Source organism: Dermacentor andersoni, chromosome 1 (assembly GCF_023375885.2).
Source record: "Dermacentor andersoni chromosome 1, qqDerAnde1_hic_scaffold, whole genome shotgun sequence".
Lineage (NCBI taxonomy): Eukaryota > Metazoa > Arthropoda > Arachnida > Ixodida > Ixodidae > Dermacentor > Dermacentor andersoni.
The window spans coordinates 98313491-98430717 of NC_092814.1; the positions used below are offsets into that span (position 1 = coordinate 98313491).

Below are 117227 nucleotides of genomic sequence, written 5' to 3' on the forward strand. Positions count from 1 at the left end.
CATGGCTCCCCCCCCCCTTTTTTTTTAAGTGCAAGGGAAAGCTCGCTGGTCAGAGTGTCTAATCATGAAGTGGTAATGCGAAAAATGCCATGGAACATTTTTTTAGCAGAATTTTCTATCTGTACTGAGGATGTAGTTAATAAAAGCTCCTTTAGGATGTAGTTGTTCACTGGAAGCATGCTGAAAACACTGATTGGTGAGTGTGACAGCGATTATATGCCAGTATAACGGTAGAAGGCAGACAAGTGCAGCCATAGCTGTGAGAAAGTTTTATTTTGTTTGTCAACCGATGTTTCTGCGATTTATGTTTTCCGAAGTGTTAAATTATTTCTGCAATAATAGCTACGCATTTTCATGAGTTCCTGTCTAACTGTTTTGGTCATTAACCAGTCGAGGGTGTTTTTTTGTTTTTTTTTAGCCGAGCCAAAGTCAAGTTCCCGAAAGCAAAACAACACTTCTACACGTGATACGCAGTTCAGCTTGCTGCTTTTGCCACACATGCACTAATATAGTAGTGCTCGCACGCATTTATGGTACAACTAGCCGATGGCATCTTGTATCTATCTCTCAGGGAGACCACACAACTCCAGGTACTTGCAAACTCGCCTGCATGCACCACCATGCAAGAACATGCATGTGCACCACAAGAATGTGCACCACCATGCATTGTTGAATGCATATGCCGCTCGTTAGCATGGACTTTCTTTACTTCGTAATATGCATAGAATAAAGCTCACACGTCTAATAATATACGAACTGCAATTTTAAGCAATAAGAATGCCATACTTAACGGCCAACTTGCGTACAATAATCTCGTATACTACATCCGAAGTACAAAGATTTCACCACTAGGTTTTGTGCCACTTACTGGTTTTTGACACTCTTTGCCGATTTAAAATTATTATTCCTGCTTAAATCATGAACAGCATACTGGATTCTATCACTATAAATCATGGTAATTTCACTTCCATCAGCATCTCGCAACACATCCTGGCCAGTTGTCAGTCCCTTTAATAAACATGCAGTAAACTACAATTGCAATGAATTTAGCACAGTCAATAAAAATGCTTGAACATGAGCAAATAATGTTTGTTATTCACTCGCAGTTCATAGCAGTTTAAGCATGCATTGATGGTGTCATCAGCTTTGTCATATGTGTATTTCTGCATTTTATAAATAGTGTCTCCGAATTGGCAGCAGAGTGGTACTGTACTGACCTAAAAGATGCACCTACAGTTAAATTTCACTTGAGTATCCCTTTGAGGAAATTGATGCTTTATGCCAAATTGTTGCTTTGAGGGCATACACTTTACTTCATTGAGTGCCATTTTGACAGACCAGTGCTGCACGGCAAACAGTGCATTTTCGGAATTAAAGGCCACTGCAAAGAAATTTTGAACCACATAAGAAGCCTACTTTCAGATAGTGTAGATTTATAGCAGCTTCCATGTGAAATCTTACGTTCGAAATACCAGCGGATGTGTCGTGAAAAGTTTGCAAGAATAGATGTTTCCGATACCAAAACTGAAAATAAAACTCTGCCATTACCATTCATCAGATGGTGCATAGCCTTGAAAGTTGATAACCAGTGCCATGAGAATGACCCCTGAGATTTATAAGTGGTGCCCACGGGGTGCTGAAATCTTGGCGTCAATGTGCTTTTTTCTTGTTAAAACATACTTTATGTATTCCTCGAAATGCGTGAGCATCGTATACTTGCAAAGTTCACTCAACCAAAACCTTCAACTTTACCGTTGTGGTCAGTTTTCAACAATGCCCATGCATGTGAGCAGAGGAGAGGAAATTGTATTTCATTCATAAATTTAGTAAGTTCTTTCAAGGAAATGGTGAGTCTAAAGCAGCTGACATGCTACGTGGATGTGTAGCAAAGATGGACATATGTGAATGCATGCTCTTAAAACTATTGAAACAAGCTGCCACTTGCTAGTTACAATGGTTGAATGCCACGTAACTCAGTCATAGACAACCGTTGTCAGTTACCTTGTGCAAATTATTTACATAAAAACTTGTTGCAGTTTTGCCCCAATAGATAGAACTACATATAGCATAATTGTATGCATAGGGAGAGTTGCAGTGTTTTGCCCAGTATCATTGGCACTGAAGATTTGCAAAAGTGCGCAGACGATTTGCACATTCACATTACTAGCAACTCGCCCATGCTAAACAGAAAAGAACAAATTTGTAGTGTGGAATGTCTGTTTTATAATTGTTTTTCCCTTCGCGTGTGTGTGCGTGTGTGTGCGTGTGTGTGTGAGAGAGAGAGAACTTGGGTAGAGGTGGCTAGCAAATTACTTTTGTTAATAAGGGGAAAATGAGACATCCACCCAAACATAGCTGAGTGCTACAAAGGAAACCCATACGGGTTCTTCGAAAGAAAAGCTGCGCAGTTGAAGAAAAATTCGTCCTGGTCTGGGACTCGAACCCGGGACCACTGCCTTTCCAGGGCAGCTTCTCTACCATCCGAGTTAACCAGGCGGCTAGCAGATGGCAGGCGAAGATGAATTTACCAACAACTCGGAAGCAAAGGCAAGAGTTCTACGTTTGGGTGGATGTCTCATTTTCCCTTCATGAATTCTCTCCACCTTGCGGGTTTCCACAGAACTATTACGTCGTACCTTTGTTAATCTTGAGAACAAGATATTAAACAACAAATTAAAGGGACACCAAAAAGTAATATTAAGTTAAGCTGTATTGGTAAATTCACAGTTCCCGAATATCAAAATGGTAAGATCTACCATGAGCAGAAGATTATGGTAGGTCTAAAAAAAACACGCAAAAGCAAGAGCCTTGGCAACTTGAAGTTTTCACGCTGGCATCCCATGTCAATAAAGATTTTAAGCGTCTGCTCGGGACTAGTTAATATAGAGTTTAGCATGTCTGATATTCGGGTATACGCAAGTGTATTACAGGGTCAACGGAAGTGTAAACATGAGCGGCCAGATTGGTGGTGCATAGCTCAACCAGACAACGCAGAGCTAATATTGCAGTAACCAAGCGCATTCTACTTCGCTACTGGTGTAAGTTTTAGGCAGTGAGGTAATAGTGAACGCATTGCCTTTCTAAATATTTTTTCAACAAAAAAATTCATGAAACATAAAACGTCTCTGTAAGGCATTGTGGTTCTATAAAGCGTCACAAGGTGTCACTATCAGCATCCAGTAATCCAGTATTGCACAAACACTTGTGTATATCAAAATACTGGACACGCTAAAGCTCTCCATTTGTTACATCAACAAATGAGAATTAAATTGTGTTCAACCAAGTACTCAGACCAGCAAGTTTGGAGGACTTCTGCACAAAAACGGGCCCAAATATGAAGAAATGCTTTGAAATACGTGAGATCCCACTGAAAACAGGGAAGGCGGGAGATGGAAATTCAAGATGAGCAAAACGAGAACAAGGTCCAAGCGGGAGCCAACGTTTCAACAAATAGACTTGTCTTTTTCAAGGTGACGTATGCTTTCCTCAGCATAGTATATATTGGTAGGGTTCTTCTAAAGGGGAGGTGGGGTAAGCTGGGTTGGTGAGGCAACGACCAAGGGTGTGTCAGCGGTGAGGGTGTAAAGTTGAAAAGAAAAGTGTGCTATTCAATGTCAGAGGAGAATGTGAGGTAGCACCATGTGTCAACCAGTTGATGTGTCACCGTAGGTTCCTTTTTTTTGTCTGTGTGGAAGGGGCCTGGACGACAGGGGGGGGGGGGGGATTATCTGCTCTGCTTGAGATCAGTGAACCATTGTCTCTCTCCAAGAGAGAATAAAAGGATTGGCAGAAAATGGTGCTCGTGTAAAAAAAAATAATGATAAATGGAATAAATCTATAAATAAAGGAAAGGGGCGGAAGAAAAGAAGCAACACTAAGAAACCCAAGGAAAAATAACTAGGTACTGTTGCCTATAGCTTGAAATTTAGCATAGCGAATAGATTCTAAAGCTCCCTTTCAAATGTTTATGCTTATTGGTTGCAATGTCTTGAACTTATAGATGAGGTATCATTCTCTATATTTTATTTCTCATGCAGAACGGAAATTAACTGTAGGATGTAGGGTTTAAGTTCATCAAAGTTATGACCTGGTTGGTTGAGAAATGCTTGATGACAACTTTGGAAAGCTTTTTAGCTGTGTCCGCGCAATGTCTGAGATCCTACTGTCATACCTGGAGTTCTGTGATTTGGCCACAAAATTTAAATACGAAGTTCGGGCTTTATTTTCTTTGCTAGTAATCAACCTTATTCTGCCAACTAAATGCAAGCAGCTTTGACAATACTTTATCAGCCTAAACTGATTATTGTTATTCTCTTTAAGACTATACTGACACATTCTATGCACCATTTTTCTTTCAGTCTGCATGCTGCACCATCTTGATAATGCCCGGCTTTTTTTGGGGGCGATGTGGCATAAAGGTAATGTGCTTGTGCAATGTTGAAGGCATCTATGGCTTCATTGCTGCTTGCGGATTAGCTGCAACATGTACACCTTGTACTGAGCAGTACAAATTGAACAGAGTTAAGAAAGCCTCTGTAAAAAATAAATATGTGGCATGAGTTTTGTCTTCATTGCTGATTTACTTCTGCTTTGCCTCATTGAAAATGTACTTATTGGCAGTAGCAGTGGATTGCACTACACATTTGTTGAATCCCTTTAAGCTTGGCTTATGTCGCAGTGCTAGCACCCACAGCATAACACATGTATGAATAAGCCAGCAGCACCATGTGTAGTGGATAAAATTACTTTCTTTTCACAGAATCTATACATCTCGAGAACGAAAAATTATGTTCCTGGGTTTTACCAAAATGGTTATTCTGGCATTTACCAATATGTTCTCAAAAACACAATACGATTATGGGGCACACTGCAGTGGGGGACTCTGGATGAATTTTCACCACCTGGGGTTCTTGAATGTGCACCTAATGCACAATACATGGGCATTTTTGCTTTTCGCTCCCATTCAAATGTGGCTGCCGCGGCTGAGATTTGATCTCGTGCCCTGGGGTTTAGCAGCACAACGCCAAAGCCACTACACCATCATGGTGGGTTCTATAAATCTCGATCACTCATGTGACAAGTGGTGACAAGGAAGTGATGGCATGAGATGCTTTTGTTTGATATATTGTATATGGAACCTCACAGAATAGTTCAAATGCAATTTGGGGCTGCCAAAGTATCGACCAAATCATATCCGGACAAGTCTGAGGTGCTGCTACAGTGGTATATACAAGATAAACAAGCAAAGATGTTTCAATGAATTTATTGCCATTCTCTTATTTCAGTGGTATAATGATGATATCAGTATAATGTCGCTTTCAGTCGAAAGCAATTCTTTCCAGGTTATTCCTTGTTTAGGGTCAGTTGCTATGTCCACCTGACTGCTAAACATAATATATTTGCATGACATAGGGTGGCTGCAGAGACTACATAAATAACTAACGGTGCAGCATACTTGGACCCTTTGCTACATTCATACAACTGGCTGCAAAAAATAAAAAGTACTCAGTCATGTGCATGCACTTGATGGGAAGAAAGCTAGAGCCTTACTTCAAGGTGCATGTTGTGTTGAATACTGAGGTTCAACCAAACTTTTAAATCGGATTGCCATACTTTAAGTGACCAATAGATGTGTTGATTGGTGAGCAAAATATGCGAACAATTACTTTTAATTTAAACTATTCAGCACTGTGAACCATCTAGTGTTTACAAAAAAAGAACAAAAAAACTACAGGATTGTGCATGTGTTTTTGCTATAGGGCTTTGCACTTGCGGTTAAATTTCATCATATTATATGATGATGATGCCACAAACAAAAATAACTGTAGGTGGTCTGCTGATAGAACACTGGTTGTAGAAACATGGAGACTATTCACGCAAGCACATGTAGACAGAATAATTTTTTGAAGACACACTTGGGGAGCCTAGATTGATGCAACTTCAACTGACAAACATTTTGAAATATATTAATCCCAAATAGAGCCTTAGTCAACCACTCCAGAAGCTTATTTATAAATGTCCCAGCCCTACTACTTATGTGTGTTCTGCATTTTTTGAAACATGTTGGATAGATATACACTCCATCTTATTGGTCAAGTTGTGCATGGAATCATCAGCGTACAAGTCACTACATGCATAAAAGTTCTGCTCTGTATGAGGCATTTACTAGTATGTTCAGGCATAACGAAATCATATATCTGTTGCCAACATAGCCACCTGGCAGTTCAGATCAGCTAGCACAGAAAATTGGGGGTGTTGGCAGGTTACGCTACGCTGAAGTGCCCTATGGTGTTTTCTGTTCTCGATACTGAAACCACAAAGAACCAGCAGCTGCTTATTTTCTGCGCAGGCATCCTCACAGTAGTTCTTTATTCCATGACAGTATGCACAGAGCATGCGAATGTGTGCAGTTCACCTGGTAGGTGGCGTGCGGCATCGAGAAGTGCCCTCGTGTCAGCGCACGAGACCTACATAACACTGCTGACCGCTTGGGCGCTGTGAAAATATCTCGTGCATATGTTGCTTTTGTCACTGCGTTGCTCATGCATACATGCATGACAAAAGCGGCTGATGTATTTTCATGCTAACTTTTGACCCTATTGCATGCGCATTTGAGCATAATGGCCCGTTCTTTCTTCTCTCTTTCTTTTTCAAAATCCACGGGAGTAGGAGTGTGCTTGTCGCTGAAATTTATTGAATCCCGTTACAGCAACGAGTGAATGGCTGATGGAGGGGAAGACACGATGCACGACTTATTAGCATGCGGTTTTATAAAAAGAAACTTTACTCTTTTTATTTCTGAAACATAGCAGGATCTCGATGGGAGGCTTTGGCGGTTAAATGTCGCTTTAGTGAGGAGCTTTCACCGTGGTGAGGAGGGAGGTACTAATAAAATGGAGCTGCTGCTTTCGGGCAGGCTTGAACCTTGAGCTGCGTCTGATCGTCTAACTGAAATATATTTCGGGACAACTCCAAAACACTCGCTGGTTTACCGGATCACTCTGAGACAGCAGGCGCCGGAAGCGATGGGTAACGAAATTAATTACGGGTGTTTTTAGACACTGCCTGACCATGGATCCCATAGAGTTTCATACTTATATAAACCGAAACAGGAACAGCCGGTGCAGGTGGCTAGATCACAGGCTAGATGTCTTACGACTGGACTTGCGGCTTTCTATTGTTGTTTTGGAGAATCCACTATAAAAACGCGCGGTATTTTTACAGTTTCTACTAAACCTGCTAAACAGCGGCTTATCAGCCTGTGTTATATGCGTGGTATTATTAGAACGTTTTTTGGAATCCTCTCTAAAGTGCCGCAGGTGTCGGTCCTTTAGTAGCGCTTATTTATGCGCCTGTTTGGGGTCCTCTTTCCGGAAAGAAAAAATGGACATGGAAACGCATCCAGATTTTGTTGATGAACTCGAGGCTTTAATAAGCAGCACTGGGGGATTCCGCGACATCGTGCGCGAGGTTTATATGCTTTTTATGCCTGTAATGAGCCGGTTCGATGCCGGGTAGTGGTGATCCGCTCATAATGCAGTCGTGTCTGTTTCCTTTGCAGCTGGATGATACTAGCGTAATCTTAAAAAGTGACGCCAAGGAGCTCGATTACGGTAATTCAATAATTCCCTCATTGTTCAGTGCATGATATTTTCATCTTTTGTTAATTCTGTCAATTTTATGTATTCGCGTCATAGTTGAACCGATAACCCGTTGCTCGTGCTTGCATGTAATATTTGTCCGTACGATCTAGTAATAGGTGTCGATGAATGGTCAGACACCATATCTATTATATTATCATAGAAACATTTAATTCCTCGCCGTGTCAAGGTAATGTGATCTTGTGTCAAAGCGCGCAGTAAGAGCTAAACGTCTCAGTGCTGCCAGAGAAGTGGCCTAGGGTGGTACTTGGGATGTTTATTTTTATCATATTAAGGACTTGTATGAAAATGAACTGAAAGCCGCTTTGATCTTCAACTGCACCAGTGAATACCTCGGTTATCGTCGGCATGTTCGTCCTAGTTTTCAGTTCTAAAATTTCATTCTTGTCAGTATTTCCCAGCAAGTGCTTATGTTGACACCTGCTAGGTAACTATTAGTGCCATTAAGCCCCTCGAGATTACCCATCTGCAATTGTGCTTTCAATGTACTGTGCATTTATAAATAGGATTCATCATTTTTGGATTGAGCTCGACTACCTAATTTAATTATACTCCTAGGGAACTTTATTTAACACAGAAAGCCTGTGTGGCTGAAGCTGACAGAGACCAGCTTCAGCCACTTTTCTGCTGTCGTACGTACATGCATCACCTGATCCACTTAAGTTGTAGGAAATTGACAAGCTCTGCTCTATGCAAATAAAGGTGAGGACTGTTTTGTCAGTGCAAGTGAACAGTGCAATAATAAAACTTGAGCAAGTTGGTCTTACATACAGACAGAAAAAAAAAAAACTTGGCAATTTAGCAGTAAATGCAAGAGAAATGCCTTAGGCATTACACATACACACGAACACATACATACGCGCACATGTACACACTCTTCCAAGTTCTCCCTCTCTACCACTACCACGTGACCAGCTTCCCACTCTTCACTCACATACATTTTTTACCACTCTGACTCTGCTAATGCTAATGCATTAAAATGTTGCGAAGAAATGCGTCCTGTTGATGTGTGCTTCTTCATCTGTGTTTCTTTCATGCCATGTTCTTTGTTGTGACAGAGCAATGGCATAGATGAGCTCATTTACTCCTTGTTTCGCATAACTTGAACCAACTCTTCAATTCTGTTCGAGATCTTGGTATGTCTTTTGTATTGCCTTGCTTCTTTCGACACTTAGTCACACAATTAGATGAGCTCAATTACAATTACTCAATATAAGTACACATCCAAGGTCGCAACCATTATTCAGAATGATGCATGCTTAAAATACCTGAAGTCATTTTTGTATACTTTGTCCATATTGTGTAGTATCTTAGCTAGTTAACTGAGTGCAGTGCAAGAAATAATTCTAAGTTACTCGAAACAACTGTGAATAATAGACTGTTTGTTTTATATACTGGAAAAGTACTGCCTGTTTAAAAATTTGGTTAGAGTTATGCAATACATCCAGCACGTGCTCCAAGTGGAGTAGGACCTCAGTTTCTATTTGTCATTATATCATTACATCTAGCTGTGCCCCGCATAACCAAGTCAGCTCAAACATATTTGTGCTTTACAAAAAGACTGTTCATTGTTCAAATAATGTCCTTCGTCCTGAATTGTGCACAGGCGTGCTTTTTTGAGAACCAACATGGAATATTGTATTCGAATGGTAATGTGTGCAATTAAAAATAAAAAGAAAAGTGAATTTGAAAATGCATTTCAAAATAAAAAATTGTAATTTATGTGTGAAAATGGTGTAATATGTCAACAGAAGAAGAGTGCTCCATATTGATAATCTTTTCTCCAGAATAAACCCCTGCTGCCCTCTCCCCATCTGGAAACTAGGCTGCAATAAATTAATGAAGCTTGTAAATATCCCTAAAATATAGTGTTTGTCAAGCTTAAATACTACTTTTGAAGCAGTTCGGAAGCATACAGCCTGAATATAGCAAATCAGTTATGCAAAAACCCACAAGGTGGAGGAAAGTACATGAAAGGGAAAAATTGGCATCTACCTGAATTATAGCACAAAGCTACGAAGGAAACCCGTAGGCGTTTCTCAGAAAGAAAGCCTCGCAGTTAAAAGAACAATTCGTCCTGGTCCAGGACTCAAACCCGGGACCAATGCCTTTATTGGCCGGTCACTCTACCATCGCTTTGTATTAAGTGGACATGCAAGAATAAGCCATCATAATTGCAAAAACTGTTATTGTTTTTGAATGTAATTGCTAAGCTTTCTTTGTTCTTTTGATGCCCACCCAATAATTGCATTTACCAGATTGTTTACAGCATACAAGTGCCTGTGATGAACGGTAGTCGGTCACTTCCAAATTGCAGCAAAAGCATAGACCTTCAGCATGACAAGAAAAAATTCAAATATAATGCACCTCGCCTTGCTTCCCAACTGTATCGCCCCTGGCCATGGCATGCACTGCAACAGCGCACAATACATACTAGCATGAAAAGCAGGGAGGCGTCATCTCGAGCAGTTGAGATGTACTTTTGTGCTTGAGCCCGGCATGCACCGCTGACGAACGGGCATACAAAACAAAGGAGAATGGTGTTTTCTCAGGCGCCTGAGAGGTACTTCAGCATTCTCTATACGAGAGCATGTAGAAGCGTCATACTAATTTTATCTGAGATGCACTGCCGTAGACCACATGAAAATTATGACCATCATGCTATCATCTTAACAACTGAGCATTCGTTATAACTCTACTCATTATTAGTGGGCTTGACTGTATAGCCTGTTACCTTATCTCTTACATAGTACCATTAAAGGGGCCTTTAAGAAATGAGTAAATGATGATTAGATAAAATAACTAGAGGAAAATAATATTGTGGAATAGCATCCGGGAAAAAACCTGATTTCTCCCCAATTGTTGGTTCAGAAAGTAGATCTCAAAATTTTATTTTCGAAATCTTGAAAATATGAACACCATCAATAAAGGGCCCATTTACACGGAACCCAGCCAATAGACTTCATTGTGTAGCTTGTGATTAATGTTTTTTTCATAGCACAGTATGTGATTTGCAACTTGTGTGAAGGCTCCCTTTATAAATGACATTAGTTGCAGTAGCTCATTCTTTAAAATATCCAAGCTTATCCTGCCAGGTTCCTGATCAGAGTGAAGTTGCTGAAACTTCAATGCTTCTGTTCTGTATCATACCCAAGCCATCAAATTTTTTTTTTACCCTGTATTTTTAGAAATACATGTTCACTGTGTTTGTAAGATTTAACATCAATTGTGTTCTTGCGTTATAAAGGAACTCACAAAATTTATTTATTGTATTTTTTATGGCTACTTGTAAATGGATGCCATCAAATGACATGGAAATTTTACAGCGAAGCTGTTAAGGGCTACTTTCCCCACTATCGTGTCCGCATGTAGAAAAAAATCCCGAAGATATTGCAATGCTGGGCCGACCTGCGGCGGAGGGGACGCAGGCGTTAAGCACTCCCCATGCGTTGGCCAATCTCGAAGATAGTACAATACAGGGCTGACCCGTGATGGAAGTGAAGCAGGCATTAAACACTCCCCATACATGAGCTGATCCCAAAGATAGTGCAATGCTGGGTTGATCCGCGGTGAAGGTGAAGCAAGCGTCAAGCACTCCTTGTATGTGGGCCGATCCCGAATATAGTGCAATGCCGGGCCAACCCGTGGTGGAGGTGCAGTTCGCCATTGCGAGTGCCCACATACACAACTTCGCTGGTCATCCTTCACAGAGTATAAGGGCACTGTGTTTTTTGTTTTGTGAATGTGTGCTTAAATATTTTTGGTGAAAAGGATGTGCAATTCTTATTAATTATGCATTCATTTTGTTTCCATGCAATGCCAAGGTCGCACAGTTTCATGTCGTAAGTTTCTTTCCTTACAGTTCATGCAAATGACCTACTTGTCATGCAAGCCGCTCTGCTCTCTTGTACAAATCGACATGATGATGTGAGCCTCATAGAAGACAGCTTTTCTAACCTTGGTTACGCACAAATTGTGATACATTGTGCTGAATCTGTAGATGAAGAATCTGGGCAGAATTGCCTTCTCAGTAGCCAGGGAAGGGTAAGCTTTTAAAACATGATTTTCTCAAGAGCAGCTTTCTCTTTTAGCTTTCCAGTGTGTGTGACTCTTTTACTAAAATTATTGTGGGGTAAAGTGTGGTAATCTGCTTACAGCATAAAGTGATGAGTCTTTTTATGGCAATCTACTCTACTAGTTTTAGAGCGCAACTCTTAGGCGCCCGTCCCTGAGGCGAGCGTTGGTGGCGTAACCGAATGAATGAGCACAGCGAAAGATGAAAGAGTGAACGAACGTGGAGGGGAATATGAAGGATGTGAGCCGTGAAGGGGCAGAGACCAATGAAAGTGGCCCCTTCATTGACGTGCCCGCCGCGGGAAACTGGCCTCGTTCGCGTTTGTTTCGATTGTCATGCTTTGCAATTGTTTTGTAATTTGATTGTATGTGCGACGCGAATTGTGTGGTAGTTTTTGGAAGCCGCACGGCGCCAGCGATTAAACTGGAACCTTCGATGAGTGATGTATAAAAACCAACACGCTTGACTCGCAGATCAGATTTTCGACGATCGCCGACTCTGCTACATGTCTGTCTCAAATTCTTTTCCTCAATATATGGCGAAATGAATACATGTACAGAGCTGCACTAACATTTTGCATCATGGAGTAGTGTAATCGTCGGTGAATTTTTTTTCTTGCACATTGTGCAGTCAAAAGTGTACAGGTTGTGGGATCTAAGAAAACATCAAATTTCCGAGAAGCTTGTAATCATAGCCAGTGAAACCGTACAATGTGTTGCTCACTATACTAGTAAAAACTGGAAATGCAAATACCAGTTTATGTGCTCATGTTGTGGAAATGTTCAGGTTTTCCTCAGATCCTGTGATCCATAAACTTTTTATGCTGAGTGTACATTCGAACACACGTGATATAAAACAGTTTGCATGCAGAGCAGTAGTTAGTGTCCTTTGCTCAGTATATAGAGAATATATGTCCCCTTCAGCCAGGAACTGATCGACTGTCGATAAATGTATGAAATTAACATAACTTTTGTTAAAGTGCAGGATACTCCATTGAAAGCAAGTAAAGGTGGTAGAATGAATCTTTGGGCTTTTTATGATGAGTCATCATAATTAGAGTATTTAAAATATCTAAATATTGTGCAGTCAGTCATGCTATGTTTCTTTATAAAATCTATTTAAGCACCCACTTGGAATATATGCACAAGATGATTATTGGCTGCGAAAATTACCAGAAAGAAAAAAAATCTGTTGCAATTGCTAGCGAACGTCCAATGTCAAACTTCTCATCAAAAATGGCATAGTGTCTTCGCCAAAGCGCTCGTCTGTAGTGATAGATTTCACTCAGAAGTAAAATGAAGGTACTTTAGATAAGCAGAATGTTCAGTTTACTAGAAGTTTAAAGTTCCTGGTATATTCTTTGCCACCACTACATAGAAAAGGCAAAAATAAGTTGTGTCTACAAATGTGTAAGCCGTGACTAAAGGGGATATAGAGAACCTTAATACCTTTTTTCTGGCACCAGCCTTGGCCTTTATTGTACAAGTTAAAGTAGAAATGTTTTATGCAGCAACAAAAAATAGTTAAATAAACATCTTCTAAAATAGCTGCTTTGTCTTGTTCACATTTTTATTACCTTGACAATCATATGGTTGGTTAGATGAAATAAAGTAGTTTTTAACTTTGGTAGCAAGCGTCAGCAAAGGCAACAGAGCATCAAGAGTGTGGCAAAATTAGACAACAAGATATGGAATTGAGTATCATATACAATGTTTGTAGTGCCTCTAAGTCAGTGATTGTTGGCTTATGATGCGATATATCAGGCTTCTCATAAAGGCATGAAATTTTGTCACCTTCCTCTTCATTGTCAGTTCTTTTTTCCTCTCATAACATCGATAAAGCAATGAGATGTGAGGCTGCGTGACCAAGGAAATTGCTAGAAAACATTGCTTTAGGTGAAATCTAGGTTTTGTATATGTGTACAGAACATCCTAGGTAATGTGACTCGGAAAAATTTTCTGAAACACATTGTGATGTGTTTACAAACACCAGCATGCATCATGTTAAGGAGCATTCTTTGGTACTAACTGACTGACTCCAGTAGCTCCCACTTGCAACAACAGTATCAACAGCAGTGCTTGGTTTCCAATGCTTGTAGGTTCTAATGCCTGTAGTGTCCAATGCCAAATAGGTTTAACAGTGGCACCATATTTTTTTGCTGTATAGGAAATAAACACAACGGTAGCACAGTAGCTTGATATGCGTTTTGGTGTGTTATTACTTTGGCAATAAGGAACAAAAATTGCTGCCACAGTGTCGTAGATATCTTGTGAAGCACTTCTAGCCTTCTGAAAGGAGGAACTCTAGTTCAATGGTTGGCTGGCTACAAGGCATTTAAAGAGGGGGTTACATTTGTAGAGTAATCACGATTATAGGAGTATGCTTCACTTGCCACCTGCAAATATTGGGATGATTTCATTGAAAAAGGCTTTTAGCTGTCATTTCTGTCATACTTTTGTCTGTGGCTACCATGTTACTGCTTTCAGCTTACAGTGTTACCATTCCTTTTCATTGTTGCATCTAGCGCACAACACAAGGCAAGGACAGAGTGAAAACCAACAAAGACAGGCACTATCATCTGTCTTGTGTTGTGCACTTGATACAGTAATGGAATGCCAACATGCCCAAACTTAAGTTATTTCATTCCTTTTCAGAAGGCAGCACTGACTCTGGTTGCACACATTAGAGCTGCATATGCATCAAAAGGAATTCCAATCAACTTTGCCAAAGTTCTTGCAAGTTGCGTAAGACTATTTTAACATGCATGTTTAATCTATTTGGTATTTTGAATTTGAAATTGCTTTAAAGCATATCCTGCTCCTCCTTCAGACTGCCACCCCTTTGGAACTGCTGTGTCGTCTACATGCTGGTGGTGTCATGTGTATCAAAGACTACATTTCACTGTGAGTAGTTTAGAGAAATTCTGTCTGTTTCCTCAGCTTATCATTCTGTATGCGATTCGGCCTAACGGCTCCACACCGTATCAGCAGTTCAGTTTTATTGCAAGCATGTACAATGGCATGGCAGTGTTTGAAGACAGTTACAAACCAATCGATGTGTGATAATGGCATGAATGATGAACTAGTATTAGTTTGGAAAGGAGGAGGGGGAGGGTATTTGTTGACTGGCTGATGAGGTGTCTGGTTTGAAAACACAAGGGAAGTAATAATATGTCTGTTTAAGCAATGAGCTCAGAATGTTGGTCATGAACTTGTATTGTCAGTTGCAGAAGCTTGTGTCTAGCTGTTGTCATCTTTATTACAGTAATGTCCAGAATCCTCAAGTAATTGCTGATTTGAGCAGAAGCCTGTTTGCTCTTTGTCAACTTCTTGATCAGAGTGAACCATCTGCATTCACATTCTCAGGTATGCTTGATCTGGGGAGATAAGCTTGTCACTTGTGTTTTTATTGTTTCTCTTCTATGTTCTTTGCTGTTTTTTTACAGTCTTTATGTGTGAACTAGTTTCCAGTGCTTATTCAGCATCAGACCACAATGATGCAAGTGCATCTGTGAGAAAGGTATGTTTGCTTTATTGTTATCATGTTTTGTAAAGCATTCACTGGCAACCAGAAAAGCAAGCGAAATTGTTTTAGAGCTGACAGACACAAGAAAGGGCACAAGTCACACAAAGCACTTCATGTGTTCTGTGCCCTTTTATGCGTCCGTCAGCGTTGAAACAATTTCACTATCGATAACCAACTCGCCCAAATCACCGTCTTGACAGAAAAGCCAGGCACATGCAGGGCATTTTTTACATCTGCTATCTTTGGAATTGTATCTAAAAGGTGTGCTCTATCTGCATGTGTTTCTTTCTGTCATGGGTCCTTTTTTTTTTTTGTTTGTATGCAGCATTGGACAACTTTTCCTTTGTGTAACAATGTCTATTCTTCGTTGGTAAACTGATATAAGACACATTCTGATATTTGAGTTTATGTTAATGTTGCCAAATGGCAAAAGTTAATCTATGTTTTTTACTGTTGCATCCCTCATAGTCGAAGAGCATCCTTTGAGTGCTAATCTATCGCTCATAATCTCATGAACACAGTTAAAACGATCTAAACATTTTAGCAGCTTGCCATACTTTATACAGGCAATACTGAATGTTTTGCAAAATGTTGCTGTCAGAATTTTTTCCTATACATGTTTGTTCCGAAACTTATATCTATAGTTCTTGATGAAAATCCTGCCATCAAAATATATGTCCTAGAAGGATAAGCTATCACAGACAATTAGCGTTTTCAAATATTATTAATACTAAATTTTTTTTACTTTCTTGTGTGATCTCTAAACCAATTTTTACTTTGCTTTAGATGCCTACACATAATTTAAATTTGTAAGTCAATGTTTTAATTGATAAATGTAGTTGTTATGGGTGATCTGTTGTCTACAAAAATTGTAATGTGATCCAAAGCTCTGACTAGGCAACAATTATGAGCTGGTACTCACATTGCATGTTTAGTCTTGAAGGTTTGCATAGGCAGAATTTCAGTCATACAATTATGCTCACTGCTTGATCTTAATGTGAGAGACATTTGACTTCATAGCTTCAGTTGTCTGTTTTGTTAATGTAAGAGGTGTGCCTTTCCAAACAAGTCTTTAACATTTTTATTTATTTGCAACATTTTATGTCATGATCTCCTGTAGGAGTTACGTTTTATTAGTTCTTTTTTAAATTATAGCGAATTTAATCTATGTGTTGACAGGGATGCTTTTGTTCTAGGTTTGCCAGACCATCTTGGAAACTCTCCTGCAGCGTGAGTGGTTTTCATTAGTTAGGTATAAAAATTAGGCTGTAGCAATAAAGTGGTGTAATAGGGATGTTGTCATCTAGCAGGAAAATACTGAGGGCCCTGTTGTTTTTTTCAAGTTTCTTCTTACGAGGAAGAGAATTGGGGGACCAACATGCAGGAGCTGCAAAACGCTTTTTTAATGGAGGTATTTTGCGAGGGATTAACCCATTAATACCCAAGAAAAATCTGCCAGTTAAATTTTGTTGATTTTTGGTACCAGATGATTTTTTCACACTGCAATTGCATTGTCAAGGTTTCATGAGTTGCGCTTTATTCTTTGAAACACTAACAATGGCGTGCTTTATAAAGTACCTTGCACCTTTATAGGAGTAATACGTGATGCAGGTCATCAAATGTATATGCTATATTTTGGAGCTTCCTAAATCGGAGAGGCTTGTAGCTAAGAGTAAACAAAACTTTACGCAAGCCCGCATAACCTCTCGACAGCAAAATTAGCATTTTAGTGAGAAATATTCTTTTCTGGGAGATGTTTTTTCTATTCAAGTGTGTAGCATGACTTCATCAAGTGACGGGGAAGTACTTCTATGTTGTTTTCAGAGGTGCACATAATGGAAACCTATTATTGATGCAGGTCTAGACGTGATATCCTACAATGAATGCTGGCATTCAAGACTAAAGCATTCAGAATTTGGTTCAGCGGTAGTTAAACATACAACTGACTGTTGGCATCTCCTCCAATGACAGTCGGTTCTTGCATTACAATCCTGTTGTATGATTTGCTCGGTGACATTTTAGTTAGAATTTTCTGACCTGTTCAAGAGATAGTGTCTACGTCTGGTTCCCCAATATGGGTTGCCCTATTTCTACTCCTCTAGATTGGCATAAGAATAATGTTGTCCTTGTTGTTTTCTGTTTCGCCCCACTTATTTTTCAGTTTGTAATAAAATTCTGCATAAATTATGTCTTTTTAAATAGTCTTCATATCATATCTAAATAGTTTTCATTTATCTAAATTTACTGTAACACTGCTCCCTATTTTATTGATTGAGAATACAAGAGCATTTTCATCTTTGTCGGCAGCAAGAAAGGAACCAGGAGGAGTAATAGCAATGTTGATATAATTCTTAATATATTTTTTACCTGCAACCGTCTCTGAAGTTCTTGTAGCCAGAAAAAAAAAATATTCTGTCGAAATACAGGTAAAGAAACCCTTGTGTGTGCTTTGAAAACAAGTGCACCCCTGTAGCGAACACATAGGCCCAGTGTACTTTACAAAGTATACCTGAATTCATTTTCTTGTGAAGCTCTAAATATGTATTGTATATGTAATGCCATGCATTCATTGTTTAAGACTTTCTAAGACTTACTCACAAACTTCAACTTCGAGAAGTATATACTATGTTTGACAAAAAATAAAGAAAGTGCATGTACAGCAGTACCTTCTATGTTCAGCACTTCTCCAAGTTTGGCGATGAGTAGATCAAATACATCATGCAGCTGACAAAAAACTACAATGTGGCCATCTTGGCGGGACCATTCTTAGCAATATAGAATACTAAGAAACACAATATGTCTCTTCTTTAATTATTTACACATGAAAATGGTACAATACTTTTAAAGGTATGCTGGGCCCTAATGGGACACCTAAGATGATCACAGTTCCTTAAACACACTTAAGTGTGAAAGAAAGATGTCATCATGCAAAACCACTGCAACAAATCCACATGGTCTTGTTTTCTGCTATCACTGCTGGGGTGTCCTGTCTCTTTAAATGGCTAGTTCAGAACACAGCCTTTAAAAGGGATATACAGTGATTTTGAGTTACTGCCATAAAAGATTTGCATGACATTGTATGTATTTTTTGTGCTAGGAATTTTATTTGTACTCAAGCTTTGTCTAAGGGGATAGTTGCTACTTATCAGCTTAGTTGTGCTCTGTATGGCCTAATGAAGTTTTAAATAATTACCAAAAACAAGTAATATTTCATATGTGTGCTGTACATGGTATTCTTGTACTGAGTCGTGCTGTCTGAGATTGTCAACCAAATTACATATTCCAAGATGCTCCTGTAAGATTAATTCATATTTTGCTCTGCTGTCTTTTGCACTTCTGACCTGACGAACTTCAATATTGACCATTAAAAATCTTTTGTTTGAATGTCCCTGTGGTGCTTCCATTGCTTTTGTTGCAGGACTTCTCAAGGCTAATGAAGAAGGGCAACCCATAACCTGGTAACATGAATGATAAATAGCACAACACTTTGGCTTCTCTCTTTTTTCTTCTCAATGCTAATGTTTAAAATTTTTTTTCAGTGGGGACCTCCTGGGACCTTTGTTGCAGAGTCCACTTGTACAGCAGACTGCTGTCCTCTCTTATGCCCAAGAGCTGTTGTCTTGTATCTTGGCATACAATCCAGTATACAAAGGTGAGCTGATTCTATACTAAATAGAGAATTTGACCTCTCAATTGTTGAATATCTTCTACTCAGTTACTCAAGCGATGTCAAGCCACCACAACTGGACTTACAAGAAATGTTCCGTGTGGCTTCTTGGAATATTCCAGAAGGTGTTGTATTCTTTTTTATTTTGTAATGTGGCTACTGCTTTAACTGGCTGCTTTTATTGTTTCTTTTATATGATAGAATGTTGAGGTAGATGAAGGAATATGCAGCTTCAATGCACCATCCAAAGGTTTATAAGTGCAATAGCATATATTTACTTCGATGCCACCTTTGCTGATCACATCTGCTTGTCTAATATTCATTATTAATTATGCCTCTGCTAGCTTCAGAAACTGATGTTTCAAGGCAGAATGTTGAGCTAAATGAAAGAATCTGCAGCCTTTCTGCAGCATCCTTATGGTTATAAATGATCCCTTATGCTTTAAAGGCCAACTGCAACAAAATTTTGGACCACATAGAAATCCTAGTTTAATATAACATAATTATAGAGGAGCCTTCATGCAAAATTTGATGTTTCAAGTACCAGTTGAAATGTCATTAAAAGCTTGCAAAAAAAAAAAAAAAAAACTTGTTGATACTGAAATTAAATAAAGAAACACCGCCATTGCCCCTCGCTGGAAGTGATGCATGACCAAATGCATGACCTCGGCATGACCACTGCAATATCAAACGCCATGCTGCTGCCTAACATAGATACTGCGGCCACCACAGGGTGCTGCGACGAGCCCTCTCCCTGTGTCAGACGCTCAGACTACCCCGTGCTCTGATTGGTCTCTGTGGTTCCCCAGGCATGGGGAACCACAGCGTGCCAGCCCGAGTGCTCAGGCTGGCTCACGTAGCTGGTCTTGGCTGGCTCACGTAGCTGGTCTTGGCTGGCTCACGCGCCATTACTGCCTGTGGCTTGCTGAAAAATCTCGGACATGGCGGGCTGAGACTTAAGTTCCAGTTACACCACCAGGTGCATGTATCGTCTGCTTAGGTGCTGTTTAAAGGCTGCCAACAGAAAAGCTACAACTACCAGCTCTGCTGCTTTGCCAAGGTTTGTTCAGTGGTGTTTACTACTCATAACAAATTTAGTCAACATGAAATTTCGTTGCAGTTGTCCTTTAACTAGCTTCAAGAACAGTGATGTTTTAGGTTCTTCTGACTCAAGAAGTGCATGTGTATTGTGTTGAACTGAAATCTGCTTTTTTTGAACAGCAGTCAAGTTTGACATGACCTGTAATAGGTCACATGGATCATGGCATTGCAGTGTGCTCTTAACTAGTAGTTTATATAGATGAGACTGAAAATTCAAGATTCTCGTATACTTAGCCTAGATGTTTCTCTTTTCTTGTGACAGCAGTTAAGAGCCTGAAGCGTGGTTTGCTGTGTTTGTTTGTCTATCCCTCTATTCCATTACACTGTAGCATGCATTGCCATAGCATGAGCCATGCATAATTTAATTAGTACAGGATATGAATAACATATAAGCAATCTTTTACTGCTACAACAGTTAAGAGCTCAAAACCTTGTTTGCTCCATCACTCCATTTGTGTGTTTGTTATGTCACAGTGTGCAATACTGTGCTGTTGTGTAGCTGTTGCTGTCATCACTCTGTCGTCATGCCATTGTCATCATCATCAAGGTGTTGGGCCAGGGTCGTCATTACCATTGTCATCTTTGTTGGTGTTGTTGTTGCGTACAGATGGGGGGAACTCACATAGAATTACTGGTGTTTTCACAAAGTTGTGCTCATTGGGAACCATCTGGAGCAGCTGCTGTCGCAGTAAATGAATTCACAGCTGCAGGAACCACTGAACTCTGCTGATTTTAGGTAAATGGATGTAAAAATCGGCATGTGAAATAAAGGAAAATAGTTTAATGGCGGGTATGTGTTCCAAAACAGTTTCTTGATGTATTGATGGATTTTACTAAAAGTTGTGCTGCTTATATATTTTGACATTTCGGTTTCAAATATGCCATCAACTTTTTTTTCTTCCTTCTCTTGACATCCAAAGACCTATCGACTGTCATGAAGGTGAGATTTTTCTAAGAACTAGGTGTTGTGGCAAAAGTTCATTAGTCAAAAGAAGTGGGGGGGATGTCATCAGAAAAACAATAAAGCAAAAATAACTGTTATAGATCAGGGCTGCACTACTCAAAGCCAGCAAAGGCGAGCTTCTCTGAGAGCCACATGGGCCACAATTTAGTGGGAAACGCTACACCTCGTTTTTGCGAGAAAACAGTCTGTGTTTGGGGCCATCACACTCGTTGCTGACCTCAGCATGCCTTGTCACATTGGTCAATTAAGATTGAAGGTGACTTTTGTTATGAGTCGTCAAGAAGAAGGTTTGGCCACATATGTAGGTGCTTCTGAAGAGAGATGACAGTTTCAAGACATTGTTAGCTATGTTTCTGCATTTTTTGTAAGTTTATATAAGATTTTATAAAACTTAAGGAGGAGATACTCCTGTTGCATGACATTTAGCTTTGGTGAACACTGCAGCTACACAGTGCATATATGGAGCTCATCAACCAGCGATCTTTCGGGATCACCAAAAAATGGCCGCAAAATGCCATGGCACGGCAGTGACAGCAGGTAGCCAAAAAACTAGGAGCCTTTGTAACCGGTTGTAGGTGGTGTTTTGAAACTGGGAAAAAGAAATGTGAATGTGGCATTGGTAATGACGTAGTGTCCGCTTGTCATTCAGAGTAGTTTAGATGAGTACATGGCGAGAAGAAGAGACCACTTGCAGGGAGAGACACGAAGGAGAGGGAGAAATGAGTAGTGGTCGCATTTTTGATCATCTAATTCCGGTAACTCTGCATTTATGGCATCGTTTTCAAAAATTCTTGCGGCTGCATGTTTGTTGTAGACTCGTACACAACTTTCGCTATATAACAAATCTTTTACCTCATGTAAAACCTTAAAATCATGTAGGATGATTTATCTGCTTGTCATTAGGACACATCCTAAATTTCACCCCCCCTGGCACAAACAGAAAAAAAGTTATGATTATGATATTGAGCAGTTGAGTGTGTCAACTTGGAAAAACTTATTTCAAATATAATAGAGATATAATAATTATTTTCAAATGGATGCCTTCTAGGTGGTCTATAATGCCGGATAGGGGCAGTCACTTTAAAAAAAAATTTTTTTGATGCTGTTGCTGTAAAAATTCCACCACTTGAAAATCAAGTTTGTTTTTTGTGTTGTCATCATATGTCAAATGGCGAGTCTGACATTTTCATTATGTTAGCAGAAATTTAGAAACCTAAAAAGTACCTTATCTTGTTCCCAACAAAATTTCACTCTAGAAACCACCTTAAAAGCAGCCTTTGGCAAATGTGCCTCAAAATGATAATTTTCCTAAAAAAGGTGCTTTGCCAAAAAATGAATATTGAGAAAAATCAAAAGATCCAGAACATGCTGCTTTACTTTATGGTGAATAGCTATCGTTCAAAGGCCGCTACTGCATAAGTTGGGCCCCTTTCTTAACATTACACTGCTTGGCAATAATCGCTTCAAGTTGTCTTCTGTTTTTATGTTTTGTTTTTCAGCTTTAGGGTTGTCAAGCACGCTTGTCCATACTAATTAAATTATTCCCTTAGTTGCTTGCTTGACGTGCTTTGTCATCTGATCTCCACCTTCCAGTTCCAGCTCATGCAACACTCTCCTGATGCTGCATGCACCCTCATTAAACTCAAGTACAGCTGATGCTCCAACACTGCTGTAGTCTCCACTGTTCTCAGGAATGCAAACTCTGTCTATGGGCACCTCTTCTACACTAATGTATTGAAATTGAATGATTCATTTGCATTTTGTGTCTACATATTCGAACATCGTGCACGGAGAACAGCCTGCAAGGAGAACAGCCTGTTGCATAGACACACTACCTCTTTTGCATGTCTCTACTTAAGGGTGGATGGTGGTTTCTTGGCACAAACGGCTTCTTGGCATCAACTGGGCCTTTATGCCGATTGTAATTCGAGTGTTCACCTATTGAAATTCAATCGTAGCCTGCCAATCTTAGTTTCAGTGTTGGTTTTCCAATCAATCCAGACTTGCTGTGGATGAAAATATATAATTTTTGATTGCCTTTCCGTTAAACAGAGTTTCAGGTTCGGTTTGCTATTCATTCCAGCTTGCTGCAGCAGAAAATATTACTTGTTTCTGGCACTTTTCCTGTGTGTTGTGCTGAAGCCACGATAAGTCTCTCATGGCTAAAAAGTGCAAAGAACGATCTTTAGAAAGAGGGCAATCATTCTGCGTTTAGTTTCTCTTGTGTTCTGTGACCATCTTTTCACAACAGCGTTCACAAGCGCTTTCAGTGCAAGCGTGCACCACCGTCATGTGTGAAAAAAAGCTACATTTCTTCTTTTTTACAGTGCACATACCAACCAAATTTGGTGAGAAGCTTCTTAATTAGTTGAGGAATGCAAAACAACTTAAATCTAAAAATGCACATTTTGGGCGATTTTAGCCCTGCATCCCTCCTTCAGATGTGTTGACGAAGTGCATGGTGTTCTTTATATTCTCATATACATAACAGTATACAAACCCTCAAATGACGTCATGGGCCCCAATGTTACTTCATTCAAATAACCTTAATTTATGCTTACAGTTCATTACTGTTTAAGCAAGTACCTATTTGTGAATATTAAAAAGTCAAATCAACACGCCAAAGCTAAAGCATCGATTCACAGCTGCTGCCTTCGATGATTTCAGCTGAAGCATATGTGTAAGCGTGTGTTCGGTTCAGTTATGGATGCTGTGCCAATAATGCAGTCTTGCCGTAGGTACCGCATTATTTCAGCGTTCTTCACATTCACATTCATGTTCTTTCACGTTCAGCGTTCTTATCCGTCTTTATTCATCATTCGTCTTGCTTATTCATTCTCAACTAAAGATCCCACACTGCTGCATCACTTTTTTTTAATGTGCTTAGCGCTGTTGCCAGTTAATGTTGTGTAGTGTGTTTGGCGGCAAAAATGTTTTTCTTAGCATATGGTGATGTGTTGATTACAGCACCCAGCACATCACAGAAGTGTGACCTCAGCTGCAGGCTGCTAAAAAATCCACTCGTGGGCTGCATTTATGTTGTCCAGCCCTATTCTAGATGGAAGGGAGCCAAAGTTATAGCATGGGAAATTTATGTGATGGAGACGAAGGCAGACATCTAGGACAGATTATTTACTTTTGCGCAGTTTTTCTTATAGTAAATAATTACAAATATACTGTCATCAGAGCAGTGTTCTCGGCCAGTTCACAAATCCCTCTGCCATACCGCGCATTTCTGTGATCATGGAGGAATTTCTATGCGACAGGTGACACTAGGTACAGCAGATATGAAAAACTACATTCAGTAAATAATACCTAGAATAAAACCACAGCAGTCTTATACAGATTGCAAGGAAGAAGAAAAAAAAATACATAGAACACAAGCACACAAACAGAAAAAGCATGGACCAAGGCAATATTGCTACGGACCAGTATTCCCAATGTCCAAGGACGAATAGGCCAGTGGTGCAAAGGCAACGTCGACGATTTGCGGCTAGCGCAAGCTGTTGCCTTTTGACGAAGTGCACCGTATCGATCTGTAAATATACTTGTATATATAGCGTCGCGTCTGCGTCTTCCCGCGTAACATATTTGGTGGAGGTGGATGTTCCCTGTACCTCATCACGGAGCTTCGTAGTGGACGCTATGTCGAGCCTTCAGTCAGGGCTCCCGGAGATGATAGCTCAACTCAACCGGCTCCGACACCTGCTGCCACTCCGACGTACCCACATCGCACTCTCCACTCCCCATGATCCTGGTGTATTCTCGAGAAAAGATGGTGAAGACGTTGAGGACTGGATCAGCCTGTACGAATGCGTCAGCGCCAATAACAGGTGGGACCCTACTACCATGCTTGCCAACGTAGTATTTTACCTTGGTAGGACACCTCAAGTATGGTTTAGAACACATGAAGACAAGCTCATCAGTTAGGATACGCCTAAACAAAAGCTGTGAGACTTGTTTGGCAGTCCTTATGGTCACCAACTTGCCGTGAAGAAGTCATTATCCAGCCCAGTGCAGACGTCAACAGAGCCCTACGTCATGTTCATTCAAGACGTCTTGGCACTGTGCTGCAAAGTTTATGCACACATAACTGAGCCAGACAAGGTTTCCCACTTTCTGAAAGGTATTGCCAATGACGCCTTCAACTTGCTGGTCTTCAACATTGTGGCAATGGTGAATGCAGTTATCAAAGAGTGCTTCCGCCTGGAACTCACAAGAAGCCGACGTATCGACCAACAGTTTGCTCGCCTACCAAACACCACGGTGACATCTTCCTGTGCCGACGTTCCCCGTTCAAACAACACTGGCTATGTTCCTCGGATCGTCTGACAAGAGATTGAGGGTGCCTATCTGGCTGCCTTCGAATCCAGCTCACTCAACACACCTGCAGTCACGGTTTCCTTGATTCCGGCAGTCGTACGCCAAGAGTTCACCAACATGGGTCTTCACTCCGTGTGTTTGGCCCATCGCCCTGACGCCTGCCCGGATAATTCGATTCCACCCCGTCGCACATCTTATTATTCACCATGTTTCTGCAACCCGTCTGAATGGCCCACTGCTGGCAAGAAGCCCATTTGTTTTCACTGCTGTCGAATCGAGCACATTTCTTGCGCATGTTGTAGTTGCTGGAGTTCCCTGGCCCAGACTACCTATACTGGTTCCTCTCGCCTAAGCTGCTCTTTTCGTCCCTCTGCCGCACGGTCCGACAATGCTGCCACTGAACTTCCTGCACAAAACCGCCCCTCTTCACGGTCGCCTTCGCCCCAACGCTGACAATCTCGCTCACCCCAGCCCCATCACTCGTATTTCTTGACTCCCTACAGATGCTTGCAGCCGGGAAACTAGACAATGCAGTGCCTCGAGGTGACGCTGCATTGCCCCCTACACACCCAAATCCTCTACTGACGCTGCCAACTCATATGAACCTGCTTGACGTGCAAGTCGACGGTGTTCTTGTATCTGCTCTTATGGACACTGGTGCGCATTTATCTGTTATGAGCGCTGCACTTCAGAACCACCTGAAGAAATTAATAACACCCGCCCCGACACCTGTTGTCCGCGTCGCCGACGGCAGAACAGCTCCCGTAATTGGTATGTGTGCCGCCCGAGTCTCCGTTGCCGATCGCTCTACAATCCTTCTCTTCGCCGTCATCACCCACTATCCCCACGGTATTATTCTCAGCCTGGACTTCCTCTCTGTGCATTCCGCTCTGATAGACTGTTCAGCCTTCGCCTTGACCTGCCTCTCCTGGTCCCCGCTGAACCACACCCCAGTCGCCTCAGTTCTGCAGATTTCGTTTGCTTGCCACCTTCGGCACTGACTTATGTTGACTTTGTGTCATCCCCGCCTGTGCCTGACGGTCACCACATTACGACTCCCATGCAAGATGTTCTCCTTGCACATGGTATCATGGTACCTCATACAGTTTTATCTATTACGACCAATTGCCTCTGCCTGCCAGTTGTCAATTTTGGCTTGACGACACAAGTGCTGCCACGTGCGATGTCTCTGACCCAGCTTTGCATCTTCAAGGATCATGCAGTAGCATCTGTTGTAGTAGACGACAGTTCAACCGACCCGTACCCTAGCACTGCACTCTGCAACTTGCACTATTGCCGACTTGGAGAGAGTGATAGCGCTCAACTTGCTGTCCGAGCACGCTGATGAGCTCTACCGCGTTCTGTTTTTATACCGCAATATTTTTTACTTTAATGATCGTCCTTTGACCCAAACAACAGCTGTTAGACATCGCATAAACACCGGCGATGTCCCTCCTATTCATTGTCGCCCGTACTGAGTATCGCCGGCTGAGCGTCAAGTTATCAACGAAGAAGTCCGCAAAATGCTTACCAAGAACATTATTGAACCTTCGTGTAGTCCTTGGGCGTCACCTGTTGTCCTGGTGAAAAAGAAAAATGCCTCATGACGATTTTGCGTGAATTATTGGCACCTTAACAGAGTAGCAAAAAAGGACGTGTATACCCTACCTTGCATTGATGACACCCTCGATTGCCTCCACGGTGCTCGCTATTTCTCTTCTATTGACCTCCACTCCGGCTACTGGTAGATTGCCATGGATGATCTAGACTGTGAAAAGACCGTTTTTGTAACACCCGATGGTCTTTATCAATTCAAAGTGGTGCCGTTTGGTTTATGTAATGCTCCGGCCACATTTGAGCGCATGATGGACTCCCTTCTTCGCAGTTTAAAGTGGTCCACATGCCTGTGCTACTTAGATAACATTATAGTATTCTCCCCCACATTCGCCTTTCACTTCGAGCACCTCTCAGCAGTCCTAGATATTTTTTGTCGAGCCGGTCTGCAGCTAAATGCATCAGAATGCCACAGATTACCGTGCTTGGACACTTCGTTGATGCGAACGGAGTGCGACCAGACCTGCGTAAAATTCGTACTGTTATGCACTTCCCTGTTCCCAAATGTGTCAAGGATGTCCGCAGCTTTATCGGCCTCTGCTCGTACTTTCGCTGCTTTGTGAAAAATTTCGTGGTCATCGCACGTCTTCTTACCAAGCTTTTGAAGAAAGACGCCCCTTTCAAGTGGGGAATAACGAGGCCTCTGCATTCTGGCATCCAATCGACCTTCTCCCCATGCTGCCCTTTCTGGCCCATTTTGATCCTTCTACCCCTACCGCAGTCTGTACCGATGCCAGCGGCGACAGAATCAGCACAGTACTAGCACAATGTCAGTGCGGCAACGACCATGTTATCGCTTATGCCAGCAGGCTCCTCCCAACCTCCGAGCACAACTATTCCATCACTGAGCATGAGTGCCTGGCCCTAGTGTGGGCGGTTGCGAAGTTCCGCCTATACTTATATGGCCGACCCTTTTCGTTGTCACAGACCATCATGCGCTTTGCTGGTTGTGCTTGCTGAAAGATCCTACAGAACGGCTAGGTCGCTGGGCGTTACGCTCACAAGAATATTCGCATTCTGTCATCTACAAATCTGGCCATCTCCACAAGGACGCTGACTGCCTGTCCTGCTACCCGGTTGGCCAGCCTGACGCTGCCAACAGTAGCACTGCCAACGGCATTTTCTCTGTGTCCACCTTCGCTAACAACGCCGATGAGCAGTACCAGGACCCATTGCTACGAGCACTCATCGAGCGTCTGCACTCTTCACCAACCGACGCCTCCATTTGCTGATACGTCCTCCAGGATGGCATTCTGTGCCAAAGGAACTTCCTCCCTGATGGATCTGATCATCTTGTCATGCCCAAACATCTATGACATACTGTGCTCTTCGAGCTCCATGACGCACCCACGGCAGGACACCATGGGGTATCTCGCACATATGACCGCATTCGCTGCCACTTCTATTGGCCTGGTCTCGCTCACTCCGTCCAACGCTATGTTGCTGCCTGTGATTCCTGCCAGTGACGGAAAAGGCCTCAGGTGTTGCCTGCCGGTCATCTCCAGCCGATCACCGTACCTGTGCAACCGTTCTTCCATGTTGGATTAGATCTCATCAGCCCTTATCCCACGCCATCCTCTGGCAACAAATGGGTAGCCGTTGCAACTGATCATGCCACCCGATAAGCTGTCACACGGGCTCTCCCAACCACTTGTGCCACTGACATCGCAGACTTTCTCTTGCACGACATCATCTTGCTTCATGGCGCCCTGCAACAGCTGCTTACTGACCGTGTTCGTAACTTTTTGTTGAAAGTTATCGCAGACATTGTATGTTCCTGCTCTACTCAACACAAGCTGACCACCTCATACCATCCTCAAACCAATGGACTGACGAAGCAGTTGAACCGTATCCTCACAGAAATTCTGTCCATGTACATTTCGAAGGACCATCATGACTGGGACATTGCCCTTCCTTACGTCACATTTGCCTACAACTCTTCTCGCCACAACACTGCGGGAATTTCTCCATTTTATTTATGTATGGTCGCGAACCAACCTTGCTCCTTGATACTTCACTTCCTCCTGCTGCGACCTCAAGAAGCGAGTATGTGTGCAATGCCATCGTCTTGACTGACCATGCACACCAGTTTGCACGTACTCGACTGACAGCCTTGTAAACTACAACGCCCGCCATCGTGACATACAGTTTTTGCCTGGTGTGCTCGTGCTCCTGCGGTCACCCTCTTGTCATGTGGGACTTTCAGAGAACCTCCTTTCCTGGTACATGGGCCCCTACCGCATGCTACACCAGGTGACGCCAGTGACCTTTGAAATTGCTCCGGTCAGTTCTACCTTGCCTTCTACTCTAGTATCCAGTGATGTTGTACATGTCAATAGGCTCAAGGCCTACTACACTGCTTCCGAGCCCTGCCCTTAGTTTCTCCGGGAGAGCACTTTTTCTGCTGGGGATAGTGCTACAGACCAGTATTCTCGATGTCCATGGACGAAGAGGCCAGTGGTGTAAAGACGACGATTTGCAGCTACTGCGGGCTGTTGCCTTTTGGCCAAGTGCAGTGTATGAATCTGTATATATACTTGTATATAGCGTTGCGTCTGCGTCTTCTCGTGTAACAATATGAAATACTTTTGTTACATCTGGTAGTCTACAAAGCTTGTGTCTGATCTAGACTACAAAAATTTTATCTGTAAACTTGCGCTTGAATAAACCTTTTTCTTTATAATAGAACAAAATTGCACTAATTATTTCGTAGTTTTTGCATACTATTTGTTTTCATTGTTTAACAAGTGCCGGGCTGCTCTTAATCGCTCTTGAGGTTTCAGTGGGCATTGGCAATCCCTGGGTACATCAGTGGCCATGGAGATCAGTAGTCACTGAATATGATTGTGTGGTACTGGTTGATACCAATTGTGTTTAACAGGCATTGGATCTATTGTCACTGAAACATAGTCGTGACATGGTCTTGTAGCAGTCTCCAAGCATTATTTATTTATTTATTTATTTATTTATTTATTTATTTATTTAAGATTCCCTCACGTGTATTGGCTGAGCTGATGCTGGGTGGTGCAGGCATTACATTGTGGGATAGTAAAAACCTGCATAGGACAGGCTTCGAAAACACATAAAAGACGTGAACTTTCGGGAACTGCAACAAGAAAGTGTATCTTGTTCAACTTCCATGATCTCCATTCATCCATGATACTGCTTGGTCTTTGGCAGAGTATGCAGGTGCTCAATGTAGAACAGGTGACCACTCAGCTGTGCAAGGCTCTTAATAGCAAAGAGGTGAACTGGTATATGTTGCTCACTGCCCTCTCCGTGTATGTCACCACATACGAAGATTGCAAACTTCTTATTGGTAAGCTTGCATGTTTGTGTATCTGATGGACTTTGTTGCAGCACTTTGTATTTGGAGAATTACATTATTGAGCGCTGTTTGTGCCCATGCCGCTTTGAAGTTGCTTTATTCATAATGTGTGTGCATGCATGTATGTATGTGTACTGGAAAGTGGGGGGAGGTCTTTCTTATAAGGCAGCATCTGCAGTGAATATGCAGTTCCCTTTTTAAGGGGGAAGTTGAGCCTTAGAGCAAAAATAAAAAAAAATCTTTATTCTTTGAGGTATGCTGCTGAAAACTTGTACATATATGTAAATGCAATTGTTTCAAATATGAGATCCATTTTTGTTTAGCTTCCTTAGTTCTAATTTCATGCAAGTTTCCTTTAGTCATTTTCTGCAAAGGTTTGCAAAATATAAATTCCTCAGAGTTTGCTAAACAGAGTATCAATGGCTTCTGTATGATTCAAGGAGTGCTTTAAAATCAATCTTATCGCTCTGCCTACCCTAGAACAAGCATTGCGAGACTTCAAAGTTGAGCTTCCAGAACACTCTCTTGAGTTTAAACTTCAAAGTCTTGCAACCCTTGTTCTAGGGCAGGCAGAGCAATAAGATTGATCTTGCAGCATTCCTTGAATCATACAGAAGGCATTGATGCCCTGTTTAGTGAAATCTGAGAAAGTGATTTCGTAAATCTTTGTAAAAAGTTTAATAAAGGAAGCTTATGTAAAATTTGAATGAAAGGAGATGAACAAAAATGGACCTTGTTGTTGAAATAAGCACACAACATTAAATATATTGAGAAGTTTTCTGCACCAGACTTCAAAGAATAACGATTTTTACAAATTTTTGGTTGGAGGCCCAGCTCTCCCCTTAAATGGTTATATTGCTCATAGATGAATTTGCATGCAGGTTTAATACTGAAGATATGACATGGACTGTTTTTATAAAGTGTGTTGTAATTGCATTCCTTTGTGCAGGTCTTATTGAAACACTGCTGAAAGGGGCTTTTGAATGCCTTGACACTGAAAACTTAGTCAGTGCCTTTCTTTTGGCTAGACATGCATCGCAAGAAGCTCCTCAGATTTTCCCTCCATATTCATCCTGGTTTGAGGTAATTCTTCTGTTTTGTATGAAAACATTTTTGTAGTGCACATTTCAATTTATTTCCTACCGGTCCTTCTTTAAGTGGCGTATTGTGGCATGATGTAAATTACTGTAAATAACTTAACTTTTGCAGTTTTTATGAATAGTTTACAGTTAATGAAAAATTGGCCTCGTAAACAATTCATGGGATCAGTTTCCCATAGCACTCCTCTTGGCCATCTCGCGAAATTAGTGTCCATGAAATATGTCAAAATTTCAGGACGGGATGAAATCGTAAAGATGAAACCGTTTGTAGTAACTGTGTCACTCGCAGCTACTTCAGAACCGAAGACCATGCAAATTCCTGTTGCTGGATAGGAATTTTTTTGCATTCAGGAATCATTGAATTTCAAAGAAAAGAAAAAAACCCTTTTGTTTGAAGGCAATTTTCACATGTTGGTCACTTCACTTGAGCAAAAAATGACAAACTACGATGTTAGTGGTTGAGTGAAAATGAGATATGAGGCCAACTTTTGGTTACCCAAGAAGGTTGCATTTTTTACCATCTCCTTCTGAAGAATGAGTAAGTATTTGGTAGTAGAACAGGAGGATACTCTTAATGCTTTGTGTTGATATTTTTTTCTCATAACTTCCTTATAAGCTTGCAGCAATATTTTTTTGCAGCTCCTTGGCATTTATGGTCTTAATGTCTTAGGCCGAAACAATAACACCAGAACATCCTCAGCATCACTTTTCCCCCATGGTGGCACCATGTCATACTTTTTGCGCTGGGGATTTATTTGTGAATTTTTCTCTAGAATATTTGCTACGATCAGCAGTGACATAGTGACAAGGGGGTCAGATAAACAGTTGTGATTTGCACCCAGCTGATGCATTTCTTTGACTTCTTCCTATCTAAAGAGCTTTTAAGAGTGCATTTAACCGTTTAAGGATGACACATATAAATATTTAAAAAATTATTTTCTATCTAAATATGCAAAACACATCAAGAATAAGCATAATCAGTAAATGCAAAAAAAATATATTGTGGAAGCTTTTTCAGCAGTGAGGGGAAAACATGCAGAAAACTGGAAGTGGGCTTCACCCTGAGCCACCTATGGCTTTGCTTGGAATTTGTACAGACAGCTCTCGTCATATGCAAACCATAGGTGTACATTTCATTTGCTTTACATCACATGTGTGATACCACTGCAGCCGGAGATCTTGCCTTGTTCTGCCTCCTCTGAATGCACATTTAAAAGAAAGGGAATCGCCTGCTGAACTTCATCTTCCTCATCTTGTGTTGCTGCTCTAAACCAACAAATGATGCTTGCTGCCATTCATTCACTGTTGGCCGAAGATACTTAGCCAGAAGCTTCATACTCAATACCAAAACTCGGCAAGAAAACAAACACTTTCTGGTATGTTTACTGCAGGCAACACTAGTCCATAAAGGGTTAACAATACTGGGCCTCTGTTGTAGACCATATCATATAGGTGGGGTCCTTTGTTTTAGGGCAAAATCCAAGAATTGCCAATTTTTCAACCCCAAACAAAATTTATGAAAATCAGGTCAAGTCCTCTTTCTCCCTGAAGTTTTATTCTGTAAAAGGGTAAGAATAAATGCAGGTGTTACAGTATCAGTGAACACTGCCTGCCTTGTGCGAGGAAGTGGTCAAGATATATCATAATATTATTAATATTAATCAAATATGAATACTATATATGCTTCATTCTTACTAACATTCAAGCAAAAACAGGGATATGTAGTATGTTCAGCGCCTGCCAGCCTTTAGTGAATGAAAGCTTGTTGCCCTTTTATTAGTCACATTTTACATAAATACGACAGTGGCATACCGCATCGCATCTTCCACACGTCGCAGACATGTAAACGGTGGTAGTGCACTAGGAAGTGAATGCAATGCTGACATTACTGTGCAAGTGGTAGCTGTGGCGTTGAAAGGATGTTTTCTTAACTAAGGCACACTCATAGAAGCATGGCAGATTAGCTTTGGTATTCCATTAATATTGTTGCAAGGGTGTATAGCACGAAGCAGAGAACAAGATGACAACAGACAGAGACAAAAGACCCGACAGGTCTAGGTTGGACACAAGAGTGCTTAAAATGATTACAATAATGGACGTCAAGAAGGGCTGTAACAAAGAAGAAGCGCCGGTTAGCCCGGTGCATCTCCAGCGTATGAAACGTAAGGAAGAAGTGCTGGTCAGTCAGGCGCATCACCAGCGCTTTACGCACGGGGCCGGTTCGGACTGCTTGCAGGGTTTTTTGGCCACCGCACCGAGTTTGACCTCTCTCTCCTCGCGTACCCTGTCAATAAACACTTTGACATTTTGTGGAGGTGCGGGGTACGACTCCATCAACGCTGGAACTTCGAAGCCGAACCTTGTGTTGTGTTGTGTTGTGTTGTGTTGTCCTTGTGTTGCCCCTATTCTTCGTCCCTGTTTGTTTGCGCACAAAAAGTTTTAATATGAATCTGTTCCAACTAGGCCGACTCGCAGTTATGCTTCCGAACCCTTCAACCATTTTGGCCCATGCCAGACGATCCTGCCCGGCCTTCTCGAACCATGCCTGACGATCCAGCTCAACAAGCTGCAGTCACCGCACCAACTGTCATCTGTCCTGGCGTGCAGCGTCAGCGGGATCCTGCTATTTTTTGCAGGTACCGGTGATCAGGACGTCGAGGACTGGCTCGCCTCGTACGACAAGAGTCAGTGCGCACAACCACTGGGACGATACGGCAAAGCTCAACAACGTAATTTTCTACTTGAGCAACATTGCACATTTGTGGTATTGTAACCACGAATCCGACATCCCGACATGGTCGGCGTTCAAGACCAACTTCACAGAAGTGTTTGGTCGTCCTACTGTCCGCAAACTTCACGCCGAACAACACCTGCGTGTACGCGCCCAGCAACCAGGTGAGAGTTTCACCAGCTACATCGAAGAAGTCGTTAATCTGTGCAACAGAGTCGACGCAACGATGCCAGAAGCCGACAAGATCAAGCATACCCTCAAGTTAATTGAGGACAATGCTTTTCAAATGTTGGTCGCCCGAAACCTGACCACAGTGTCTGTCGTCATTGTGCTGTGTCAGAGTTACGACGAACTTCGAAGGCAGCGAGTAGTCACACGAAATCCGTCCTCAGAATTCGCCGCTGTCTCAGGTCTGACGCTAGATGTTGACGAGTCGCGTCTAATGCACCAGATAAAAGAATTTGTACGAGAAGAAGTTGCTCGGCAGCTTTCCCTGGTGTCCTGTATTAACGCACAACCATACTCTCCACTGACACCGGGGTTACAGAGCGTCATGAAGGAGCAAGTCGCCGAATGCCTGCCAGCTGTTATTCAATCGCCTACCGTCGCGGCGCCCCTGACGCACGCTAACATCGCTGCAAGGCCGCCCTTCGCTTCATGTCCACCTCTCTAAGCTGTTGAGCGACTGCCCCCGATTCCCTTCTCACCGCCTGCACCACAGCTACCACGTCAACAAAATCCTTGGCGCACCGCGGACAACCGCCCAATATGTTACTATTGTGGTATTCCGAGACACGTAGCCCGCTTTTGTTGACGCCGTATGCAGCATAGGTATGATAATGGCCAACCCATGAGCACTTACGCCCCTCGACAACTACAATCTCCTGTGCCGCCGGATGAAACCCCTGTTCTCAACCATGCTCGTCGTTCCCCATCCCCACGCCACCGCTCCATCTCACCGATGAGATTCCGGCCAAGCCCTCTACCTCAGGGAATCTAAGTGTTCCTGAGGCGAGAACTGCGTCCCCTTCAATTTGCCAAAGGCCTCGAAATAACCGGAGCTTCTTTGCTTCCCGTAAGCTTACCATCTTAGGCCACGTCTTATCCAAAGAAGGCGTGCTTCCGGATCCTGCAAAACTCCGTGCAGTTGTGGAGTTCCCCAAACCCACCAACCTGAAGACACTATGTAGTTTCGTCAGCCTCTGCTCCTATTTTCGCCGCTTTGTGAAAAACTTCGCTATGATCATCGCCCCTCTGAATCAACTGCTGGCTGGAGACAACGCCCTATCTGCCTGGTCAAAAGCATGCGATGACGCCTTCACGACCCTTTGCCATCTGCTCACCTCTCCTCCTATATTGTGACATTTTGACCCCGCTGCCCCAACTGAGGTCCATACAGATGCTAGTGGAGTCGGCCTTGGGGCGGTTCTTGCCCAACGCAAACGTGGTCTTGAGGAATACTTCGTTGCTTATGCTTGCCGCACGCTGACAAAGTCGGAGCTAAATTACTCTGTTACAGAAAATGAGTGTTTAGCCATACTTTGGGCCCTTACGAAATTTCGGCCTTACTTATACGGCCGCCAATTTTATGTAGTAACGGACCACTATACGCTGTGCTGGCTCTCCTCATTGAAAGACCCCTCTGGCCGCCTCGCACGCTGGGCGCTCCGTTTACAAGAGTACGACATCCGGGTCATGTACCGCTCTGGACGCGAGCATACCGATGCCGACACTCTCTCCCGCTCGCCCATTTCACCTGACGTGCACAGTCTTTGCCCACTCAACTTTGTCCTGTCTGCATTTGCCATCGATGAAATGCGCTGTGAGCAGAGCAAATACCTGTGGATTTCTTCGCTTTTGCAGTTTCTCGCTGATCCTGCCACTGTTACAGCGTCTAGGACGCTACGGCGGCAGATGCATCACTTTGCTGTTCGCCACCAACTCCTCTACCGTCGCAACCATCTCCCCGAGGGTTGGAAATGGTTCCTCGTAATATTGTGTCATCTTAGGGCTGATTTATGCGCATTGTTTCACACGGATCCCCAATGTGGACACGGTGGCATGTTAAAGACCTACACCCGCCTTGGGCTCCGGTATTACTGGCCTGGCATGTACAAGTTGATTCACAAGTACGTCCGCTGCTGCCTCGACTGCCAGCGCTGAAAGTCGGTCGCTACTTCCACTGCCGCACCTTTGCAGCTGCTTCCTTGTTCATCCTGTCCTTTTGATCGCGTCAGAATCAACCTTTATGGTTCATTTTCTTGTACCGGGGCTGGCAACCACTGGATTATCGTTGCAGTGGATGATCTCACACACTATGCAGAAACCGCTGCATTTCCATGTGCCACTGCCCAAGACGTTGGATCATTCATACTCCGGTATTTTGTTCTTCGTCACGGAGCCCCTCGGGAATTTCTTAGTGATCGAGGCCGCGCTTTTCTATCTGAAGTCGTGACGTTGCTTCTGAAGGAGTGTCACATCATCCACAGGACCACTAGCCCATACCATCCGCAAACGAATGGGTTGATGGAGCGTTTCAATCGTACTCTTGGCGACATGCTCGCCATGTACGTTGCGTCTGATTATTCCAACTGGGACGCTGTGCTTCCGTTCATCACATCCGCCTATAATACTGCCACTCAAGCCACCACTGGTTTTTCTCCGTTTTTCTTACTGTACGGCCGCGAACCTTCCTGCACCATCGATACCATTCTATCCTACCAGCCTGACTCATCGGAATGTGTTCCTGTCTCTCAAACTGCGCAACATGCCGAAGAATGTAGACAACTCGCCCGCTTTCTTACCACCGCAGATCAGACACACCAGAAGCTTCGTCGTGGTGGCTCTGACCCCCCAAGCTTCCCTTCCGATTCACTGGTTTGGCTGTGAGTTCCACCTTTAGCCCCCGGCCTTTCTTCTAAGCTGCTCCCTCGATATCGTGGACCTTACCGTGTTATTGCACAAACTTCCCCCGTGAACTATGTCGTCGAACCTGTGTCGCCGTCTTCTGATCAGCGCCGTCGCGATAGCGAAACTGTTCACGTAGATTGGCTCAAGCCCTTCTACGATCCCTCTATGCTACCTTATGCTTAGATTGCCAGGATGGCGCCTATTTCTCCAGGGGACAAATGTAACGAAGAAGAAATGCCGGTTAGCCCGGCGCATCTCCAGCATATGAAATGTAAGGAAGAAGTGCTGGTCAGTCAGGCGCATCACCAGCACTTTACGCATGGGGCCGGTTCGAACTGCTTGCAGGGTTTTTGGCTACCGCACCGAGTTCGACCTCTCTCTCCTTGCGTACCCTGATAAACACCTTGACAGGGCGTTTAACACAAGAAAAAGCATCACACCTCTTGTGAAGCATGCCCCTGCCTGTTTTCAGTACTATTTGTGCTTTTTTTCCTTTGTTAAAAAAAGTGCAGTGAACAAAGTAAACAAGGGATCACCATAAACCTTTCTGTTTGCCATTTTTGTTTGTATGCTTTTTTTTTTTTGCTATGTGTAGGTAATGCCTGCCAGTGAGAATTTGTATAGATAAGTTGGTGACATAACTTTTGAGCAGCTCTCTTTGTCATTAAAGGTTCCTGTGAGTGATTTCACTTGTTTAAATGTAACAATTGTGTCCAAAATGAGATCATTGCTTGTGTTAATAATTTATCATAGTTACAATGAAAATCCTGAACTTTGGGGCTGCCAGACAACAAAAACTACAATTTCTCCCCCAGTTTTCTTTAAAAAGATAACACCCGTATTTTACTCCCCGAATTTAAAAAACATAAAGCCTGGAAATGAAGTACCCTACATATATATACTATGTGTTTTGTTTTTCTTGCCAATTGTATATTATATCGACCAAATCACTTCACTTCACTTTATTACCTCAAAGACCCCGGTTAGGGGGTATTACATAAGGGGTGGGTTTACAAATAAAGGTTACAGAGAGTGATTTGCAGCCTTTATGATCATCTCATTCTTCAAGAGGACCTTCGTCTCGTTACCAAATGGTGTGAAGACTGGCAAATGAAACTTAACTCATCTAAATGTAAAGTAATGACATTCACGTGAAAAACTTCAAATCAAAGCTTTTCCTATTATATAAATACAAATCTAGTATCTCAGGCATCAGTATATAAATCTATGTATATCTAGGCGTTAATCTTCCACTGAGCCTTTCCTGGGCCTTTCGCATCGCAACCATATACGCAAGTGCTTCCAAATCTCTTGGGTATATTCGTCACAACTTGGGTAACTGCCCATCTAACATCCGTAAATTAGCATTCCTATCATTTGTATGCCTCCAGCTTGAGTTTGCGTCCCCTATATGGTCTCCCTACCATGAATACTTAATCCATGTTAGAAGCCATCCAAAACCAAGCTGGTCGATTCATTTCCCGCAATTACAACTACCAGTCCAGCATTACTCAAATAAAACTCGATCTTTCCCTTCAATCACTAAGTAGCCAATGCGACATAGCACTCCTGTCCTTGCTCCATAGATACGTTCACCAAATGAAGCCATCAAACTTGCCACTGGAATGTGCGTCTTGCACATCACGATGAATTTATGATGATTTAAGCTTCGCTCGCATTTATGGGAACACTAACGCATTTAACTTCTCGGCTCTATCACGGGCAATTCAGTTTTGGAATCCACTTCCTAACAGCACTGTCGTGCAAGTTAGCAATGATACATTTCAGACAACTACTGAACTCGCAGCTTTCACCATAACATATATATTAATCTGTACATATGTCATGTCATATAATACGTGTCACATATGTGACATGTCTCTCTCTGTCTTATTTTTTTTCACTACGCCATTCTGTATGCTGGTTTGAGTTGTCTCCTTCTCTGGGCATTCTTATTGTTTGCCATCCTTTTTTTTTCAGTTGTTTCAATTTTGTTTGTTTCATGTGCTTGCGCTATGTGCGTTATATTGTGTGAGTGATACGTCACTTTTTATGTTACCGTGAGCTGTACTTTTCATTCCTTTCCTGACAACTCTTTGTATTGCTTTAGTGTTTTTATTTGTAACACTGTTTTCAAGCACATTATCATTGTAAACATTTTTAGCTCTCATGTATTGGTTTTCTGTTGTCATTTATTTGACGCCCCCCTTACTCAGTGGTCCCCTTGGGGCCTGTAAGGTACCTTGAAATAAAAGATAATAAAATTAATGCACCATTCTGCTGTCGTCTAGAGCTCCTAATTTTTTTTTTTTTTAATGCAGCAAGAGAGGAAACTTTTGGTGACTCCGTTGGCACTCGTATGAACTGCTGTGAGCTATGAGCCAATAACACCTGTGTGATTGGTTGATAGCGTCATGTTTTTTTAATGCTATTTTATTAGTTCCATTTCAATTTAAAGTATACTTATGCTGTATTTGTATCTGTGAGGCTTCATAAATTCTAAGAATTGCAGTAGTTCTGAAGCACTTGTTGGAAGCAATGCTAAGTGAAGCTTTATTGAAACCTTTCAATTAAATTCTAAGTGAAGAGACAGGTGATGAAAATTGTGCAGATACAATGCACATGTGGGAATCTACATCAAGTGGAACATTTGTGAAGTGGCTAATTAAATGCTATGGTATTAATTAGTTTGATGCATACAATAGTCTTTATTTTAATCCAGTGCAATGTTTGCTTTGCACTGCATAAGTTACATCATTACTGTCATGCTAATGGTTTAGCTTATGCACTACTCTGTTTGCAAGCTGTGCCAAAATGCAAACAGCAGTTGATGGAGATGTACATTATGAGACGTCTCTGCAGAAAGGTTATGAGGATGAAGGCGATGTTTTATGTTTCTTTAGGGAAGAATGGGGGGTGAGGAGAAGTGTAACAGAGAGAAGTGTGAGACATATGTAAATGCATTTAAGGCTTCAATGCCCATTGTGTCACAGTGGCACATACCCATTGACCTAAGAATGGGGGAAGCCAAATATAAGAAACATATGAAAATCAAAGAAGCCATTGGAAATCATGTGCTGTTTGATAAAGAGGTTTGTGTGCTTTAAAGATACCTGTGAGCCAACATTATAATACAGGTTTTATTCAGTAGCTTTTTGTTTGAAATTGCAGAACATAGGTGTGTTCACTAGGACTACTTTGTTTCTCAGAATTCTATGCTACAATAGTGAACAAAAAGATATGACATTTAGCATTTGGGTCCTGTGAACTGAACTGCTCAGAAGGTTGGTGCTGTATTATGCCAGACCGCCAGCCTAGGGCAATTTCCCCTTGAATACACACTGTCATCTTACGTTATTCACACCACATAGCCCACCCACCGTGTACACAACCTGCATATTCCATGAATCTATATATCAACCAGTATGTCAAAGCACGTGCATGATGGTGACAGAAATTTTAATGATATATGGAGAAGTTAGCCAAGCAAAAGGCTTGACATGCTACTACAGGCCTAATATATAACAAGAGATCGAAAAACGAGAAAAAAGAAGAAAATGCACATGCATCCACTTGCACAAAAACTCGGAAAGGGGCAGCTATGAGCACCTTGAAATAAAGTTGAAAGTGGAGCTGTAGGGCACCATCAATAAACAAAGTGTGATTGATCTTTGTCCCTCTGGCTACACCACATACATGGCTAGCATTTTGTTTATTGACGGTGCCCTAAAGTTCCACTTTCCACTTTGTTCATTACGTCATGCTCACTGCAGCCCCTTTCCAATTTTTTGTGTGAGTGGATGTGTGTGCATTTCTTCTTTTCTCTCATTCTTTGATCACTTCTTATATATTAAACCTGTAGTAGCATGCTAAGCCTTTTGCTCAGCTAACCTGCTCACCTATCCTTAAAATTTCCCTCACCAGCACACACACATATTGACATACTGGTTGATATAGTGTACAGTTTTTTTGTGATACATGTGTGGAATATACAAGTTGTGGGCACAGTGGGTGAGCTATGCAGTGTGAATAACATAAGAGGGCAGTGCCTGTTCAAAACTATTGCCTTAGGCTAGCAATCGGGCATAACGCAGCACCACCCTTATGTACAATTTAGCTCACAGGACCCAAATGTAAAATACCAGCATGTCTTTCTGTTCACTACTGCAAGCCGGAGCATCTGATGGCACACACACAATTTCTAAAGGGATCCTGAACCACACCTCGGGCTTGGTGAAAAAACACAGCCCGCAGATAGCAATCGCTGCTGTGAACATGTCAGCCAAATTTTGCCGTTGTGCGCAGCATGAGGAGCTCGCAAGTGGAGCACAAAGTCGCCTTTTTCTCAAACATTCCCTTTTCAACAGAAGCCTTCTCCTCGCTATTTTCGGGCTGCCATATTTCATCATATAGCAGGTTCTCATACACAGCTGCCATTGGCCGATAACAGACATCAATAAAGAAGCATGCTTGGGTAAGTCTGCTTCCTCCTACTATTACTGTGTATATTTATTGATGCAGTTTAATAAGCAGGCTGAAGTAAGCAAAAATCTACGTTTCGAATTTCAATAGGAATTACGTACTTCCAGAAGTACGACTGTCGTACTATCCCTGACTATCATCTGCTAACGCTTAGCCGCGCCCACCCGCGTAGGAATGAAATTTTGGCCACATTGCTTATCAGTGTCATAGCTGCCGGGTCTCGCTAATTTCTATTAGTTTTGAACAGTCAACTAGCCTTGAACATTGCAAAACTTAAGTCAGACCAGACACACACTTTCCAGCACGTGCTCACTCCTGGCAGCTCCTGGCTAGATGCCTTGGCCATCACCTCCTCCATTTTTTCAATGCCAATGCAATCGCTCGCTCCCCAATGGGAGCCATTGGTGCACCTTAGTTCAGTGAGTTGCCGTGATGCGACGCTACCCAGATGGTACGGCTGCTTGCGTCACGTGTGCGTCTGAGTGTGCACCGCTGCTTTTCTGATGGAAAAGCAGTAGACGCTCCGTCCCTGCGTCTGTCAGGCTTCCTCCGACTTCCGTCATGAGGCGCCACCTAGATGGTACTCTCCCCCACGACCGTAAAGCAGGTGCGAACGCTAGCCAACGGGGGAGAGTAGGAAAGGACGATATTAGAGGGTGGTGAACGGTCAGATCGGCTGCATCTGGCTGGCATTGAAGAAAAGTAGAAGGAAGCTGCTTTGGCAGACTTCACTTCCTATTGAGCTATTGCACAAAATGCGCCATTTGGATGTGGCTACTATCCTTTGGTCAGTCTGGTGCAGGACAAAGTTGGTCCACACCAGATAGCACGTCCAGACTGGAGCACATGAGCGCAAATGCACACTCCAGCCCTGTCATGCACATAGTTAACTACTACAGTTTCATGTAGCTGCAGTTGCATGTAGTTGCTTGTTGGCCACTGCGTGGTGCTGCGACAAGCGTGCTTGCTAAGCTTGCTATGGCTCGCTGAGGACAACAGCATGTTCTGATTGGTATCTGTGTGTGATGTGATGTTGGCGCTTGGTGATTGGTCCCAAGTTGCACACTCTTGCGTGTCGCCATCATGGTCGAAGCTTGTTACATTGGGAATCCTTTCAATGCGAGTCCGGAGTGTGGCATCCATCACTTAGCCGATATGCGCGCTGCTGATGTACTCACACAAGCAAACGTGAAGGAAGTTTAGTCAATCCTCAGAAATTGTGCGACTGTTGTAAAGATAAGTGCGAAAGGACTTATCCTTTCGCACTTGTGTGCAAAAGGATAAGTCCTTTCGATAAGTCCTTTCGATAAGTCCTTATGTGCGAAAGGATAAGTTGGATGTGCCAATCATGTCACTTGGTGCGAGAATAGCTGTGTGTCGCTATCTAGTACATTGTAGCACATCAAAGGGATGAGACACCATGAACTCAACCTTGAGCTGAGAGATAGCGTATGAGTTTGGTGCGTCATAGGCACCAAAATAAGTAGTAGTGGGTTCTATGTGAGCATACAAAATGAAATTTGAACTGCCCGCCACAGTGACTTTGAGTAGGCGGAGTGTTGTGGGCACCACCCCGCTCAACTGTAGCCTTGGTAGTGCAAGGCATTGAAGAATAATTGGGAGCACCGCGAAGGGGAGCACAGGTGATCTTTGATTGCTAATAACTTCGCTTCTGCTGAACGTGTTGAAGTACTTTTTGCGGCAAAGTATTCCTGAAATAGTCTTCTTTAAATGCCAAATACAAATGCATTTCTCGACTTCGATAAAAAGTATTTTAGGACCCCTATAAAAATGAGATAGCCCAAATTAAGAAAGTCAGATAAAGCGTTTAATGTCGTATGCTATTCCATTAAGAAGTCTGTGTGCTTTAGAGATATGTACAGGGTTTACATCATGATATATTGCTTGGTTACACAGAACAGAAGTGTGCCCACTCGCGCTGCTTTGTAGATCAATATATTGTGGTTAATAAAGAGGCCCTGAACCACTTCTTATAGAAGAGGAGAAAAGCATTTGAAGTTAAAATAGGCTATTTCAGAAATACTTTGCCGTAAAAAGTATGTCACTGTGTTCAGCAGAAGCGGAGTTATTGGCAATCAAATATGCTCTTCACTGTGCTCCAGTTCCTTCTTCAATGCCTTGCACTGTAAAGACTACGGCGGAGCGGGGCGTACCCACAATGTTCCGCCTTCTAAACATCACCGTGGTGTGCAGATGAAATTTGCTTTTGGATGTTAATGTAGATGCCACTACTTCTGGTTTTGGTGCCTACGATGCGCCACATGTAAAGCAAACGCGGTTGTCCTCAGCGAGCCGCAGTGCACTTAGCTAGTGGGCCCATGGTGGCACACCGTGGCAGCCGCAGTATCTATGCTACGTAGAAGACCGCAGCTACATGCAACTGCAGTGTGTATGCACAGTGTTTGCTTTGTGCACAACAGGGCTTGAGTGCATGCACACCCTCATATGCTACTGGTGACCATGCTACGTGGTGCAGACCGGCTTTGTCCTTCGCCAGCTTGATTGACGGGTAGTCATCATCAGCAGCAGCAGCCTATTTTATGTCCACTGCAGGACGAAGGCCTCTCCCTGCGATCTCCAATTACTCCTGTCCTGTACCAACTGATTCTAGCTTGTGCCTGCGAATTTCCTAATTTCATCACGCCACCTAGTTTTCTGCCATTTGTCGACTGCACTTCCCTTCTCTTGGCACCCATTCTGTAACTCTAATAGTCCACCAGTTATCCATCCTACACATTACATAGCCTGCCCAACTCCATTTCTTCCTCTTAATGTCATTTAGAGTATTGGCTATTCCTGTTTGCTCTCTGATCAACTCTGCTCTCTTCCTGTCACTTAGTGTTATGCCTAGCATTTTTCGTTCTATCGCTCTTTGCGCAGTCTTCAACTTGTTCTCGAGTTTCTGCGTCACCCTCCAAGTTTCTGCCCCATATGTTAGCTCTGGTAGAATGCATTGATTGTACACCTTTCTTTTCAGTGAAAGTGGTAAGCCCCCAGTCAGGATCTGGCAATGCCTGCCATATGCACTCCAACCCATTTTTATTATTGTGTAAATTTCCTTCTCATGATCAAGGTCCTCTGTGAGTAATTGACCTAGATAAACATACTCCTTCATGGAGTCTAGAAGCTGACTGGCGATCTTGGACTCCTGTTTGCTTGTATTGTACATTATCTTTGTCTTCTGCAATTAACCTTCAACCCCACTTTTACACTCTCTCTGTTAAGGTCCTCAATCATTTGTTGTAATTCGTCCCCAGTGTTGCTGAGCAGGACAATCTCATCTGCAAACCGAAGGTTGCTGAGATATTTGTTGTTGATCCTCACTCCTAAGCCATCCCAGTTAAATAGTGTGAATACTTTTTCTAAGCATGCAGTGAATAGCATTGGAGAGATCACGTCTCTTTGCCTGAGCACTTTCTTCACAAGTATATTTCTACTTTTCTTGTGGAGAACCAAGGTAGCTGTCCAGTCTTTGTAGATATTTCCGAAGATATTCATGTAAGCTACCTGTACTCCTTGATTCCGCAATATCTCTATGACTGCTGGTATCTCTACTAATCAAATTCCTTTTCATTATCTATGTAAGCCATATAGAGAGGTTGATTGTGCTCAGCATATTTCTTGATTACCTGATTGATGGCATAGATGTGATCCATTGTAGAGCACCCCTTCCTGAAGCCAGCCTGTTCTCTTAGTTGACTGAAGTCAAGTGTTGCCCTTATTCTATCAGAAATTATCTTGGTGAATATTTTATTTAATACTAAAGTAAGCTAATGGGCCTATAATTTTCCGATTATTTACCGTCTCCCTTTTTGTGGATTAGTATAACGTTGGCATTCTTCCAGTTCTCTTGAACCCTTTAAGTCCTAAGAGACATTTTGTATAAAGGGCCGCAAGCTTTTCAAGCATGATGTCTCCTCCATCTTTGATTAAGTATACTGTTATTCCATCTTCTCCTGCTGCTTTTCCCCGTGTCATGTCTTGCAAGCCCATTCTAACTTCATTGCTATTTATGGAGGGAACCTCTGTGTCCTGTGTATCCTGTTCATTGCTACATCAAATGGTGGTAGCTTGGCTACTCCAAGTACTGTACATGTCAGTATAGAATTCTGCTGTTTTTGCTATATCTTCGAAATTGCTTGTGATGTTACCCTACTTATCGTTCAGTGCATAATCTTGGCTTGTCCTGTGCCATGTTTTCTTCTCACTAATTTCATGTTGCATCCATATTTTACTGCTTTCTCAGTCTTCCTCACGCTATAATTTCGAATACCCTTTACTTTCTCCTTGTTGATCAGTTTTGATAGTTCCCTGAATTCTATCTGATTTCTTGAGTTGGACACTTTCATGCTTTGTCGTTTCTTTATTAGGTCCTTTGTTACTTGGGAGAGCTTACCTACAGTTTGCCTTGGTGCCTTACCTCCCACTTCACTAGCTGCTTTTGAAGTCAGCCTAGTTACGGTTTCACTCATTATCTCTATGTCATCTTCATCTCTCTGTTCTAGAGCTGCATATTTGTTTGGAAGCACCAGCCTGAATTGGTTTGCTTTTACCCTTGCTGCGTCTAGATTGGCCTGCTTCTTCTTGACTAATTTCACTCTTTCTCTCTTGATATTGAGGGAAATCCTAGACCTCACTAACCTATGACCGCTGCACTTTAACCTACCTAACACTTCTACATCCTGCACTATGCTGGATCAGCAGAGAGTATGAAATCTATTTCATTTCCTGTTTCTCCATTATGGCTTTTCCAGGTCCACTTCCTGTTGCTATGCTTCCTGAAAAGGGTGTTCATTATTCGAAGCTCATCGCTTTCCACGAATTCTACCAAGATCTCTCCTCTAGTGTTCCTAGAATCTATGCCGTAGTTGCCAACTGCTTGTTCACAGGCCTGCTTTTACCCCACTTTTGCATTGAAGTTGCCCATGACTACAGTATACTGAGTTTTCACTTTTCTCATTGCTAATTCGACATCTTCATAAACTGTTCTATTTCTTCATCATTATGATTGGAGGTTGGAGCGCAGGTTCGTACTACCTTTATTCTATTCTCAGAGGTCTGTTCAGGTGTTCCACAAGGTTCTGTCCTTGGACCCCTATTGTTCCTAATTTACATTAATGATCTTCCCTCGCTTATCAACTCCCATATCCATCTGTTCGCTGATGATTGCGTCATTTTCAGAGAAATTGTCAATGCTAACGATATTGAATTACTTCAGTCGGACCTTACCACTATAGGGAACTGGTGCAATAAATGGTTAATGGAGCTAAATATTAACAAATGCAAAGTCATGCGCGTGTCTAGGAAAACATATACCATATCGTCATACTACATTGACAACATGTCGTTTGAATCAGTTTCTTTATATAAATATCTTGGTGTTTACATCACTTCTAACCTCAGCTGGTCTCTTCATACTGAGAACATAATTAAAAATGCTAATCGCATGCTTGGCTACCTATGTCGCAACTTTTTCAACGTACCTACTAATTTGAAACTTTTGTTATATAAAACTTTAATACGACCCAAACTCGAATATGCGACTCCGGTATGGGACTCTGCTCATGAAAACCTAATCAATGACCTCAAAATGGTTCAAAATAACTCTGTACGTTTTATTCTTGCTAACTACAACCGCACAGTGAGTATAACTAACATAAAATCTAATCTTTGCCTCCCGTCGCTGGCATCTCGCAGAAAAGTGTCTCGTATTGCCCTTTTCCACTAGTTGTACCATCATCATACTCTACGAGATCACCTGATCCCCCATCCAATTTATGTATCCTGCCGCATTGATCATCAGTACAAAGTCGGCATTTTGTCATGTAACACTAAAAGTTTTTCACAATCATTCCTGCCGCGAACCTCAAGTGACTGGAACCATCTTCCCGCCGAAGTTATAGGTCTTACTAATTATGAACAGTTCTGTGAAGCCTTAGCTAATATTGTATATACAGGTGCCATTTAAACACTCATGTAACCAACTGTATTTGTCTTCATACCTTGCTGGTGAAGCAGCGCACTCACACAGACACAGTGAAGGCACACAAGAAAAGACGACACTTGCAGCGAGTGTCGTCTTTTCTTGTGTGTCTTCACTGTGTCCGTGTCAGTGCGCTGCTTCACCAGCAAGGTACGATGATCAATAACCAACTAGCCCAACTTTCCACATTACTGAACTGTATTTGTCTTCATTCTTTTGTATTTACCACTCCCCCTCTGTAATGCCCTTGGCCCTGAAGGGTATAATAAATGAAATGAAAAAAATGAAATACCTCCTATTTAGCTTTATTATGATTACTGCTACCCTCTCATTAAAGGGACTGAGAACCAATTTTCATGGTACCCATTTTTTTAGTGCAATGGAGAGCTTACCGGTCAGAGTGTCTAATCATGAAGTGCTAACGCAGAAAACACCATCGAACATATTTTATCAGAATTTTTTTATCTGCAGTGAGGATGTAGTTGTTCACTGGAGGTATACTGAAAATGGTGATAGGTGAGCGCTATAGCAATTATACGCCGGCATTAGTGGGAGGTAGATTACAAGTGTGGCTGTAGCTGTGACAAAGCATGATGTTTGTCGAGTCGATATTTCTGCAATTCATGTTTTCCGAATTGTTAAAGTATTTCTACGATAATAGCTACGTGTTTTCATGGTTTCTTGTTCAACTGCTCTGATATTTTACCAGTCAAAACGAAACCAATCGGATCGAAAACAAAATGATGCATTTACACATGCTACGGAGTTCAGCGTGCTGCCGCAGCCACGTGTGATATTTTTATTTCCGAACCATAGAATAATGCGCGAGGGTCTAATAATATACTAACTGCAATTTTAAGCAATATTTATGCTGTGATTAATAACAGTCGACTTACATGCAGTATCTAACAGACTGCATCTGAAGTAGCAATATTTCACCGCCAGGCCTCGCCACTTACTGGTTTTTGAGATTTTCTTTGCCAATTTAAAATTATAATTCCTACTGAAATTGCGAACAGTGTGCTGGATTCTATCACTATAAATCATGGTCATTTCTTTTCCATCAACATCTCAACTAATTCTGGCCAGTTGTCGGTCCCTTTAATGCTGTAGAATTCATAAATGTTGCCCGCTATGTCCTTATGGATTAGGAATCCTACCCCGTATTGTTTCTTATCTGGAAGTCCTCTGGCTTTGCCCTTCACCAGCTTGACCGACAAGTAGTAGCCACATCCAACTTGTGCATTTTTCAAGCGCTATCACTTAGTCTGCCAAGGCATCTAACCAGGAGCATCCAGGAGTGAGCGTGCACTGGCAAGTGTGTGTGTGGTCTAACCTTAAATTTTTCGTGGTTTGAGGGTAGTTGAGCATTGAAAACTAGTCGAAATTAGCTATACCTGCTGGCTACAACACCGATAAGCAGGGTGGCCAAAGTTTAATTCGTATGTGGGTGGCCGCAGCAGAGCATACGTGAGCAGACGATAGTTGGCTTCTTCCGGAAGTATGTAATTATTATCGAAATTCGAAAGCACATTTTTGCTTACTTTTGCCTGTTTATTGAACTTCGTCAATAGGTATACACAGTAACAGTAGAAAGAAATGCACTGATCCAAACATCCTTCTTGATTGACATCAGCTATTGGTCAATAGCAGCTGCTTATGGGAATTCACTTTATTACGAAAGAAAGCATCCAGAAGAAAATGAAGATTAGGCTTCTGTGAAAAAGAGAGCATTCGAGAGAAAGGTGACTTCACTCTCCACTTGCAAGCTCGACATGCTGCATGCGACAGCAAAACTTGGCTGAGATGTTCACAGCAGCATATGCTATCCGCAGACTATGTTTTTTCACCAAGCATGAGGGGCGGTTCAGGACCTCTTTAAAGACCAGTAGTAATGTATATATCTGCAAACATACCTTGTGAGATACCAACCGGCTGACAGGCCAGCCGACCAACGTGAAACCATGGTGAACTAGGCAAAGTAAACATTACTTAAAGGCATTATGAAAGTGTCGCAGCACCAGTCCCCTCCATGGCATATACTGTGCATCAGATGCAGTTTCTTGTTTGGTAGCATATGACAAGACTGTCGTTTTGTCGCAGGGGCGTAGCCAGGGGGGGGCTTATGGGGCTTCAGCCCCCCCCGAAAATTTTTCGTGCTGTCTATGCACCGCCGACAAAAGCAATCCCCGGCGCCGGAAATCATTCTGGATTTTGTCTAGAATGTCTTTTTGATGCTCGAAAAGACATTTAACCGCGAAGATAGTGAACTTGGTCTATCTTCTCGAACGCCCATGCACCGAGAGTCACATAACACCAAGCAGACCCATCTGACCACAAAGTTTCAAGGGCGTTTTGATGGTGAGCGGGCTTGCCGCGGCATCTCGCTGAGGCCGTGGAATCTATGGAGCGCATGGATGTCAATTCCGAAAATTTATGGGTATAAATCTCATAAACTTTTGATGTGAAAGGTGCATTGACATTTCCAAAGTTGTGCTTTAGATATTCAATTGCGGAACTTTGAAGGTTTAATGTTGTTATAAACATTTGACGCCAAAGGTCCATTGACTTTTCTAAAGTCTTACATCGGAACACACGAGACAAGTCAAATCAACACACTAGCAGCGAGGTTCAATGAGACGAAGCATTGTGGTGGTTAATTTGTGCCGCCATGTCACATAAAAAAATATCAACATTTTTTTTAACCTACTCCAAAATATCCACGTCAAAACACTAAAGCCAGCTAAGGTAACTACGTTCTTATTTATTTTTTCTACTTTGACTTTTATTCGCGAGGACACATTGAGCCTCTTCAATTTTTTTGTTCTCGCTACCATCCCCGCGGGCTGCCAGAGCCAGCCAGAGCGCATACGTTTTTCTCGCGTGGCTCCGACCACCGCGCGGCACATGTTGGTGCGCGTTCGGTTTTCTCTGGCCGAGTGGATTTTCGCCTGGCAGAGTTTTGGACACTTTCTGGCTAGCAGACGAGAAAAAGAAACAATGGTCGCTCGCTGCCATCACTGTGGGGACTGGACGGATTGCACCGCGTTCGCTTTTGCAGAACTTCTCCGGAAAGTCTTGTATCGCCGGTGTAGGATACCGAGCAGTATGCACATGGTTGGTTCTCGGTGGACCACACGTCTCATGTTTTCTTCGATATTCCTTCCGTAGCCACATTAGGTGCCCAAAGTAGGCATTCGATTGTGGCCAACATACTTTCCTATGCGTTTTTTCATTTCGGTGCCCCCGCCCCACAGAAGGAAAAAAAAGAATACATTGTTGCGGCGCAGCGAATTGTCGCATGGTGATTTTGCTACTTTTTCTTTTGTGCAAAGTAATGAGCCACGGGATGCTTGAGTTGCCAGATACTCTTATTATATTATTGCGATGGCAAATATATGGACACTCCAGGCGCATTCCTGCCGTCGCCATCGCCCTCATGTTTCGTATAAAGTCCAAGGGTGATAACATCGTGACCGCGTGCCGCATGCTGTATGTGCGAGTGGAAGCGTGGGAGGGGGGGGGGGGGGGGAATGGCTGAGCCAACGATGGTGGCTCAGTCGTGTGTGCGCAAAGGAGAAAAGCGGGGAGCAAGTGCGCCGCCTTCCGTCGCATGCGATACATTGGGGAGAGTGGATGGAATTGAGGCGGAATCTAGGATTCTGTGAATCTGTGATCGCGCAACATGTTTATTTGCCATGTTTGATGCATTATATACAGCAACTTTTTCTTAGATACGTAGATTTATTGGAGACTTATACGTATATTTAAATATCTTGTTACGAGGCTTCGTGTATACGTGAAGTGAACTTTGTTTCCAGTCACACTTTTTGCCCTTTATCAAGCTGTATCTTCGCATTTGTATATCCCATTGTATCTTCGCATTTCTAATGCACGAGTGCGAGTTGCAATATTGGTTCGGTTCAGTATCTGCGAGGCATGCGCGTAGCAGAGTGGCATCTCTCATTTACAAAAGTGGTACGCATGTGTGAGGATAAATGTTCTTTAATGCTCTCATACACTGGGTTGAACATGGTTGCCTGGCATAATGGACACCCCAAAAGCTGAACAGCATGGTGTCACGAAGTTTCTGACAGCTAAAGGTGTTTCCCAAAAAGAAATTAATCGCCATATGGCTGCCGTGTACGTTGAACACTGAATTTCATTGGCCACTGTAAAGCGTGGGAGCAAACGGTTCAAAGAAGAATGGGAAAGTTGCAAAGACATTACAAGACTGGGCCAAAGCCATCGTGCAATAACATCCCGCACAATTTCAAAGGTTGATGAGGTGATGGGACAAGAATGAAGGACAAGCATCGATGAACTGTCAGAGCGTGTGAAAATCAGTGATGGCTCGGTTCATGCCATAATTCATGAGCACCTCGGTTATCGGCTCTTGTGTGCGCAATTGATGCCCAAGATTGTGATCCACCGCTAGAAGACGGAGAAGTTTGGCGCTGCTTTGACTAATCTGATCCGGTATCACAATGACGATGACGATTTCTTGTTTGCTATTGTGATCGGGGACGAACCATGGTGCCACTACTACGAGTCTGAAACACGACGACAAAGCTTACAGTGGAAACATTCGAATTTACCACGGCCAAAGAACGCTAAGGCAGTCATTTTCGCGGGAAAGGTGTTATTGACTTTTTTTCGATCGTCAGGGGCCATTACTGATAGAATTTTCTCAATCTTGAGAGACTGTCAATTGTTTCCGATATTGTGAAACGCCGGAACCACTGCGTGTCGCAATCAAGAACAAACTACGTGGAAAATTGACAGATTGGGTCATCTTGTTCCACGACAATGCCCGTCCCCACGTCGCTGATGTGGTTAATACAAAACTGGCAAAGTTCAAGTGGGAAACCCTGCAACATCCATCATACAGCTCGGACCTGTCCCTTTGTGACTTCCACATTTTGGGGCAACCGAAAAACAGCTAAACAGAACTAGATTCGTGCGGGACGATGACGTGAAAGAGTCAGTTACAGACTTTTTGAAGCAGCAACCTAAGGAGTTTCATGAGGCGGGAATCACGCAACTCGTTAGTCAATGGGGCAAATGTCTAAATTCTCATGAAGACTACTTTTTAATAAAGTACCCCGTTTGTCATATGTTCGCATTGGCTCACATTCATTTGACTCGCCCTCGTAAAGCTTGCAGAACTCCTGCTTTTTATACGTGCTCTCTGCTGCGACTATAATTTCGGTGCAATTACTCACTATTCACGACTGGTGACAGCTGCTCCTGCGTAATACATTGGAACAAATGACAGCGTCACGGAGATTTTTCACTGGCTATTGCATATATACAAGAATGTAAACACGGTTCTTGAATGACTAAGTTTCATTAACATGTTTGTCCTCAACTTGTTCATTTCATGGCCTTTTCATTTTTCATATCAGTGGCATGCGCTGCTTTCCTGGTTTCGAACTGATATAGTTCTAAAGTTCGTGTGATATTTCTTTACTTATTAAATAGACAAAAACATGGAAGCATTGATATCAGTTACTTTGGGCACAATTTGTGGCACATACGAGAACATTCTCTTATTAAAAAATACACATTTTACTTGTTTGGACAGTGCGTAGCGTTCAAGAATTCGTTTACAGCATTTTTGACAATGGTAATGCGGTTATTATTCATGTATTTGATCCCTCGACAAATTGTTTAAGAGGAAGCTTTAGCTGGGGCCCAATCCGACGCGGCCTATTCAAATACATGTAAAACGCAGAAACGCTTTACTGAGATAATCCTGCTCATCACTTTTAATGAAATTTGTTGCATTTGAGAGAGAAGATATAGTGTCTGTTGGAAACGGAATTTCAGTTTACGGCCTGAATTTTGTATAAAATATTTTGAAAAATTGGAAATTTCGAAAAAATAGAAGCACGACGTTTACAAAATAATAGCTATGTACCAAGAACAGATATCTCGGTTCTGTAAACGGCAACTATTAGGAAAGTCAATGCGGACAAATTTGGTGTGTCAATTTGTATCTTGCGTGAATTGGTTACGTTGTGTACAAGGGTTCTGCAAAAGTCGTATTTCCATAATACTTAATTTTTTTAAGATTCATGTTTATCATATCTGTTTTGTCCGATGTAGATGTACTATTAGATGCAATTCACAGAATTGTGCTATCATTTTTCATTGTTGAGTTACTGAGTTTTAAACTTGATAGTTCCGTTTCCTGAAAATTTGCAATTTTGGCCAAATTTTAATAAAGAATTGACCGCCTAAATGAAAAATTCGAAACCAACAGTCACTAGAATTTAAGTTCTTCTCTTAAATTCAACAAACATCGTCACATTTGGTGCAGTTGTTGCGAGGAAAAACAAATTACCCTTCTACATGTATTTAAATAGCAGCACCCGAGCTAAAGCTTCCTCTTAAGGAGGAGGCCGAGCTGCAACATGAGCCCCCCTTGAACGAAATTTCTGGCTACGCCACTGTTTTGTCGGTATTGAATATTTTCGTTGGCATAAGAAGTGTTGCTTTGTTAGGAGAAGTGTACTTGCAGTGTTCTATATATAGAATGTGCTGCATGGTGAACGGAAGTTAGACACATGCATACAACAGCGCTATACTTTTGCATGGGTTTTATAAAGGGATATAACATCTGTTTGATATAGACAATAATTAAATATATTCGGGATTGACTGCAATTCCAATATTTGGTGTGACAGTACAAACTTTATGAATGACCCTTGTATTAGTTGCGAAATGGTTTTTGCACTAGAAGATGCGGACAAGAAAGGGGGTACAGGGCCTCCCTATCTTTGTTCGCGTCTTCTAGTGGAAAATACATTTCACCAACTCACCCAGGTCACCACTTTGTCTTGTATTTATCCCTTTCTTAATTTGGTCACACAGGTTGTGTATTTCAAGTAATGACAAGTACAGTATGCGTGGTGGAAATACTCATAAATACCAAAAATCAGTAAAAGATAGTGGGCAAGTATACATGGTAGCATTCATTCCTTTTTTGTATTTCAGAAATACTTTGGGTTTTCTGATACAACATATGCAAGCAGCTCAAGAACTTTTGCATTCTTAGTGAAATTTTTAAGTGAAATGGTTCCATTTGAACAACCTAAATACTTAAAGGTATGTCTATGCAGCATCTATATTACGCAAAATCTGTAAGCATTTTCCTTCTTCATCTTTTCTTTGTGCAGAAAGATAGCATAGTAACTAGCATTTTGTATAAAGTGTTATTAATATGTGTGTTGCAAATATGTTGCAATTTGAATCCCACTATTGCTTTCCTCAACACATGCAGTGACACGAACAAAACTTTTATTTCAAAATACATCATTGAAGCCTACATAGTGTAGTTCTTACACGAGTAATTTTACGGATTTCATTTGTGGTGGCACACCAGTGCTGGCAATGACAAAGATTGCTTGACTGCTGCCGTGGATTAAGTATGGATGACACGGGGAGAGGAGAATAAAGACAGACAGTCTCCATTTCTCTCTGCTTTGTGCATCGCATCGTTTTCACTACACTGGGGACCCGGACATGATGCACAGGGCAGATGCACTGGTGCTTTCACTACACATTCAGTGTCAAATTTTGCATACAATCTGCTGCGTAACACTCTAATTCACCATAATCAGCATATGTGGACTTATGATGCATAATGCAACTGTAGCTGCAGGTTCAAAATAAAATGTTTCATCATAGCAAGATCCACTACAGCAATGCTTGTGTAGGCGGGACAAACTGCACATGTATCAGGACCCATATTGCATGTTGCAGTAACAAATTGCATGTAGTGTCATGCTAAAATGTTCCATCAGGGTCCTGATTTGCTGCCTCGCAGGGTCAATTATTCATTAAAAAAAAAAAAAATAGATTTGGACTTTTATGGCTGTTTTGGAAGTTGTCTTGGCAAGGCCATGTTTGAAAATTATTTTGACTCTTACAGACTGTTCGGTATGCCCTTGCAGGCACACCTCCAGAAGCCTGCTCATGCATCACCAAAGTGCCGTGTGATTTATCACGACTATGTGGCATTGGCTAAGACGCGCCTGCAGGACTTTGAGGTTCACCTTGACACGTGTGGATGTGCATTTTGGTTAATGCATGGGAGAAGTAATTGACTGTCATTTTGTTTTCTTACTTTCTTTCTCTCTATTTTTCCTTAATACATTCAGATAGCTGACGAAAGAAATGCCTTCTCTGAAGACGCGGAGCAATTGGTGAGTGAAGATGTGACCTTCTTATAACTGACTGTTACTCACTAAGCACTTCTAATAACAGGCCCAGGCTCATGGCTTTGTTCAGAAATCTATTGAAGATTTTGCAGCAAAAGGAAAAATACCAAGGGCTGTCATAGAGGCCAGGTATGTAAGGAAGCTCAGATCTGTACACCTGGATATGAAGTATTCAACAAGTGAAAAATGCGACATATTTGGCCATTTTCATTTCAGCATCTTCAAGAAGCCATATTTTACAGGACAGTTTCTTCCAGTTCTCCTGAATCCTAAGAATGTAATCACCTTGTAATTTGAAATGTCTTCACTTGCAATGGTGTTGATAGCATAGATGGTGTTGATATCATTGCATTTTTTTTTCTTTGCAACTGGTTTTTCTTGCCCAGTTTCCAGAGCATCGTGGAGTTGTGTGCAGCATGGTCCAAGGACTGCTCCAGTATGTTAACCTTGTACCTGTGATGGTGATATGCCTAAGTAGAATCTCTTACACATGATTCTTACGGTGTTCGTGCTTTTATTTTTGCATTTGTAGGCATGGAAAAATTTCTCAGGAGCGATATGATAGGTTTGTCGATGACTGCAACAGGAAAGAAACTGGTAAAATTTTTGGAACTTTGTACTGTGCATTCTATCTACTTTTAGCACCCTGAAAAAGAAAGCAGTAAACAGCATAATATTAGTGACTTGTATTCATAAATTATATTGTCATGTTTTTTCCATGGGTGACTGCACCTTTTATGTAAATGGCACCTTTTGATGTAAAATATAACATAGGTATGATTACTGTGCTCAGACCTGATTTGCGAAATAAGGAGGGGAAATGAAAAAAATAGTGTTGTTCAATTGAATAGGTCAATTTCATATGATCTTCAGTTGTATGGGAAACATAAATACTAGTGGTTGTGACTGTTCTTGCAGGTGTCTGAGCATCTCAAGACGTTGCTTTCATTGCACATAAAACAGCCACAATGCAGACACAGAGTTCTCTTAAGTTGCAACTGCATGAGGAAGACAGACTGTTATGACTTATTTCACTGCCATTTGAGTAGGATATCTTTTTCTCCAGATACATGTGATGTAGAAATGAACAAGCCAGTTCCTTTGCCCAAGCATTTGCTTGCTCAGCTCAGATCTGGATCACTGCCAAATAAAGGTGAATTAATATTCTTTTTTTTGTGTGTGTGTGTGCATGTGTGCGTGCGTGTACGTGTGTGTTTTCCTCGAAAGCTTGTAGTCTGATAAACATGCACACTTGCAACAGCTGCTAATGACAATTGTGCATGAAAACTTCTACTAGCATCGTGGAATGCAGGTTAATTTTAATGTAAAATGCAATAAAGGCTGCTTCTATGGTTACAAGTACCTGTGCTAGGCGTCTGTTGTAGCAGAATGTATTTAGCAGCTACTGTCAATCTGTGGTTGCTTTTGTGTGTTTTCATGTTCCCAGCATGTGTTGAGCTTTCCGTCTTCCTGTAACCTGAAGTTCCTGTGGAATTTGTCATATTTGTTTCTTTTATAGCTGTGAGGTTTCCCCTGGTGGTAAGCATTTGTTCCCTGCAAAGAGAAGAGTGCTCAGTGGCTATGGTGTTGGGCTGCTGAGCACGAGGTCGCGGGATCGTATCCCGGCCACGGCGGCCGCATTTCGATGGGGGCGAAATGCGAAAACACCCGTGTACTTAGATTTAGGTGCACGTTAAAGAACCCCAGGTGGTCGAAATTTCCGGAGTCCTCCACTGCGGCGTGCCTCATAATCAGAAAGTGGTTTTGGCACGTAAAACCCCATAATTTAATTTCATTTTAATTTTCCCTGCAAAGAGAAGTGGAAATATTTTTTCAAACATTACAAGATATAAAAAAGTCTAACTTAAACAATATGGCATTGTCTTTTAACTTGTTACAGCTGATTTTATGGATACTTTTTTTTTTGCACTCCAGACTGTGAAGTCGTCGTCTTGAGAATTATTGAGGAAGTTAAAAAAAATGAACTAGAAGTTCTGGAAAATGCCTTGAATCTTGAACAAGAACTTCCTTACTCAAAGGAAATGTTTGAGGTGAGTCTAAAATACACTTATAAAATCAACAATGAAATTCATAAACAAGTGGGAGTGGGATAGCCTGGGCTCAGCTCATGCACTGGGCCAGGCTGAGTATGGCCTTTTTGGCCAGTGTGAGCCCATGCAGAGGTGTGTAATGTATCAGCAGACACACTCAGCAAATGAAATCCAGATAGCAAAATTCAAGTCAGAGCAAGAAAATCAAACAATCATGCTTGGCATATGTAGCATAAGTGTGTTTTATTTGAACTTCATTATGTGATACATCAATATCAAGCGTGCCTTTATTCACACTTGTTTAACATACCTGGGCAACACTTCTGTTGCTAGAATTGCTATGCTCATGTTTCTTTTGCGCTGGCAGTACATGGCTCAAGATGCTGCACTTTAACCACACAGCTGCTGCACTGCAATTAGTGTGTAGGTGGTTTCTGTAATCTAATGAGTCTTGCTCAACGCACCTTACGCTGTGAAGTTGCACACGGAGTGTGTTTTAAACTTCTTGAATTAAAAGACGATATAAAATATTGTTGTTTGCACATTTGAGTATTTGAGGCTCCATATCATGATTATAGAGATGGTAGCTAATAAAGTAAACAACAGCATTTAAAAGCCACTCACTTGTTGACACGTTTAGTGATCTCTAGGACAACCCTAGATACTGCTGGAAAACTTTGGGAGAACTACAATGCCACTGAAATAGGAACTGGAAACTTCTGTACAATGCTAAGAGCTTGCCCCGAAATCTAAAGAAACATGCATCAGCAAATGTTTGCTATTTACTGTGCCATCCTTTAGCAAGCAGGATGTGCAAGATACATGCAGTCAGCAAGTCCTCTGTGAGGTGGGCATCACCCAATGCACCTCCTGCACTGTTTTTTTTTTCTTTTTGCTTGCATATTTGCTTTACGCACCGTCAAATTTCACAGACCTGCAGATGCAACGCAATGCAAATGCTAGCACATAAAAAAAAAATGTGCTCCAAAGTGCACATGCACTAATGTTGCATTCACTGCATCTCAATCGACTCTATGGTATTGTACAAGAGATGAGCCTGATAGAAAACCTGTAGCATTTGTGAGTGCCTAGTGCAAGTATGTTACCTGTTTGCTTGCGCACAGCAGCTGTGGTGCAGTGGTTAGAATGCTTGGCTAGGAATCACATGATTGTTGGTTTTATCCCAGGTATATCTTCCACGGATATTTTTTTTTTACCTTAAGTGCCCTGCCTGAACAAAAAAAAAAAAGAGGAATGAATAAACATGAGTGACCCATTTCCTAGCTTATAATTGCTGGTGACGGTAACAAAGTGAGACAAAAAAATTTTTCTTAGTGCTTTACCTACTCTTTTGGACGATAAATCACTAGCCTGATCGTCAATGAAGACCTCGAAACAGTAAATTTGAGCAACATTTGTGACAGTTTCCTTCCTCATAGCAACACGCTGGCCTGGTCGGTAGTGTTTATGACCAGTTTTACGCTATTTTTCAGGAGACTTAGATCAATCATGCATACAAACCTGCAATAATTCATAACCTATTTTGTACGTGCATTATGGAAATATTCTTGTGCTGAAAGGTAGCATGGGGTGGTGAGGATGGTGCGGCATGTCTTGTAATGATACACTTGATATTGCAGCTTCTTCACTTTGCTGGGGAAGCTTGTTGCCATCAGCCTCCACAGCCCTGGATTAAGTGCCTCCTCCTGGCGCTGGGAAGTTCACTGACCACAGTCCACCTATTGGCTGCATTTTTATGGAGGCAGGTTACAACCATCCAGGTAATTTATGCCTGGATACAGTGAATTCTTATATACTGTTGTTTGTGTCACATGTTTGAGGGCATAATGACAACTTCAGAAATAGCAACAATAGTTCGGTCAAGATTAGGTATGTGTAGGGATTGGGATTTTGTATATTTACCAATAAATGCTGAAAAGGACCTGCCTGTTCATATTTTAGGAATTCGGTTCATACCGAAAAGTGCTGAATTGCTGAATCGAAAAATTCTCCCTATACCTGTCACCCATTCACCCTTTTCTGGGTGGGGAAAATACCTAATCTAGGCCCCTCCTGTAAAAATTCCTTTTCTGCTATCCCCTTCTCCCCTCAAACTTCATCGTGCGAGAAAGAGACAACACGTATACGCTGGCATGAGCGTCGGCCAACACCTCCTACACCAGCTTGCGTCTGATTGTAAAAAAGCTAGTGTTATTTGTGATTGTTGGAAGAAAGGAAGGAAGAGAATTCTGCTGGCTGCACTGGTGGTGGTCTATACCTGAACAATGGCCAGCAATAAGAGTGCATTAAAAGGGATTAGAAATTAAAATAATTAAAATGGAGTGATGTGCAGCTAAATAAAATGATGAGTTATCACCACTGCCGTGATGAAGTGACCACTGAAATCCTCTTTGTGCCTTTGTCAGATGATGCTGTAGCACCACAGCTCAAGTGACTCACCAATAACAGCTCCCCTCTGACAACACTCTCTGGTACCTCCTCAACTGACCCCCCATTGAATATACTGCAGAGCATTGAACTGAAAGTGCACCCATGGATTATTTTCTTTATAAGGTGGAAGCCTCCTGAGAAAAAAAATGCATTGTCCAGTGTTATAGAAAAATTGAGTGTCTGGCATTATGGCACGAAAATTCAATATCACCAAAATTTATAGTACCACCCACGACCATTGGTGGGAGTTGAACCCATGATCTTTGTGGTTAATTTAGGCACCTTCAATTAATATAGTTAATTAAGGCACTCGAACCCACAACTTTTGGTGGGAGAAAACGAGTAATAGGAAGTAACAATGTCAAGTAATTTAATGAATGTCTCATGAGCACGCAGGCTTTCGCCTTCATCCTCTTTATTGTATGCTAAAGTGACTTGTCAACGTCTTTCTTTGCACAGTAGGCCATGTTCATTTTCATTTCACATGCATATAAGGTAGTTTGTTGCTTAATCATATAAAATGCCTTTATATCTCAAAAAAGTTAAACTGCATTAAAGGGCCCCTAAACAACTCTGAGCTGCAAGGCGAGAGAATTATTTGTCTCTAACCTTTGCTACCCACCCCACGACCACTCGGTCCTCTTTCTCATGTACTTCTCAAGAAGACTTGTGGACTCTGCAGCAGAACCAAAAGTTATGTTGGCACTTTTTTCTTGCTTGAAAATGCCGTCAACTTCTGCTTATCTGGACTCTGTACTTTACGGCTACGCGCTGTTGCCATCGCACGCGTAGTGCAAAACATACTACATGAGGTGAAATCATTTGATTGTGCTAGACAGGCAAGCAAGATGACGAGGATGAGTGGGCCTGCAATTGCATGTCAAAGGCATCCTAGCAGACGGATCGGAACTGATGACTGTCGTAAATTGACCAATCGACATCTTTTGCCCTGGTTACATCAAATCCTGGAGAGGAGCATGCAATTGCTTTTTGAGTTATCGGAGGTGGTTTGGGGACCTTTAATGGTATTTTGTGTCAGGAACTGTCTGTTTTAAGCCATTGTCAACCTTGGTACAGATGCATGCCTCGTCTAATATATATTTTGGAAATCATAAAAGAAAACAATGTTTACGTAGTAATGAAGTGAAAACTGAACAAGCTGCACAATCATTTTTATTTGAGAAAGGTAGGATTAGTCAGGCAGTATGCTGCCTTTTCCCTTCCTTATTCGGTTTGTGACCAATGAATAGGAATAAATTTATACAGTAGAGTAGCAGAACTTGAAGGTACAAAAAATAAAGTTCCGTTTACCAGAAGTTTTGCTTATGTGAAGGGCACAAAAATCATGAAAACATTGTTTAATTTCAAAAGAGTTGACCCTAGTAATTTCACTGTGGTGAAAAAAAGACGTTATTGTACTCTGCTTGGAATATCGCAGCTTCTTTTGCACAAGTTATTTGTTTATGCACTCTAGCTTTTTGACTGTCGCAAAAACCAAGCAACATCAACGCTGCAGAGCAGCCGTATGCCACACGACAGTGCAACTGGCTGGTCGATTGAATGTTCTTGGTCGACAAGCATTTAAATGCTTGTCGGCCTACTCGTGTTTCAAATGTATGATGGCCAATGAGGTAGGTGCACTTTTGGTTGCAGTTCTGTTTAAGCAAAGTTCACAAAAAGAAGTGCTTCATTTAAACAAAGTTTCATAACATTGTTCCTATCGGTAGTTAACCAAAGTTGGTATCTTCATCCTGTCTATACGACATTTCCATTTAAGCGAGTTTCGTTTATCCAGAGTCCACTGTATATAAAGCAAGAGCTTCTAGTCTGCCAAATTTGATTGCCACTAGCAGCGGCATAGTCAGAGGTGTCACCACCAGAACTAAATATGTATAGTAGTTTTGCACATGTGCTGTTAAGTCCTGTATAATTTATCTTCAAATTGCTTATAGTTTCTTTTATGTTAACACTGATGTGCTTTTCTCATATGTAGGTCACGGATAGACAAGGAGCCGAAATTTTGAGCCAGTTCCTACTATCCGTACCAGTCATGTGGGAAGACAAGCCTCTCAAAATTTTTGTTTCTGGCGCAACATACATGTCTATGCAGGAGGCTGTGTTCTTGTGGCTCCCACTTTCCACACTGCAAGAAAGGAGGCAGTTTCTACAGTTGAGTGCATGTTTTACGCTTATAGTGAAGAGGGCTGGGAATCAGCTATTCGCTATTCTGCTGGTATGTGCATCTGTACATTGCCAGATTTGTTTAGCTGTTCAATGCAATGAAGCTTGCATATACTGTACAGTAATTCTCAGTATGGCCGAGTTCATAAGCCTAAGTGAGTTTGATTTAATGAGCAGGTGCAAGTGTCTTGAGTCTTGGAGCTTGTGAGGCCAAGTGAGTGAAGCTGGATCTGATTTGAGTCTGATTTGAATCTGATATTGGTGATTCTAAGTGAGCCGTAAAATTAAAAATATTCATTTTGGTGAGCTATGGTTGCAGTATCTTTGTTTTATGTTATGGTGATGAAACATGCTTTTCTTCTATTTTTTGTGAAAGTATTGGCCTAGGTAAAATGGGCTTTCAATGGTTCAAATGCATTTCTAAGAAGTCATTTTATTACAGGTTGTCGGCTGTGTATCTTATAGCAGCAGCCAAGCAAGCACCATGTACTACAGTTCCACCGTATGTGCCTGAGGTGTTGTTAAAGAAGGTACTATTTTGAGACAACCTTGTTGTTGCTGTGCTGCTGCTTCATTGTAAAAAGCTGGGCTTTACTCCAAAGTATGCTTTTATCTTGGCTGTGCTGTCATTTCAGTTCGAGTTCGTTATACAGAGGAATGAGTGTACACTTGGTGAGATTGACTCTGATGCTTGGAAGCAATGCTCTGAGTCACCTGTAAAGGACTGGCTTCAGCCTGGCAAGGTACTAATCATCTTGGTCAAGGAGTGACCACATTTTCAGTATGTTGGGTTCTTATAAGCGATGCATTCTTTTGATTTTCAGCTGTCTCTTCAGGAGTGGGTGAACTATGAGTCTGAGATAAGTGATGGTGTCAATGCTACTATTACACCTGTTATGAGGTGAGCAAACTACTTCATGACACAGTACTTGTAAAGTGCACACATGGTGGTTCTTTATTTATAGACTTTTGTGTGCCAGTGCTGTTCCATTTTACTGAACGCAGCCTTAGCACACCCTGACATTAAACGTTGAATAAAATAACTCTAAATTAACAGACATAGTGTAATGATTCTTTGTCACTGAAAGGCAAAATGCCTCTTGCCTTTCACTGTTGGCTAGAGTACCTACACTCCACCTTTATTGTCACTGGTGCTGGCTAGTCAGCATGGCAGATAATAAGGATGAGAAGGATTGTCATATTTTAACAGATCTGGTGAGCCTTGAGTGAAAGTGCTCTTAAATAACCCCTTAGCCAATTTTTTTTTTTTAATTTCTTACCCAGAATGCTTATTTTCTTTGTTGCTGATTGTGAATATTCTTGTTATAAAAAGCATGTCTTTGAGGCAGAAAAAAATAACTGATTGTTAGAACAAATAAATGTAGGTTACTGAAGATTATCGTATGCCATAGTACAAATACACCAACCACAAGTAATCCACAAAAATTATATACAGAAATATTTTTGGTACGTTGTACCACTTTTTGTTGTGGTACTTTTTTTTTTTTTGGTACGTTGTAATCAAAAACGGCCTGAGGTTTCATGATTGGCGCGCCGTCCCTTGTTTTCTTCCCGTTGTCCACGATTGTTGCTTCATGTTTGGCGACAGATGTGAGTATCAGAACGAGCCTCTTGTCCATCCACTTATGTACCTTCATTCCATCTTTGGACCAAAGTTCGGTCACATTGCCTTTCGCAACTTTGGCTTCAGTGACATCTTTTGGTAGTCCTTTCCTCATTGAGCGAAATGTACTGCAAATGAAAGTGTCTTCCTTTAGAAGGCGAAGAGTGAGCAGCAAGCTCATGTAGAAGTTGTCTACGTATAGCATGCGCCTGACTCCCTTGTAATTTTGAATGAGTTTCAAACAGACCGTATTTACACGATTGTAGGTCGACCCATTTTTTTAAATTTGAAAATCTGAAGTGGGGGGGTCGACTTACAATCGAAACCAAAACATGGCACTGCCAAAAAGGCGAGACCAACGGGAGCTACAACGTAGTTACAATTTTATGCTTGCTCTATGGCCCTACCTATAGCTTTTTGCTATCTCGTGTGTTTGTTCACTTTTCGGAAGGGTTGTTCAACATTTTTGAGAGTTTTACAGTGCACACAACACTCGTGGGGTGGGTGTCGATAGTTGATGGAAGCGCCACTGTTTCATTCGCGGCGGCACCCTCAGAAAAGCGGCGCTTGCGGGGAGTATAGGTAGTTCATGGAGGAGCAGACACTGCTCACAGGTTTTAAAGTGAAAGCTTTACTGGCCGCGAACTTGCGATTTCGCCATGGCGGTGCTCCGAGGAGGCACATGACGTCATAATGTGCGCCTCGCCGCAGATATTTATCTCTCTCTCGCTCTCTAGTCACTACTGCGCATGCGCCACTAGTAGCACCGAGCCACAGGTGTTCTGCCGCTGCGCAGCGCCGCGCCTTTCCGCCGCTGCCGTTTGGTATGACGTCACACCGCATTCCTCGTTGCGCTTGCATCTGCTCGCTTCGCCAGCTGCGTCGCATGCCTGATAACATGTCGGAGGATTGAAAAGGAGAGCTCGCGTGCGCCGCAACCGCAGCTGAGGCGGCAGTATGGACGGCGACAATTCTGATAAGCAGGAGGAGGCCTGGAATCGACATCGGAACGAGATGAAGAGGAAACATATAGCCCAGGAAACAGACGAACAGCGCGCCAAACAACTGGCTAAACGCTGCAACATAGCTAGATAACCAGACTAACCTGGACTTGCAATCAAGATTAACCAAAGCTAACCATGCTATGCCTTCTTTCGCTACGTATATCCTGGCATAGCCTTGCTAAGCCACTGCCAATTTTTTCTTTATAGTTTGACCAAAGGCATTGGTTTGACGCATTCGACTTGACTGCCGGCTACGTGCTATTTCCATGCTTCTTCAGTCATGAGTGCTCCAGGCCCACTAATCCTTTGGCACTCGTTCACAGCAGCGTTCAAGAGGGCTGTCATCCTTTACGCCGAAGAAACAAATCACTGCGCAGTAGGCTGCAAGTTCGATGTTTCTGAATGGGTGGTGCGAGAGTGGCGACTGTAACAAAGCGAAATTTTCACCTGTGACGGCAAGTGAGGAATTTCCCATGAGCCGAAGTCTGGACACTTTCCGGTGCTGTAGGCCAAGCTTGCGGCGTACGTCGCTGAAATGCGTGATCGGTCCCTGCCAGTGAAGTGCAACATTCTCATGAAACAAGCCCGGATCTTCACCTTTTAAGGACCTGGTCCGAAGGGAGTACAATGAATGGCTGGCGGCAGAAGACCGCGAACTTACGCAAACCGGACTTGCCAAAAGAGCCTCCCTGACGGCTGCGTGTGGTTGGGTGCATTCGGCGTGGGCTGCTGTTCCACAAGATGTCGTGGTGCAGTCGTTTGCCAAATGTGGAATTTTGCTGGACGACGACGCGCTGTGGGAGCATAGCAGGGATGATGATGGCAGCACTAGTGAAGACGAGTAGTCCAGTGACCATGTCAGCTACTAATAAATTTTCGTTATCAAATGCGCCCTCGGGTATGCTCTTCTTTTTTATTTTTTTTCCTGTCATGCGATATGGGGGGGTCGACTTACAGTTGTGTAGATACGGTACATCTTCGGTGTGTCCGATGCTAACTTGTCAATCAGACTTTCCGGCATATATGTCGACTTTTAAGCATGTAACCGTTTTTTGTACATGCTTTGAAGAGCTTGACTCCGTACTCATAGGCTTTTCCTAGAATATACTGTCTGAACAAAATTTGGCCACGTCAGGGCACCGTTGTTTCATCGATCGGGACCCTCCTTTCCTGGCTCAAGCGAAATTTTTTTTCAATTTCTCTACCGGAGGCCGGATCTTAAAGACACGATCCTGCGATTCTGCAAGCAGTTCATTGTCCACAACATGCCAGAACCTCAAAAGCAGGAAGAAGCGGTCACGGCTCATATTTTTATGAATGATTTGAACGCCATACAGGTCTCCTTTTGCCTAGTACAGTCGAACCTCGATATAACGAGCAGTGCGGGGATTGTGAAATAGTTCGATATATAAAATCACATTAAAGATGCGTAAAGAACTTATACAAATCAGTCAATGAACCAATCGGGGTGCAGTAAATACTCACTTGAAGCTTCAAACAAACTATTTATTTCTTTGGCTGAAAGTATTGCAGCAGTGTAGCCTGCTTCTTGTTGGCAGCTAAGTGCTTAACCGTAGCGTTCTCAACACAGTCTAAATGATCTACAAGCAATAGGCTGGTGCATTCTATTGCACCGCTGTTGCAGCGTAGAATGTCCAAAGCAGCTACAGCCTCAGTTGAAATTAGGAGCAGGGCAAAATCAGCGCATGCGGGATCAACCTCGGCAGCATCTTCGTTTGGCTGCTACTTCTGCTGCAATCTCCGTGTCCATCAATCGAAGCATTTTGAAACACACTCAGTAACAAAGTGGCATCTGCCAAGGGGTCTATGAGTGAGCCCAGTGAATGTCTGCTGTCGTGTGTCCTTGTGAAAGCAAACTGCCATTCCTGACGAGGCGTGGCAGTCGCAAAGCGCGGCACTGAGGAGGAGTCAGTGTGGCAAATGCAATGCATCATTCACGTTGTCGAACTAGCCAAGCCGCCACTTGCATATACCGCTACGTTCAAATGGCGCCCTCGGTGTAATCGATGTGTGCAGCTATAGTGTGTAGCAGCTGGGAATGCCCATCACACCACCACTATCTTCGAGGGTGTCGTGGGAAAGCTCGCCACCTGTCAACAGAGCACACGTGGTCTGGGGTGGCAGAGTTCGATATATCCATTTTACGTCCGACCCCGTTCAACATAAAAAATTAAACATGCATGCGATTTTTCAAGTGATATAGAAAGTGTTTGATATATGCATGTTTGATATATTGAGGTTGGACTGTAGTGACTCAGAGAAGGAAGACTGACGAGACCAATACAGATCAGTATTCCAGCAAATGCTTTCATTTCCTGGACATTGGTTTCCACCCAATTTTTCAACCGCAATTTAGACTTGGGAGTAGTTGACTCCAACACTTGTTGTGCATACCTGTTTGTTTCATCGACCATGATTTGCCAGATATCATCCGTAATAAACATTGAGTATAAGTCAGGGCATCATCGCTAGATGGCAACTGAATGATAGTGGCTGGCCTGAAGTGTGGCGTCACACTAGGCGAAATGGTCATTGCTGGTGACCATTTCTCTAGAGATGGGCTGAAAGAAATGAGATATTGTCGCCTGAATCGTCTGCCTTGGAATCATCAGGCAGGTCTGACTCACTGTTCGATGTGCTGGTCGAGGTCTGTGATGGTTCGTAAACACTATCTTGGTCACTGACTATACTGTCTGTCCAGTTCTGAACATCTGACACTGAAGCACTTGACTCATCAGCCGATGATTGCGAAGTTAATGGTGCGTTCTTCCCGCCAAAACTAAGTTCGTTTGTTTTCTCTGCGTTGTGCTTTCTTTTGCATCTGTAAAAGGCATGAGGATCCATTAGACGTGCTCAAAAGTTTGGGAGCAGCAGGAAAAACGCATATACTTAGTCCAACGGCATGTATTTAAAGAACTGTGACACAAATATTTGCAAGCAACGCAACTGACAAACGTGCTGCCACTCCGCACTTCGAAACAAGCGCGCCACCGCACGTCCAATGCAATAAAAAAGATATGTTGCAATTTTGAACCTCAGATGGCAGCACAAGATGGAGAGTTCTCGTGCATGGGTCACCGGTGGGTCACTGGTGGGTCGTAGCATTTAACATCAGACAAGTATTCGTCTGGCTATTTATAATCTCATGCAACAAAAATCAGACCTCTGCGTTCAAGTGTCAAAGTTATCGCAGCAGCAAGCAGATGAATGCCCATCACTTTGCTGCAGTATAGGAGGAGCACTGACTGTGACCCACTGGTGACCCACAACGCAGTAAACATGTTAACTGTGCATGCTAACAGTGCTTTATTTGACTAAGGGAGCTTTTGCAGTGTGTGGTACAGCTCAAAACAAGGAGTTATGCAGAGTTGCTTTCAGATTTGTTTCATAGACTATAAAAACCAGCTCATCCCCTAGAAAACACTCAGTATATTCAAACAATTCAGCTGGCGAGCTTAAAGTAAACTTCTGACAGGGTACAGAAAAAAAAGCTGTAAATGGTGGAGGCTTTCTTGGAACGCTGTTCATGTCAATTTTAGTCCATAGATGCACACTTGCAATGTCATCCTGTGAGCTTTCCTCTTTTTCTTCATACGAGGAGCTGCTCATTGCAGTCATCACATTTGTCTTCGCTTTAAATGATGTACACTCTGTGTCTAAACCATCATCATCAGAAGAAGGTGAAGAGATGACTTTATTTTTTCAGGAAAACGGGCCAGCGATGCACGCATAGCTTCCATCAGACACCATTTTGAAAAAGCCAGTTGCCACACTAAAAACACACTCCAGATGTAGAAGAAGAAAGAAACCACAGGGCGCATACTACCATCTGCCAACCAAAACACCGGTTAAGCCGTCGACGAGTATCTCTTGTCCAAAGTGTTTAAGTGGCGAACGAATGCCACAAGGACGAGCAGCACCCGTCCTGAATGAACTCTTTAGGAACGCGAGGACTTCAACAAGCAGGGCTCGTCCAAAACTGCTAAGGGGTTAACCTTGTTCTTGTCTTAGTGACTGATAGAAGAAGCAGTGGAAAGCAAAGTGATAGGCTTAATTTTAGGAGACAGAAAGACAGCATGGCTGCATTAGACAGTAGGCACTTTTGTGCTGTACTGGACTTAATTAGTAGGTCGATAATGATGATGTTCAGCAGTCAAAATGTGTAATGGCAACTGCTAACCATGTTTGCTAAAGTGTGCTGCTTCACCTATGCGTAGAGCACCCATTCTCTCTTTGTATGACACAAAAGGCTCCTGAAATTATTCTGGCAACCCTGGAACTTCTAGAATACTGGGGCCGTATTCTGAAACGTTCACCTTCCGCGATAGTTTCGCCGCTGCAATTGTCACGTTCAATAAATCAAGCAGCTGCTTACCCGTGATGTCAGCGTGCACTACCAGCACGCGCTTTCGAATGCTTTGCATCACATAAGAGACCACGCCGTGTGAGTGCAGAGCGGCTCGGGTGTGTTGTTTTCGAGTGTAGTGGTCGCAGTACAGGTTCTGCGCACTGGCTGTGGTTGGCTATGGCTGCTTTAGGTAAGATAAATTTAAAAACGAAGGGTTGAATGTTTTATTTTAATTGAATCAACAAATATCACTGCGAAACAACGCGTTTATAACGCCACAAAAGAGACTACTATAAACTACCACCTCTCATATCTACTACACTTCACCACCAACTGAATGCCAAAGACGTGTTCAGCTATTCAATACATGTCGAGAGCACCCATAGACACCATGACTTTAAAATGATGTAGCCGGAACTACAAGATGGCACTGTTTAGTTTCTGGTTTTGCTAAAACAGCCAATCTGCGTGCGCCGTTGGCGGAGGCGTGGCCAAGGCAATAGTTTCGCGGAAGGCGAACGTTTCAGAATATGGGCTTAGTATATCAGGTGTGAAGCAGCGTTATGTCATGCTATTAATCATTTCTGTATACATAGCCAATTTTATTACAAAATATTTAGCAGTATGGGTGAAAATCAATGTACAATCATTCCACAGTTCCTTTGCTTCTAGACAAGAAAAGTCAAACTTCTTAAACTATGAGCAAGAGCAACCGGGTAATCCACGGGCATCTGCAGTGCTTCTCAGTCTTTATGCTTGCCAAACTAAAAAAAATATTTCAGCATAGCTTCTTATAAATTTACACTCAGGCATTACATGCAGTCTTCTTGTAAGATGCTTGACTGTTCTGAAAGCTCTTAGCATTGATAAAGAAACACCAAAATTTTTGCATTTCTACGAATAATTTATTTATATGAAATTTGTGTTTGGAATTTTATTTTATGTTATCATCTTCGCGATCACATCATATTATCTACTTTGGTTCTTTGAATGACAGTGCCCTATTTACTTTTCTTCATTTTCAGACAAGATTTACTTCGATTTCTTGCTGATGTTGACAGTGTAAGGTGCCTGTGTGCAACCTTACTGCGAGTTCTGGTTTGTCGTGGACCGAGACTGCCCAACCATGCCCAGCTTCATATCCTATTGCAGGTGTGTGCAAGACTTCAAAAAGTACCTTCAAGTGAGAGGAAAACAAAAAACTTTTTCTTTTCCACACAGAGTCTTCTATTGAATTCATCCAGCAGTTTCTCAAGCAAAGCTGTACCATTTGCAACTGAAGCACTGATACAAATAGAAACTGAAGTTGCTGGCTGTCCACTGGATGTGGTAGAGAAGGCAATAAATTTTTTTAGGTAAGTTGCTTAACTCTTTCCTTAGCCTGCCATTGGTGGTTGATCAGTTTGATTGACGGTATTCTTACATATTGAACATGGATGTTGCCACTTGTCTATACAAACAGCTTCATCCACTGTAAAGGTTGAAAGCTACCCTTGCAATTTTGATGTGGCCAAAATTGATTTGAATCAAGTTGAACTGAAACTGATTTGATGCATATAAGGCTTATGCTGCATGAAGCAATGCCAATGAATCCAAGGCAAGTGCTAGTCGACTCAAAAGGTAGTGATTTCTCTGCAACAGAACGGTTGTGCCATCTGTCACAGTGTGGCGTGTTTTGCTGTGTTTTTCCCCCGTAGTGGTGAGAGATGGCACCACCATCTATTGCAGTGACATCGCGAGCTGCCTGCATCTGACCATAGGCTAGGCCTTTATCCCTTGTTATCAAGAACCACTCAAGAAGACTGCTGAGATAACAGCCAACTTTGCTGCCGAGGTGACATGGGTAGCGAAAGTCTACAGCTCCAGTCACTTCCCATGAAGGGGACAAATGGCTTAGGAATGGCTACCCATTTGGCCTGAAGTGGGCCAGGTTCTGCCATGTTGGACGGTGACGCAATTTCCATTGCATCCGGTAGTGTGCGGCAAACCTCAAGAAAAATCACTGCTGTGGTTAAAACGTATCCGTGCTCTACAATATAAAATGTCATAAAAGTTTATGAATTCTATCACAATGTCTATGTTATCAAAGGCAGACAATGCAAATCAATGTTGCGATTCCACTGAAGCAGAATATTCCATAAAAACATAAGGAAAATAAGGAAAATCTACTAGAATCCATTATTCACATAAGTGTGCTAAATATCCGTGGGTAGATATTGCGGAAATGGCAACACGATTCTGAACTCATCTTCTGGCGTTGCCTTATGGCTGAGAAGCCCTAATGTAATTTTTTTTGCTGCTCTGGAAGTATGTGCTCCATGCCACTAAGTGGTGCTTCTTCTCTTGAAGCTTTCACTTGTGCAATATTGCCTGTTTTCCAACTTGCACTGGTGTCAGTGGCCAATTTTCAGCCCTATCTATTCTGGTACTACGCTCATTTTACCCCTTGTAAGAAAACAGTGTAACTATGTGACTCAAATATATATTTCAAAGTGCATGGTTGACTCTTAGGAATTATCACTCTCAGCCTTAGAAGGTCATTTCCTTATTTCACAGAATTAGACCGGTGTCAGAATAGATTGATGAGAATACAGATATCAGAACATGGTTTTCTTTATGAGCTACTTCGGTTAGTAAAAATGGCATGGAGACATTATTATTATTATTATTATTATTATTATTATTATTAACAATAAACCCTCATTAATGACGCCTTACAGAAAAGTGTGAAAAAAAAAAACCCATCTGGGAAGACATATGAACCGAATTGTAGATTCAAACACGATGATTTCAGTGTTCTCTACCTTGAACATATTAGCCTGAAAATTGTATGAATGGGAACTTGTTGATGGTGGTCCACTGTTTCATTTTGCCTCAAGATTGTAAGAATGAAAATGTTCAATTTCACTGTAGATTTCATTTGGCAGCTATCATCTTGTGTGTGTTCCTGTTGTTGCTGCCTTTAGTTACACTTTGGTTTTGCAAATGTGTGTGACCAACTAACCAAATATGTGTCTTTTACTTCCTTGTAGCAAGTGTATGCTATAACACAGCTGACGGTTGATTAAAAAAAATATGTGCAGGATTTATTGTCACCTCCCTCCGTACTGCCTACTGGTGAACAGAACAGATGATTGCCCGACAAGTGAATCTGTTAAGCTTTTTATAACAGTGATAAACAATAACCTGGTAAGCTGAAAATTTTTGCTTTGTATGAAAAGGTGTCAATACTGCTCACTTTGTTCCTAGTAATTAGCTATGCCTTCTGTTCCTAATATTGTAAAGTTTTACTGAAACTGAATTTATATGTATGTGAGCCATATTCCTACCTTGCTTATTATTAGGCTTGTTATCTCACTTCAGCATTTTGTAGAGAGGTTCTCTTAAATGACAAAATGAATCACTGCAAAAGCCCAAGCCCATGAACATCCCACAGAGAAATTGGAAACATGAGCAGTTTTTAACAGTGTGTGTCTTTTAGTAACAAGCAGCTGTCACACATCAATTAGCTCAGATCAGAAAGTTGAGATAGATGGTTACTTTCACCATTTGCAGCAGCACCTAGGTTCTCACTAAGCTGGGTGATTGATCAATTAACCATCTCATTAATCAATTACTGCTTTAATTGGGGCTAACATTTTTATTGCAATTAATCAGTTGTGGTCACATGATAAAAAATAGGCAAGCATTGGCACTAATGTCCCCGCTTCGCTTGTTAAACAGCAAGAGAGCCACGGACTGAACTACTATGGTACCTGCGTGCATGTCTCTCGGAAGTCAGTACAAAAAGCCACCCATGTGTGCTACACTTCAAGCTGGTGGGAAAGTGATCAAGTGAATGAATACTTTCACTACAGCTAGACTTATGATTATGTCTGCATGAGTTTTATGTGCTCAATATCTATCTACTTAAGCAAAGGGTCGCTGATGCGTTATCAAAGGGGCCCTCCGATGCACCAGGGAAAGCTTGTTGAGCGGCACCGATGTCATCACCTCGATGCGCTGTATTCGTTTACTTCACTGACAGAATGTGACGCCAAAAAGTGATGCTATGATCATTGGTTAAAAATTTAATGTGCAATTTACATTATTCGCACAATATTACGAGTAGTGCGAAAAAAGCTAGGGCATTACGTTTTACAACCAAATTTAAACAGAGCACAGCCACGGGCGAGGTGTTGCAACCATAAGAATAATGCATCAACATGTGGAGCACTTTGGCACGCCAACGGCTGCCTCGCAGAAGTTGTAAGTGTAAAAGTGATGCCATTGCCTCCAAGATTGGACCAACCGACGCGCACGACAGCGGAGTGCTGCCCAATAGCGGAGGCCATTAAAATGTCATTAACACTGTGAGCAGGTTTGGCAACCATGGCATGCCATCTTCCTCTAATGCCCTGCCGCTATTAATGTCACCGTATGACGTCATGGGGGAGTGAAATGCGGCACCTACTTAAAGCTGCGAAAATTTGAGTGGAGGGTAACTCTCATTTTGCTTGTACATTGAATTTTCTCTGACCAATAACTTAGGTTTGTGTAGGTCAACTTTCATAATTACTTTTGCGTTTTGTTATATGACATGCTGAGAATAGATCTAGAGCAAACATGGTCCCCGAAAAAAAGCGTTGCAGGGCCCCTTTAAAAGGAACTGTCCATTCAAATAGCTCTGTTTGTTTATTCTTTAAAGTTTATGCACAAAAATAATCCGTTTTTATTTTTTAGCTCACATACTCCACAAATCCAATTCATTGATTAATTAACAGATTAAAGAAATATGATTAATCAGGTTAAAATTTCAGGTGTGGTAATTCTGTGCCATTTGCGGCATTTTGATACTCATGCAAATTGCTGCGTCAAATTGTCCCAAAAGGGCATAAATGACCAGAAATGTGCCACTCTGTGCCAGAGCAGCTTTGGCAGCTTTGGCTCCGGTAGGGTGGGTAGGGTAGCTGCATCATGTATCAGCAAATGATCCTGGCACAGTGCAGGGCGTTGTGTGGTTGGTTTCGGAGGTCGTGTAATAGTTGCTTTTGTTGCCAGTGGGTGCATACAGCTGTAACCAATTGGATCCCCTAAATAAATATATGGACTATAATAAAAGTAAATGTAGCGACATTCTGTTATCTTGCCACCTGAGCCGGGGAGTGAGGGCAGGCAAGGAGGTCCGGAGCTTATCTGCGCCTGCCTGTTGGTGGAGCGTAATCACTTTGTTGTGCTGGCGTCATTTCTGCGGAAACAAGTTTGCTAGCTGTCCAAGTACTGCTGGCCCTTCCTTTTGTTTTCGTGAATTTTATTTTTGCTAGGTCTAGCGCCTTGACAGTTATTGATTTCAGCACGCAGCTCCGCGATTGCGGCATTCGTGGTCATTGTGAATCTTGATATAGTGGCAATCACGGTGCTTCGCAGCGAGATCACTCCGATAAAAAGAGCAAATTGCGAGCGACGAGGGAAGGCATGTGGGGCGATGATACTTGGAGAAGGATAGGCCAGGAGAAGGGGAATGTCACTACTTTTAGGTTATTTAGGGGGTGTACACCCAATCACTCAACATGAACTCCAGATGTTTCGGTGCTTCTAGTGAGTGGCAAAGCAAAGTCAGTCACATGCAGAGTTTAAGCTAGTTGGTGCTCTTACATTACCTAGAAATGTATTTGAATAAACCACTGTGGTTAATAAAGGGAAAATGAGGCATCCACTCAAAGCTAGCTAAGTGCTACAAAGGAAACCCATATGGGTTCCTCGAAAGAAAAGCTTCGCAGTTAGAGAAAAAAAATTCGTCCTGATCCGGGACTCGAAACCGGGACCACCACCTTTCCGGGGCAATCGCTCTACCATCTGAGCTAACCAGGCAGCTAGCAGATGGCAGGCGAAGTCGAATTTATCAACTTTTTTAACGTTTATCAATTTATCACCTTATCGACATTTTATAAATTCTCTCCACCTTGCGAGTTTCCGCAGAACTATTACGTCAAAACACTGAGGTGTTCACTAACCCTAACTTCTTCACATCTTCTGTTGGAGTGCACCTCCAGTCACTTCACCAGCACTTAGTACAATAACAGTATGAAAAATGCCTTTCAGCCGCTTTTCACCACTTCTTTAATGCTGAAAAATTCAAGGTATTGTGACTGTTAGGCTGTTTAGTCATATTAATGCTCTAAATGAAAATTTGTGGGCTCCAGACTGCTCCAATTATCATATATACAGGGTGTTTCATGTAACTTTAGCCAACCTTTGAAAATATGCAAATTCCACATAGCTGTACCGAACAAAGGTAACATTGTTTGCCGTCGCTTGGAGATACTCAGATTATTTTTTGCATTCTGCCTAATCACATAATTTGTCTTTATTAATTAACTTTGCAATTATTATAATTAGATCAAAAGTGTCAGTGAGAAAATTGTAGAGCAACATGAAAAACTCCTGATACAGCTTTCTATTGCTCAATATATGCTACATAAAAGTATTTTTCTGAGCGTGAAAGAAGCCCGTGAGTACACGTAAGATTTCTGCATGACTGCCTGCTCGAGGCTACTCTGAAAAAAGAAAAAAAAAATGTATAGATGGGTGATAAAAGGGTTGGAGAAGACAAAGTAAAGTGCCTGGATAAATAAAACTAGAATGTTGGTGTCTATGGCAAAACAAAGCTGTGTCCTCAAATACTTACCCTGTATAAGTGGTGATACAGTGCAATTTGTATCCTTTATACACATAACTGTGTGTCTGTGTGTCTAGCTTTCTTGCTTTTATATACATGTCTGATTACTTTGTTGCCTTCTCTTTTTTTCTTCTTTTTTTTTTTGTCAGCTACATATTCTTTGCAGTCAGCAGGACATGCCTATGTTGACTCTGCACTTGTTCAAGGTAATGGCTTGTGATAGATTTCTCTGCACTAGATTGTTCCTAAACTGGAAGCCGTCCAGCAAGGAATATGACCATGATTTTTCTGTTCAGTTGAGCAGTTGTTTTCACAAGGCTTTACTGTGGACATTTTTAAACCTGCTTTACTGTGGACATTTTTAAACCTGAAGAGATTGGCATTCAATTTTAAAGGGACCCTGAAACGATTTTGACGATTTTCTACAAATGTACTGAGTCGTTAGAGTAGGTCCTTCTGATCGTTAATTGACACATTTAAGTGCTCCGCGTAAAGCGTGTAATTTATCATACGGTTTTAAAAATGCACATCGCTGCCGATCACAGCACACTGCTCGGCGGAATTTTAAGCCGCCCCTACCCATATGACGGAAATCGCCCATATGACGTCAGTGGGGCGAGCTATCCGATTGGCTGACCAGGGCGCGTGATCGATAATTTTTCCAACTTTATGGTAAACAAATTATGTTTGTAATAGTTGGAATGTTAGTTAATTTGTCTTTATAAAAAAAAAGCATAAAGAGAATGCACAAGAACGATTTTTCAGTACACTTAAGCACTTCCAGCACATAGCAAGTGTCGTCTGCTTGTGTTACAGCGTGCTCCGTCTTTGACGAGAGCTTCGCAGTCAGTGTCGGTGTGTCTTTTCGCGAAAGCTATGATTCGACTTTGTTGCATTGTGGACTGCAAACGTAGTGACTGGCAATATGTCAAGCTGCGACATCGTGTCCTTCTACAAGCCGGTAGGCGAGCGGACTGGCGGCAGCGCCAGGATTTGCGCGATTGCGGCCGTCACTTTACACCGGAAGATTACTAACGCAATAGTGTTTCGCGAGTCTGGTATTAGGGTAAACGCAAGCGCAAAGGGACTGAGCCTGGCCGTGTCCCCTTGCGTGACGTTTCAGGGGATGAACAGAAGTGCAAATGTGAATGGTCTGCACGGTGTAGCCACCTGGTGGCATAGAGCTCAACCACACACAGTAGCAGTAACAAAATGTATTCTTCTTCTGGTGTAAATTTTTCGCAGGAGTGTAATCATTAACACGTTGTTTTTGTAAATGTTAAAAATGTTTTACACTTGGTTAGAGCAATATTAGCTCTTTCTTTGGCTGGTTAAGCTCTGCGCCAACGGGTGGCTGGACCGTGGAGACCGATCAGGTAGCTCACGTACGTCTACGCTAAAGTTCCTTCATCAGCTTGAGTTTATTCCTTCAGCGTTCCATCAAAACGTTCTGCTAGTGTGTGATTACTGGAATAACAGACACGTTCGGCGCTACGACAGAATGCTCACAATGCACGCTGCTTCGATAGCTCTCGCTTGGGGTTGACGGCCAAGCCGCTAGCGGAGACGTTTCGCGCGGGCGGGGGTGGACTCCAAAACAACCGGAAGTGGACGATGTGACGTCGCATCCTGACGCAGAACCAGTGAAGGCGGAGAGCTTAGCCCCGATCGCTCGGCGAACGAGTTGAGGAGGAAGAGCATGGCTAGGGAGGAGGGTAGCTTGTAATCGCTTGTAGCTCCATTAATACGTAACGCTTCACTTAAAGTGTGGTTAGAATGTTCTACTTAAGCTGTACCCTACGCGTCTACAAAATTTGTCCGAACCGTTTCAGGGGCCCTTTAATGCTAGAGCAGTGACCAAAGGTGTTCATAGTTGAGCATAATTTCTACATACTTCATTGCCATTGTCCTCCTTCCAACTTGCATTGCTGTCAGTGACAATTGATGCAGCAATTGATGTTGAGGGTGTTCATGGTTGTCACAGTCAGCATTTCTTGTTCATTGTGCACGGATACATCTAATTAGCTGGCTTTATAAACTTACCTACCTCCACAGCGGCCGCATTTTGATGGAGGCGAAATGCGAAAACACTCGTGTACTTAGATTTAGGTGCACGTTAAAGAACCCCAGGTGGTCGAAATTTCCGGAGTCCTCCACTACGGTGTGCCTCATAATCAGAAAGTGGTTTTGGCTCGTAAAACCCCATAAGAAAGAAGAATAAACTTACCGAATTGACGAGATTCAGGCATATGACATGTCAGGCATATGACATTTTTTTTCCTTTAGTGAACTTTCCGCCACCTTGTGGGCTTCCACAGAACTGATCTGCCGTAACCTAATAGTGTTCTGCGAAGTCAAATAAAAAATATATTTTCTTGATTTGTCTGTAGTTCACTCATGTTGAGCCTTACCTGAAGAATTCCTGCTCCGAACCTGCTCTAATATGTCAAATTTTCTGCTCCGAGAGCGGCTCCAAACTCCCTTGGCCTGATAGTCCTGATATTTGCCGCTTAATAATGGAGCTAATAGCCACCACAAAATAGGTTTGGTTCTAGACTTTACTTAATAATCAATTAACTACTAAACCTTGGCAATTCAGGCATTGCCATTGCCACATATGTGGACACTTGAAACCACTTTTAATGAGATGTGAAATCTATTGCATTCACCGAGTACAGGGTGTATTTTTTAAAAGAATTTTAAGTTTGCAGTGGCTCAACATGTAATTAATGCTTAATTACAGATCAAGTGATGTTGCAGTTTGATCTCCTGCTTTTTCTATTAGAGGCACATTTACATTCTTCACCGACAGTCATGACAGTAAACTTTACCTAATGCAATTTTACATCTTTAATTTTAGATGCAGAAGCAAAAACATTACGCATAGGAGTTGTCACAGCTAAAATCTTTTTATTTATTTCAGGGTTTATTTCAAAGCAACCTGTCTAGAGCTGATGCATCTACCATTTTGGAACAATGCCCTGTACTTGTGCTCTGTCTTATACGTCACTGGACTACCATATGTCCGGTACTCGCCCTTGAGCCTGTGAAGTGCGAGGAACTTGGCAACCTACTGACTACTGTTGAGAAGCTGTTTTCTATGGTTGCAGAGTGAGTTTATGCTAATTTGAAGTAATCTTAGAGGATGAATTACCTTGTTTGACTCATTGTACATCTTTAGTGTGGCATCATCATGAGACTTGTAGAGCAGAAAGTGAAGAATAAGGGGAGCCTCAGACCCCTCTGCTATGACTCAGTGGCATGGCTTTTGAGTTAGTGTGCTCCTGAGTGTGAGGTTACAGATTTGATTCTTGGCAATTTCTGGCAATGTTGCAACAGTATTGTAATGTAAAAACATTTGTGTACTTAGATTTAAGTGCTCGCTAAGGATCACAACTGGCCAAGAGTGATTCAGAGGGCTCCCTAGGCACTGTGATGTCTCTCATAGCCCAGATGTTACTTTTGGATGGGTACAAGCATGCTCCTGGCCAGTTGTTCAGCACATCAATGCTTGAATAAGGGGGCATTCCCATCAAACTTGAGGTTATTTCCACCTATTATGTACTACTGTACTAGTATGTGGCCCGCGATGGCTACAGAAAATTGCCACAATTGAAGTAGCCCAGGCCACCTCACTCATCAAATGTCACATTTGCGCTCACGACTGTTGCAATGACATCTTAAGGCACAGGCTCCTTTTCCAAATGTATCACCGCTGAGAAGTAAGACAGCTCTTCAGGTGTGTGGAGAGCACTCCTTGCAGAAAGGGCTGATTATGTTTCCTGGTTCAAAACAATGCCACGAGATAACTCTCTGATCATAGGTCTGTCACTTGAGAGCAAGTGGGAAGTGCTTTTCCATAGAAAATGTGTGCCACTCTGATGTTGTTTTTAACAAATTGCACATGGCTGCTCAGCGGAAACACCAGCACATGTGTGCACAGTGCTCATGCCGGTGTCCACTTGCCTTGTTCATCGTTTTAAAGCTAAGCTGACTGCGTGTCGCTCGCATCTCTCGGAGAAGCGCTCGTGAGAAACCACCATATTTTTCCGTATATAACCAGCGCCCCCAATTACAGCAGCCTGAAATATATATATATATATATATACATATCCACGCATATAATACGCAGAACTAACTGCATACAACAACGCTCAAACCTTTGCAATAACAGTTTCCATTCACGGATGCACAACACGTCCGCATTATATCTTCGGCCTGTGACTCTGTTCTCACCTCTTCAGCAATGCTGATAAAGCTGGATTCACACGATGTACGTGATAGCGAACGAATCAGTCATGTGACATGTGGCGTGAATCGAATCGCTTCGCAGCTAGTATTCACACGACAGAGGATGACGTCGCGAATGGAGCAGCACATACATGGGCGACAGCGATGGAACAAACGCGACCGAGCCGAAAATACCAACGATAGTTTGGCTCTCCGCCGTATTGCGAAGTGGTTCGCGTGGACCGAGAACTGCCATGGGAATGGGTGACGTATGAGTATGCCGGGGCTGCGCGCACTATTCGCTGACTACTAAATGCAAAATTACACCCCACCAAATTGGCAATCCGTAAAAAGGCGACCATTAAAAAAAAAAAAAAAAACTTGCTTTGAGGTGTGGCTTCATGGCAGAGTGCGCAGTGCTGCCGTGAAGCCACACCTCAAAGCGATATTCGCGTATAACTTGCACCCCAGCTTTACTATTACATATATTGAATTTTTGGTGCGGGTTATACGCACAGAAATACGGCAAATGCACGGCTTTATCACTAGGTGATACTGCAGTCATCGGTATGTTTAAAGGTAGCGCGAAGGGACATTCTCTATAGGCGCTCACAACAACATTTTTGCACTGTGTCTACACCTGAAAATATATATCTTGCACAATGTCGTTGAAAGAAGGGGAGCGCCAGGCTGGGGACACTTGTGCCCATTTCGGCGAAACAGTAGGTTCACATCAGCACTGGAAATCGAACCCGTGACCTGCACCTGAGGTGGGCTCTTTACAACGAGATTGTGGCCTTGTGGTGCCCCTTCAATCAATCAGTTAATCAAAGGAAGCTTCACTGTGAAATATTTTGTGGTCGAAGTTGCACATCAGATATGAAATGTTAGTCACTATAATTGCACTTTTCCATGTATTACAGTTCCTTGTATTTTACTGTGTATTTTTTTTCTATGTATTATTAATCAAAACAAAAATCGTTGTGGACTGTAGGGACACTAGAACCCTTGAAGCGTTTGGCCTGTGTTTGGCACATTTTTCTCTCAATCAACTTGGCAGCGAAGTGAGGGCAGTGTTCTACCCCTGTGGTTCTACTTTCCACTGCTGGCACAATTGTAAGCTGCTCTCTTTCTACACAGAGCTGAATTCAGATTTATTTTAAATGTTTACAGCAGCCCATACTTAATGCAATTACAATAGATCCGTTAATTTGAGTCTGGCTAATTCGATTTTTCAGTTAATTCAATCCCGACCGAAGGTCTCGACCAGCGCCCATGCCTTTCTATAGGCCTATACTTCCGTTATTTCGATCCTGCAATTGGCCTTTGCCAGATAATTCTAACTTAACCAGTCAGTATGCATGTGCCTGACCCCTATGGCGACCCCAAATGGGCTCCCTGCAATGGTCAGACAGTGCAGCGATCGGCTCAGCCGTCAGCGCCACCATGTCAGTTGCGCGAAACACCGAGGCAGCCGCTGCTACGGAGGCATGCTTTTGCATTGCTCGTTTGAAACCTGTTGGACGTTCTAAATTGCGGTTTTAAGGTAATCGAAAACATCAAGGCCCATTTTGGACCACCGACGCTTGAGAAAGGACGTCAACTTTACGATTACAACCATGTAGATCGTGTCAAAGAAGTAAACAGCACGAACATCACAGCGAGGTTCTTAAATTATGGTGCTTTAGGTGCCAAAACCACGATCTGATTAGGAGGCACGCCGTGGTGGGAGACTCCGGAATAATTTGGACCATCTGGGGTTCTTTAACATGGACCTAAATCTAGTTACACGGGTGTTTTGGTATTTTGACCCCATAGAAATTAGGCCACCGTGGCAGGGATTTAATCCCGCGACCTCGTGCTTAGCAGCCCAACACCATAGCCACTAAGCAACCACCGCAGGTTGCAAAGTATTCCTCACAATAAAGCAAGCATGCTTACGATGTCGAACTCAGAGTGAGTTAGCAAATCATTATTTTATGCCACTTAAGTGAGCCAATACGGCCGTGGATGTCTTTGAACTGTAATTTATCGCTTCATTACTTGAAGCATGCCTTGCACCTCACAATTGTAGAGGTTTTGGTGAATTGGCAGGTAAGTGCTTTTTTCTCCATTGACAAAGTGCCTCGAGCGTATTCTGGTATCATCGTTCGGGCTCGAATGTGAGAGGACATTACCGCTGAAGCATCATAGAGAGCGGCTATGGTGTTGGGCTGCTGAGCACAAGGTTTTGGGATTGAATCCCGGCCACGGCGGCTGCATTTCGATGGGGGCGAAATGCGAAAACACCCGTGTATTTGGATTTAGGTGCACGTTAAAGAACCCCAGGTGGTCAAAATTTCCGGAGCCCTCCACTACGACGTGCCTCATAATCAGAAAGTGGTTTTGGCACGTAAAACCCCATAATTCTTTTTTGTCATAGAGAGCAATCAGCTGAGACTAAACAATGTGAAGACTGAAGAAATATGCACTTGCGTGTGCAAGAGAAATGCTAATTTTCGAATACTCAACATGTGCTGTAGTGTACGCCTACCTTAGCTCTGTTGTTCTAAGCGCGAGTAAACATTGGCACGAATGAGCTCGGTTCCAGCATTTGTGTCTTGATCTTGGCGCAGCAAGAAGCACAGCGCGTACAAAGCTCCAGCAAGGAGTGCTTACGAAGCTAGATTTGACACGTAACAACCACTGCACATTTGTTTTTGAGCAACGCGAGCTAAACAACTATCAAAACTGATTTACAATAGCGGGAATCAATTCACGCATTTTTATGCAGTTGACACTTTATTGTGTGTTTTTACGGATGCCGCTGCTGGTTCTTTTCTATTTTTTTCTTCTTGTTTTTGCATTTACATCTTAGTTCGTTTAACAGAAATTCGCAAGACCGACACGAACCGCGATGATCCACTTCAGCCGCCGGGTTGCTTCCCCTGGTTTTGAAGGAAAGCAGCACAATTTGATGCCTACATTCCCTTCGTGGTTGTGACAATCCTTAACGCAGCAGTATCTGTGCTTGTTCTTTTTGTTCATACTTCTCACGAAGGAACTGCCAAGAGGCCGCGGTGAATCCATTGGAAAATTGGAAAAGCAGGCTTTCAGGCAGGCCTGAGCGCACCACGGCCACTTGTGAAATGGCGATGAGGGCCTACCCGCGGGTGCTCACTGCCGCTGCTAGGTGGCGCAACATGTACAGGCAAACTTCATTGCAGGGTGCCCATAGCGACCCCTTAGTGGCACCGTCTGTCTCGGCAGAGCTTGGGGGACAGTGAATGCGTTGAACACACGTCATCTTTCGTCGAAAACACCTATTTTTGGCCTGTCCTAGGAAGGTTTTCAAGCAATAACCGTAGCTCACAATATGTGATTACGGTGTTTACATAATTCCAGCTCAGCCTATTTTTTCTTTCTTATGAAAATTTAGCCGAAAATTGTTTGTGTGGTACAATCGGACACGATACCAAAACCTCCTTTGCGTTGGTCGGATGCTCTGCCACATAACATAAATCTATTGCGGTGAAGCTAAGAAACCGTGTGGCAAAGCTGACTTTACAAAACTGGCGACGGCTGAGCAACACATGTTGGACCCTTGCCCATTTTTCTTGCTAAAAATCATATGCACGTTAGATTTCTACTTATTTTAAGAGCTTTAATGTCATTTCTGCGTTAGTTTTCTACTAATTACCACTGCCAAGAGTAGCTAGAATGTAGCCAAGTCACCAACCATGATTTTCTGTCGCCAGGAGCCTCTAAAACTAGCCAATTTGATTAGAAGTTGCAGAACCTGGCAGGCCTGTCAATGATCACCCATACTCTGGTCATGTGGCCGTTTCAGAGCTCCCAAGCAATAAAGCGCAGTGGCGTACCAACTATTTTTCAAGCGGGGGAAGGCAAGTCATCTCTCTCTCTCTCTCTGTCCACATTGATGCCCCACGCCAGCAATGGCAGCTTTATAACCCTACATATCATTTACCCTTTGACTTCTCTGCAGTACATGTTCCTTTCTTGTATGCTTTACCACAAAGCCTGATATGGAGGGCTCCTTCCAAGGGGAGCGGAGGTTATGTCAGTGGCATCTACCTAACCTCCCTCCCACCTGGCTCCTTCTGGGTGGAAAGGAGGTTAGGTAGATGCTGCTTTAGCGGCCGCAGACCAATAAATGATGACACATTCTTTTAATGAGTAAATGACATGTTGATTTGTTGGAAAATATTAATTGGAGGTTATATGAAAGTTCACATTCACGGCTGGGCGGAGAATGCATACACAGAGCAGGCCCAGGTGGTGCGCATACTGTAAAGTTCGCCTCCCTTGCAGATTACCCGATTGCCATTGCAATAAGCAAGGCAAAAAATGTGTCAGTGAAAGTTATCTTTCTCATCGACAGATCTGTTTTTCAATCGTGCATTATGAACCGTTACAGTCTAGTGTTGCCAACATTTTAGTCACTAAATCTCTCACTATAACTCTGAAGTGAGTTTCAAAAATGTAGGTGTTTTGAAACACTCTAATATAAGGTAGCGTGAACTAAATAATTTACCTAGACGTGTCGTGTTGGTCTAACGTTCATGCAGCTGAAGGAAAACAGTGAATTTACAAACAGAGTATAGAGGACTTTAGTAATGTATTTACTATAGGATAGGTGAATATCGAAGTTTCGAATGTGGATAGTTGGTGTGTAATATTTTATTCGTATTCGAAAATGAACTGTTCGGTATTTTCGAATATCAAATTTAACCAAATATTTCGCAACAACCGACTGTCCAAATCAGGTTAATGTTCTCCACCTGCTGAACAAAGTATGGCAAATTATAGTTATCAGAAGTAAAACAGGAACAAGGTTTTTTACGCAATGCTCAAACCAGATTGGTAATACAAGCTTTGTTCTCAGTTTCACGGGACCCACCGTGGTTGCTTAGTGGCTATGGTGTTCGGCTGCTAAGCACAATGTCGCGGGATCGAATGCCAGCCACGGCGACTGCATTTCGATGGGGGCGAAAACACTTGTGTGCTTAGATTTAGGTGCATGTTAAAGAAACAAAGATGGTCCAAATTTCCAGAGTCCCCGGACACTACAGCGTGCCTCATAATCAGATCGTGGTTTTGGCACGTAAAACCCCATAATTAATTTTTTTTTCGCTTTTGCGGTGGAAGTTTTGCACTGGTTAACACTCCTTGGGTTAGATCCTGTATACATACATAAACACCCAAGACTGCATGGATGTGGGAGCTGCCATCATCGTCGTAGCACAACTTGTAGTGCACATAATGCAGACGTTGTGGATTCGGCTCTCACCGTCAGCAAGTTGAGTTTTCCTCTATTTCCCAATAGCTTCTCATTTTGTACTTCAATTAGAAACTACAAATAATTTATCTTATGCTTTCCGTTTCTTCATTACCTGTTGTTTTCGTATGGTTCTGACTAACAAATACGTGCGAGCATTCTTACAATAAAACCGGGCCCCTCAGTTCCCCTTCTTTTCGTCCAATACTTGACAATCAGCTATATTGTACTTATGGCCTACCAATTAGTCTTTCTTGCAGCCTAGTCATGTAGGAGTTTTGTCACTTACATCACAACCAGGAATGTTTTTTCTCGTAAAGGGCTTTGTGTTCTTTCTAGGTCACACAAATACCTCCTTAGTGTTTTATCTTCCTCTTCCATAACTTCTGATATTTTTTCAAGAACTATTTATTATGCGTTTTTGAAAAGTTGGTCAGTTTCAGATGCCTGTCATTCTTGGAAAGCTTGTTTGCCACCAGGCTTAAAGGTGTCAAGCAGCTATTCATGTAGCTTTTTTCATGACTGTTGTGATCTTGTGTTTAAAACTATTTTAGTTGTGCGTGATAGTTGCCTGTCTATTCAGTGCAAGCATGTTCCAAACTATACTGAAACAAATGTTCCTGCTGTAAATATGGGCATCTGTGTCTGTCTATTCGATATTCGATACTTACTATTTGTATTCGATTCGTATTTGAAAAAGTCTATATTTGATCGTCTACCTCTAATATTTACATACTGAATTATGACAGCTTAAATATTTCATTATCTTCAGGTTGGAAGGTTACAAATACAGCACGATTCAAAAGAACACAAGCAACGTAGTTTTCTTAGTATAAAAATGCATTTAGTCGGCATATTATCCCTAAATTTTTTGTGCTTGTTGACATTTGTGGTAGCAGAACTAGATTCTGTGGAACGCGCTTGGCCACATGTTGTTAACACGGCAATGACAATTACCCGAGCTTTGTACAGGTCAAATACCATATTTTCACTCTTGATCTAGCTGAAAGCCGTCGTGAAGTACTAATTGGTCCAAAAGGCGTGAGATACGGAAGCGATTTGTTCAGTCACACGTGAACGAGCTAAGCCGTTCCGATATTTACACTTTTATGCAGTCGATTGGTCTTATTCATCTGCTGTGTTCTAAATCTGAAAAGAAAATTTATTACGCTTGGTTTTGGTAAATTAGTTATCTGAGACTCTTGCCAAGCATCTACCAATCGAATGAATTTAGCGACACCGCTGAACCCGCAGTGTTTAAACGCTGTGGGTTCGCATACATTTTGTAATAGTCAATTATATGCACATTCAATAGGTTTTGTAAATGATAATTAAGCTTCGATTTTGTGACCACAATGTCAAGGTTATGGTGACCACAGTGCTGTGAAGCACTATCACAATGTGAAGGCTACCAATGTGAAGGCAATCGTTGGTTCATCATGGCCACGGAGCCTATGCATCGTACAACGAGTTTCGGCCACTTGCATGTGGCTTTTGAATATCAAAGAGCGTTCTTGAAGGCCATTTTCCAAGCAATCTTTCTAACTTATAAGTCTTTAAAATATCGCCAACTGTTCATTCAAGTCACTAAAAAAGTCACTGATTGCTAAATAGCAAACTTTGCCGTAAACAGACAAGAAGTCTCAAAATATAGCGTCAAAATCGCTAAAATGGCAACACTGATAAAAAAGCGGTAAATTATTCAAGCAAATTTGATTTTGTGTTTTCAAAGATGATTAGGTTAGACGGCTCCAACAAACACGGGACGATGCAAGTGATGGTAGATTAAACTTGTTTTGGACAGCCTAGCGATAGCTTTCTCAGCAATGTAGGCTTGCAAGGCATGTCCCGCAGGTGTCTCGCACCGCAAAGTACGGAGTCACGCGTTATCTGCTACAGCACGTGGAGGCAAGGCCTGAAGCAAGGGGATACGTAATAAATAAATCGGGCCCATGTAAGCCCAATTCTGAGAGAAAACTTGGCATCAGCTGTTTTGTTATGTTTGTGCAGCGTGCAGCCGACAGTGCTCACTTTCACAAGTGTCTGCGCGTAGGGAGGTGGATCAATGGCCTACTTTCCCTTTTAAATTCTGACTGTGGGGGGAGGGGCACAAAACCCCCAAACCGGCAGATATGCCTATGACAAGCATGGTGTCACGCACGTCCAGGCGCATATAAAGACATCTCACTCGAAAACCACGAGCACTAGCTGTCACAACGCTGATGTGGTGAAGACCGCCGGCAGCAATAAGCGAACGCTTCATGCTGCTTCAGTTTCACCGCAAGAACACCTTTCATGACCAAATATGTGAAACTAGTCTTGAAAGCTATGGGAACCTCAATTGCCCTATTGAGGTTCAATTGCACCATTGACAGACCAAGTAGCCCGAGTCAATGTCTAGATCAAGACTTGAAAGACTTCAGACTTGCAGAGGTGGGGAAATTTACGAACTGCTATATACTGTGTGTGCTATATAAATACCAGTGATGAGTGCGTTGAAGAACCAATGTGGCCGAGACTCCACATGCAGCTGGTGGAGAGGCCAGACCCTATTATCAGTGCTTCAAGGCGCCTTCTGTAGACCCAAGTGATCTTGGTTGTCACTCTAGGCGCATATATTCTGCAGTTTCAAAAGTGAGGGGGGGGGGCAAATGACTTACTTTGCCCCCCCCCCCCCCCCCCCCCGATACATACGCCTCTGATAAAGGAGGTGCACATTTGAATTGGGAGTGTGTTAGAATTAGAAATATGCTGCCAAATGCCAAATGGCGTTTTTCTACAACTTGCTTAATTCGACCCACCGCATAATTAAATAAATTTTGTCGGTCCCGTCAGGGTTGAATTAACGGAAGTCAATTGTATTTGGCTTTCACTGTGTGTTGCTTTAACACTTTCAATCTTTTCTTTTTTTTTTTGGGGGGGGGGGTGATCCCACCCCCATAGTTTTTTTTCTTGAATATTATGAAACGAGCACAACGGTCTTATTTTTGGTTATTCAGAAAGGGAAATGATGACACGGATAATGGCAAATGCTCTCTTGGTATGGTCTTTACATTCCTGTCTCACAAAAGGAATAACTTGAATAGCAGATGCAAAAATACCATCGCTCTTTGTACTTTTTCATGATGTCAGGGTCGGAATGGGATGCTGTTGAAGTTGCCTGTTCTGCATGTGGACAACAAACTATCACCTTCTGAGTCCAAGCTTGGCTTGTATGCAGAGTCTGAAGAGCAACTGTTCCTATCAACATCTGAAGGTGCTGCATGAGCAGCCATCTCAAAGAGATCACACGGCCACACTCAAGGAATGAGCCCTTGATTTATTTGAACTCAACCAGACAAAGCAGAGAGAGCAGCAGATGAAACAGATACTACAGAGGGCAGGGCAATCTTAGAGAAAGTACACCAACAAAAGGAGCGCCCTTGTCACTGGAAAGGAGGCAAGCTGTAGTGAAGATAGCAAGAGATGTTTAAAAATAATAATAATAATAAAAAATTTTGTTTAAACGTATAACAGATGGCAGAAACACACAAGAGTAGTGACCTTATACTATGGTGCAAATATTTGAATGGAGGAAAATTGCCACCGTAGTGGTGTACAAAGCCCGGGAGCCACCTTTCTCATTTGCGGATGTGCGTGCTCCGCGTGGCGCAACCGTGCCCACATAAAGGCTCATTCCACAGCCACTAACAAAAACCCAAACTGAGCAAACCCAGAGAGAGGAGAAAATATGTTTCTAGAAATATACAACAAATGGCAGAACCACCTCAAGGCTCGCCAACTTCGTGTTACTGCCAACATCTGAGGGGAGAGAGTGGAGAATGCATGGGTACATCTCTGACATGGCGGAACAGAAACGTGGAAGCGTACTGGTACTTCAGTGACACTAAAAAGTTAAGGAATTAGATATATATGTCTATAAGTGGGCATTTGTAATGGTTATCCTTGTTTTTCATGTCACAAATAAAGTTATGAGTTGCTGTTTTTCATTGATGTTTTCCTTAAGGTTTCTAGCTGGTTCTGAAGAACCTGGAAAGAAGCTTTCAAAGATTAGCAAGACCTGGCTCCCAGCATTTGTGCTAGCCTGTTCCATCAGCTCAGACCAAGTGATGCCATTGCATTATAAATCTCTGAAGCCTATGGTAATCTAATTTAAATTATTGTTTTCTTCATTTTCTCTTCTTTGTTGCTGTTTTTGTAATTCTATTTTCTTTTTTTCTTTTCGATTCTTTACTCTAGGTACAGACCATGGTGTTACAGTTCCTTCTCTTGTTTTGTCAAAAGAACGACAGTGTAAGTGTGATTGTTAGTGTATGTACTCAAGATACTGCCTCTTGTTAATGCTTAGGCCTGAAACGTCAAGTTGTTTTTTTATTATCCTTGGTGTATAGTGTTCTTTTTTTTTTAATTGTGTGCAGAAGCCCAAAGGTGGCTTGAAAATTCTTTTGTCAAGATTCCTGCAAGAGAACCCAAGCCTATGCACTTCCTTAGAGCCTGCTAGCTTTGACAGTGCTTTGATGAACACCCTGATGTCTGCCCTGGACTTCTTTATGCTTCTGGTTTACTGCTTCAAGTAAGAATACTTTTTTTGTGAGAGGGGCTTTTACTTAAGAAAATATTATAACACTTTCATATTACTTGCTTGCTGCAAAAAATTTTGTATGCTAGATTGTTGTGCTCAGATGTTTTACCAACCATAAGTAGATAACACTGTCAAATTACACATTCATGGCTTCTTTTTAACCTTCAAAAAAGAAATAACTGGCTAAATAATGTATGTGGATATGAAAATATAACTCGGCAATGTATACAGCATCCTGACTGCAACATCATCTAGGTTGTGCTACTATTTTTCAGTTTTGATACTTTTGACAGCACATCCCCTTTTATTTTTTACTTTATGTGCTCTTTCTGCTGGCACATGTCTGCCCCTGTATTCCTGCTTTTGACTTGTTTTGCCTGTATTCAGCATTTTCAGATGTTAATATTTTAGGTTACTAACTGCATCCAATTTTCTACTATAGTTTTATAGTTAACTGTGTGGAGCAGCAGGAAGTGAAAAAGAACTGTTGCATCAACACTGCTATTTTGCTCATGGTACATATTGACACAATCGACGGGGACATATTGAGTGATGACAGAGCTCCCGCAGAACTTCAGGTATGTTCGGAGCAAATGCAAACTAGCCATTGCCATGATAGCTGGAGTGTTTGTTAACTCTGTGGTTTCAGGCGGAAGGAGTGTGCACACCAATTTCAACATCTGCTAAATTGTACTCATTGATAAGAAATGCACCACCAGCGCTCCTCAAGTCATTGCCAAAAGTAAGTTTTGCATATCTAACCATATTATTATATTCTTTGCCATTAGTATCACACTATCAATGAAGTGTGCATGGAAAATGTATCAGCAATACACTGCATTTCAATTGTAATGACTCTGGCGTCATTGCATTGTTAAGACTTTTTATACTATTTATGAGTAGCACTCATTAATAGAAAGATATCCTGTTTGGGGATATCTCATATACAGAGTTGAAGATGGTCTGATTAACAGAGCACAGTTTCACGCATTGTTATTGGCTTGTGGGAGCAGTGACATCACTGGCTTGACCTCGAAGCTAACCGTACTACTTGCAGCTTGACTGGATGATGTTGTGGTGCTAGGCATATGTGTAACTGATGTGCACTGTGCTGGCCCGATGGCTATGACATTCTGAGCAAGTGGTCATGGGTTTGATTTATGGTCATAGTGGCTGCATTCCAATAGGGGTAGAATACAAGAACGCTTGTGTACTGTGCTTTCAGTGCACATTAAAGTGCCCCAGATGGTCAAAATTAATCTAGATACCCTCAGCACAGTGTCTGTCATAGCCGATGTGCTGCTTTAGGCCGTTAAACATAAACAGGCAATCAATCAATGGTTGTGTTTAACTCAAGTGTAAAGAAGGCATTACTTTAGGGGCGCATATATCAGTGATGAAGTTGGATAATGGCTGCTGAAAAAACTTTTCAAACTGGATGAGTAATACAGATTCTTATTGCCAACACTAGATCTTCATTCTGATTCATGTATGCACGTGTAGATGCCGAATGAGTAATAAGGTTCCTACTGCTAGCACTAGATCTTCATTACAATTCATGTGTGCATGTGCAGACCACCCTGGCCATGTGTCCAACAGTATTTCGTCAGTGCATCGAGCATCTGTAACCGTGCCAACACACCTGTGACGATGTGGATGAAAAGTGCATTAGTTAAAGGTAAAAAAAAAAGATACAGGAAAACAAACACCCCTCTATTTGTTCTCTTCGTATGGTTCTTTGGGCAAGAAGGAGGGCCTTTGTTTTACAGATGCTTCTGAGAATGTTATTAATTTTTGGCAGGACATCCTCTGCATATCTTTCTCTTGGCACAAAATACTTGTTGCTGCACCTTTTGCTGAAGTAACTGTGGCTTCTTAAGTGGTGATCATAGTTTCAGGCGAAGCTAAGCTAGCAGACCAATCAGACCTGCACTGTGAAGGCAGACGTATACTAGCAGCTGTAGCCTTGGCAGTCTGGCAACCATTATTGCAAAATGCAATGACTTAACAGAGGTTTGCATACGCAGATGTGTTAGTGTTGTCTTTCTTGTTTTATTGTTTACTTCACATCACATATGAGACTACCTCTGGTAAGGTTGCATACAGGCTGCAGCTCCATTTTTCCATGAGACAAAGTGAGCGAGAAAATGAAAGCCTTTTCAATTTCGTTGTTACGTCTGGTTGTAGAGCAAAAACCAAAGAGAAAGGACAATTTGCTTCTGTCTTTGTTCTTGCTATCCACAGCTCATTACAACAATACATCAAGTTGCCTAGATTCTTGTACATTTCATCCTATCATATGATTAGTGCCAAGTGTAGTAATGTTTATACACTAAGATCTCGGGTTAGAGGTAGAGAAATGTGGCTGAACTATTTTAATGTCGAATTTTCGAATGCACGAAGAAGACCAAATGATTATTGAACCAACAAACCTTTATTAGGGAAAAAATTTGCTGTCCTTGTTTGTATTTTGCATGAAGTATGCATGCCAAGTTTAAGTTTCATAAACTCATGCGAGCTACACAGTACTCACATTTTGTGAGAAGTTGCAAAAAAATGCTTCACTATGGTGTGTACCATGTGATCCCAACAGTGCTGTAGTAACAGCCACATGAAGTGCGTGTCTGCTGTGGTGTAAGCGCATTTTAAAGGTTTGTAGCCTAGATTGCACAGCCTTATATATTGGAACATTGTTTTGTTTACACTTATACATTTTATCTCAGTGTCGTCAAAATTTTTAATATGTAATAGAGGACACATAAGTGAAGTTAATCAGCCTACAGAAAATTGCTGTGGTAAGACACATCCTTAATTTTGTTTAAAGCCTGTATGCTAAAGCATAGCCTCCAAGGCACATTTTGCTCCGCCCATCCCATTCGGTGTGCTCCCCAGCAAGAAAGTATAATGGAGTGCGCGTGCCCAGCTGCCCAGAGGTGGTGCCATTAGCCAAGGGCTCTGGTGCTTATGCAGGTGGCGGTAGAAAGCACATTGCATCAGATCTCAATGTGCACATTGCCTCTCTTTTCACATTGTGAAAAGGTATTTTCAGCTCTGCCTCGAACATTCTGCCGCCTCATCCACTTAATCCTTTTGTGCCTTTATTTTTTCCTGCACCTTTTTATATCCCTATCCATAAATTTTTTTGTATCTATAGTCTGCACATATGTTTATTAGCTTATTTTTCTAAACTAATCATATGTATGTTCATACACCATCCATGGTCTGTCAACTGGTAGCTTATCCTAGTTGGCAGATTTGTACTGTTGTCTGTTTAGTTTTGATTTCTTTCTTTCTTTCTTCCTTTCGTTTGATTTCTTTTTGCGGTGATTCAGCAATTGATATGGCAATGTTTGCATTTGTACGCCTTCTTTGTAGTGCAGTAATGTTCGTATAATATTTGCTAGTATCTCCCCATGCATATCTTTTCCTGTTCTTTGATGTTATGTGCTATTGCTTTGTGTGAATAATGTTTTTATTAACTGATGCTTTTTTTATTTTTTCTTGTTGAATAATGTTTATTTTATGTTGTAACTGTATTCCCCCTTTACCCAATGCTTTCCTGAAGGCCACATAACATATTCATAGATAAATATATTACAAAAAAATAAAATAAACATGCCGTAAGCAGACATGCAGGAAAGCTACTATGCAGTATTTTTGTGTTCAGTGTTATTCATATTTTAGTCATTACTATTTTTAGTTATGGTAATGTCTGCTTGGCCAGCAACTACATGTACTAATAAACAAGTAATTTCATTATTCCAGAACACACAGATTTTCTTTATTCCGCAAGAAAAAAAAATATTATTGAAGTTTGCTGCTCCTTAGCTAAGACAAATGTTTGTGTGCTTGCACATTTCAGTGACACTTCCCCTCGAGTATTTGCCTTCGTACTGGTATACTTATTCATAGACAAGCATACAATGTTTCTTTCTGTACTTTCATATAATAATTTTGAATGCCTTCTTTTGTGAGCTGATACATATCATACGTGCAACACTGGTTCCTGTCAGGAAACAGGGTTCAAAATTTTAGAACGAAATGGCGAAGTGAGCCCTATTACAATTGGTGACTTAGTACGACAAAACGTTACTGTGGCAATTGCGGAAAAAAGAAAAGAAAGGAAAAAAAAACTTGGGTGTACATGTCAAAAACACAATATAATTAAGGCACTCCATAGTGGGACGGCTCCAGATTCATTTTAACCACCCGGGATTCTCTAACGTGCACCTATATCTAAGTACACTAGTGACTGCAGAAGGTTTCTGTGAAGGGATCATGCTACGTCTTGCTTCAAGCCCTATCATGATGCCAAAATGCACAGACGAAAGCAAGCGCCGACAGCAGTAGGCAACTCGTTCAAAGCTTTCAAGCCAGCTCACAAGGTAAATGTAAATATAACCCGCAAATTGCGACGTATAGTGTGTTTCCGGTACACGACGAACTCTTGCAGAAATATTCCACTTCTACATACTGATGTGAATGTAGTGGGAGTATGTGGGTAGAAAAAAAAAATTGAGCAATATGCCTTAGGATGCATTTTTCTCCTCGTAGATCGTCAGCCGTCATTTCTGAATCAGTAAGGGATGACATAGCAACGCAAAAGCATTTTTTTTCTCTCCTCATCCAAACCACAGCAACAGCACCGGAGTGGCCAAAAGCCTCCCCGGCACATGAAAAGCACTCAGTCGCAAGCGCTGCAATGGGAAGAAGGAGCTGGCCACGCCCACCAATGAACTTGCACTTTTTCAGTGCAAATGGGCAGGCCAGAGCAAAACCTGCCAGCATGCACCACTTAGGAGGCCATGGCTAATGACAGCCAAGCAGGCCCCCACAAAAAATGAAGCCTGGCGCCAACACTCTTGCTTTCAGTCCTTATTGAATTATAACATCAACAAGAAGCAACATAGAACTTATTACCGTGTAGCTAAGCCAAATATTTGCATATGTGGTGCCAAAGCTTGCGAAAAGGGCTTTGTTTACACTGCATGCACTGCCCTGGCTTTCTATCATCGGCTACACCTAGCAACCAAGGCTATGGAAAAAGTAAAGCCCCTCCATGACGTTTTCTATCGACCAGGTCAAGTACCACCAACGACTAAAGCCATTAAAGGGCTTGAAGCGCACATCCACATGCGCTGCCAGTGCGCAACCACCGATTTCCAATGTGCATGGAGGAAGCAAAAAAACTTCATCCATGCCAACAGGAGTGCCCCAGTTGTTGCTTTAATGTTCTCTTGTTTGTTGTGAACCCATGTGGGAGCTCTTGTTCAAGGGCACTGGGGATAGTGGCAGCATGTGTGCTTTGTTCCCACGCACACCTGTCAAGAGAGGAGCTGTTTCCTGTAATTCCTCCTGTCGCTCGTTCTATGAGTACTGATTTTAGCTACCTATATACTCCTCCCCTCCCTTTAGTTACGACTTCTCAATGTGTATTTACACTCGCACAGACTTATGCATGTGATCGAATTAGGCTGAGAAACAAAATTTCAACGAACCTGATTGTACACTTCTGTAATTTCAGGTCACCGAGGTCAAACGATTGCACAACCTGCCAAGAATGACATTCTAGAGTGAGCAGAATGGACAGCTTCCCACCTTTAGACTTATGGACAAAAATATATTGCTGATACTAATAATGTTTTTATGCATCGAATAAGACTGTTTTTCACAGTTTGTAAATAGTGGTGATACATACTCTATGGTATTTGCAAATGATTTGGAATAAATACACGCTACACTAAGGGAATTCAGCTAGTCTTTCATGTACTCAATAATTGTTCATCACATGTTTCATCTGCGCTGTATTCTTTACACATTTTAATAAGTGTATGCGCCCTCTCACTCTGTGGCCAGTTAACCTCTTGCTATGCTATACTTATGTTTCACCGCAAGGCTGCGGCTTTTCCTGAAAACTATGGCACATACTCGTAAGGAAGGATTGCCCAAGCTCTGATACAAAAACATATGAACCAAGTTGAAACTCAACAACCCTAAAAAACAAAGAACAAGAAAGGAACTGCAATTCATGGTTCCTTTCTTCTCAGTATCACTGAATGTGCACTTAGTGACTTCGTTCAAAATTTGTGTTTTGGAGCAGGTGAAATTTGGTTTTGAGCGATGCAAAGCACTCAATACAAAAAGAGGAAATGTGAAAAAAATTAAACATATAAGCTTTCTGGTGGCAAAAAATAGTCATGGAGAGAGGCATATTTTTTTTTCGAGTGCGACTCGGGCTGTTTGCACCAAATGAAAGCCATAGAGTGGGAAAAAGCTTACTCCCATTTGATCGAAGGGTATTTCCAAATAGCTCCTCTCTCAGATGAGAAGCACCATAGGAGAGAGTTGTCCAGATATTCCATGATGTGAGTCATAGAAGTTTCACAATGTGTACGCACACCAGCTTTTAAGCATGAAATACTTTTAGCTCCCATTGTCAGTGACCTTGAGCCAAAAGCCAGAGCTGTTATCCAGGTACTCAAATGAGAACATCCGGGCAAGGTGTGAGAACAAAACAAGATCATCCGGGAACCAGTCAAAACATAAGAAAATGTGGGCTCTGGCCCCCAACCCTTTATACAGGACTGCATTACATACACTAGTTACTGCCCACACAAGTTACAGAAAAACTTGCTTCCGAGTTCTTCCTAGTGTTTGTTCACAATATCACTCAAGCTGTAACTTCTAGTACGCTGAAGCTTTATTTGTCATTTCGAATAGCGACGTTCAAACGGCAGATACAGGGCACCGTATACTTCATTGTCATCTTTTGGCACTGAGACAGGGTTGGCTGCGGTATTTTGAAGACCAGTGGTGTGTGAGTTCCTTGGCGCGGGTTTTGCGTGGTGCCACCTTCAGGTGCTTTTCGTCTTCTAGCTGGGCAGTGTACTCTGTCTCCCTGGCGTCTTTCACTGCCTGTCGTGCTGCCTTCAGCCAGTTTTCTTCCTCTAACTGGGCAGCGTCCATCTGGACCAGTGCGCAGTATGGCATGGTGTGGTGTGGTGGGGCGTGCCATGGTGAACATGAACTACACCTATTTTAAGATTGTGGCTAGTATCATCTCCAACAAATCTGCTTTGCCGGTGGCTATTTCATGCTTACAACTACACTCGATTACGGGAGAGCCAGCAGTTTTTTAAATAAAGATTTGTGCATGTTAATTCTACACCTTTAAGGGCACTATGAATTAGTAGTTTGCTTTGCCAGAATGAGCAAAAATAAACATTCCACGAATACGCAAGGTGCTGATAATGTACTGATGCAAGAAGGGGCGCAAGGTTTGGGCTTTGAAGAATTTGATTAAATCTTTTGACTGCTTGTAAGATCAAGTATGGAATTGACTCAACTGAATGTGTAGAACTTGCCAGGAAATCAACAGCTTCAATAGTATAAAGCCCAGTATAGCCGGGTATCTGCATGAATCAATCTTGTTTACCATGGAGACTAAAATTCATATGGAGTGGCAAAATAATAGAGAAGCAATCTCAATGCAGAATAATGTTGCTGGCAGTGTTATGGAGAGGCAGACCAACAGCTGAAAATTTGCCAGTAAAGATAAATGTAATCTTGGACATGCACAGAATAATTTCTTGAACCCAGTGCATCGCTGCATTGCCAGTACCGTCCACATGGAGTGACGGCTTGTTAGCACTGAAATTTTGCACAGACGTGCAATTTAGCAATGAATGCAATTTTAATCTTCTACTTGCCTCTGTAATTAAGTGTTATTTATTTATTTTTAACACTGCCACTCTCATTTGAGAGCATGGCAGGTGCGCATTACAAAGGGATAATCCTGTATTAAAGAAAACATAATCGACATTTTGAAAGCATGTGCACTGTGCACACACGCATGTACGCACAAGAACAATGAAGCACATCTACCAGGGTAGGATTACAGCAATAAAGATGCTCTAAGCAGTTATTAATAAAGAGAAAATCAGACATCCATCCAGTCGTAGCAATTGCTACAAAGGAAACCCATGCGGGTTCCTCGAAAGAAAAGCTTTGCAGTTGAACAAAAATTCGTCCTGGTTCGGGACTCGAATCCAGGACCACCGCCTTTCCATGGCGGTGGTTATTCAAGTTATTCAAGCAAAGGACATCAACATTGTAATAAATTTTAACAGTGTACAATCAACTGCATTCTACATACAACAAAGAACAACAAAAATTAAGAAAGGAAAAAAGATAGGAAACTTCTAGACAGAGCATTTAAAGCAAAGATCACACACACAGATCAAAATGAATATTTCGAAAACATGCATGCTACACACACAAAATGAAGCGCAACAACCGAGGAAAGATTACAACCAGTTTGCTAAGCAAGACAAGCAGCTTGCCAAGCAAAGAGAATCAATGTCATATCAATCATGCTCAATGTGCAAACAGCACAAAATAATACTGAGAAATAAAGAAAGCAAACCACAACCACACATGGGGATTGCAATCTGTTACAAAAATGGGAATGGAATAAAGAAGCAAACAAGTGGTAGTACAAGAACAAAGTGACGTGCAGTAGCACAAGCAATCTCTTGCACCAAGAAAATCGAGACACATTTGACCCCCTATTGCCAGCAAATATTAGGATAAGGAAATAGATTGTATAAGTGCAGGAATCTATGCAGACAAAACTAGCGTTCAAATGATAGTGTTGCATGCAGTAATGGCTATGGTACTACAAGTTAGTTGTAGTTTCTAACTTGGCAGTGAAAGTGGACAATGTTTTGGTGTTCGTGACATCTGGATTTAACCAATTCCACTTGTGTCTTAAGTCAAAAAACAATTGCCCAAACAAGTCGTTCTTGAAAGAGTAGTCTATTAATGTGTATTTATGCCTAATCTGAAATTTTGGAATTTTCAACAACTTTTATAAAAACATCGCCATTCTAAATAAAAAATTCACTTGCAACAGTCGCTAGATTTTAACATTTTCTTTTAAATGCAACAAAACTCGTCAAATTTGGTGCAGTGGTTGCCGAGAAAAGCAATTTCTCCTTTCCCATGTATTTAGATAAGAGCCCCCAGTAAAGCTCAGTGGCGGATACAGGGGGGGGGGCATTGGGCGATCGCCCCTCCCTCTCTTCCACCTCTCTCGACAACGATATTTTGGCACGTGGAATTTTTTAAGTCGCTGTGGTGGCCATCGCTGTCCGCGGCAAGCAAAGCACCCTTCACTTCTATCTTTTGTTAGGCGTGAAACTGGCTAACGCAACCGCAGCATTAGTGGAAGCGAGCTAATCGCTTCCTCCCCGCCTTAAATTTACCCCTTCAGAGAGTAGAAGGTCGTTTAAATAAGCGGGGCCATCAGCGCGGCAGCAAAGAGGGAGCCTTTCCTTCATCATCACCATCATCATCATCAGCCTATTCATGTCCACTGCAGGACGACGGCCTCTCCCTGCGATCACCAATTACCCCTGTCCAGTGCCAACAGATTCCAACTAGCACCCACAAATTTCTTAATTTCGTCGCACCATCTAGTCTTCTGCCGTCCTCTACTGCGCTTCCCTTCTCTTGGTACCCATTCTGTCACCCTAGTGGTCCAACGTTTATCTAGCCTGCGCATTATAGACCTGCCCAGTGCCATTTTTTTTTTCTTAATGTCTATTAGAATATTGTCTATACCCGTTTGCTCTCTGATCCAAACCGCTCTATTTCTGTCTCTTAAAGTTATGCCTAGTATTCTTCGTTCCATCGCTCTTTGCGCGGTCCTTAACTTGTTCTCAAGCTTCTTTCTCAGTCTCCAAGTTTCTGCCCCATATGTAAGCACCGGTAAAATGCACTGATTGTACACCTTCCTTTTTAATGATAATGGTAAGGTTCCACTCAGGAGCTCACGATGTCTGCCGTATGCAATCCAACCCATTTTTATTCTGTGAATTTCCTTCTCATTGTAAGGGTTCCCTGTCAGTAATTGACCTAGGTAAATGTATTCCTTCACAGACTCTATAGAGGCTGACTGGTGATCCTGAACTCTTGTTGCCTTGGCCGGCTATGCATGATTATCTTTGTCTTCTGCATATTAGTCGTTAACACCACTCTTACACTCTCTGTTAAGGCCCTCAATCATTTGTTGTAACTCGTCTGCATTGTTGCTGAATAGAACAATGTCATCGGCAAACCGAAGGTTGTTGAAGTATTAGCCGTTGATCTTTACTCCTAAGCCTTCCCAGCCTTCCTAGCCTTTCCTTCTCTCTCCTTTACTCAGAGACACATGTTCCCTTACTCCGCACTGAACGAGAAGAAAGGGGGTCAACCGAGGGGCCCGATTTTTATTAGTCATATTACAAGAAGCCTACAAACACTGACACCAAGGCATCACACGCGAAATGTGAAGGTTGTGGGATCGTTCCCCACCTGCGGCAAGTTGTTTTTTCATCCACTTTCATTTCCATTAATTTATCATTTCTTTATTTCATTTATTAACACAAGTAATTTCTCTTATGTTGTCCTTGGCGTCAGCGTTTGTTGGCTTCTTGTAAACTTACTCCACACTGCTATGTTAGGAGTCCGTATTGGTATGAGTCACCTTTTATTATCATGGATCTAGAAACGGTTCAATGTCATTAGCCACTGTAGTGTCATTCAAACTCGCGCATTCACACAGTGTGCGTTACTCATGCTCCAAAAGAGGACGGCACAAGTCACCTTCAGCGGCTGATGTAAAACAACTCTCGCAGCGCACGGCGACCAACGCGTAAGCTTTTACAATTTTCGCAATTAATATGCCTTGTATATGGAATACAGCGGGTAAAACTTATGGCACTGCCCTTTGTGAATCACTCAACAAAGTTCCAACGCACTGAAAGCCAAAAATCGCATTTGTCAGGCGTGTTCAAAGCGCGTCCACATTTGTGGACAGAATTAAGTTGTGAACGTAGAGCGCTCGGTGCCCCATTTGTGGACATAACTTGTGGGTGTGTAGATTTGGTGCGTCTTTTTTCATGTTTCGCAGCTTGTTATCTCACGGATTTTGTTTCAACCTCCGCAGATGGGTTAGTACTTGATTTTTTTTTTATATACACTGGTAAAAGTACAGTCCTCGCTGACGACATGAAAGACAGGCTGAGGAGTTTTAATACAGCTTGTGGAGACAACTGCGCATCATCCACATATTTTCACGAATCTATATTTTACTGCATTGAGGATTTTTGATTGCTTGCTTCAAGAGAAAAATTTCATGCCTGGGAGAGTAAATCCAAGCTGCAGTGAGGATTGATGCTGTAAATCTTCGCAATGAATAGCAAAGTTATCCATGGAGAATCGACCTCCCCCGTTTGTGTGAACAGAATGTGTGTCTGGTCAAATGGAAACAAAGGCGTAGATTCCTTTTCCAGTGCTGTTGGAACAGACCCTGTGTCTTCATAAAAGTGCTGGTCGAAGGAAAGTAAAAAAAAAAAAAAATGTTAGTACCACACCTCGGATGTGTATTGGAATATAATCAATTGATGAGGGGAATGGACCTCATCGACAGGTATATTTCACATACTAGGACGAAGGTCAACACAAAAAAATGGGCCGTTAGGATGCTCACACATGTTCTCGACACTGGTGTTTGCAATGCGTGGGTTGAATACCGTCACGACGCAACAGCTTACATTTACATCAAAGAGGTGCGGTCTCTCCTAGCTTTCAAGCAGGATGTAGCCGAAACATCAACCAGATGTAACCCAAATCGAAATGGTACCAGGGAATAAAGGTACGAAAGTAGACCAGCAGCTCGAGACCAAACCAGCCTAGCTGCCTGACGGCGATCCGAGAAAATGGTTTTGATCACTTCCCATAATTTTGTAGAATTGAAGATGCAATGCGATGCAGGAACAAAGATTGCAAAGTCCAGAGTTTAATTGTGCATAAAATGCAATGTTTCCTTGTGCCTGCTAGGGTAATAGATTTTTTAATTTTTACCATGCTCCCAACTAATGTCCACATTTGTGGACACATATGTATTGTTTGAAAATCTCACGATTTTTTCTGCACTTAAACGATTTCAAATGTAATGTTGAAAATGTTTTTGTTTCTTGCCTACAATTTTTTTTTTCAGTAGTAAAGAGGTTAAAGGGCAACTCCGGTGATTTTTTGATGTCCACTGATCTTAGAATATATGCTCTCTTTTGCACTCTGTTTATCTGTGCCGAATTGTATGGTTGCAAATCATTTAGTTTTCCTGAAAATGAATTTTCAGGAAAACCGGCCGCACGACGTGCGCGCGGAGACAGTCAAAGGTGAGGTGGTTGCGAGGGAGTAACGAGGGAGGGTGATTGGAGAGGAGTGGGGGGGAAGGGGCTCGGCCACCTGGATCACCTGGATCGACGCGCGTGCGCGCGACGATCTACGAGGCCACGCAAGGGAAACGGATTTTCGGGTTCGCCCAATACAGAGATGGCGCCACTTACCTCTGCTACCTAAAGCCCCTTGATAATTTGAAAGTAGCGACACTCTCCTCCTCACGGCGCTTTCCTCCTCGATTCTCCTCGCCCGCCGGCTGCGCACGGCGCGCTTTTCCTCCTGGGCTCCCGCGGACGGGCCCCAGGATTCTATGGAGGCGTGTTATTTTGGGCCAGTTGCGCGCCCCACTGGGGTTGCAAATTTTGAGAAATGCTAATAACAGCATCGATAATGCTGGAGGCAACGTTTATGAGGAGGTTGGTTTTTTCTTAAAGCCGTATGAACGGGGTATACCGATGTAAAAGGAGCTTTGGGGCGAGTTCTCCAGACAATTTTTCTGCCGCATGATCAGATGCTTTACTTCGCGCGTCTGATCTAGTATTGCTTGCGACACATCCCTTTGTGTGTGGCTTATTAAGCGAAAGCCTTAGACCTCTGTTTCAAGGTCCCGTTGTGAGCTATAGAAAATATCACCTGACCGAAGCAAGGCGGGAAGTGAACCAAAGCACGTGCAGCCGCGCTTAGAAGGTGATTAATGATTAGCAAAGTAATGATTGATTAGTGATTGTATTAAGATGAATTCGGGTGTATTAAGGAGGGTTAAGGTGGATTAAAGTTGATGAAAGTGGATTAAGGTGCATAAAGGAGGACAAGGTTGGATCAAGGTGGATGAAAGTGCGCTCAGGTGCATTAAAGACGATTATAGTGGATTAGGGTGGATTAAAGTGCATGAAGGATGACGGTGGATTAAGAATGATTAAGGTGCATTAAGGAGGATTATGGTGGGCTAAAGTGAATTAAAGTGAATGAAGGAGGATAAGGGTGGACTAAGGAGGATTAGGGTGGACTAAGGTAGATGAATGTGGATTAAGGTGAATTAAGGACGATTATAGTCGATTATGGTGGATTAAAGTGAATGAGGAAGCAGTAGGGTTGATTAAGGAGGATTAAAGTGCATTAAGGAGGATTAGAGTAGGTTAAGGTCGATGAAGGTGGATTAGGTGCATAAAGAGGACTCTCGTGGATTATGGTGGATTAAAGTGAATGAAGGAGGATTAAGGTGAATGAATGTGGATTCTGTGGATTAATGTGCATTAGGAGGATTATGGTAGACTAATCGGTCTTAATACTCAATGAACCCTAATTCACCTTAGTCCACCCTATTCCACCTTAATGCTCCTTCATCCACCTTAATCCAGCTTAATACTCTCAATCCACCTTAATACAACGTAATCAACCTACATCGCCCCTAATGCACCTTAGCCTATCATATACGGTCTTAACCCTCCTTTATCAATCCTAATCCATCATAATCCTCCATCCACCTTAATCCTGTTTAATAGTCCCAATCTACCTTAATACACCCTAATCCACCTCTATCAAACATAATCCAGCTCCATGGTCGCTAATACACCTTAATCTACACTAATCCATCATAATCCGCCTTAAACCTCCTTTAGCAACCCTAATTCACCTGAATCCACATTAATCGACCTTAATCTTACTTTATCCACCCTAATCCTAGTTCATGCACCCTAATCGGTCTTAATACCCTTTCATCAACCCTTCACTTTAATCCGCCTTAATCCTCCTCCACCCACCTTAATCATTATTCATGCGTCTTAATCCTTAAGGCACTCTAATCCACCTTAATCTTCTTTAATACACTCTAATCCACATTAATCCTCCCTAATCCACCTTATGTCAATCACTAATGATTCATTGATTAACTTGGGTAATCATTCTCTTATACAGGGGTGGACATGATTTGGGTCACCTCTGGCCTTGCTTGGGTCACGTGATACTTCCAGTTTACAACGCGACCTTGAAACATAGAGATCTAAAGGCTTTCGCATTAAAACTTAACAAAAAACTCAATGTTGACTAGCTAACGCTCATCACCAGCAATACCACGGGTATGCTTGCCACTATGTTTTTCAAGGTGCAAAGCAGAATCTATAATGCTGCACTTCCGACTGAATAACAACAGTTAGCGACGTGCGAGGGGAATATTAAGCATACTGAGGACAACCGCAAAAGCGCTGGTGAGCAGGCCCGAAGAATGAAAAAAAAAAATGCAGCATTACGGTATGCATTGCTACGAGCTATAAGAAAGACGCCTCAGCTCGCAAACAACGCTGTTCTTTGTCGGAACAAAGTTCTTTCGGCCAATGTCATGCAGCCACTGCTTCCTGCGCAAGCCGTCACGCTTTCCTTGTGGTATCACATAAACGGCATAACCATCTTCAGGCTTCTTGCTGCAGTTATATGCGCAACAGCCCGGCATAGCGCTAGCACATAGAGCAGGAAACACGGCGTACAACGTTCGCTACACCGAGCTAAAGTGCCGAGCCAGCCGTGCTCAGGAGGAAAATGGCGCGAACGAAAAAGAAAAATACAAGCAATACTCAAGATCCGCGCGTTTCCAAGGGCAACGGCAGGGAGACCAATCGTCGTACAGAAAAACGGGGGCGAAACTGGTTACCGCGGGGGAACACGCAAGGGGCGAGGAGGAGGCGAGGAGGTCGCGCGGCGGCGGCAGAGTTCAAAGAGTGTCGTTACTTTCAAATTATCAAGGGATCTTACTGCCACCGAAAGCGGGGAGTTTCCCCCCACTGGCCCCGCCGGCCCGGCGCCAGCTCAGCCCGCTGCATGACGTTTCATGCTTCGTTATCTGCTCTTACCGCGAAGCGTGCGCTGCTGTGCGTTGACCGGCGTGGGTAGTTTCGTCAGTTTCGTGGTCCTCGGTAGCTGTGTGCTTGTGCTCCGCGATGTTTCACCCGTTTCACGACTCGTACCACTCGTGCATCGTGCAGTGGTACACAAATACCCCAAAAACAAGCCCTGCAAGGTTGTTCCGGGTGCCTAAAGACAACAGGTGAGCGCTCAGACCCAAGGACATCAGAGCGCATGTACACGAACCCAGCCCTGTCCATGTGTGTGCTCCATGAGGCTCCGGACGTTGTTGCGTCTTGATTGTGCTACACTTGCCTCTTCCCGGTAGAGAAAGCTGACAAATAGATGTTCCTCCTCATTGTCACCTGGTCTATGACTCAATCAAACAATGTTAGCATTTTATTCTATCTTTTAGGTATTTTGCGTGTCATTGTTTTTGCCATTACCAGTGAGTTCTCCCTTCTTATAGTTGTCATGACTATGTCATACATGTCGTCCAATTTTGTGCAATATCTTAGTGCATATATCAGAAGCTCGACTGCATTTGGGTGGTGGTGGTAGAAATTTCAGTGTTGAGGGCGTTATATAAATTTTTTTTTTTTTACGTGTGTGTACATGAAACGGCCTTCGCGTTTTCTAGCGCTTTCTTTTGTTATTTCACCGTCTGTGAACTTTTGTGTTTAGTACTCTTGTATAGCCATGCACCTTTCACTTTTGCTCATTTTTTGAGCGTGTATCACCACCACGTTATAAGAAAAATCTGTTTTCGGAAACAAAGTCAATAAAGCGAGACTAAACATCTCTGGTGTTGGAAGTGGAATTTTTTTTTTATGTCCCGGCACATGCTGGTATAATATAAGTATGGGCAAGACTGCGTGCGTGCCAACGCGTAGCCCACGGCGCACCACGCGCCAGCTCGCAAGCAATGCCAATGCGCTGCGTAGCGCGCGCATTGCTTGCGCACTGGCGCGTGGGGCGGCGTAGCACGCGCGCGATTAAAAAAAAAAAAAACGCGCCGCGTACAGGTAAAAAAAAAAAAGTAAGCAGCGCGCGCGGCATGGGGGAAAGGGTGAAAGTGAGCGGAGCGGGTCGGGATAATAAAAACAAAGAAAAGAAAAACGTTTGGAAGAGGAGGCGCCGCGCAGCTGATATTCCTGTTGCCATGACAACGTAAACAATCGTGTGCGCCGCCATTTTGCTTCTGCGTCGCCCATTGGTTAGGGCCGTAACTGAAGGGGACCTTGGCGCTAGCGTCGAAAGAGCGTCTGCTCGAAAACAGCCAATGGCAGCCATGCGGAGATTCACCCTCCTGCTTTCATCTTTCGCTCGGTTACGAGGTATAACAACGCCGACGCTCGTCGCAGGAACGGGCGAGCTTAAAAAGGCGCCCACGCTGTATCGTCGACGGTCGCAGACCGCCATTCAAAGCGGAGCGCGGGTTGGGGATCATTCTGCGCATGCTCCGAAGAGAGCAGCCGACGTCACGCGCAATTCGGCTGGCGCCGCGCAAGCGCCGTAGCGTGACTGGCCGCAGGCGACGCTCGCCCGCGCGCCGAAAACGTCGGACTATAAACGCGTCACTATATGCACATTTTATTGCGATACACTCTAAAAAAAGTTTACACCCTTTTGGGTGTATATCTGCCACACAACGATAATCGCCATCTGCCTTGCTTGAGTTTCCTTTCTTGATAACGCCGCGCCCGCTATTTTCCTGTCGGCAGTGCTATGTTATGCTGATAACGCGCATGCCGTTCGTTACTGGCATGGAGGAAGGAAACTGAGGAGAGGCCCTACCCCCTCCGCGCGCTAGGAGAAAAGTGTGGAGGAAATGACGTACTAGGTTCTCTTTTTTGCTGTTTTTTTTTTTATTTCTTTGCTGTAGCGGCCACGTCTTTCGGGCCACAATGGCGGCTTTGTTGTGGTTCTGTGCGCTCACACGTGTTGCTCCGTAGGTTTCGTACCGTGGCAAAGGCGCCGTGCGGGCAGGTTTGCGTTGGTCTCCGTGTTTTGTTGCGCTGCGTTATCTGGACCGTGCTCTATTGGATGTAGCTGTGGCCAGGTGGGACAGGAGGAACTAAAGTCCGTGAAATGAACGTGCATGTAACTCTGTACGCAACGTACCGCGCCACGGCAATGGCTACAGACGAAGGAATAACCGCGGGAAATGTTGCCCTCTTTCGCGGAATTATGCTAACATGCTAACGATTGCTTAGTATTGCTGCGGAGCGCGCGGGTCCGAGCAGCACGGTTGCGCGAAGTGCGGCGTGGTTTCGCGAGAAATGTAAACAAGAGAGGAGAGCTGGCCCGATAGGCGGAGCAACGCCATGAGCAACGCCAACTTCCGGCTTCACTTTAGCTTCACAAAGAGTGACGCCAGGGCCTCTCCTTAGTTTCCTTCTTCCGTGGTTACTGGGAAGTACCGGGCTCGCAGCGTTAAAGAAAGGAAATGCGGGCAAGACAGATAACGATTGTTGTGTGGCAAGATACGACCCAATGGGTGTAAACTTCTTTTAGAGTGTAGCAATTATATGGACACTCCACGCGCACTTCTGCCTTCGCCGTCGCCGTGAGGTTCCCTATAAAGTCCAAGGGTAATAACCGTCGCCGCGCGCCCTGCGCTGTATGTGTGAGTGAAGGCATGCGAGGGGAGACGATGATCGTTTAGATGATCGTGGCGCAGTCTCGCCCGCGCGACAGGGACGGAAGCGGAGAGGAAGCGCGCCGTCTCCCGTGGCGCGCGAGGCACCCGAAGTTGCGAGGCGCCGGGGGTAGGGAAGGGAGGGAGGCGGCGTCCGACACCGGCGGCAGCTGGTGCTGTGTTCTCGGCGCTCACTTTGCGTTGAAGCGATAGACAGCACGAAGATCACCTCGCTCGCTGCGGCTGCGGTTCCTCACGCCAGCGTTTTGACAGCGAGTGTCAGCGAGCGTCCGCGGTCATCGAGTGTCATGTGTTCGTGTTTGCTGTGCGCGCTGACACCATGCTTGTTAATCTAGTTAGCAAGCGAATGTTTATAAGTTGATACGGCCGATAAAGATACTATCCTTACTTCGTATGGCTGTCTGCTAATTTGCTATCGCAATCGATGCTTCGCCTTTCGGGCGAAAGTGTGACATCTTTTTTTATGTTATTGTTGTCTTCTACGCTGCATGCGCAACAGTATGTATTTGTCGGCAGGCTGTTGCAGCTCATGTAGAAGGGCAAAATGACACTGACGAGGAAGCAGGGACTGTAAGTGCGATACACGGCATAAGCTTCCCGCTCCTTAATTGTACGTGATTTATATAATACTAATGGGATATACTCTTTGAATTCGTCATATTACTTAATACACGGCTGCATTCACCAGAAAACAAGTAATCGATATAGATATTTGAATAGTATCATTCAAGTTGTACAGAATGGCTACTGAGGAAAAAAGAAACAGTTACGTGATTGCGTATGCACTCCCAGTAGGTTTGGTAGATAAAACGGTGTAGTTTTCTTCTTTCTTTTTAACTTGTTTCCTACCTGTAGAAGAATTAGAAGAAAACGGTCAGTGCGTCGCTGCTCGTGCTGCCGTACTATCACTTCACATTAACATTGAGGCAATGTCGCGGCTTTATAAGCTGGATAAGGTGCGTCGTAGACTGTTTTTGGACGACACGAGCGTGCTGCACAGACCACGCGTTGTCCGCCGACTTACTACGGGCAATACTTCTGCCGCTGGTGTGCTGGCGGGCCTCATCGAGGACGAGAGCCTGCGGAGTCATTTTACTTGCCGTCAACAAGGAGAGGAGAGCCAGAAACGAGTGGCGCGCGACGATGACCATGCAAAAGACACACCGGAGGAAGAGGCTCTACTTCTTCGGTCCGCATCTCGCGGAAAAGTTCTCTGCGACCGCTCTAAGGTGAGCTTCAAGAGCACGCGGCCAGCAAACAATGAGTCCGACGATTTCGCAAGCAACCGCAGTCTACCCGGCGACGAGTCTCGAGACGCTGGCGCTGCCGAGCGCGACGTTCGCTGGTCATGCAAGCAGCGCAGGAGGACGTCGAATTACGAGATCCAATCTGGTTCTACCATGTCTTTCATTGCTGCCGGAAAGCAAAACGGCAAGCATTCGGCGCTGCCAAGTGAGTTGAGGCCTCGTTCTTCGAGACTGGCGGCACCACTGGCAGGTAAAATCAGCACATCACAGGAGAAGAAAGTTGGCTCGTATGGATGCGGGCTGCCGGATTTCCCTGATGCCGCAGCGCAAGTTGTCAGTACCTTTGATGTTGATCCTGGTTACGAGCCGGTATCAGAGCATCGCAAACCGCGCACCAATCGATGTTATGAAGATGGCATTGCCTACTCGAGGGCGTCCGCTCCAGACGTTAGAGTTAAAATACCTACCTGGAACAGCAGTGGTGAAGGGGAGGCAGACTACCTTGTTCGTTCTATGAATTCCTCTGGGGATCGAACGGAAAGCGTGGACTTGCGTCTAGCGAATCCACTGGAAGTTTTTTCTGTTTCCCTAAGCGGGCATGTTGTGGGGCGACATGTTCAAGATGCGTGGATCGAAATAACTGACCGCGGCGCGTCACCACCTATGAGTCACGGCACGCAAAGTGTTGTTTTAGATGTCCCTGCTGTGAAAATAGAGAAAAGTGGATTTGCCGTGACCACAAGTTTGTCGAAATGCGACACCGGTACCTCAACAAAATGTGGTACTCACTCATCAACTGATGGTACTGTGCAGAATTTTGCCGATTCTGAAAGCACAGCCCCTATTTTCTCCTCTCGACAATTGAGGAGTAACAACTTGGAAACGGTTCATGTTAATCGTGCCTGTTACATGTCTGTTCCTGAAAAACAAGAAAATCGAGCGTTTGGAGACTGCTCAGAGAACAGCCTAAAAGGACTTCAGCCATTGCGGAAGGCAATCGAACATTTGTCGCCGCTGATGGGTGAATGCGATGTTAATTTACCTCCTGTTAGAACATACATATACCATGAAATGCGCAAAGGTGGTTTGTGCAAGAACTTACGGCCTCCTAGCAGCCGTAACAGGGTTCCACAAGAGGTAAACCAAAACGGTATGCGGTCACTGAGTTATGACCACACGCGATATTCTAAGGGATCGAAGTTCACTCTCCTGGAGCGTTCGTTTCCCGCTGGGAGCACTCGAGACGGCAGGCACTTGCTTAAGATGCTTAAGGCTTCGGGACTTAGTGCATCCCGCGCAGCCCCTAGGAAAAGTAAAAGCCTACAGCAAGCGCAAGTGCCCGCTCAACCTGGAAGCCAAGACTACATTCCTCCCGACTCCGAAAAACAAGCAACCAGCGCTACACCATTGAGTGAATCACCAGCGGTGGAACAGCAGCAGCCTTTCAAACGCATAGTTATTCTAAAGAAAAATGCAGTAGTGTGCCCTGGTGTTCTTCTTGTTGCTTTGGCTTTAATGGCGAGCGTCGTAGCACCGCTTTTGCATAGCAAAGTCTTCACAACGCAGCCGCAGTCTATTACGGCACGCGTGTCCAGGTCATTGCTGGTTGCTAAAAACGAAAGCTTCCTCGGTCAAGACGCAGTCAAGGAGGATTACGACACTTGTTCAACGCCAGCATGCAAGCGTGATGGCACTTATCTCAAAGGGCTCTTGTCTTGGGATTTGGATCCCTGCGAAGATTTTCATCGTTTCGTGTGCAGTCGCTGGAAGGGTGGCGGTGATGCCGCCAAAACTGACACGGCGGTGGCAGCCTCAGACGAGCTAAATCACCAACTGGAACAGAGCGTGCACGGACTCCTACAGCGCAGTAGTTTTCCTGAGAAACTGGCTCCACTCAAGGCACTCTTTTATGAGTGCATGAACACACGCCAGCTGGACCTGGACGACTGGAATCCGATGCTGGAGCTGCTCTGGCTGGTCAGCCTTGAGGGTTTTCCCTTTAGCTCTACGCCTCGCAACAGTACTTCGCTGTGGAAGATTGCCGCAAGGGTACTGAAGATGACTGGTGCTGAGGCCCTGCTCAGTATGCGGGCAACTGCGCACCCGACAAAAGGCGACGCGGGCATCTTGAGCGCTGGCCTGCCCACTATGATGGCACCAAAGGGCAGCGATCAGTCACAGGTAACGCAGTTCTACAACAGAACAGCATTCGCTTGCATAACTGCCCTAAAAAAGCAGCGGAATCCCACAGTGTACTCGCTCGAAGTGGCTGCGTTTGCGTCGCGCCTTGAAATGCTCGTGTACAGCTACACCGTCTTGGTAGGACTGTCGACCCGTCGCATAAAGCCTCTGAAGACGCAGCCGGAGCTATCCACTTTCTTAGTCGAATTATTCCTTAACAGTGACTCCTCCCTTTATTCCGGTGGGCACACAGAGTTGCTCATTCAGTCACCTACTTTCTTCGATGCACTCATCACCTTGTTGCGCAATACAGAGCAGTATATCGTCATGAATTATCTCGGCACTCGCCTCATGATTGAAGTGGCTGCATATGCACCTTCATCGGGCAGACCCTTAGTCCACACGCTCGTTCACCATCTCTACGGTAGGCCCAGGCCTTCGTTGCCTCGCTGGAAGCTCTGCCTGCGGTCGGCAGAGCGTGCATTGCCCGACTTGTTCTTACACGCCAGTAAACTTGCCTTCAAGACACATTTTGCTTTCGACATGGTGCAACGGCTGTTGGAATCGCTACGCCTTCAGCTTGTCCGAAGCCTCTCCAAGCTTGCAATACTCGACCGTGATTCACGAGCGCGAGCCCAGACCTTACTCAACAGCACTCGTTTTCGTCTCTTCCGACCTAACTGGCTGAACAACCACGAAAAGCTTGAAAGCTACGTGACTGCCCTACCACGCGTCGTCCGTGGTCAGAGCCTGCGTTCTTTTTACACTTTACACAGTCATAGCTTCACCGAGAACTTGCGCCGGGACGAAGCTGATCGTTGGCAGGGATCGGCGTTCGACCACGACTGCACCTTTGACGGTAATACAGTGTACGTTCCAGTTTTGTTGTTCAATTTCACGCTATTTACCTACGACGCCGACCAAAGCCTACAGCTGTCCAACTCCGGCGTGCGGATTGTGCGGTGCTTGCTTCAGCTGCTGATGAACAACGTGGCCAGCGGAGGCAACGTAGGAGCCGTCGCCAGCCGTGTCTGGTGGCCAGACATGTCGAGCTCTTTTCTTGCAGTGAGTCAGCTATGTTTCCAGCAGTACGGCGTGCGGAAACTGGGGGCGCTTGAGCTGCTCCAGTACACTGCCGCTATCAAGCCTGCCATGGACCTGTTTCAGGAAGAGAAACGCCTCGACGTGCGCTTCGAGACATTCCAGACTTACAGCAACTTCCATCTCTTCTTTGTATACTACGCACTCAGCTTTTGCGAGGAGTCATCAGCGGACAACACTACGGACAGCACAGTGGCGGCTTTCTTGACAAACGTACCCTTGTGGAACAACCGGCAGTTCCAAGAGACATTCAGGTGCCCCGTCGGGTCAAACATGAATCCCTCGAGGAAATGCATGCTGTGGCGAGACACGCGTTAGGTGGTTGTTATTGTGGACCCTACGGACTTTAGTGGCTTGCTAGGCAGTAGTACCGTCTGTCATGAGCTAAAAGATGAACATTGCTTTGAGTGGACTCGCAGCGTCCATGCCACCAATGTCTCGTGAAGAGTGCACCGAGATGTTAAGCACCCCCCCCCCCCCCTTTTCTTTCTTCTTTTACTTTCTTTTTTTTCTGCTGGTTGCTGTTTTTGCCATCGTCTAAGAGGGAGTTGATGGAGTAAGGGAAAGAGATAGAGAAAGAAAAGCTGAAGATGTTTTGTTCAATAAACTATTGATGGCATGCTCAGCGCATTGCTCATTTGAAGCTGAGGGTTTTAGCATAGTGCTACCGCTCTACCATGACCGTTATCGCAATACTAAGCGCTAAGTGCACGTGCTCTCTGTGGCAGAGTAGCCGCATTCTTAGTACCGTGGGCTCTTATGTGTGTTTTAATCCCTACAGCTAGCACAGCTGCCGTGGCATCACTCATTTCGGTGCACCTGTGCGCAGTACGAGTGGCCTCTTGGCACGTTCGACATTTTATGTGTGTGCTTGATGCACAAGTATTGTGCGGCTTCCTAAAGGGGGCACCTTGTGTTTTGCCGTCTGGTATATGATACCACTCCCGTTACTTTTTAGACAGACCTCGAATGCTGCTCATGTTCGAATCGAGGGGTATTGGCCACATGGTGGAAAAGTGAAAACCTGTATAGCAGCATACAGCTTATATACGTAACTCAAACTTAGCTTACTCAAACAAGTTATGGCCTTAAATTATGGCATACTTGTCGACATCCCATTCTCAAGATCAGACCAATTCTTTTCTCATTTAGGCTATGCAGAAAGCGACAGCACGACATTGGGCATAACAAGAAAGTCGTCACAAACGTATTGATATGCTCGATTCCCGTAGGAAATTTCGGATGCTGTGTGGCATCCAACGTAGCCACGCTACCCTCCTGCATAGACTTAGACTAGGTGTCGCCTTTACGCGACAATATTTATTTCACGCGCAGATTCCCCAGACCTGAGACAGTGGAACACATACTTGTTGCCTGTCCCAAATATAACCGCCGTGAACGGCAGGCATTGACCTCAGAATTCGTTAGCGCCAATTAACAACAGGCTGTTGAGTGAAAACGTGTTAATCTGACCTTGGCCGTACATAATATCAAAGAAACGAGCCATCAAGGCTTTCTCATAGTAGTAGTAGTAGTAGTAGTAGTAGTAGTAGTAGTAGTAGTAGTAGTAGTAGTAGTAGTAGTAGTAGTAAAAGACTTTATTGGGGTCCTGAGGAGCTAAGCGGGGGCTTGTAGGTCCCTACCGAGCCGTTGGCTTGTCCCATGTCGGAACAGAGAGGCCACGCCTCTCCGCTCGTTCACGGGCTCTCTGGACAGCCAGGAGCTGGACGTCCTGTCTCGGGTCTGTGATGGCCTTCGTCCAGTCTTCTTCTCTGTTAAAATCCTGTAACACAGGGCACTGCCAGAGCATGTGATTTAATGAGCTAAATTCAGTGCCACAATCTGGGCAGAGTGGGTCAATGTCCGTGTGGAGCATGTTCAGAAAGCCCCTAGAGGGGTAGGACCCCGTCTGGAGCATGCGGAGCGTGCTAGCTTGTGGCCTGTTGAGCTTATGATGGGGGAAAGGAAAACTCTGCCTATTCCCTCTGTAATGAGAGGTGATTTCATGAAAAGTAACTAGCGGATCACTGTCGGCGAGCTCTCCCGAACTCACCCGAGACACCATCCCGTCGCGGCATACGAAACCTCGCGCACGGTCGTGGGCTATCTCATTGGGGTTCAGGTGACCTGGTAATACGTCTGCTCCCATGTGAGCTGGGAACCAGACTATGTGGTGAACAATGTCAGAGGGGTGTTTGCCGTTTAGAATCCTGGCTGCTTCTTTGGCTATCAATCCCGATGCGAACGCTCTAACGGCTGCTCGGGAGTCCGTGTACACCGTAGTGCGTTTTGAGTCCAGTAATGCGAGAGCTATAGCAGCTTGTTCCGCCACATCGACCGAGGAGGTCTTCAGCGAGGCTGCCGAGAGGAGTTCTCCCCTGTCATTGACTATGGCTACGGAGAACTTGTTTGCACCGGCGTGTCGCGCCGCGTCAACAAAGGTCTCTGTTCCGGATATGTTCTTTAAGAAAGTTCTAGCCCTCGCCAACCTTCGACCTTTATTGTGTTGGGGGTGGACATTTCTTGGAAAAGGGTCTACAATAAAGGAGTTCCTTGTTTGAATATCGAGTTGCGTGGTATTTCCCTGATTGAAGCAAGGACGGAGGCCTGCCGCATCCAGAAGTCTTCTGCCTGCTTTGGAGTTTTATAATCTAATAATTTGTGCTGATCTTTGTGCTTCTATTAATTCCGAAGTTGTGTTGTGTACTCCAAATGTCATGAGTTTCTCTGTGCTAGCCGTGATTGGCACGCCGATCACCCTTTTGATACGTTTGCGCATAAGCGTGTCTAATTTATCCATTTCCGTTTTCGTCCATTTGAGGGCCGCGACTATGTAAATGACATGGTTGATGAGGAAAGCCTGGTGAGCCCTAAGGAGCATATCCTCGCCTATGCCGCCTTTCTTGTTGGACACTCTCATAATTAATCTAATAATGTTCTCATTTTTCGTAGTGAGTTGGGCTATAATCTTAGCGTTGCATCCCTTTGAGTTTATTGAACGCCCTAGTATTTTGATAGAGACTACTCTCGGGATGGTGTGCCCATCTCTGGTACGAACGCTAATGGGCACCTGATCGAGTGGGGTGAGTCCCCTAGCACCTCGTCTAGCCTGTCTGTACAGCAGGGGTTCCGACTTTCCAGGCGAGAGTGCCAGTCCCATACCTTCCAAGAAAGACTCTGTAACATCCAGAGCCTCCTGTTCGACCGTAGCCTCCGATCTTCCAGGACACCAGATTGTAATATCGTCAGCATATAATGCATGACCTACGTAAGGAATTGCTGCAAGGCTTTCCGACAACTTGCGCATTGCTATATTAAACAGAAGGGGTGAGATAACTGCCCCTTGGGGAGTACCCCTTTTTCCGAGTGTGAAATATTCCGAGACTGATTGCCTCAACTTTATGGCCGCCGTCCTGCTCTCGAGGAAGGATGCAACGAAGGAGAAGAATTTAACTCCTAAGTTCAAGGCCGATATCTCCTGAAGGATATAGTCATGTGCAATTGTATCGAATGCCTTGGATAGATCCAGTGCGAGGACCCCTTTTACATCTTTGCTTTGACAGTCAAATATCTGTGTTTTGAGCAGGAGCATGACATCCTGCGTTGAAAGCAAGGGCCTGAAACCAACCATATTATACGGGAATAGTTCGTTCCGCTCGATATGTCTCGATATCCTGTTATGCACTGCATGTTCCGCTACTTTGCTAATGCAAGAAGTAAGGGAGATAGGACGGAGGTTCTCCAAGCTGGGTGATTTACCTGGCTTGGGGATTAGGACCATTGTGGCCTTCTTCCAACTCTCCGGTACAACGCCCTCCTCCCATACCTCATTTATCTCCCTCACTAAAGCTTGAATTGCTTTGTCGTCCAAATTTCTTAAGAGCCAGTTTGTAACTCCGTCGGGGCCTGGGGCAGACCTCCCGTTTAAATTGTGCAGCACTTCCCTGATCTCAGCTTCCGAGAAGGGGACGTCCAGATCTGGGGAAGGCGCGCCCTCATACTGAGGGAGAGGAGAACCTGGGCTTTGGCCAATTGGAAGGTATTTGTTCGCTAGTTTCCGAAATATGGAGGCCTCTGAGATGCCTTCCATTTTTTCCTATTAATTAATCGGTCTATGACTAGTCTCTGATTACATTTGGATTGTCCATCGTCTAAGAGATGTTTGAAGAGGGTCCATTTGCCTCCTTTGCGCATTTTTCCATCCGCTGCCGAGCAGGCGTCTCTCCATTGCTGTTTATTAAGTTCGGAGCAATGCTCCTCAATGAGTTTATTGAGCTCCGCGATCTTTTTCCGTAGCCTGCGATTGAGCCTTTGTGTCTTCCATCTCTCGAGAAGAGAGCGTTTGGCTTCCAGGAGGTGCGCTAACCTTGCGTACATCCCTGGGGCATCAAAATCTGTAACTATTTCCTTGGTGGCCTTCTCGACATCCATCTGAATCTGTACAAGCAGTTCACTGAACGTGTCGTATACTGCCTCATCTTCACCTCTTATTTTCCTAAAGAGGTCCCAGTATGTGTATATATAGGTTTTGGGAGGAGCTGCTATTATTTCCGTCCTGAGTTCTATTATGTAGTGGTCGCTCGCCAAGTTTTCCTGTAAGTTGGACCACGTGGCCACCGCATTTCTAGTGAAGCTGAGATCAGGCGTCGTGTCTCTGGCGACCGAGTTTCCCAGCCTCGTGGGGAAACGTGGGTCTGACACCAGCGTTAGGTTTAAGTCTGTACTCGCTGCAACTAGGTTGGCCCCTTTCTTTGTTCGTGTTACATAACCCCAAGCCGGGTGGGGAGCGTTGAAATCTCCTGCGACTGTTAAGGGCTGCGATTTCGCAGCGA

General features: G+C 43.1%; 1 protein-coding gene across 4 annotated transcripts; it reads left to right on the forward strand.

Moving 5' to 3' along the window:
* The first annotated feature begins 7165 nt into the window (after positions 1 to 7165).
* LOC126543290 (uncharacterized) lies at positions 7166 to 106005 on the forward strand. 4 transcript variants are annotated; one of them, XM_055061827.2, is made up of 39 exons: positions 7166 to 7470; positions 7562 to 7613; positions 11524 to 11705; positions 14391 to 14480; positions 14566 to 14639; positions 15001 to 15101; positions 15182 to 15255; positions 16458 to 16491; positions 18680 to 18719; positions 18801 to 18913; positions 18977 to 19053; positions 30111 to 30249; positions 31208 to 31341; positions 54488 to 54598; positions 55447 to 55542; positions 55654 to 55698; positions 55760 to 55842; positions 55930 to 55990; positions 56100 to 56149; positions 56246 to 56310; positions 56780 to 56866; positions 57649 to 57764; positions 59405 to 59545; positions 62326 to 62384; positions 62839 to 62926; positions 63032 to 63139; positions 63221 to 63297; positions 70419 to 70545; positions 70615 to 70748; positions 72477 to 72582; positions 76201 to 76257; positions 78975 to 79162; positions 89566 to 89701; positions 89799 to 89852; positions 89978 to 90132; positions 90584 to 90719; positions 90791 to 90883; positions 91716 to 91819; positions 95666 to 106005. In XM_055061827.2, the coding sequence occupies exons 1-38, from the start codon at positions 7384 to 7386 to the stop codon at positions 91767 to 91769; spliced, it is 3624 nt and encodes a 1207-aa protein (XP_054917802.1). In that variant the 5' UTR covers positions 7166 to 7383; the 3' UTR covers positions 91770 to 91819; positions 95666 to 106005. The 4 variants fall into 4 exon arrangements, with proteins under 4 accessions (XP_054917802.1, XP_054917801.1, XP_054917803.1 ...); XM_055061826.2 differs by having other exon boundaries at positions 7167 to 7470; positions 62209 to 62384; XM_055061829.2 differs by lacking the exons at positions 7166 to 7470; positions 11524 to 11705 and adding an exon at positions 11486 to 11503 and having other exon boundaries at positions 7564 to 7613; positions 62209 to 62384.
* Positions 106006 to 117227: the final 11222 nt, after the last annotated feature.

What these genes read in the sequence shown, in the direction of transcription:
- LOC126543290 (XM_055061826.2), top strand. Translation starts at nt 7,384, where the DNA reads ATGGACATGGAAACGCATCCAGATTTTGTTGATGAACTCGAGGCTTTA. An exon ending in AGGGCTGTCATAGAGGCCAG is followed by an intron (nt 55,843 to 55,929) that starts GTATGTAAGGAA and finishes TTTTCATTTCAG; the next exon opens with CATCTTCAAGAAGCCATATT. An exon ending in CTGCAACAGGAAAGAAACTG is followed by an intron (nt 56,311 to 56,779) that starts GTAAAATTTTTG and finishes CTTTTTCTCCAG; the next exon opens with ATACATGTGATGTAGAAATG.